At 40.3% G+C, this 144179-nt stretch overlaps 2 protein-coding genes and 1 non-coding gene across 20 annotated transcripts; 2 read left to right on the top strand and 1 right to left on the bottom strand.

Moving 5' to 3' along the window:
• The first annotated feature begins 15361 nt into the window (after positions 1–15361).
• On the top strand, positions 15362–15476 carry LOC112207112 (U5 spliceosomal RNA). Its single transcript, XR_002941583.2, has one exon. It is a non-coding gene; the product is annotated as a U5 spliceosomal RNA (small nuclear RNA).
• Positions 15477–73845: 58369 nt separating this feature from the next.
• Positions 73846–105761, top strand: AP1S2 (adaptor related protein complex 1 subunit sigma 2). 13 transcript variants are annotated; one of them, XR_001713907.3, is made up of 6 exons: positions 73846–76892; positions 79058–79236; positions 85567–85675; positions 86062–86199; positions 90994–91088; positions 104197–105497. XR_001713907.3 is itself a non-coding variant. In XM_016942679.4 (5 exons), exons 1-5 carry the CDS (start codon positions 76764–76766, stop codon positions 100036–100038), a joined length of 591 nt encoding a protein of 196 aa, XP_016798168.2. In that variant the 5' UTR covers positions 73846–76763; the 3' UTR covers positions 100039–101508.
• Positions 105762–108303: 2542 nt separating this feature from the next.
• On the bottom strand, positions 108304–143039 carry ZRSR2 (zinc finger CCCH-type, RNA binding motif and serine/arginine rich 2). Of its 6 annotated transcripts, none has more exons than XM_520951.7 (11): positions 140915–143039; positions 140438–140517; positions 131512–131593; positions 127657–127765; positions 127255–127341; positions 123273–123311; positions 122228–122346; positions 115663–115876; positions 112911–112966; positions 111238–111347; positions 108304–108821 (listed from the first exon to the last, which is right to left on the bottom strand). In XM_520951.7, exons 1-11 carry the CDS (start codon positions 140953–140955, stop codon positions 108322–108324), a joined length of 1437 nt encoding a protein of 478 aa, XP_520951.3. In that variant the 5' UTR covers positions 140956–143039; the 3' UTR covers positions 108304–108321. The 6 variants fall into 6 exon arrangements, with proteins under 6 accessions (XP_520951.3, XP_063660903.1, XP_063660902.1 ...); XM_063804833.1 differs by having other exon boundaries at positions 108304–108707; XM_063804832.1 differs by lacking the exon at positions 123273–123311.
• Positions 143040–144179: the final 1140 nt, after the last annotated feature.

Raw genomic sequence — 144179 nt, 5'->3', positions numbered from 1 at the left:
GATATGAACTCCCAAGTGGGACAGGACAAGAGACATGCCCTGGTTTACAGATGCCCGGAGTTCCATCCCAACCTAGAGGCTGGTTTTCAAGAGAGTTTGTGGTGCCAGATTTAATTTTTATACTTCCTTTTCCCATAAGTACTTTAACTATTGGTCCAACACTCCCTATTCCCAATGGAAATCCTCCTCAGTGAATACTGTTCCCTTCTATTCCCCTTCACTCCTTGCATTGTTGTCACAGTTCCCAAAGCATTTGACTTTCTCCAGGGAAACCATAAAACCATATGGAAATCAAATCCAATGTAATTCTGCATCCAGAAGGGAGTTTAGGGAATACCTCCCCAAGGCTGTAGTTTTACGCTAATTTTTAATGAACCTAAGCATTTTGAAGACTTCATTTTTATTAGAATATTGACTTATATTAAATATTATGCATATATTCTATAAAACTATGGGATTAATAAAAAGAAGAGAGAGAGCTGGATAAAAACAAGTTGCTTTAACATGTATTAGAACAATAAGAATAATTCAAATCTGCTCCTGGCATCAGAAAAACTTTCTAGAATATTTTTCAGAGATGTAGTTTGGTTATTTGAGATGTAATGATATGACAGGTTTTAGCTATAATAAAGTGGATCATTATAAATGGAGTATGGCTAACTCAGAGAATGCCAGAACCCCAGAAGAAAGAAAACATCCAAGAAAAATATATGCTTTGCTACAAACTCAGAAGCTTAAAAACAATTTTAAGTTACACTTGAAATGTCTATGGCGTACTATATTACAAATGAGGAAATGGAGTGTAAAACGAAGTGAATTGCTGAATGGTCAACCAGTTTAAGTATATCAAATGGAATATTCACTGAACTGGTTACATAGTGTTACTTACTCTGGAGAGAGCTTTTGTGGAATACAAAAACTGAAAACAATCCTGAAGCATGTAAAGCTAGGTGGACCAATGCATTCTGCAGATATTCTCCCAAGTGTTGCATCCAAGTGGATGAACTGGAAGGATTGCAGATGTCACTGTAGATGATCTAGTGCCAGGTGCTTTTCAAACTACTCTGTTGGAATATTTTGCTTTTATTACAACACTGTCATCATTGTTATCACCATTGTTATTATTTTTATCATGAATTTTCAGTCATTATCCAAGAACAATGATTGATTCAACCCACTGAAATGTATTAGCTGAATTTAAACTTGAAAGATGCAGCCTGACTCATGAGAAGAGAATAATTATGGGAGATATGTTTTCATTGGAAAAATTCTGAGTTAGTAGCAAGAGCCCTGTTTGTTAAATTTCAGATACAGATAAACAATGAGTATGATTCAAGAATAATTGCAGGGTATCCACGGTTACAGAAAATCTTGTCAACACCCATTGTTCTATTTATACCTTGGGAGACATGTCACCAAATTTCTATAAATAGAGTATAAATTCATTCATTTCAATCCTAATCATGTGCACACCTCCAGTCTTCTCAGAAATAAAAGAAAAAAAAAACTGGACTCTAAAGTGAAATGGGGAAATATGTAATGCACTGGGTTTAATGGGCCAAATGTCTCAGGAAGAATCTACACAGCAAAGAAAAGTAAGTTTATAAGGTGGAAATGGGGCTTCCTAAGATATCTAGCAGGTGAGTGCTTGGGGAAAAGTGACCCTGAGAAGCTGAATAACCTTAAGCTACTTGTAGTTTCTCCTGAGCACCCATTCAGTTTTGATACAAAACAAAATGAGGATTAGAAGATCTTGGGTTAATTGTAGCAGGAAAGAGGATTTTTTTTAAAGGAAGGCCATAAGGTCAAAAAGAATGAGAGAGTAGATGGCAGCAAATGAGAAATGGCCATAAAACTTTGAAAGCTGGGAAGCAGATGGCTAAGTGGCAGCTGATTTAGAAGAAAGCTAAAACCTAAGTTTCTGCAAGGATTCGGAGTCAGGTAGCAGTGGCAAGAAAAAGCCAGTTCAGGCTGCAAGATCTCAGGGATGCTCAGGAATTGGAGTCACCAGGTACCTCTGAAGGTTGAGTGGCAGAAAGCTTTAAAAACAAAAGCCGTAGCTGAGGGGAGGGGTGCTAAACTGAAAATGGAGGAATTTACTCGAAGTTATTACATCCCAAATAGTGATATCCTCCCAGCTCCTTCCCCAACATGGCTCTGAGAACATCAACAGCCACTCATTTACTGTCCAGATAAGAGAATGATCCCTGAGAAAACACCTAAGATACTAACATATGGGGATCCCCAAAGAACATCCAGGTGCCCTCTTAATCGCCTTACAATGAGATCCACCAATTGACAAGCCCCATTTATGTATGCACTGTTTCCACTAAACTAAGCTTATATTGAGTCTTTACTAACAAATGTATTTATTGAGCCCTTGCTAAGTGTGAGGTGTGTGTTAAACACATTATATACATTTAATCCTCAAAATAAATCCATCTAATGTGTATTATTATCTCCAGTTGCAGATAAAGAAACAAAGCCTCAAGTAAATTAAATATGTTTTCAAGGTCACCTAGCCTGTAAGTAACAGAGTGGGAATTTGAACTATTTGAACCACAACACCTCATGGCCCTGCTCTGGAGTATCCACCAGCCTCCTTAACTATATCCTTAACTATATCCTTAAACTATATTCCTACTTACTTACAAAAAGAATGTGTAATGGGGGTCAATTTTATCTCTGACTCAAGTAAGAGTTGAATAAAATGTAGCGCTTCTAAAAAAAAAAAAAAGCATTGCTGTACATCTTCCATTTCCTTCTCAGATGTACTCTTTCCCCAGCTCCTCTCTGTTCAGTGTCCTGGGAAGTCGAATCCTATGGACGGCATTAATACTCCTACTTGAATTGGCTAATGGGTGGGATTGGAGTGAGAGAGAAGATTGATTTAGATCAGGTCATTAATGTGCCAGCTCCCTCCATGTGTTGGCAGCATAGGCTGTCTACAATTCTCCAATGCAGATTACGACACCCATTGGGTGGTCCACAAAGCTCTCTCTCCTCTTGTTCTCCAGACTTAATGGTGGTAACAGCTCCACTGTTCTACCCTCAGGTACTGCATTCTCCCTTACAGTTTCCCTACACTCTGCCCGCACCTTTGGAAACAGTCCTTTTATTTAATTCTCTTCAAACCACCTAATTTGAATGTGTCATGTACCTCCTCCCAGGACCCTGATTGATTCAGAGCTTTAGATACATCTTAATCTGGGTTGACTAGGAAGTAGATGACAATAATATATTTTTAACTAATAACGTGCAACATCTCTCTTTACTATAAATCTCTGGAATCATATGGTTTTGAAGGGTTTTTTTCTAGTTATATACTCATTATAGAAAAATTGGAAAACAAAGAAATTTATCACTGTAATTCCACAAGCTTCAGTCAATTGATATTAATACTTTGGTGAAAAAAAAGAAAGAAAAAAAAATACAACAGCCAGCCACAGTGCATGCCTGTAATTCCAGCAGTTTGAGAGGATGAGGCAGATGTATCACTTGAGCCCAGAAGTTTGAGACCAGCCTGGGCAGCACGGCAAAACCCTGTCTCTACAAAAAATACAAAAATTAGCTGGGTGTGGTGGCATGTGCCTTTAGTCCCAGCTACTCGGGAAGCTGAGGTGGGGGAATCTATTGAGCCCGGGAGGTGGAAGCTGCAGTGAGCTATGACCATGCCACTGCACTCCAGCCTGGGTGACAGAAGAAAAACACACACACACACAGCAGAGTAATAATTTGGGACTTCCTCAAACAGATATTCTGTAGATGATGTTCAGTGTTTCTAGAGAGAAGAGTAGGGGTAGTGTAGGGGAACAACAGAGCCTAAGGGTGCTTGGTACTCCCAGCCTCTCTTAACGTTCCCAGTAAAGCAACACCACCCTAAAATCCCACACTTCACTCAGCTGTACTTTGAGTTCACGCCATCCTCACCTCCAACCAACTTTGCAAAGTATTCCTTCCAACCATGTGCAGTGCTGTGTGTGAAAAAAATTCTGTAAGCGCAGTTTTCTCCATCTTGGCAACATTGCCAATGATGTTTTAGTCCTCCAAAGAGTTTTTACCCACTCTGCTTTTTAACCATTGGTAACCTGGACTAATGCCCATGCCTTTTTTCCACTGTGGCACCAAACTAAGCATGGTACCTGGAGATCATTTCAACATTGTCAGCAGCGGTGAAGCCAAACAAAAACACAATATGCAATTTTCCAGTTATCCTGTAAAAATTTCAGCTTATCTTGTTTTACAGTCACCTTCACCAAAGTCTCCACGTGAAGTGTTCACAAAGAGATGTTAATCTTGATCCATAGCTGGAACAAGGGGGAAAAATCAAATACGTGTTTATGCAATAAATACTTTAACTTGAATGGATGGAATGGGCTACAGATTAACAAGCCTCATTGACAGCGTTATTCACTCTTCTCCCTGTGAGGTGGAAAAACAAACAACTTGTATAACTGGGGAGTCAAACGCTTACAGTTGTTTGACTTCATACTGTTATTGCTAAAAGCACAGGAGCAATGGTGACATCTTGTGTCAGGTTAAAACGTAACAGGATCTTAATTCCTTGTGGTATCTACTAAGAGCCCCTCGGATGTGCCCTGGCTAAAATTCATCTTCATCTGCTCCTTTTAGCTATTGATAAAATAATAACACAGAGGTTTTCTCAGATGTAGAGATTAATCAATTTGCAGGAATGACAGGGAAAACTCTACTTGGCACCTGACTCATCAAACTGCCACCTCAAGTACAGGCCACCTAGGAGTCTCAGTCTAGTTCTTCAGCTCAGCCTTTCCACTTTGCCAGAATATCCCTGGCAAAATACACAGGCTCCAGGTTCATCCACTTATCAATCTGAAGCAGCCGGAGGGTAGCTGTGGAGCTCTAGTAAGTGTACTTATTTATCCTACTGTTTTGAGCATTTTCCTGATCTTATTTCTTTGGCAGCCCTTTGAACATCACATCACATGACTGGAACCTCTTGAGCCCAAAAGATGATGAATAAAATTCACTGCTTGTAGTAGTCGGCTGGGAGGCCAAATCTGTTTCATGTGCCCTCCATGAGAGCAGTGGTTCTTAATGTTGGCCACATAAAACCACCTGGGGAGCAATATCTGCATCCATCCCAGACCAATGAAGTCAGAATTTCTGGGGTTGGAAGCCAGACATTTTTTAAAAGCCCCCAGATGGTCCTGGCATGCAGCTTTCACCCAGCTCTCTTGCCTTGGAAACCCAGCCACCGTGCTCTGAGGAAGCTCAAGCCACATGGAAAGGCATGAGTGGGAGATCCAGTCACTGTCCCAGCTCAGATCCCAGCCAACACCCAGAATCAACCGCCAGTTAACTGAGTGAGTGGGCCTTTGAATGATTCAAGCCCCAGCCTTCCAGCCACCCCAGCTGATGTGAAGCAGAGCAAAGACAAACTGTCCCCACTGACCCTGGCCCAAATGGCAGATTTATGAGCAAAATTAATGTTTTAAGCCACGAGGTGGTGGTCTGTTACACAGCAACAGATAACTGGAACAATTTATTCCCATTTTTAGATGAGGAAATGAAGGCAGCAAGGGTCGGGGAAATAACTTGCCCAAGTCCAGGCAGACGGTAACTGGCAGGGTCAGAATAGTCTTGTTCCAGGGCCCAGGCTCCACCATTCAGATTCCTCCCCTGGCTCAGCCCCCAACTGAGAGCAGGAGACTGTAAAACCTGAAACTGTGTAGGACTCTGCAAATAAAGAGCTCTGTTCAGCACCCTCAAACTCAGAGCAACGCAAGGGCAAGAGGAGACCAAAGACCTCCCTCTACCACAGACCACCCTGCTGCTCCAGGACCTTACAGGTCCAGTTGTTTAAAATGCACAGTGAATATGACAGCACCCAGCAGGAATGACAGTTCCTGAGGAACTCCTGGAATCTCTCAAGAGGCCCTTTACAGTGACCTGACGTCCCAGACATGGGTGGGAAGAATAGCCAATGGTATTTGCATTGGTTTTGTTCTTCTAACTCTATTTGTATAAGCAGAATGGAAAAGCCTGGAGAAACACAGCTGGCACACACATTATTTCTTTGTCAACATTGTCCATGTAATTAAGATAACCTTGTTACTTAGTTTTATAGCCTGTTTTATTTTTCACTTAAAATCCCTAGTAACCATTAACCTATTTCACCAATAGTTCTTGAAAAAAAATATTTTAATGGCTCATTTTATAAACTGGAAGTACCATGATTAATTTTAACCTCACTCCTATTGGACATTCAGGTTGTCTCCATTTTTTTTCATATCATAAATGATGCCATGATGTGCATCCTTGTGTCAAAAGATATAGACCTTGATGCAAATCTCTGATTTTTTTCTTAAAAACAACAACAGGCTGGATGTGGGGTCTCACACCTGTAATCCCAACACTTTGGGAGGCCAAGGTGGGAGGATCGCTTGAGCCCAGGAGGTCAAGGCTGCAGTGAGCCATGATGGCACCACTGCACCCCAGCCTGGACGAGAAAGTGAGACCCTGTCTCAAAACAACAACAACAACAACTTCTTAGAACTACTGCGTCAGGGAAAATCCTGTTTAAAGAATATTGATTAAAAATTATAGTATTTAATTTTCCCATGTTAATAATTTGCATTTAATAAATAAAAATTATTTCTTTATTTATTCTAAATGTATTGCCAAATAGCTTTCTAGGAAGGTAAGTCTTTCCTCAAAATAGTTCTCTATTCTTGCCATTTTCAATTCCTCTCCTCTCATTCTCCCTTACATCCACTTCACTTATGCCCTTGACCCCCTCATTCCACTGACCCCACTCTCTACAGTGCACTAGTGATCTTTACATTGCTGAATCTATGGCCAAATCTCCTCTTCCCGTGAGCAAACAGCAGCATTTGGCACAACCCATAAACTCTTCTCCCTGCTACATGGTCTTCACTTGGTTTCCAGAACCCTACCCTCTATTGGTTTTCCCATCTCACTGGTTGGATGTTCTCAGTGCCCTTTGGATGGTTCCTCTTCGTTCCCTGGAATCAATGCTGGCTGTCTCTTCTTCTCTGTCACTCCCTGAATGATCTCATTCTGTCTCAAAGCTTTAAATTCTACCTACATGCTCTTAACTCCCTCCCAATTATATATCCAGCTCAGACTTCTCTCCAGACTCCAGGCTCTTACTTTCAACAATTCCATGCAACAGACATCTCAAATTAACATTCCCAAATCTTTTTCCCCCTAACCTTCTCTATCAGCAGTCTACCCTATCTCAGGGAATGATAACACCTGGCTTCCAATTGCTCAGGCAAAAAATCTTGACACTTTCTCAAGTCCTCTCGTCTTCTCTCACCCCATATCCAATCATCAAGAAACCCTGATAGCTTTATCTTCAAAATATATCCAGAATCTGAACTCTCACCACTTCACTGGTACCGTCCTGGTGCAAGCACCTTACCTCCTGCCTGAATAACTATAATAGCCCCCCAGCATGTCTTCCCGCCTACACCTGTCCCTGCCACACATACACACTAGCAGCAAGAGGCATAGACCCTTCTATGACCTAAGATTATGTTGCTTTCTCTGCTCAAAATTCTCCAATGGCTCCCCTTTTCCTCCCACATCCAGTGCCCCTTATCCTGTTGCATGGTTTTGTTTTTCTACTGCTAGTATCACTGTTTTTTTTTTTTTTTTTTTTTTTTTTTTTTTTTTTTTTGGAGACAAGAAGACAAGCTTTTGCTAGATTGCCTAGGCTGCTGGCCTTGAACTCCTGGGTTCAAGTGATCCTCCCAGCTCAGCCTCCTGAATAGCTGGGACTACAGACATGCACACTACCATGTCCCAGTCTAGTTTCACTTCTTAACACATTATATTGTGTCTTCTGTTTATTGTCTGTCTTTCCCCACCAGAATATAACCTCCAGGTGGGCAGGAATCTCTGTCTGCTTCCTTCCCTCCTGTATCTCAAGAACCTAGAAGAGTGCCTGACATAATAAAGGCAGTCACTGTATGTTTGCTGAATGAATGAATGAATGCTATTACTCTTCACCTTGAAACCTCTGTGACCTTTTTGGAAGGATACCATAACTCTATTCATATACCCCCTACAGAAAGGGCATGTAGACAAGGTTTGTCTGCCGGGCCTTCCCTTCTTCATGTAGGGTGTACTATCCTCTAGTTTCCCTTCAGGTTGCTCAGGGCCCCTCCACTCAAACCTCCCTTCTTTCACAGTGGTCTGGGCTTTGAGATTAAGCCTTCCTCCTTTTCTGCTCCCATTCAGCCAGTCTCCTTCCTTCTTCCCATGAATATCAGCAAGCTATCAGCAGAAAAGCTTTAGGTTAACCTAATTCCATTTTAAAAAGGTCTTTGTGATGTCCTGTTCCCTTCTTCATGTCCCCTCCATGAGAATCAAGGTTGAGAGACAAGCCTTAGCATTAGCCACATTCACCTTATCCATTAGCCCTTTAGCATCACAACTTTACTCCCAGGTGACTTCAGCACCACTCTGCATTGCATAGATCATCCAGACAGAAAATCAATAAAGAAACGGCAGACTTGAACAACACTATAGATCAAATGGACCTGACAGACATAGACAGAACATCCTATCCAACAGCAGCAGAATACACAATCTTCTCCAGCACACATGGAATATTCTCCAGAAGAGATTATATATTAGGCCACAAAAGAAGTCTCAATAAGTTTAAAAAGGTCAAAATCATGTCAAATACCTTTTCAACCACAATGGTATGAAACTAGAAATCAATGGCTGGAAGAAAACTGAAAAATTTGCAAATAAGGAGAAATTAAACAACACATTCCCGAACAACCAATGGGTCAGAGAAGAAATCAGAAGGCAAATCAAAAAATATCTTGACACAAACAAAAATGGAAATACAACATACAAATTTATGGGATGCAGCAAAAACAGTTCTAAGTTTATAGTGATCAACATCTACATAAGAAAAAAGAAAACAAAAAACAAAAAAAACACCGGGCACGGTGGCTCATGCCTGCAATCCCAGCACTTTGGGAGGCCGAGATGGGCGGATCACGAGGTCAGGAGATCGAGACCATCCTGGCTAACAGAGTGAAACCCCGTCTCTACTAAAAATACAAAAAAAAATTAGCCAGGCGTGGTGGTGGGTGCCTGTAGTCCCAGCTACTCGGGAGGCTGAGGCAGGAAAATGGCGTGAACCCGGGAAGTGGAGTTTGCAGTGAGCCGAGATTGCGCCACTGCACTCCAGCCTGGGTGACAGAGCGAGACTCCAACTCAAAAAAAAAAAAAGAAAGAAAGAAAAAGAAAAAAGAAAGATTTCCAAAATAAGAAGAAAAAGATCACCTCAAGGAATGTTTTTTAAAAAATAAATAAATAAATAAAAAAGAACAAACTAAGCCCAAAGTCAGCAGAAGGAAAGAAATACAAGCATACCTCAGAGATATTGAGGGTTTGATTTCAGACCACTGTAATAAAGCAAATATCACAATAAAGCAAGTCACAGGAATGTTTTGGTTTTCCAGTGCATATAAAAGTTACATTCATACCATACTATAGTCTATTAAGTGTACAATAGCATTATGTCTAAAAATAAGTACATACCTTAATATAAAATACTTTATTGCTAAAAATGCAATCATCTGAGCCTTCAGCAAGTTATAATATTTTTGCTGGTGGAAGGTCTTGCCTCCACATTGATGGCTGCTGACTGATCAGGATGGTGGTTGCTGAAGGTAGAGATGGCTGTGATAATTTCTTAAAATAAGACAACAATGAACTTTGCCATATTGATTGACTCTTCCTTTCACAAAATATTTCTCTGTAGCCTCTGATGCTGTTTGATAGCATTTTACCCACAGTAGAACTTCTTTCACGACTGGAGTCAATCCTCTCAAACCCTGCCACTGCCTTATCATCTAAGAATATGGAATATTCTATATCTTTTATTGTCATTTCAACAATGCACACAGCGCCTTCACCAGGAGTAGATTCTATCTCAAGAAACCACTTGCTTTGCTGATCCATAAGAAGCATCTCCTCATTCAAGCTTCGTCATGAGATTGTAGCAATTCAGTCATATCTTCAGACTCCACTTCTAATTCTAGCTTTTTTTTTGTTTTTTGTTTTTTTGATATTTTTACCACATCTGCAAATACTTCTTCCACTGAAGTCTTGAGCCCTCAAAGTCATCTATAAGGATTGGAATCAACTTCTTCCAATTCCTGTTAATGTTGATATTTTGACCTTCTCCCATGAATCACAAATGTTCTTAATGGCATCTAGAATGATGAATCCTTTCCAGAAGATTTTCAATTGACTTTGCCCAGATCCATCGGAGGACTCACTATCTATGGCAGCTATAGCCTTATGAAATGTATTTCTTAAATAATAAGGCTTGAAAGTCAAAATGACTCCTTGATCCATGGGCTGCAGAATGGATGTTGTATTAGCAGGCATGAAAACAACATCTCTATCAGAGCTGTGCATCTCTATCAGAACTTTTGGGTGTAATCCCAACTCTTTGGGAGGCCGAGGCAGGCGGACACGAGGTCAGGAGATTGAGACCATCCTGGCTAACACAATGAAACTCAGTCTCTACTAAAAATCCAAAAAATTAGCCGGGCATGGAGGTGTGCACCTGTAGTCTCAGCTAATTGGGAGGCTGAGGCAGGAGAATTGCTTGAACCCAGGAGGCGGAGGTTGCAGTGAGCTGAGATCAGGCCACTGCACTCCAGCCTGGGCAACAGAGCTAGACTCTGTCTCAAAAAAAAAAAAAAAAAAAAACCCCACAAGATAGGTTTTGGAAGAAAAATCTGATATCCTAAAGAAAATCAAGACATTATATTACCATCCAGTGAACAAAAGACCTCACTAATCTGTGTTCTGGGCCAGACCCATCCATGGAAATGTCAGAAATTGAACAAGCCAGAACTGATCTCTTTTTATTCCACCTGAGTCGGTTTTAGGGTAGGATCATGAGTTCCATTGGTCAGGCTGTGAGCCCCTCTGTTCCTTATTTTATAATGTGATGACTGGACCTTTCACACATCTTCCCTGATATAATTAGTGTGCCATCCTTAGAGGAAGACATTGCTATCTCCATTTTGCAGATGAGAAAATGAGGTTTAGAATAAAGTAATTTGCACAACACTTCCCCTAGCACCAGTGCTGATGCCAGCATTTTAAAACCCAAATCTTCCTGCTTCCGGAGCTTACATTATTTTCTCTATAACACACTGCCTCTTGGGTCATAAATTTATGAGATCATAATAAATATCTTTCAAATTCTGGTATCAGAATGGAAGGCACTCTTCTTTGTTTGGACAAGAAGAATCAAGAGAGGACTTAACTCATTCTTGGAGTTGACAGCAGTGAAAATAACAGCAGTGATAACAGAGCATGGGCAAATCATTTATTTTTTTCCTGCATCTAAGTTTCTTTAGGTGATGAATCGCAATGATGAAATGAGAAAAAGAGCAAAGGGACACTAGAAAAATTAACCTAGTGTTTATGACAATTCGACAAAGGAATAATAAAAATTCTTATAATTCTTTTTTGTTTTTAGAGATGGGGTCTTGCCATATTGTGCAGGCTGGAGTGCAATGGCTATTCACAGGAACAATCATAGTGCACTACATCCTTGAACTCCTGGTCTCAAATGGTCCTCCTGCCTCAGCTTCCTGAGTAGCTGAGACTGCAGGCATGTGCCACCGTGCCCAGCTCTCTTATTAATATATGTCTCATCTACATTAGCAAGACTATTATGCAAACACCCAGAAACAATAAACAACCAAAATATTTATAGACAGTGGTATGGATAAATGAATTGTGTACATTCACCAAATGAAATGTAAGGGCACTAGTTGTGGTGTTTTGTTTGTTTGTTTGTTTTTTGAGACAGAGTTTCACTCTTGTTGCCCAGGATGGAGTGCAGTGGCGTGATATGGGCTCACTGCAACCTCCACCCCCCGGGTTCAAGCGATTCTCCTGCCTCAGCCTCCCAAGTAGCTGGGATTACAGGCATCTGCCACCAAGCCCAGCTAATTTTTTGTATTTTTAGTAGAGACGGGGTTTCACCATGTTGGCCAGGCTGGTCTCAAACTCCTGACCTCACCCACCTTGGCCTCCCAAATTGCTGGGATTACAGGCGTGAGCCACCGTGCCTGGCCAAAGGCACTAGTAAAAAGAAATGAATACCAACTACAAACGATGATACGGATGAACTGATACATGTTAGAAACTTGAAGGAAAAAAACACTACATACATTATTATGACATTTGCATAAAGCTCAAAAACAAGCAAAACTAAACAAATTGTTCAGAAATGCATCTGGTAAGAGTAATTTTTTTTTGTTTTTGTGTACACATTTAGTCTTTTGTAACAAAAGCAACTTGTACACGTTTAACATTTAAAACTGAGCATCATCTTTCCTTTCCAGTAAATCAAAATTTAAAAATAAACAAGGACAAAATTACAATAGAGCATGCCAATTCCAAATGAGATCCTACAGGTTCTGCTGATTCTTCTAGCAAGTGGCAGGGCTCAAGTCATCAGTAGGAGAGAATTCATTTTTAGTGTCATCTTAAACTGCAAGGATGCCTGGTAAACATCAAAATTATTTTTCACCAAACTGATGCTTAAAAAAAAACCACAATTAAACATACCAAAGGAGAAGCCATGTTGTCAAAATGCCCACTTCACCCATCTAAACATCTCAAACCTAACCTTTACTGACTTCCTAGAACCCCATTTTAAAAAATTCTTTTTTATGTTTTTAAACAAGAGAAAGTAGACGGATGCATGTTGGTAAATGCTAATTGTCCTTATTCACAAAGAGACACAGTGTTCTTTCTGAGAAGGAAAAAAGCTAGAATTCTATGCTCTACCACACAGGGGCCTAACACCCTTCTGCTTCCAGCAGAGCAAAGGAAGCAGATTTTTCTTTTTTCCCGCAGAGCTCAGTGGTGTTGATTCCATACAGTTTTCGTTGAGACAGAAAGGGATAAAAATGAATTGAAACAGAAAGGGGTAGAGACTCTTTTCCCATTGTATATTGCTCAAGGTGCCTCTTCTTCCTCTTCCCCAAGCAGTGCAGACACTTACAGATGTGAAATTACTTTTGCAAAATTATGAGAGTAAGATAAATCTGACATAGTTGACTCCATCTTGCTTCTAACCTCCAAGCTGTCCTTTGTCATTCCTGGGTATAGGCTAAGCTAATTTGAGGAATAATTTAGTTTAGAGTTTAACCAAAGCAAGGATGATAATAGCCCTTCCCAAAACTAAACCACCAACCACCTTTGTAAAATGAATCAAAGCCCACAAGTTTAGGATTATGAAAGGGGCCAAAATTCTGTTAAATTGTAAGCATAAACAACTGTTCCAGGGTTCACAAGATTTGTAACTTCCCTAATTACTTCTGTACGTAACATCCTTACTGTAGAACCTAAGGTTGGCCTTTCGAGATATTTTTTCAGACTTCTGCATTTCTGATGATGGGATGACTCTACTCAGATGACTCTACCTGGACTGTGACTGCAACTCATGACTCAACTGGTCCTACAGCCCCCACTTAGAGGCTGACTCAGTGCACAAAGACCATTTTCCACACCTCTATGATTTCATCCCCAACCAATCAACATTTCCCACTCCCTAGTCCCCTGCCCACCAAACTATCCTTGAAAACCCCTAACCTCCAAGCCTTTAGGGAGACTGATTTCAGTAATAACTCCATCTCCTGCATGGCCGGCCTCGTGTCAATTAAACTCTTCCTCTACTACAATACCATGGTCTCAGTGAATTGATTTTATCTGTGCAGCAGGCAGGAAGAATCCGTTGGGTGATTACAGATGACTGACAAATGCTGTTACCCCAAAATTTGGGATTTGGGGGATCAATTCTGACCTCTTCTGAAAAAATGGTTGGCAGAGTTTGTTATATTTCTGTTCTACTGTCAAAATCTTCTCACTGGCTAGTTCATTAAATCTATTTCATTTTTTACTTCATCAATATGTTCAATAGCTTCTTGTAGTTTTTTTTCTCCCTTCTTCAGCAAGCCCAGAAAGGCTGATGTCTCTGCCTGTCTCAGAGGAGAAAGTGGTCTTGGTTTCTCCTTTTGAGGCATGAGTGGAGAAAGGCATATGGGAGCTGTGTTGTGAGGAAAATCCAGGAACCAGACCATGAGTCTCCTGACTCCTTAGGAAGAAGCTCAGAAAACTCAGTAGTTTGTTTTTAAAGAAGGGGAATGCAAAATTCAGGAGAGCAGGTATTTTGGTGGGAGAGGCAGACATCATGGAGAACAACCCAGATATTAATGTTCCAGCCTCTGTGTGTTTATATGTCAATAGTCTTCACAACTTACATATATATTATACATTATATTTATTATTTATTTTATATATATATAATAGTGTAATAAAATTTTAAGATAAAATATATTTTCTGTCATCATATTGTGGGGCAAAGTCTTAAAAGATCTTAAGATCATTGATTTTCCTTGATAAGCTAAGGATTTGTAAGAATTGAGAAGAGAAACCAGGTAAATCTAAATTTTGGTGCAAAGGGCCCAAAGTGCATTTCTCCAGCCAACATTTAGAGCAGCCCCCATCGGCTGATACAGCAGTTTCCTGAAACCCAGGATCCCTTTCCCAACTTGACTCCAAACACCTCAGAATTACTGAACTGGCTCATGTTAGCTAGCCGGCTGGCTTCCACCAGATAAGACCATTTGATATATCATGTAACCACTTTAAGAGTTTATCTTTTGATTCACCAGGAAAAATCTTCAGTCCAAAACATTAAACGGACATTTTTCAAAGACTGGGAAAATAATGAACATTATCAGCAGTTTCCTGCCATTCTTTGTGTCCTTGATGCTCCACGGTAAGAGTTCATGAACTAAATGGGGCGTATTGGAAAAGCCTTTTGGAGCCTGGATTTATGATTGGGAGTTTTCCTTCTGAGTACAATGCCCTGCACATCTATGATTTGTTTTCAAAGAGAAATGGAACTATCTGACATATTTCTGACTTGGTTTTTAATTCCTCTTGTCCTCGTGTTAGTCTCATATAGAAAGTGTAGAGGAGAGATGAGGAGTAGGGAGGAGAAGAGGTGGGGACAGGAAATGGGAAGTAGGAAGAAAAGGGGAAATGTAGAAGAGAGGGAAGGGGGAGGGAGATGGGGAGAGGGAGGAGGGAAGAGGCGTGGCGAGAGGAAGTGGGAAAGGGAGTTGGGGAGGATAAGTCACAGACTGAGCAACCACAGTTCCTCACACTGTGCTTGATTATTTCCATAGAGGTCAATCCATTTACTTCTTATAATCTGTGAGCTGAGTCAGGAAGCTTGCAACTCAGTAAGGCAGAAGCCTTAGATTCACACAGCCAATAATATTGGATGCTCTGGTTTCTCTTCAGAACAAATAAATATTTGGCCTTTTACTAAAGATTTCCATGGAGAGGAACAATTATTAATTAATAACCAAATTTTTGAGGTCCTGCTTAGGCAGGGCCAAGTAAATAATAATAAATAAATAAATAAATAAATAATGATTAGATTAAACTCCAGATCTTTCTGACTCTGAAACCAACTTTCTCCTAGTGCCCACCTCTGGGAACTGGAATTCCCGAAGGCAGTAATTTATTAAGGAGCGGGGTCCGGGGCAATATGATGGGGACCCCAAATATGCAGGGTATGCAAGGGCAAGATTAAAGGAAACTAACAAGGAATGGTGCATTACCTTGGCGTTAGCAACTTCCTGAGAACTAAGCTCTGGGAGAGGGCTACCCAGGCACCACAACCGTCAATACAAGAATGCACTAATGACAGCCTACAGGGAGGCAGGGTAGGGGTCACAATATATCACCCACCCTTGTCTACAACCCTCCTCCAAAGGTCCTCCATGGAAAACTCTCATTTCCCACCAAAAAGAAGAGTATTTGATCATTTTTGACTAGGCTTGCTAACAATTTCATTGAACAGAAGGTAACAAAAGAAATGCGACAGACACTTCATTCTGAACAGTCAAGAACAATTGATTAAACAGAAGTGTGAAGAACCTTTGAATAAAGGGATTGATTGTGTTATCTGAAAATCCAAAGGCAAGGAAGGTAAAACTGGTTGTAGACTTTAGGAAAACACATTTCTACTGATGCACAGAAAAGATAGAATCACAGAAGAAATAGTATCAGGGGACTCTAATCCAAGCTAGAAGCTCTGAAAATATACTTCTGGCTATTTAATAAGAATACCATAGGCCAGGCACGGTGGCTCACGCCTGTAATTCCAGCACTTTGAGAGGCTGAGGTGGGCAGATGGCTTGAGCCCAGGTGTTCAAGACCAGCCTGGGCAACATAGGGAGACCATACTTCCACGAAAAATACAAAAGTTAGCTGGGCACGGTGGTGCATACCTGTGGTCCCAGCCACTTGGGAGGCTGAGGTGGAAGGATCGCTTGAGCCCAGGAGGTTGAGGCTGCATTGAGCCGTGATCATGCCACTGCACTCCAGCCTGGGCCACAGAGCGAGACCCTGTCTCAAAAAAAAAAAAAATTGTAATACTGTTTAAAACTAGAGAAATAATTTAATAAACAAATTTTGCTGTGAGCTCAGGTGTTTAAAAGGATAAGAAATGACCACAACAACCTTTCCCACCTCACTTGGACTCTAGGGAAGGTTTCGAGCATCCTGAACAAGGTGAAATTCTCACATACTTGAGGTCAAAGCTCCGAGCAGGAGGACTAAGGGCTCTCTTGATTCTTTCCTCTGGGCCCCAGCAGAGTGCCACAGGCATAGGTTGAGAAATCCCCATCAGAGCCTGGAGGGGTCCAGGAGAAAGAAATGGAAGATGGCTGCTCAATGATCACGGGTATCCAGTCCTTCAGTCAACAAAAAGGGAGCTCTTGACCTTTCTACACAATCCATCCCAAGTTCCCAATGCAGGTGAGCAATTAGGGATGCAGAATATGCTAGGAATAGGAGCATGCATTTATCATCCAGGGTCCTGCCAGGAAACAGATGGCAAACTCACATGGGGTAAGTGAGAAAGGTTTAATAAAGAACTCTCTATAAAGGCAAGGGCAAGGTTAAAGGAAACTAACAAGGAATGGTGCATTACCTTGGGGTTTGCAACATCCTGAGAACTAAGCTCTGGGAGAGGGCTACCCAGGCACCACAACCATCAATACAAGAATGCAGCTAATGACAGCCTACAGGGAGGCAGGATAGGAGTCACAATATATCACCCACCCTTCTCTACCGCCCTCCCCAAAGCCCTGCATGAGCTGCACATTGCCAGAGGGCAAATGAGCCCTGATGTGGTCCATGGAGCAAGGCAGACAAGAATGAAGAGTAGACCAGAGGGGCAAACAGAGAGTAGCCAGCACAATCATTCTAAAATTATGAGCATATGCATGGACTTAGCTACAAGGATATTCATCACAGCATTATTTGTAAAAGCAAATATATGGAAATAACCTAAATGTTAGATAGGGAGAAAAAAATGATGCCATACCCACATGAGGGCAGAGACTATCTTACCTATTTTTCTGTATAAACTGCAGCAATTGGAATAATGCTTTGCATAGAAAATATTCATTTAATATTAAAATGCTAGTGTGGGCCGAGCATGGTGGCTCACGCCTGTAATCCCAGAAGTTTGAGAGGCTGAGGTGGGTGGATCGCTTGAGCCCAGGCATGGAGGCACATGCCTGTAGTCCCAGCTACTCAGCTATCCAGGAGGCTGAGGTGGGAGGATTGCTTAAGCCCGGGGGGTCAAAGCTGAAGTGAGCTGTGATTGCACCACTGTACTCCAGCCTGGACGACAGAGTGAGACTCTGTCTTAAAAAAAAAAAAGGTAGTTTAGGGGTACATTTACTGACATGAAAAGATGTTCATGATTCAGTTAAACAAGAAACAGGTCACAAAAATATGTGGTAATGATCTTATTTTATTTGATAGCTGGCTACATAGATAGATACAGAATACAGATTTGGAAAAACATACATGGAGATGGTTAAAGTGATGAATGATGCTCAGAGGGAGACTGTTTTGTTTGGATTGGGTTGGGTTGGTTGGGTTGGGTTTGGTTAGGTTTGGTTTGGTTTGGTTTGGTTCGGTTTGGTTTTGTGCTTCAGTTTTTTATTTCTCTGTAGTGAATACAATTGTTTTCGTAGTAAGAAAAATACATCTTTTTTTTTCTATTTTACTTATAAAACAGTGTTGGTTTTCCTGGTGTTTTCCTTTCCCTTCCCTGCATTATCTCTTGCTCTATAACCTTGAGAGTGGCAGCAGATGGCAGGGCAAGCATGTGGATGGAGGGGAGGGGAGGGAATCCCACCATATGGGAATCATGACTCACAGCTTTCACAGCTTGTGGAGCACTGAGGACCAAAATACATACAGAAGAGTGGAAGGGGCTTAGAAAAAACCTCCTGCACAAGGCTCAAATCCTAGGAAGCTGAGATTTATAGTACATGCTGAGGATGACTAAAAAGTATTTTTAAGCTATATTGGAAGGAAGATGAACAAGCAGGGAAGAGCATCACTGCTAGGTAAAGATGTCGCATTACCAGATCGCAGGGAGGAGAAGCCTTCAATTCCCATTTTGCTTTAATCTCAACCATAAATAAGACTTTCTTCTTTATCTCTTTCTTGGCCATCATCATCACCAGCAACATCAGCATCATCACCACCATTAACATTGTCACCTCCTCCAAAATTACCACTATTATCATCATCTCCATTCCAGATAGTTAAACGTCCTAAGAACAGCAAATGTCTTATCCTCTTATATATGCTGGAACATTCACATAATCCTACATAGTTCAGTAAACATGAATTGACAAAGATGAAGGCTCTCTTATTAAATGAGAAGATAACATGATGCTGCTAGGAAGAGGTAATATATTGGATGAAAAGTTTGTAAACTTTGAGCCAACATTTCAAAGGGAGAAAACTTTTGAATCATGTATCCCCCCATGTTTATATGTATTTATTTACAAATTATATACATGTTCTACCACTATAGTCCAATATTATATACATTATAACATACACATAAATTAAAATTTTTTAATGTTGCCATGAAAAAGATAATTTTTGGGTGGTTTGCACACCCTGCATGGGAAACCACTATTCAACATGACCGTATCAGAATCAAAAGTTTTTGAAATAAACCTATAAAAGGAGCTGTAACCAACAACAGAAGATTAAATACAGATGAGGATCAAATGCTGCATTTTGAATTCCCAAACTGAGCCTAAGTTGAGGAATTTAATATGCAAGCACAATCTTGTAATGCCAAAACATCACCACCAGATGACTTGTAGCTCTAGTGATTTAATATGGGTGGACTGAGCAATAAGCAGCATTTAAAGAAAAGCCAACCTTGACAATTATTCAAATGTCCCAGATGGTGCCCTGTTCCCTCTACTATCACTATTTAACATTGCTGTACTAAATTGCTGTATTTTCTTTCTAGGGATTTATTGGAACAAAATAAGGTCTCAGAGGGCAGGAGCAATATGTGCTTGCTTCCATCACTTTTGGAAACTGCCTCAATACCCAGGCAACCAGAAATTTTCAATTACCCAAGAGAGCCCTGTTTCTCATCCCTATGGGGATCAGTATCGTAGGGTCTGGGTTACTAGTTATTAACCACAACAGAAGGGGAAGAAGGAGGGGACCATCCTTGTTAATTCACCAGTCTGGTCTCCTTACACAATTCTACTCAAGCCTAGATACTGATGTCATAATTTGAGGTCAGATTAGGGAACTTCTGCAGAAACCATCACCCCCACAGAAGGGAGATGAGGCAACCAGAATGTGCCCTGAGTAAGATAGCACTTCAGCCCTAGTGGCTTTATGGAAAGTGGTATAAGAATAGACAGAACAAAGACTTTGGAGTCAGACAGATCTACGATGGAATCCTCCATCTGTTGCCCGCTGCCTGTGTGACACTGGGCAAGCAATCCAACTTCTCCATTATAAAATGCAGTTAGGAAAATGTCATAATATATTTTAGGCTTATTGTGAGCCCTGGATATAATATTTTTGGAGCATCAGCCACAGGATCCAGGCTCACCTTCTACTTGGTCCTGCATAAATTTTAATACCCGAGGCACTAGTTTAAAACACAGATTCTCAGGTTTCTCCTGATGGCGTAAACCCAGGGTGGGTCCCTGCCTCTGGGGAATCTATATTTTTTAAGAAGCCTCGGCAGGGTGAGGTGGCTCACACCAGTAATCTCAGCACTTTGGGAGGCCAAGACGGGAGGATCACTTGAGACCGGGAATTTGAGGCAAGCCTGGGCAACATATTGAGACTCCATCTCTACAAAAATAAAGATAAAAATTAAAAAATTAGCCGAGCAGGTGGCATACACCTGTAGTCCCAGCAACTTGGGAGGTGGAGGCAGGAGGATGGCTTGAGCCCAGGAGTTCCAGGCTGCAGCAAACTAGGATCGTGCAACCGCACTCCAGCCTGGGTGATAGAGTGAGACCCTATTCCTTAAAAATAATTTTAAAAACAGAAGTCCCCTTCTACCACCCAGGTGATTCTGATTGTGAAACAAGTTTAGGAACCCCCGAACCAACAGTTATTTACCATTATTGTGAGCATTATGATTGGTATTTTTGTTACTTCCTGCCCACCACTGTGGCACAGCTTCCCGGTCCCAGGGAACCATGGTTATAGAGCTGGCCCACTTTCTTCCACCAAAAGCACTGCATTTTTCTTTTCTTTTTTTTTTTTTGAGACGGAGTCTCGCTCTGTCGTCCAGGCTGGAGTGCAGTAGCAGGATCTCGGCTCACTGCAAGCTCCGCCTCCCGGGTTCATACCATTCTCCTGCCTCAGCCTCCCGAGTAGCTGGGACTACAAGCGCCTGCCACCAGACCCGGCTAATTTTTTTTGTATTTTTAGTAGAGATGGGCTTTCACCGTGTTAGCCAGGATGGTCTCAATCTCCTGACCTCGTGATCTGCCCGCCTCGGCCTCCGAAAGTGCTGGGATTACAGGCGTGAGCCACCGCGCCTGGCCGGCACTGCATTTTTCTACTCTACTTCCCTCCCCCAACCCTCACCTTCCAATCAACCTGCTCTTTACCATTTGTCCCAAGTGGATGGATCACATGAAGGCTTTGAACTGAAAATGACTTGCTGAGTTATGTATGCAGACCAGGGATATTTCATAAAAAGGGGCATAAACTAGAGAAATTCATTCTAAATAATGACAATCCTGACTCAGTGGGAGATGTTTTGAGAAAAGAGATCTCTTAATTCCTTCCATGGCCTACTTGCTGATTCACTTGCATGTGCATAGGAATCACATGGAGATCTTGCTGAAATGCAGATTCTGCCACTATATACCATATTTAAGGTGAGCCTCTGAGACGGCATTTCTAATAAGCTCCTGAGTAATGCCATGCTGGTGGTCCAACGACATTTTGAATGTCAAAGGATGGTTAATGGTGAAGCAAAGAGAGCTACATCCCCAAATGCTTAGAAACTTACCAACACCTACAGCCTAAAGTGATCATGAATGCTGTAGAAAAGTTTACATTTTTCCCCTGAAGGTTCACTCATTTGAGCCTATAAAACAAATTGATGATACAAAGATTAACAGAAAAAAAATGCCATAAATATTTATTACATGCTGGGAGTCACACAAAATATGAAAATGCAAAAAAATGGCCAGATGGTTGATGCTTTTGTACCGTCTTAAGGTTACAGAAAGAATAGGGGTTTAGAGCATGCAAGTCATGGGAGGTAGAGAAGAGGAAGAAAGGCATGGAGCAAAGGCCATCTTTTTATGTAGATGAAACTTCCCAGGGAGCAGCCCTCAGAAAGAATAGATGGTAGCCTGTGGTGAATGTTTCTGTCAGACCTTTAAAGGCGTCAGGCTCTCAGTCAATCTTTCCTAGATGTAGACAAGGGAGGAGCCTCAGAGAAAGCCTGGCTGTTTATTTCACCTATGCAGATTTTCTCTGCAGATGCAAATCTCCTCCACAAAAGGCAGTTTTGCTGGGGCTATTCCTGTCTGCAGGCCCTCTGAATACCCATCTCGAAATATGTCAGAAAAGTATATTTGCAGGTGAAATATTTTTGGTTTGCTTTAATGTCTAGAATCCATTAATTTAGTAAAGCACCAACAGATAGGGCCTGTTCCCAGTAAACACACACACACACACACACAAACACACTCCACCAACAAACACCAAATCAGAACGTTAAAAATCATTACTTTCCACCAGGCAGAGGGCACTGATGTCAAAGAGCTTCAACATTTATTTTAAAAGCATTTATGCAGTAATTTTAAACAATTGTTTAGCAACAATTATAAAAGTTAAGCAAAAGCACATAATGCTGTTTTACACATGATAGACCGTACAAGATCACCAAGATAATTGTTGATAAAGCCAGCACTCCTGGAACCATGAAATTTTCATTAGCCAGTGTGGCACAGTCAGCTCTACAAATTTGAAAGGTTTGGAAAACATTCAACTACTGGCTACTGCTGTTAATGTTCTGTAGCAAGTTAAAGCACAATGTGAAACAATAAAATACTGAATGCAAGAGCTGGGAACAATGGAGCACAGTCCTAGCATTATGCAATCTGAGCAGCAACCTAATTGTAACTCTCAAAGGTCTCTACAAAGCCACTGGCTGGTCTAAACTGTTACACAGTTCAAACTCCTTAGCAGCAATTGTCTTTGGGAAGACCAACTCTACCTTGGATGTGTGTGTGTAAAGCTCCAAGGGACATGGATATTCAGGGTCACAAATGTCTTAAGTGATCCTTCAGTTCCACCCATCACCTATGAAAGCCAGCTTTGGCGCTTGCACAGATCCAAAGCCTCTGCCTAAGGCAGCTGGAACCTCTCAGAACAACATGGCAGTGTTTGTTTATAACCCATTTAAAACTGCCACCACTCTTGAGAGGACACCGGCTATGCCCCTGGCCCGGAGTCCACATTGCCCTTTGTCCAGAAAGCCTTCCTCCTCTCCCTGGAAACTTGACTTTTTAGCCTCCAGCTGCTAAGCTACCAGTCCGAGCAAAACAGCATCAAGCAATGTCAGGCAGAAACGTTAACTGTGTCTGCGGTTCTGCCCGTACCTTTGGGAAGACAATATTATACTCAACTAGAAGGCTAGTCTTCTTCATATACTCCAACTCATTAGATTTTAACCTCTTGTGACTTTTTAAAGTAGAAAGGACAAAGGAGAAGCAGCTTGTTTATCGTCTAGGCTGAGACAATGGGACAACTGTGTAGTTTATCTCTGGTATTAAATGTGTCGCTCAGGTTTATTTATGCTTCATTTTAAATTTTTATTTATTTACGTATTTGAGATAGGGTCTCACTTTGTCACCCAGGCTGGAGTGCAGTGACTTGATCTCAGCTCACTGCAAACTCTGCCTCACAGGCTCAAGCTATCCTCCCACCTCAGCCTCCTGAGTAGCTGGGACTACAGGCACGTGCCACCACACTTGGCTAACTTTTTATTTTTTTGTAGAGATGAGGTCTCACTACATTGCCCAGACTGGTCTGGAATTCATGGGCTCAAGTGATCCTCCCGTCTCGGCCTCCCAAAGTGCTGGAATCACAGGCATGAGCCACCGCACCTGGCCTATGCTTTAACTTTTGATTGATCTACAACACACATACAGGAAAGTGTGCAAATTATGTATGAACAGCTCAATGAATACTCACAAACCAATTATATTCTTTCAATCAGCACTCAAACAGGAAATGGAGCACTACAGCATCCCGGAAGCCCCTTTTGTGCGGGTTTTCAGTCACTATTCCCCAGGGGAATGACTATCCTGACTTTCAACACTCCACAGATTAGTGTATTTTCAAACTTTAAATTATTAACAACAATTTTTTTAAGTCAGGGTTTTTTTTTTAAATAATAACTTAAGGATCTTAATATTAAAGTCTTTTTTTTTAGGCCAGTCCAATTGCCATGGACCGAATCATGTCCCCCCCAAATTTATATGCTGAAGCCTCAACCCCCCAGTGTGACTGTATTTGGGGTTAGGGACTTAAAGAGGAAATTAAGGTTAAATGAGGTCATAAGTGTGGAGCCCTAATGAGATAAGATTGTGACCTTGTAAGAAGAGAATAAGAGAATGAGATTCCTATCCTCCAACCCCCACCCCCACCCAAGTGAAGACACTGGGAGAAGGTGGCCATCTGTAAGCCAGGAAGGGAGCCCTCACCAGCAACCAAATCTGCAAGGGCCTTGATCTTGGACATCCCAGCCTCCAGAACTGTGAGAAATAATATTTCTGTTGTTTAAGGCACCCACTCTGTAGCACCTATTTTTTTAAAAATGTATTTTATTTTCTAAATTAATTTTATTTTTTAACATTTTCATTCTTTTTAGAGACAGAGTCTGGAATGCAGTGGCATGGTCATTGCTCACTGCAGCCTCAAACCCCTGGGCTCCAGCAATCCTCCTGCCTCAGCCTCCTGAGTAACTGTATTTCACTTTTTTGAGTAAAAACTTTCGAGTAAAGTTTATCACCAAAGACCAGCCTCTGCATTTCAAAATAACACATTGGTTTTTGTCAGTATTAAGAGAAGTCGGGACACAAAATTAACTTAATACTGTCCAGTAAGAAAAGTGGTTTTATTAGATAAACATAATGAGACCTATGAGCAAAGTGCTGGGGTGCAAAGGCAAGATCTCCCTCTTCTATGAAATTCATGCTTTACTTGGAAAGTTTCCATTATTCCACATCAATGGCAGGTATTAATGGCATTTCTAATGTAGGTTTAGGTGCCCTGACTTTGAAGTAATGCAATAAAACCTGTCCTTGCCACTGCCTTTGAAATCAGGGTGGTAGCTGCAGTGCCTCACACTAAAAGTAGATATCCAACACATGTTGTTGATTAAAGAGGTGCCTGGAGGATTGTGAAGTGTAGCTGGAGTGAGAGAGGTGCCAAGAGGTGGCTCTCTTTAATTAACACTCTGTTGGGAAGAATTCCGCACGCCCAGTGGAATCACCCGTAGTACCCAAAGGGAGGGCAGTGATTCTATTTGCAAGCCAGTGTGATGAGAAGTGTTTCCACTGAGTCATATTTTCAAAAGCATCGTTTTTCCCTCCTGTAAACAAACACCAATTAATGTGCAAGATGTAACTTTCTTAGAGTTGAATAAAAATAACACAGCAATCGGGTGATATGCAATTTGCCACTTGTACTTTCAATTTACAGACCTATTGCATGCCACTCGTGTTGGTTAAAGAAACAAGAAATAATTAGAAAGGTAGGCTAATAGGGAGAATAAGATATTTGTGATATCTGGGTCTTCCTCATAGCTCAAAAGACACTGTTTATTATACTACATCCAAATATAAAACAAATGATCTGTCTCCAACATAAACTATTTAGACTGAAAACCAGCCAAATGAAAGCAGCTGCCACTAGATTAAAAAGTCATTTTCTCAGCCAACTCAGATTTAAAAAGAAACATTTTATGAACATATTTCTTCAACTCAAGCAGATTTTTATTATTCTCTGTTTCAGCTGCACATAAAAATAAAAACAGCATCTCCTGGCATGACCATTTGCTAGAAATTTAATTTCAGATAAACAGATGGTGCTGAACTAAAAATATTAGCAGGGTATCATCTGTAAAACTCAAATCATTTTAGTATATGTTGTCTTTAGTCTTTTTTTAAAAAAAACAGAAGTTTCTTTTTATAAATCTATTACACTAAAATGTAGCAAATATTTATCTTCAAGAGTGTTGAACAAGGGGCAGTTGGCATTTCTCTTGTGTCCCCTACCTCTAGGGGCTCCTTAAAAGAAATACATTTATAATATACTATTCCTTTTCTTACTTCAGGACCCTGAGATAAATCTGGATACAACTTTTTAAAGGCCACAAATTGAAGTTAAAATTCTCTTTACTGGTTGACTTACTTGCTATTAAAGGCTTGGGCACATTTTGTGCACCTGGGGGCCCAAGTTCTATATGACCAACTTCAGTGAAATGCATGGATGCAGATAAAGGAGAAAAAGGCTGGCGCTGCAAAGAGCTGAAAGACAGTTTCCCAAATTCCATTAATAATTAAAACAAAAAATTAAAACGGCCTCTCCAACTGCTCAGCAAAAGTTCTAACCCAGGACCAAAAGCTACAGCAGCTCTGGGGACCAACGAAGGCTCTAACTGTGATTCGAAGCATGGATTGGATTAAAGCTCATTTTCATTTTGTGCCATCTAACTGCACAGCATACATCAGGTCAAACCACGTTAAATTGCCAGTATTCAACCAGTTTTGACCACCATATGGCTCAACCTGATATCTAGGTTGCTTCCCAAGACCACTATTTCTAAGCCTGCCCTTAGTACAAGAACATTATTCAATGAACATAATTAAAGACAAGTAAAGACTCAAATCTGAAATCAATAGTCTATGGTCATAAATGCTAAGGTATTTTTAAAAAATTGAGTCAACTTTTGCTGCTACCAGCATCCATAATTGTGAATTAACTAGTCCAGATAAACAGCTTTAGCATTATATTACTGGGAAACAGAAAAAGACAAATCTTTATATGGAAATGTATTGCTAGCCTCAAAGGGATTAAATATGTATATGTATATTTAATATTATATATTTAATGTTATATATATAGTACTTCTGGATGTATACTATGTTAGTATAAATAAGTGACTTTTTTTATACTAAGTGATTTTTAAGGAAAATTTAAGTTAGAATTCTCTCTACTGGTTGACCAGCGAAAATTTTAAGGCAAGGTCGCTTAACTTTGGTACGATTGTCATTTTGGATCAGATCATTCTTTGTTGTGGAGTTGTCCTGTGCATTGTAGGATGTTTGGCAGCATCCCTGGCCTCTACCCATTAGATGCCAGTAGCACCACCCCTCTCCAGTTAGGATGCCAAAAACATCTTCACACATTGCCAAATTCCCTTGGTGGGTGGAGGGGGCAAATCCTTAACCCTAGTTAAGACTTGAGAAGACTTATTTAAGGTCTTCACTCAGTAACCAACCTATTCCATGTGTTTCTCTACCTTATGAGGGGGATAACCTCACTAGAAATAATATTTTTTCAAAGATTTTTGGTTTGGTTTGCCAGGTTTAGCAAATTAAAAATAGAGGTTGCCAAGTTAAATTTGAATTTCAGATAAACAACAAATAATTTTTTAGTATAAACATGTTCCAGGCTGGGCACTGTGACTCATGCCTGTAATCCCAGCACTTTGGGAGGCCAAGGCAGGAGGATCGTTTGAGCCCAGGAGTTCGAGACAAGCCTGGGTAACATAGCAAGACCCTGTCTCAACAAAAAAATAAAATGAAAATTAGGCAGGTGTGGTGGTGCACACCTGTAGTCCCAGCTACTCAGGAGGCTGAAGTGGGAGAACCACTTGAGCCCAGGAGTTTGAAGTTATAGTGACCTACGATTGCTCCACTGCACTCTGGCCTGGGAGATAGAGTGAGACTCTGCCAAACAAACAAACAAAAAAAAAAAATGTTCCAAATATTGCTTAGTGTTTAATCTGGCAACCTTATTTTCAGTGAACTGCTAATACCATAAAAAAATTACTATAAATAAATTGCCAATTCATGACAGAGGAAAACAGGATTAAACAAAATGACAAAGATAACAGTTCACAGTTAGTGAGTTATAGTGAAAACAGCACATATTTTGGAGCCAGGTGTCTGAGGTAGAACCTGACTCTGCCATTTTGGAAGACGTGACCTTGGGCAAGCTAACTTATCTGAGTCTCCCTTTCATCTTTTATTTTTTAACAAATGGTGGGGATTGGGGGTGGGAGAGGGAATTATAATTCTCTTACTAGTCACTGTTAAGACTAGTAAGAGAATTACTTACTAGTATTATTATTATTATCAAACAAATTGCCTCCTAAATGCGAATTGTATGATAAAGAGAAGCAGCTCTTTAAGGATGAAGTGAATAGTATGTACCATTTCTAAGCACTTGGTACTCTTTGGATATGGTGGACCATAGCCCCAGGCATAAACCACAACAGACAGTACATCAGCTGGCACCGCACTGCCCCAGACGTAATCTAATAGGCTACAGGCAACACCTGCTGGGGTCAAGAGGGGAAGAGGAGAGATCTGAGGTTCCTGTCCGCTCATCCCTGTCAGTGACTAACAGCATCTGAACCACCCACTCAGGGCCCTTTGAATAGTACTGGGAGCATACACTGAGCAGAGAGGCAAAGACCTAGAAAAAGAAACAACCTGCAATTGTAGGGCCATGGGGTTCTCCTCTTACAATTACCTTGCGGTTGGTCTGATAATGTTGAAACTTTATTAAAGCCTTTTTTGAAAACGGTACTTCCCTAGATTTCTATTTCTTCATCTGCTAAAGGAAGAGGTGGGGCAGATGAACTCTAACGTCCATTTCCACTTTCAAAGATTATGTGACTTCTCCCTTTGAAGACCCAACAAAAGTCTCACTTCCTCCTGAAGGGCTCTGCTATGGAAATCCTGCCAATGCTAATCTCTCTCTTAGCGTTTACTGTCTTTACCATCCATTAAAGAAAAGTAAAACACACTTTGAATATATACAACTTGCATTTGTCAATTACATATTTGTGAAAAAGCACAGCATGATAAAAAATTTTATGTTAGAATGACTAAATAAAAAAGCTCACTTTGTTATGCAGTAAATCAGAGTAATTTACAAGGGTACATCAACAGCCAGTAAATAGTGAACAAAACTGAATTAAAGTTAATATTTATGGCAGGGCACAGTGGCTCACGCCTGTAATCCCAGCACTTTGGGAGGCTGAGGCAGGTAGATCACCTGAGGTCAGGGGTTCAAGACCAGCCTGGCCAACATGGCAAAACCCCGTCTCTACTAAAAATACAAAACAATTAGCTGGGCATGGTGGTGTGTGCCTGTAATCCCAGTTACTGGGGAGGCTGAGCCAAGAGAATTGCTTGAACCCAGGAGGTGGAGGTTGCAGTGAGCCGAGATTGCACCACTGCACTCCAGCAGAGGTGACAGAGCAGGACTCCATCTCAAAAATAATAATAATGATGATAATAATAATTATAAAAACAAAATGAGCCATGTGCAGTGGCTCACACCTGTAATCCCAGTACTTTGGGAGGCTGAGACGGGTAGATGGCTTGAGCCTGGGAGTTCAAGACCAACCTGGGCAACATGGCAAGACCCCATCTCTACAAAAAATACAAAAATTAGCTGGGCATGATGGTGTGCACCTGTAGTCCCAGCTACTTGGGAGGCTGAGGTGGGAGGATCGCTTGAGCCTAGGAGGTCCAGGCTGCAGTATGCAGTGATCACACCACTGCACTCCAGCCTGAATGATAGAGCAAGAGCCTGTCTCAAATGAATAAATGAAACAAAAACCAGAACTACCACGAATTACTTCATACAATTAAAAGATTATATTACACATATAAGGTGATATGGTTTGGCTGTGTCCCCATCCAAATCTCAACTTGAATTCCCACGTGTTGTGGGAGGGACCTGGCGGGAGGTAATTGAACCATGGAGGCAGGTCTTTCCTGTGCTGTTCTCATCGTAGTGAATAAGTCTCATGAGATCTGATGGTTTTATCAGGGGGAAATTCCCTGCACAAGCTCTCTCTTTGCCTGCTGCCATCCATATAAGATGCGATTTGCTCCTCCTTGCCTTCTGCCATGACTGTGAGGCCTCCCCAGCCACGTGGAACTGTAAGTCCATTAAACCTCTTTCTTTTTTAAATTGCCCAGTCTCGGGTATGTCTTTATCAGCAGCATGAGAACAGACTAATATAGTAAGTTGGTAGCAGTAGAGTAAGGCACTGCTGTAGATATCCGAAAATGTGGAAATGACTTTGGAACTGGGTAACAGGCAGGGGTTGGAACAGTTTGGAGGGCTCAGAAGAAGACAGGAAAATGTGGAAAACTTTGGAACTTCCTAGAGACTTGTTGAATGGCTTTGCCCAAAATGCTAACAGTGATAACAGTGATATGGACAATAAAGTACAGGCTGAAGTGGTCTCAGATGAAAATGAGGAATGTGTTGGGAACTGGAGCAAAGGTGACTCTTGTTATGTTTTAGCAAAGAGACTGCTGGCATTTTGCTCCTGCCCTAGAGATTTGTGGAACTGTGGACTTGAGAGAGATGATTTAGGGTATCTGGTGGAAGAAATTTCCAAGCAGCAAAGCATTCAAGAGGTGACTTGGATGCTGTTAAAGGCATTCAGTTTTATAAGAGAAGCAGAGCATAAAAGTTCAGAAAATTTGCAGCCTGTCAATGCTATAGAAAAGAAAATCCCATTTTCTGAGGAGAGATTCAAGCTGGCTGCAGAAATTTGCATAAATAACGAGGAGCTGAATGTTAATCCCCAAGACAATGGAAAAAATGTTTCCAGGGCATGTCAGAGGTCTTCATGACAGCCCCTCCCATCACAGGCCTGGAGGCCTATGAGGAAAAGTGGTTTCATGGGCCCAGCCCAGCACTCCCTGCTGTGTGTAGCCTAAAGACTTGGTGCCCTGCATCCCAGCCAGTCCAGCCATGGCTGAAAGGAGCTAATGTAGAGCTTGGGCTGTGGCTTCAGAGGGTGGAAGCCCCAAGCCTTGGCAGCTTCCACATGGTGTTGAGCCTGTGAGTGCACAGAAGTCAAGAATTGGGGTTTGGGAACCTCCACCTAGATTTTAGAGGATGTATGGAAATGCCTGGATGTCCAGGCAGAAGTTTGCTGCAGGGGCAGGACCCTCATGGAGAACTTCTGCCAGGGCAGTGCAGAAGGAAAATGTGGGGCCAGAGCCCCCACACAGAGTCCCTACTGGGGCACTGCCAAGTGGAGCTGTAAGATGAGGGCTACTGTCCTCCAGACTCCAGGATGGTAGATCCACTGCCAGCTTTCACCATGTGCCTGGAAAAGCCACAGACACTCAATGCCAGCCCATGAAATCAGCCAGGAGGGAGGGCGTACCCTGCAAAGCCACAGAGGTGGAGCTGCCCAAGACCATGGGAACCTACCTCTAGCATCAGCGTGACCTAGATGTGAGACATGGAGTCAAAGAAGATCATTTTGGAGCTTTAAGATTTGACTGCCTCACTGGATTTCAGACTTGCATGGGGCCTGTAGCCCCTTTATTTTGGTCAATTTCTCCCACTTGGAATGGCTGTATTTATCCAATGCCTGTACCCCCATTGTATCTAGGAAGTAACTAACTTGCTTTTGATTTTACAGGCTCGTAGGCAGAAGGGATTTGCCTTGTCTCAGATGAGACTTTGGACTGTGGACTTTTGAGTTTATTCTGAAATGAGTTAAGAGTTTGGGGTACTGTTGGGAAGGCATGATTGGTTTTGAAATGTGAGGACATGAGATTTGGGAGGGGCCAGGGGCAGAATGATATGGTTTGGCTGTATCCTGACCCAAATCTCAATCTGAATTCCTACATGTTGTGGGATGGAACTGGTGGGAGGTAACTGAATCATGGGGGCAGGTCTTTCCCATGCTGTTCTTGTGGTAGTGAATAAGTCTCACGAGATCTGATGGTTTTATAAGGGGGAGATTTCCTGCACAAGCTCTCCCTTTGCCTGCCACCATTGATGTAAGACGTGACTTGCTCCTGCTTGCCTTCCACCATGATTACTAGGCCTCCCCAGCCACATGGAACCGTAAGTCCGTTAAACCTCTTTCTTTTATAAATTGCCCAGTCTCAGGTATGTCTTCATCAGCAGCATGAGAACAAACTAATACATAAGGTATACAAATTAATAAAACAAATATCTGTGTCCACCACTCAATCCAAGAAACAATATGTTACCAATGGTTTTAGGGTACTCATGCATCCCACTCCAGCAGTAACTACTATCTTGAAAATCTTGAATTTTGTGTTATTCTCTTTTTATTACTCATTTCCTTTTCTTTTCCTTTTTCTTTTTTTACAAGATAGGATCTCCATATGTTGCCCAAGCTGGTCTCAAACTCCTGTGCTCAAGGGGTTCTCCTGCCTTGGCCTCCCAAAGTGCTGGGATTATAGGCATGAGCCACCATGCCCAGTCTATTCATTTTCTTAATAGCTTTAGAACATATATACGTGTTCCTAAAGAATACTTATTTAGGCTGGGCATGTTGACTCATGCCTATAATCACAACATTTTGGGAGGCCAAAGCTGGCAGATCACTTGAGCTCAGGAGTTAAAGACCAGCCTGGGCAATGTGGCAAAACCCTGTCTCTACAAAAAATACTAAAATTAGCTGGACATGGTGGCACTCCCCTGTAGTCCCAGCTACTCAGGAGGCTGAGGTGGGAGGATTGCTTGAGCCCAGGAGGTTGAGGCTGCAGTGAGCTGTGATGATGCCACTGCACTCCAGCCTGGGCAACGGAGTGAGAGACTCTGTCTGAAAAATAAATAAACAAACAAATAAATATAATTTTTAAAAAATACTATAAAGAATACTTGAAAATTTGCTTGCGTTTAAATGTTGTATATATATTGTGTATGTTTTCAAATTATACATTCTGTGACTCTTTATTCAAGAGTATATTTGTGACACTCATCCATGTTGATGGGTGAAACTCTAATTCAATCATGATCACTTTTTTACAGTATTCCACTGTGTAAATATATCACCATTTATTTATTCATTTATTCTGTCAGTGGACTGTTGGGTTGTCTCTAGTTTACTGCTATTTTGAATAATGCCATGGTGGACATTTTTTATGTTTCCTAGTGCACAGAGATCAGAGTTTCTTTAGAGTGTAGAAGTAAGGCCATGGGTTACGTGCATTTTCACTTCTCTAGATGATGCCAAATTGTTTTCCAAATGGGTTTACAAATTCACATCCTTGCCAGCAGAATATCAGAGTCCTCTTTGCTGCATGTCTTCCACACTGGATATTGTGAGGATACATTAAAATGATTTTATTCAATGCAGTTTTATTCACAATAGGCAAGATAAGGAATCGACAAAATATCCATCAACTTAGGATGAATAGATAAAGAAAATGTGGTATATATACAAAATGGAATAATATTCAGCCTTAAAAAAGAATGAAATTCTGTCATTTTCAACAATGTCACATTATACTGACATTACAACTGGAGGACATTATGTTAAGTGAAATAAGCCAGGCACAGAAAGACAAATACTTCATGATTTCACTTATATATAGAATCTCAAAAAGTTGAACTCATAGAAACAGAGAGTAGAATGGTGGTTATGAGGGGCAGAGGGAGAGGGATATTGGGGCGATGTTTGTCAAGGGGTACAAAGTTTCAGCTAGACAAGAGGAATAAGTTCAAGAGATCTATTGTACAACATGGTGACTGAAGTTAATAACAATGTGTTGTAATTTTGTTGTTTTTTTTTTTTTAAAGACAGGGTCTCACTCTGTCACCTAGGCACAGAGTGGGATCATACCTCTCTGCAGCAGTGCAGTCTCTACAGTGGTGAGATTATAGCTCACTGCAGCCTCGAACTACCGGGCTCAAGAAATCCTCCCACCTCAGCCTCCCAAAGCACTGGGATTACAGGCATGAGCCACCATGCCCAGCCTCTTCTATTTTTTAAATAAACTTTAAAAAATATTTTGGAATAATTTTAGATTTGTGATAAAATTGTAAAGATAGTATAGAGAGAATGGTGTAGTCGCTATGGAAAACACTATGCAGGTTTCTCAAGAAAATTAAAAAATAGAATTACCATATGATCTAGTAATTCCATTTCTGAGTATATATCAAAAAGAATTCAAAGCAGGATCTCCAAGACATATTAGCACACCCATGTTCATTACAGCATTATTCACAATAGCCAAGAGGTGGAAGCAACACCTTGATGGAAGAATGGATAAAAAAAAAAAAAAGTAGTATATCCATGCAGTGGAATACTATGCAGCCTTAAAAAGAAAGGAAATATTGACACGTGTTACAACATGGATGAACCTCAAGGACATTATGCTAAGCAAAATAAGCCAGCAACAAAAGGACAAATACTGTATGATTCCACTGATATGAAATAGCTAAAGTCATCAAAATCATAGAACAGAAAACAGAAAGGTGGCTGCCAAGGGCTGAGGAAGCAGGGACAGGGATGGGGAAATAGTGTTTAACGGGGATATAGATTCAGTTTTTCCAAATAGAAAAGTTCTAGGCCGGGCACGGTGGCTCACGCCTGTAATCCCAGTAGTTTGGGAGGCCGAGGTGGGCAGATCACAAGGTCAGGAGATCGAGACCATCCTGGCCAACATGGTGAAACCCCATTTCCACTAAAAATACAAAACTTAGCTGGGTGTAGTGGCACGTGCCTGTAGTCCCACCTACTAGGGAGACTGAGGCAGGAGAATCACTTGAACCCAGGAGGCGGAGGTTGCAGCAAGCTGAGATTGCACTGCTGCACTCCAGCCTGGTGACAGAGCAAGACTCCATCTCAAAAATAAAAAAAATAAAAAATAAAAGTTCCAGAGATCTGTTGCACAACTATGTGAATATACTTAATACTACCGAATCATACACTTAAAAATGGTAAGAGATGGTAAATTTAGTGCTATGTGTTTTTTACCACAATTTTTTTAGACAGGGTCTTGCTCTGTTGCCCAGGCTGGAGTGCAATGGTGCAATCACAACTCACTGCAGCCTTGATCTCCCAGGCTTAAGAAATCCTCCTGCCTCAGCCTCCCAAGAAGCTGTGCCACCAAGCCCAACTAATTTTTTGTAGAGATGAGGTCTAACTATGTTGCCCAGGCTGGTTTCAAACTTCTGAGCTCAAGCAATCCTCCCACCTTGGCCTCCCAAAGTGCTAGGATTACAGGTGTGAGCTACCGCACCCGGCTTTACCACAATGTTTAACCCATTTATTCCCAGTGTTCCATTGTTGGAACGCTAAACCTGTGGGAGTTATGTATATCCTACTGCTCAAGGTCATTGCCAAGGTCTGATTTTTCACAAAAAAAATGTGCAGCCTCCAGCATAAATGGGTTAAAAAAAAAACACAGAAGCCAATCTGGAAGTGTTCTCACTGGCAAAAATATGGGACAACTTGAATATCAAAAATTATAATGACAGTAATAGCCAAACCCAAATGTCCATCAATGATAGACTGGATTAAGAAAATGTGGTACATATACACCATGAAATACTATGCAGCCATAAAAAAGGATGAGGTCATGTCCTTTGTAGGGACATGTATGAAGCTGAAAACCATCATTCTCAGCAAACTATCGCAAGAACAAAAAACCAAACACTGCATGTTCTCACTCATAGGTGGGAATTGAACAATGAGAACACTTGGACACAAGAAGGGGAACATCACACACGGGGGCCTGTTGTGGGGTGGGGAAAGCGAGGAGGGATAGCATTAGGAGATATACCTAATGTAAATGACGAGTTAATGGGTGCAGCACACCAATATGACACATGTATACCTATGTAACAAACCTGCACGTTGTGCACATGTACCCTAGAACTTAAAGTATAATTAAAAAAATAAAAAATAAAAAATAAAAATGCTAGTATATTTATTTATATATGTAAAACATAGTATGGAGAGTTCCTATACATCCCTCATTTCCGCCCATTGGAAATTTTTATTTAGTTTAATATCAGTATCTTATATTGTTTGCATGTATATTACATATACTATACACATTTGCCAATATAAACTTTTGTTTCTGAAAGTGTCTGAGGAAGGTGTTCCTCTAGGATTCAGTACTTAGTATAGGCCTTAGTTATGGGGCGGTTGCCGGGGTCGGGGAAAGGCCCTAGCTGAGGTGACAGAGGGACAAATTGCTCCTTAAGAAAAGGGAAGGAATTTGTGTTTGGCTCCTGAGAGAGACAAACCAGAGAAGCAGCAGCAAAGAGAGAGACCTGAACAAGGAAACAAGAAGCTGCTGCTGAGTTGCAGAAGGGGCCAAAGAATTGTTTTAAGAACCTGCGTATCCAATGTTAATTTTAAGTTTTGTCCATTGTAAACCAGGAGTGCAAAAAATGCACATTTTAGCTACATGCCCAATGGCCCAAGCCAAGGCCAGAACCAAATATTCATCCTAGAATGAACATCTGTACATAAAGCTTCATCGTAAAATATTACAACTTTATTATTAACAGTTATCATCATCATTTTTTAAAGTATGCCATTTTACTGTAGCTACAAGAATATCAGCTTGAGTCACTGCTGGGTGGCTCTTTCATCCACCGAACCACACATTCGCAATTCCGTACCAAACGAAACATTCTCTTTCCACTGAAATTAGAAAAACTGCATAATGGTTTTGGCCAGCACTGCCAGCATAGATTGTGCTGCTAGTGATGTTGCCACAGATTTATTAAGTTTCCTTCCTAATAGTCACTTACCAAGGTCAACATTTATTTTCCCAACTAAAATGTTAAGTTGATGGTGACAGTGCAATTTCAGTGAAGCCGACTAACCAACCAAGCTGTGTACAGGGCTCGAGGAAGATAATTTCTGAATACAGCAACTTTAAGATTGTTTTTCTTGTTCTTTCTTTTTATTTCTAAAATGTGTGCTACAGTTACAATGCTTTACATGATCACTAGAGATAAATTTGTCCCCAAACCTTGGATCTGGAAATGTGGCATTGGAGCAAATAATTGGCTTTCAAGATGACAAAACTATCTATGAATTTCCACCTGCATCTCAACTTTTCATTGCATTCACACCAATTTCAGCATCTTCGTTGGAGAAAAATGATAGCAGGATCTTTCCTGCAGGTCATGTAGGAAATACTTGCAGCTTCAAGGTACATCAGTCTGGTTAACTGATTAACTGGTTAACTGGTTAACCAGTTAACTGATTAAGTTAAGCAGTCTGGTTAAGCTGCTGAAGAGCACTTCCAACAATCCCTTGCACAATGTTAGGGAAGGAGTTATTGTTTATTAAAAACAACAATGAGTTAATTAGTGCTTCCTAAACTTTATTGATACCTGGAGATCCTGATTTAGCAGTTTGGGGTAAGACTCAAGAATTTGCTTTTCTAACAGGCTCCCAGGAGACACAGCTGCTGATGAGGGGCTCACACTTGGAATAGCTCTGAGTCAAAAAAAATGACCCTGTTCCCACTGTCTTCAGTTTTATGTCTGGTTTGCTGAACGGATATTTGTCTGCCTTTCTTATTTTTTCCAGTTTCTAAGCTTCTTTTCAAGGAAACCATTCAGCCCGCTATCCTTTTTTTAACAGCTTTTTTGAGAGATAATTCACATATCCTGCAATTCATCCATGTAAAGTGTACAGTTCAATGGTTTTTAGTATATCCACTAAGTTGTACAGTTGCTATGGTTTGATTGTATCCCCTCCAAAATTCAGGTGTTGAAACTTAATGGGCAATGTGATAGGATTACCTGGTGGGACCTCTAAGTGGTGATTAGGCCCTGAGGGGGCCTCCTTCATGAATGGGATTAAGACCCTTGTAAAACAGGCTTCATGGAGCCTTTGGCTCTCTTGCCCTTCTGCCTTCCCCCATATGAAGACACAGCGATCCTCTCCTCTGGAGGATGAAGCTCTCACCAGACAACTGAACCTGCTGGCACCTTGATCTTGGACTTCCCCACCTCCAGAACTGTGAGAAAATTAATTTATGTTATTTATAACTTAGCCAGTCTGTGGTATTCTGTTATAGCAACACAAACAGACTAAGCAAGCATCACCACAATTTTAGAATATTTTCATCTCCTCAAAAAGAAACACCATATCCTTTAGCTATCACACCCCTGCCCCCTGGTCTCCTAGATCCCCAACTTCTGGCAACCACGAATCTACCTCCTGTCTCTGTGAACTTGCCTCTTCTAGACATTTCATAGGAATATAATCATACAATCACCTTCTGTTCATTTATTTGTTTCTCTTTCTTTCTCTTGCTCTTTCCTTCTTTCTTTCTCTTGCTCTTTCTTTCTTTCTCTTGCTCTTTCTTTCTTTGTCTTGCTCTTTCTTTCTCTTGCTCGCTCTTTCTTTCTTTCTTTCTTTCTATCTTTCTTTCATTTTTTGAGACACAGTCTCACTCTGTCACCCACGCTGGAGTGCAGTGGCACAGTCACAGATCACTGCAGCCTCAGCCTCCTGGGCTCAATCCATCCTCTCACCTCAGCCTCCTGAGTTGCTGGGACTACAGGTGCACACCACCACACCCAGCTAATTTTTGTATTTTTTTGTAGAGATGGAGTTTCACCATGTTGCCCATGCTGGTCTCAAACTCCTGGGCTCAAGCGATCCACCCTCCTCGGCCTCCCAAAATGCTGACATTACAGGAATAAGCCACCATGCCCAACCTTTAATGTTTTCCTGAAGAGACAGGAGCAGAGCAATATTTGTCATGAACATGATTGGAAAAACAACCCTGTCAGCCACCATTTTTAAATAAATGAGTTGCTGAGGGATGACATCTCTTCCTGAACAGGGTGAGTGGTGTCAGTGGTGAAGGTTATTTGGATTTTGAAGGTTTACTACTCACTGTTTTGGTACTACTTATTTTACATAGCTATACCCCATTTTCTGAGAAGGACTCACTCTTTCTTTTGGAGGACGTGTCCTCACTGCTCCAACTGTGTGGTTTTAATGGCAGCTAATCATAATACCCATTCCCCAACCCTCATCACCATTCCTCCACTTCCCACCCCCACTTTAACCCAATTCATAAGAGACAATGCATGACCCAAGCCTGCTCTGTCAGAGGCCTGCCCTGGATGTTAAGCGAATCATTTCTTTTCAGGTGTTTATTCTGGGAGAATGTGAGCCCTTGGTGCTGCATAACAACCAAGGTTTCAACATTTTAGTTGAAACCTGCAAAGAGAAGCAGAGACAGGAGACAAGCAGAGTCTTGATGACAGGAGGATCCCCATCTTGTCCCTGAGGTTCCCAAGGTGGCCTTGTTTCTTGCTTCCTCAAGACTCAGTTTGTTGAGCCTATCCTTTATTCTGGGAGCCTGGAATGGACTTCAGGCAGGCCTGAAGGCTCAGACCCAGAAACTGGTGGTAAATTAACCTTTTTTTTAAGAGGCAGGGTGATATGGTTTGGATCTGTGTCCCAACCCAAATTTCATGTCAAATTGTAAACCCCAGTGTTGGAAGTGGGGCCTGGTGGGAGGTGACTGGATCATGGGGGTGAATCCTTCATGAATCGTTTAGCACCATCCCCTTGGTGCTGTCTTGTGGTAGAGTTCTTACGAAATCTGGTTGTTTAAAAGTGTGTGGCACCTCCCCCTCTCGCTCTTCTTCCTGCTGCCACCATGCAAGATGGCTCACTCCCCCTTTGCCTTTCACCATGATTGGAAGCTTCCTGAGGCCCCCTAAAAGTGGAAGCCGCTATGCTTCCTGCACAGCCTACAGAACCATGAGCCAATTAAACCTCTTTTCTTTACAAATTACCCATTCTCAGGTATTTCTTTATAGCAATTCGAGAACAGACTAATACACGGGGTCTCATTCTGTTGCCTAGGCTGGAGTGCAGTGGTGCAATGATAGCTGAAATGGTTTGGATGTGTGTTTGTCCCTATCCAAATCTCATGTTGAATTGTAATCCCCAATGTTGGAGGTGGGGCCTGGTGGGAGGTGATTGGATCATGGGGGTGGTTTCTCATGGTTTAACACCATCCCCCTTGGTGCTGTCTTGGCAATAGTGAGTTCTTGTCAGATCTGGTTGTTTACAAGTGTGTGGCACCTCCCCCATCTCTCTTTTCCTCCTGCTCCCAGCCATGTGAAGTGTCAGCTCCCCCTTCTCCTTCTGCCATGATTATAAGTTTCCTGAGACCTCCCCAGAAGCCAAACAGATGCCAGAATCATGCTTCCTGTACAGCCTGCGGAACCATGAGCCAATTAAACCTCCTTTCTTTACAAATGGCCCAGTCTCAGGTATTTCTTTATAGCAATGCAAGAACAAACTAATACAATAGTTCACCGCAATCTCAACGTCCTAGGCTCAAATAGTCCTTCCACCTCTGCCTCCCGAGTAGCTGATACTACAGGCAAAAGCAAGTGTACTGATCTTAAATTAACCTTTGATGTCATCAGTCTTGTGGTAAACAGGAAAAATGTGCTAGGCATTGTTTTGCTTCTATTTTTTAAACCTGGCGAGTAGGCAAGCGGGTAGCCAGGCTCTTTGGTATCATTGAAGGAGCTAAGAGAGTAGAAAGATCCCAAGAGAAGAGGAAGGTGAGAGCTTATCCCAGGCAGCAAAATTCTCAATCTGTGCTCACCTTCCTTAAAGAGATCTCTGAATAATCCAGGATGCAAGCTGCATCATCTCCTGCTTTGTGAGGCTGTTGGGTACAGTTAAATTTCTGTATCTTTTGCTATCACAGAAAACATATTCCTTTAATTGTGTCTATGGGCATCTTTCCACATCACTGTCCTGCTGAGACAGACACATAAGTTACCCCAAGATCCTTCCAATAAATCCCTTTTTACTTAATGTCCTTTTTCTTTGCTTTGTCATCTGCTTCAGAAAATTCCAACTAATGCAACTATTGATGCTCAGAAATTTAATCATCATCCTGCTTATCTAAAGTGAATGCATTCACTATACTTTTGTGTAACATATGACTATATATAACCATATCCACGTGGGAACTTTGGATTGTGAGGTACAGAAAACTTAAACAAAATTGGCTCACATAACTGATAGTCCAGTAGTAGGGGCCCTGCCTCCATTTATCTGTGACTCTTTTCTCTGCCTTCCCATGTAATACTGTCTACTAAAGACTAGCATGCTTTAAATTTTTTTATTTTATACGTTTAAGTTGTACAACATGATTTTTTATTTTTAATTTTTTCAGATACGTAATAGTTGTACATATTTATGGGGTACACGTGATATTTTGATACAAGCATACAATGGGTAACGATCGAATCTGGGTAATTGGGGTATCCATCACCTTAAGCCTTTATCATTTCTTTGTGTTGGTAACATTCCAAATCTATTCTTCTAGTTATTTTGAAATATACAATACATTATTGTTAACTATAGGCACCCTACTGTGCTGCCTAACACTAGATCTTATTTCTTCATCTAACTGTTACAACATGATGTTTTGATATATATAGTGAAGTGATTACTACAGTCAAGTAAATTGTCATATAGTTACTTTTCTTCCTTTCATTTTCTCTTTTCTTTTTTGATGGCAAGAGCACCTAAAATCTACCCTTTTGGCAAATTTCCAGTACACAATACAAGGTTATTAACTATAGTCCTCATGTTGTACATTAAATCTCTAGACCTATTTATCCTACATAACTGTAATTGTGTACTTTTTAACCTACATCTTCTCATTTCCCCCACATGTGGTAACCACTCTTCTACTCTGTTTCTATGAATTCCTCTTTTTTAAAAAAAAAAAAAAGATTCTACATATAAGTAAGATCGTGTGATATTTTTCTTTCTGTGCCTAGCTTACTGCACTTAGCATAATGTCCTCTGGGTTCATCCATGTTGTGGAAAATGGCAGAATCTCCTTTTATAAGGCTGAATAATACTCCATTGTATATATATACCACATTTTCTTTATCCAGTCATCTGTTGATGGACACTGAGGTTGTTTCCATATCTTGGCTATTGGGAATAATGCTGGAATAAATATGGGAGTGCAGATATCTTTACAAGGTGCTGATTTCATTTCCTTTGAGTATATGCCCAGAAGAGAGTTCACTGGGTCATATGGTAGTTATATTTTTAATTTCTTTAGGAATCTCCATACTGTTTTCCACAGTGGCTGTACCAATCTACGTTCCCACCAACAGTGTACAAGGGTCTCTTTTTCTCCACACCCTCACCAACACTTGCTATCTCTTATCTTTTTGACAAAAGCCACCCTAACAGTAGGACTCACATTCTTTATGGAAGCAAAATGGGTGTAGAATTTTGTTTCCCCTGAAATCTCCTCTAATTGGACAAATTTAGCATTCATAAAATGAAGAGGAAGGGATTAAGGCCACCACTTGCTGGCAGAGGCAACCTCAAGGTCTACCACAATGACCCAGCCTCTGTTTTGGCTTAGGTTGATAATTGATGAACTTCTACTTGTGTACCAGACATATTGTTGATGAATAAACACAGTTCTTCCCAAAAGAAACTCACGATCTACTAGTCAATACATAGTTACTTTAAATATAATATTAAATGCTAATTGAAAGGTAGTCTAATAAACCCAGAGGAGGGTACTTAGCCTAACACAGAGTGTTATAAAAGCTCCCTGTAAATATTTTACCTGCACTTGAAGGTATTTCCATTGGGACCTAAACTCCATATAGATACTCCATGAGGGTAAAGCCTGACTTCACAGTATCCACTAATCCCTGACGGTGACTGACTGTCATGCCAACCTAAATTCATTCCAGATGAAGCCTTTGCCCAATTGTATTTCATCCAGTTAGTGGTTTTCTTGTTTTCATTTTCAACTAGTTGTTTTTTCTCTTGTTCTCTTTCATTAACTCCTACCAGAGTAACAATCCTATCCTGCCCTCCTCCATTTGTTCTTATAGCTCCATCCTTTCCATCTACATGTGAAAACTTAATTTTCATTTTCCAAAATACAGAGACACAGTAGCACTTTTCTGAGCAAGTTGGCCGATGCTGGGAAGGTGAGAACTGACATTTATTAGGCACCAACTGTGTGCCTGGCACGAGAGTAACTTTTTTTGGCATTCATTTAATTCTCAAATAAGTCTGTGACTTAGATATAGTATCCCTGCTTTACAAATAAGGAAACTGAGCCCCAGAGAATGTATGCTACTCATGGAAAGTTGGAAATCTACACTCAAGGCCATCTGATTTCAAGGTTGTTCCAAAGCTATGCTTTCTTTGTTATCTTCATTCTTATGTGCAGCCATTTCAGTAATGGCTGCACATAAGAACCATCTGAAGGGTTAAAACACACACAACCAAGACTTTGGCCCCACTCCTAGAGATCCTACTTTAAATGAATGTGACCCAGGCATTAGAATTTTCCTTCAAAGACTTTTGGATGATTCTAATGAAAACCCAAGGTTAGAACAAATCATACTAGGATGTGCTGCCTCTCAAGCCGTATCAATAAATTTCATAAAACATAGCAGAGGCTGAACAGCACTTCAATCCTGACATCTAAAAATAGCGAATCGTGGCACCAACACACAGTATTAGAGGAACTCAAGGTAATTTCACCCAGGATGCTGCACTCGTGCAAACTGTTTATGTTAGACCTGGGCCCGAGATAGACTGCACAAATCAGATCCCAGAAGTCTGCTCTTGGCTTTGCTTCTGAGCTGTACATGGTGGCTGACTTCTTAGCACCCACCACAAATGCCCTGCCCTATATGCCCTTGACCCTGGATTCCACTTGCAGCTACCGTGGGAGCCCTGCAGATGCTCCTCACCTCAAGCAGCCGACCTTGTCTCTCTGCATCTCTGCCCAACAGCTTTCTCTAGCACCTTCAGAGCTGGCTTAGCCTGTGCTCTGGGTGTCCAGGAAGTGCCAGGGATTTATCAACGCGAGGGGCAGCCCTTAACCAAATGAAGGACCGAAATCAGTGGCTAAATACCTCAGCTTCGTTGTCCTCAGTGAGACAATTAGCAGGCTGGTTCTCCTGAGCTGCCTTTCTCCACAGTTACAGTTACTCAGTAATTCACCCTTTTTTGGTGACTTCTTCCCTCACCTGTGTAATGCTCCCCAGTCCCTCACTAGGCTGCCTGAGATCACCTCCCCTGGTTACTCCCTGTATCCAAATCCTAGTCTCAGTATCTAAGGATACTGAGGGGAACCAAACTAGGACAACCTCCAGGTGTCTCATTTTGACTTCAGATATAAATAAGCATTAAGCTAACAAAGACACCAATTTAAATATGAATAGTACTTTATCGCTTACTTTCACAAACACTATCATTTTGATAACTAATGAAGGATAACATCTTCTAACACCATTACAAGGGGGTTTCAGGATGGATGCAATGGGCTTTAATTTCTTGAGAGAAAAGGATACCATTATCATAATAAAGACAGGCATAGATTAATTTTTCCCTGTATGCATGTACTCTGCTGACTCCATTAGTGGGTTCTTCACAAGAGAAATGGTGTATTCAAGCAAATATTAGAAATAATTCTATTGTTTATACAGAGGATGCTTAAGCAATTAATGCAACATCAATGCTTTTTTTTTCAAGTTTTACCGTGAATAGTCATTCATACTTCATTATGTAAAATTATATATTAAAAATATGTGTTGTGGAAACATTTTTCACTGAGATAAAAATAATTTGACATGGGTCATAGGCTAGGGGTAACAGAGATATTCAACATTTTTTTTCTGTCCTGCTACAATTTAAATAAAAATGAGATAGAAAGGGGGAGATTATGGGAGTTGCACCATAAAAAGTAATATACTTTGACATTTCTTTGCAACATACAAAAGACTCTGCTAGATATTATAGCTTATAGCAGTCTTAGCTATAGGGAACTTTAAATAAAATTGACTGGCTCAAGGAAAGGATATTATTATTTTGAGAATAAGAATGAGCAAAAATGCACGGTTCTCTCGGAATCCAAATCCCTAACGAAATGGATAATCCTGCAGTAGAAGAATTTGATTGAAGCTATTATTGTCCCATCTGTGCTGAGTCAGGGCTGGCCACCTTGCACGTTCCTTCACAGAAAGTAGGGCTCCTTCTTAGTACAATTGCAATCTTTTTTCTCTACAGTTTGAAACCTTTTACTGCTGGTTAGATTTCTATTACTCATATTTTAAGGAATTTAAAAGCACCTCTTTAAAAATAAGATTAGAAGTTTTACGTTTACATAGGAGGGTACTATATTAACCATGTAGTTAGGGTTCTTTTAGTTTTATATTTAATTTAATTGTACTTATACTTTTGTATTTACCTTTCAGGAAAATAAAAGCTGGAGGGGCGCAGTGGCTCACACCTATAATCCCAGCACTTTGGGAGGCTGAGGCGGGTGGATCACCTGAGGTCAGGAGTTCCAGACCAGCCTGGCCAACATGGTGAAACCTTGTCTCTACTAAAAATACAAAAATTAGACAGGCAGTAGTGGCACGTGCCTATAGCCCCAGCTACTCAGGAGGCTGAGGCAGGAGAATCGCTTGAACCTGGGAGGCGGAGGTTGCAGTGAGCTGAGATCGTGCCAATGCACTCCAGCCTGGGCGACAGAGCGAGACTCCGTCTCAAAAAAAAAAAAAAATAAATAAATAAAAATTTTTAAAAAAAGGAAAAGAAGAGAAAAGCTATAAATATATATAATAAACATATATAATAATATATAGTTTTTTTACTTTTATATTTACTTTTCAAGAAAATAAAATGTCTGCACTATAACTATATATAATGAGCTACATAATTATATATATGTGTGTGTATATATAACTATATATAATGAGCTACATAATTATATATATGTGTGTGTATATATATGTGTGTGTGTATATCAAGGCTACATAATGAGCCTTGATCTTCCAGAATTTTTTTCTCTTAATCCATTGGCCCTGGCCTTAATTAAACCACACAATTTCATTTCTCTGACGAAGTGGGGTGCAAAGCTGGATGTTTCCTGGTAGGGTGTGACAGTGAAAAGGGACAAATTGCTTCTGAGGGAAAAACAGGAAATAGTGCTGATCCTAATTCATGACTGAGGGAGGAGACAGGCCAGATACAGAAGCAACATCTGAAACATTCCTTGTGGCCACCCCTTCTAGACTCACTTAACAGAAGGGCCTGCAAACTGAAGAGGTGGTAATTTGGGGCCACTTGAAGAAATTTGAGGAGAAGGAAGCAGAGTCAAGGACAGTGGCCCATGCCTGTACTCTCAGCTTGAGCCCAGGAGTTCGAAGCTGTAGTGCACTATGGTTGTGCCTGTGAATAGCCACTGCACTTCAGCCTGCGCAACATAGCAAGACCCCATCTCTTTAAAAAAACAGAGAGAGAGAAGAAAGCAAGTATGTAGAATAAAAGACACTGGAAATCAGTGGACTCCCCCCTCAGAAAGAGGATGGATTTGCCAGTGAATGCATATTTGATGTTCTCAATATATTCCTCATTTCTAGAAAACTCTAACAATTCCTGTTTTAGCCATCAGTCCGCTTACACCAGGACATTCTGTGTAGGGATGGGGAGACTAGTGAGTTGGGCTTGGTCTATAATCTGCCATTTTTTCATTCCTGATAATAATAATGCTATGGGGATGTTCATGTTAGTTAAAACTGTAGTAGTGTTCCAGGTCATGATACGAATTACTACTGCAGGCTTAAAAATAGATTGCAAAAGGGTAGAACGTAAATGTATCTATAAATAAATTTACATGTAATTATATATATATATTTGGGACAAAACTTCAAATACATTCATATCTTTTTCAAGGCAGGTTTATAACTAAAAGAGGTGATTATTTGTTATTCAGCACTCCAAAAATCTATTTTTATTATTGCCCTCATCTATGCTTACTTTTGGTAACTTATCAAACACCAACATTCTGGCCTGGCAAGGTGTAATCTCAGCTACTCCAGAGGCTAAGGTGGGAGGATCACTTGAAGCCAGGAGTTCAAGACCAGCCTGAGCAACATAGGGAGACTCTGTCCCTACAAAAATTAAAACAAAACAAAATACCAACATTCTAGTCTGCAAGAAACTTGAAGAGAAAAAACAGGTTTGAAATGAATAGGACTGAGATTAATTGAGAAGGCAACTTTGGTGTTTCCTACCTGAGTACTGTCTGAGACTCAGCTTACTTATTTTAGAATCATCCGATAGCCTCATGCTGACTTAAATGTTATGTGTGTCGCTCATGAAAATGTCATATTCTCCAGATATAGCACTTAAATAATTTTACCCTGGATTTTAGAAAGATCCCTGTTTTCCTCTTTGCTAGGATAGAAATAGGTTTTTGAAATATGAATTTGTTTTTGAAAAGTTTTAAATATTCAGAACTTACATTCAAACACTACCACATTACACAGAATACTTGTTTGTGTTTTCAAACACAAAATATTACTTTTAAATTATACCTGCTGTAACGTTTAGATGAATTTCCTTTCAACACTTGGAAATTATAATATGTTTGGATGTATTATTTATCAGCTCCCTTTCTCCTCCTGCTGTTTGCATGTTGAAGGAACAGAACAAGCCAAAAGATTTAAGTTGAAGTCATGCAAATGATATAAATGGTGGATATTGGAACTGGACAGGTTGTACAAATATTCCTGGGTCATTTTAAGCAGATTTTTTTCTGTGTCTGGCTAAGAGTTAGATTCTTGGATATCAGCTAAAACTGTCAAAATTAAACTCACTTGTGAAAATTCAATCCTTAGGAGGCATTCTTTAACTGAAAATCTATCGGTATGATGCTAACAATTTAGGCACCCAGGGGAAATGTGGTGAATAAGACTTTGCAAGAGCAGATTCGAATTTTCGAATGCATGTTTCCCTGTTGGAAACAAATCACCTTTATTACCTTTTTCATATTTTTCATTTGCAATTTGTGGACTCATAAATATTATACATAGTTAAAAATTGAATAGAATTCTATAATTTACTTTTTCATAAATATTTTAAAAAGAAATTGGCTTGTTCTTTGGTGCTCTCATGATATTGAAGATGAAAAATATTATATTAGCATTTTGATAGATTTTGAAGTTTTAAAAAATTTGTGACTCTAGAATAATGTAGTTTCTGACTTGGTTGGAACAGTTGTAGGGGCAAAGGGAAAACTTCCCCTTTGCCCTCTGAAGGTTCACTGAAAAATCTACTCACAAAAGGCAGAGAAGGCATACAAATTTATTTAATAGGAGAGAAGGCATACAAATGCATTAACAGGTACAGGAGAGAATCACAGAGTGATTACACCAAATATCCCCATTGGGCCCTGATACTTATTTAGTTTTTTTTTTTTTTTTCAGAGGGGAGGAGGGAGATGGGGAGTATAGGTAATTCTGTTGAGGGGCAATAAATGATTACTAGGAAGAATGAATGGATGAGGATCGGAGATTAACTTGTAAATGATTCTCTTCGGATATCGAAAGGGTTAGTTCAGGTTTAGTTACAATCTTCAGTCTTATTTTTTGCAATAGATAATGAGATAACAGGTAGGGGAAGAAAAAACAATTGTTCTCCTTGGAGAGTCTGTCTGGTTTTAGGGGAAAGTCTTCCAGTGTCTGTTGACCTTTAAGGACCTTTAATTCAAAATACTCATGATACTGTCAGAGGCAATCAAACCAGAGCATCTCCATCTTGAATAGGGGCTGGGTAAAATAAGGCTGTGACCTACTGGGCTGCATTCTCTGGAGGTCAGACCTTCTTAGTCACAGGATGAAGTAGGAAGTCGGCAGGACTGGTATCACAAGACACAGGTCATAAAGACCCCGCTGATAAAACAGGATGTGGTAAAGAAGCTGGCCAAAACCCACAAAAACTAAAACGGTGATGAAAGTGACCTCTAGTCATCCTCACTGTTCATTGTATGCTAATAGTAATACGTTAGCATGCTAAAAGACACTCCCACGGATACCATGACAGTTTACAAATGCCATGGCAACATTCAAAAGTTACCCTCTATGGTCTAAAAAGGGGAGGTATCTGTTGCAGGTGAGCAGCAACTACCTGGAGCTGGTGGCGCTGGGGTAAGAAGAATTTACCAAGACAGTTGTACGTAAAGAAAGGCAGATTTGTTAAAGAAAGTAGGAAAATACGTTGCAAGGTGGCAACAGGAAGACAGCAAGAGAGGAGCTGACTACAAAGAGACTAAGGCTTGCTGGGGATTTTACAGAATGGTACTGTGCTGTGTACTGAAGAGGGCTTTGTGCACTGCTGATAACACCAAGGTTGCAGTGAGCTAACTTGCAGGTGTCTGGTGAAAAGTTGGGCACAGGAGGGCTACATGTCTGGGACCATGAAGAAATGCAGACTTATAGCTTATCTGCTTTCTCTTTTTGCTTTCCCTTGGTCCTGCCAGCCCAACTCCCTCTCCTTAATTAGGACTCCACAGGACCCTCAGTTCTGGGAAATCTCCACCCCTTTCCTGGAAAACTCATGAATAATTCACCCCTTGTTTAGCATATAATCAAGAAATAATTGTAAGTATACTCAGTCGAGCAGCCCATACTGCTGCTCTGACTGTGGAGTAGCCATTCTTTTATTCCTTTACTTTCTTAATAAAGTTTCTTTCACTTGACTCTATGGATTCACCCTGAACTCTTTCTTACAATCATTAATTGAATTACATATGGCATGGGGATCGGGGGACAGGTTGGCAGGTAGAGTTCTTAGCAAAATCTGCTCCTACGAGTGGAGGAGAGATATCAGTACATCAAGCAAAATGTTTGGTAACCAGTGGCTTTTGAGTTTGCTGATTTAGAAGAAGACATATTGCTCAAATTTTAGCATTCATCTGTTATGGATGTTGGAAATAAATCCAAGCACTTTTATTGCATTCCGTGCTTTATTACTAGTGGGGTAGCCTCTGAGCTCTTGTTAAGAGCACTAGTAGCAATTTTCATGTTGATTTTTCTTAAGCAGATGCTTATTTTTTCTAGTTCGTTGTTACTCTTTGAAGGAAAAACCAAATCCTTAAAATTAATCTCCAATTCATACGTATATTAGTATTTCAACTGGCCTAGAAAACCTCAGAGTTTTTTCCACAGGTGACCCATCTTACATACTCTGAACTTAATGCTGTTGAGGTATTCAGACACACTTGCAAAAGAAAAGAGAAAAGAAAAAAGAAAGAAATCACAAATAAATGTCATCTGGTTAGGTTTTATTCATCTTTCTGGCTTGCTGCAATCTTTCCAATCCTGATTCTGAAATTGGTATTCCTTTCATTCTAGTGTCATCTGAAAATTTGATCAGTTTGCCATCTCAAAAAAAATGGGCGGTCTGCTGGACCACCCTGTGCCTCTCCTCAGGGAGCCTAGCAACAGGCTGTCTCCTAGAAATGACTGCAAGATTTTCAGCCAAGAGTCGTGGTTGCTATATGCAAATTTCAGATGGCTCACATACAGCATTAGGATGATCCTCACCTAGGCAAGGCCATTCCATTACCCATTAACCCATGTCCTTCTAATTCCTAATGACACATTCCCAGTCAGGTGTCCTTTACCCTCTCCTAACTTCTGTATCAGTACTGGGGTGCAGAGCCCTTCTCCTGGAGCCAAGCCTTGGTGCTTCCAACCATACCCAGCCTCAAAACACTTATGTATAGAAAGAGAAGAGTTTAGGTAGGGGAAGTGGTGGCACAAGTATGTATGACATTGTCTGCCATGTATTTCATTGACACTCTACCTCTAAGCTTCCTCAGCCAATCTGCTTTACCCCTGCATTATGTGCTGTGTATAGTATTTGTCCTTGCCCCAGGATGTAATAGCTGGCACTCAGTGTGGGGCAAATACCACTTGACCTAATGCTATAGGTGTTTCTGTGTTTTCCAAAGACAGAAGGGTTCACTTGGGGGTGGGATATGTCTTCCCTGGGGTTGTTGTTGACAAGTCACCTGGCTGAGTTGGAATGACCAGTGACTAGGTGGTCACAAGGCTTATGCCCAAAGACTGCAGAAGCCCTGGAGCAAGCTATTTGCAATGAAAGAAAAATGTCAGACAATAAAGATGTCCATAATTTCATTCCATTCCAGGTAAGAATGCTGAGCAACTCCTCAGAAGTTTGGAGAGCCTTTCAAGTCCTAAAGATGACAAAGATGTGGTAAGCAGACTAATGCCCCCCACCAAAGATGCCTATGTCTGTCCTAATCCCTAGAACCTGTGAATATGTTACTGATATGATGTGGCTGTGTCCCCACCTAAATTTCATCTTGAATTGTAGTTCCCATAATCCCCATATGTCATGGAGGTACCCAGAGGGAGGTAATTGAATCTTGGGGGTCTTACCCCCATGCTGCTGTTCTCATGATAGTGAGTGAGTTCTCAAAAGAGCTGATGGTTTTATAAGGGGCTTCCCCCTCCCCCAACTTTGTTCTGCTTCTTGCTGCTGCCATGTGAAGAAGGACATGTTTGCTTCCCCTTCCGCCACATTCGTAAGTTTCCTGAGGCCTCCCTAGCCCTGCAAACTGTGAGTCAATTAAACCTCTTTCCTTTATAAATTACCCAGCCTTGGGTATGTCTTTATTAGCAGCATGGGAACAGAACCCAGTCTTGGGTATGTCTTTATTAGCAGCATGAGAACAGACTAATACAGTAAATTGGTACTGGGTATTGGGGTGCTGCTATAAAGATACCTGAAAATGTGGAAGTGACTTTGGAACTGGGTAACCGGCAGACGTTGGAACAGTTTGGAAGGCTCAGAAGAAGATAGGAAAATATGGGAAAGTTTGGAAGTTCCTAGAGACTTGTTGAATGGTTTTGACCAAAATGCTGACAGTGATATGAACAATAAGGTCCAGGGCGAGGTGGTCTCACATGGAGATGATGAACTTATTGGGAAGTGGACCAAAGGTGATTCTTGCTATGCTTTAACAAAGAGACTGGCAGCATTTTGCCCCTGCCCTAGAGATCTGTGGAACCTTGAGAGAGATGATTTAGGGTATCTGGTGGAAAAAATTTTGAAGCAGCAAAGTGTTTAAGATATGACTTGGGTGCTCTTAAAAGCATTCAGTTTTATTCATTTACCAAGATATGGTTTGGAATTGAAACTTATGTTTAAAAGGGAAGCAGAGCATAAAAGTTCAGAAAATCTGCAGCTTGAAGATGTGATGGAAAAGAAAAATCTGTTTTCTGATGAGAAATTCAAGCTGACTGCAGAAATTTGCATAAGGAATGAGGAGCCAAATGTTAATCACCAAGACAATTAGGAAAAATGTTTTCAGGGCAGGTCAGAGACCTTCACAGCAGCCCCTCCCATCACAGCCCTGGAGACCTAGGAGGGAAAATTGGTTTCCTGGGCCAGGTCCAGGACCTTCTTGCTGTGTGTAGCCTATGGACTTGGTGCTCTGTGTCCCAGCCTCTGCAGCTGTGGCTAAAAAGGGCCACGGTACAGCTTGGGCCATGGCTTCAGAGGGTGCAAGCCCTGAGCCTTGGCAGCTTCCATGTGGTATTGGGCCTGTGGGTGCATGGAATTCAAGAATTGAGGTTTGGGAACTTCCACCTAGATTTCAGAGGATGTATGAAAATGCCTGGATGTCCAGGCAGAAGTTTTCTGCAAGGGCAGGGCCCTCATGGAGAACCTCTGTTAGGCCAGTGCAAAAGGGAAATGTAGGGTGAGAGACCCCACACAGAGTCCCCACTGGAACATTGCCTAGTGGAGCCGTGAGAAGAGGGCCACCATCCTCCAGACCTCAGAATGGTAGATCCACCAACAGCTTGCATTGTGCACCTGGAAAAGCCACAGACACTCAAGGCCAGCCTGTGAAAGAAGCCAGGAGGGAGACTGTACCCTGCAAAGCCAGAAGGGTGGAGGTGCCCAAGACCATGGGAACCCATCTCTTGCATCAGCATGACCTGGATGTGAGACATGGAGTCAAAGGAGATCATTTCAAAGCTTCAAGATTTTATTCCCCTGCTGGATTTCAGACTTGCATGGGGCCTGTACCCCTTTATGTTGGCCAATTTCTCTCATTTGGAACGAGTTATTTACCCAATGCCTGTACCCCCATTGTACTGAGGAAATAACTAACTTGTTTTGATTTTACAGGATCATAGGCAGAATGGACTTGCCTTGTCTCAGATGAGACTTTGAACTTGGACTTTTGGGTTAATACTGGAATGAGTTAAGACTTTGGAGGATTGTGGAAAGGCATGATTGTGTTTTGAAATGTGAGGACATGAGATTTGGGAGGGGCCAAGGGCAGAATGATATGGTTTGGCTGTGTCCCCACCCAAATCTCATCTTGAATTGTAGTTCCCATAATGCCCACGTGTCATGGGAGGGACCCGGTGAGAGGTAATTGAATCATGCGGGCAGTTACCCCCATGCTGCTATTCTCATGGCAGTGAGTGAGTTCTTACAAGATCTGATGGTTTTATAAGGGGCTACCCCACCTTTGCTCTGCACTTCTCCTTGCTGCCACCATGTCTATTAGTCCATTTTCATGCTGCTGATAAAGACATACCTGAGATTGGGTAATTTATAAAGAAAAGAGGTTTAAAGGACGCACAGTTCCATGTGGCTGGGGAGGCCTCACAATCATGGTAGAAGGCGAAAGGCACATCTTACATGACAGCAGACAAGAGAGAGAAAGAGAACCAAGTGAAAGGGGTTTCCCCTTATAAAATCATCAGATGTCGTGAGACTCATTCACTACCACGAGAACAGTATGGGGGAAACTGCCCCATGATTCATTTATCTCCCACTGGGTCCCTCCCATGACACATGGGAATTATGGGAGCTACAATTCAAGATGAGATTTGGTTGGGGACACAGCCAAACCATATCACCATGTAAAGAAGGATGTGTTTGCTTCCTCTTCTGCCATGATTGTAAGTTTCCTGAGGCCTCACCAGCCATGCTGAACTGTGAGTCAATTAAACCTCTTTCCTTTGTAAATTACCCAGTCGTGGTTATGTCTTTATTAACAGCATGAAAATTGACTAATACAGTTACCTTACACAGCAAAGAGGAGTTAAAGCTGCTAATCAGCTGACTTGAAGACAGGGAGATTGTCCCCAATTACTGGGTGAGCCTGATGTCATCACAAGGGTTCTTAAAAATAGAAGAAAGAGGGCCAGGCATGGTGTTGCATGCCTGCAGTTCCAGCTACTTGGGAGGCTGAGGCTGGAGAATCACTTGAGCCCAGGAGTTCAAGACTAGCATGAGCAACATAGGGAGAACTCATTTCTTTAAAAAATTTTTCTTTTTAAAGTTAACCAGGCATGGTGGCATGCCTGTAGTCCCAGCTACTTGGGAGGCTGAGGCAGGATGATTGCTTGAGTCCAGGACTTTGAGGCTGCAGTGAGCTGTGGTCATACCACTGCACTTCAGCCTGGGTGACAGAGCAAGAGTGAGATCCTGTCTCTAAAAAAAAAATTTTTTTAAGTGAAAGGAGGACAAAGAGTTAGAATGTGTAGGAAAACCACATAGACATAGCCAAGGGAAGAGTGTGTGCAGAGGCTAACACCTCGTGTTCTGTCTGGTCATCACCCCAGACCAAGTCAAGCAGTTCCTACAAGGCTCCTGGGAAAGCAGCCAAGCGGCTCCTGATCGCCTCTTGGGATTTTGTTTCAGGACTCCTTACTCATACATGCATCAAGGGAGCTCTGCAGAGCTGCACAGTTGGTTCTGCGTTACTTTTTGTAGCCTACCTATTCATAGAGTGTCTTTTCTAATCTCTGATTTCACTGTAGAAACCCCGCTTAAGGTCCAGTTAACTTCTGCCCCTGAAAGGAAGCTTGTGTTTAATGCCCCTGGAAGAAGGTCTGCCAGCTCTTCAGGCTGAATGGATGCTGGGAAGCCAACTCCCCTGGCAGGCTTCCGACAGCAAGATGTTCCTCTAACCAAGAGGCCCTTCTTCCTCTGACTGACTGCCCAAGGCCTTCACAATTCCCACTGTTACATGATAGATAGAGTGCTCCCTGCCCCTTCCAACTTCTCCATGAATATGTACAGTAGCAGCTTAGTAAGAATGCTAAAACTATAAAACTCTTAGAAAAAATACCTAGGGGTAAATCTTCATAACTCTGGATTTGGCAGTGGATTCTTAGACATGACACCAAAAGCATAAGCAATATAAGAAAAAAAATAGATATACTGGACTTCATCAAAATTAAAAACTTTTGTGAATTAAAGGACACTATGAAGAAAGTGAAAAAACAACCTACAGAATGGGAAAAATATTTTCAAATTGTATATCTGATAAAGTCCTAATATCAAAAATATAAAAATAACTCTTACAATCTAACGACAAAAAGACCAACAACCCAATTAAAAATTTACAAAAAACTTGAACAGATATTTCTCCAAAGAAGATAAAGAAATGACCAACAAGCACATAAAAAGATGTTCAACATCATCAGTTATTAGGGAAAGGCAAATCAAATCCATTATGAGATACCATTTCACATCAACTAGGATAGCTATAAAAAAAAAACCTGAAAAAACAAAAAACAGAAAATAACAAGTGTTGTTGAAGATGCAAAGAAATTGAAGCCCTCATACACTGCTAGTGGGAATGTAAAATGGTGTCACTGCTTTGGAAAACAGTTTGTCATTTCTTCAAAAGGCTAAACATAGAATTACCATATGACCCAGCAATTCCACTCCTAGGTATATACCCAAAAGAAATACAAACAGATGTTCAAATAAAAATGTGTATACAGATGTTCATAGCAGTACTATTCATTCACAACAGCCAAAAGGTGGAAACAACCTAAATGTCCATCAACAAGTGAATGGATAACAAAATATGGTCTATCCATGAAATGGAAAATTATTCATCCATAAAAAAGAAGAAAGTACTGCTATAGGCTACATCATGGATGAATTTTGAAAATAATTTGCTCAGTGGAAGAAGCCAGACAAAAAAGGTCAGATAATGTATGATTCTATTTATATAAAAAGAATATAAAGAGAATTTATATTTGTCCAGAATAAGCAAATTCATAGAGAAAGAAAGCAGATTGGTGGTTTCCAGGGGCTGGAGAAAGCGGGGAATGGGGAGGTACTATTAATAGGTATAGAGTTTCCTTTTGGGGTGATGAAAAATTCTGGAACTAGGTAGTGGTGATGGTTGTACAATGATGTGAATGTACTTAATGCCACTGCATTGTATATCTTAAAAAAATTTAAATGGTTAATTTAATGTTATGCATATTTTACCACAATAAAAAATAAGAATGGGAAAAAAGAACAAAGCCATCTAACAGCGATCATGCAGAGCATGCCTGTCCATCCTGTCCACAAGGATACCAAGTCCTTGCCAAATGCGTTGGAGAAAACTGCACACTGTTTGTACCACATTACTTTGATCAACAAGCCTAACATCATCAGTGAAGGTAGAAGTAAAAGCAAATCTGATGATCAGACATGATGTTCTTTGAGACCCCTCTGTCCTCCTTCCACAGCTCACTACTTTCCTGTGTGGGTGCTTGCAAATCATTCTTTGAATATTGTAATCCATTACCTGGGAATAACATCAAGTATGCTAGACTGTTATGTCTGATATTGTCTCCTTTTTCAGAATCACGACTCAACTCCTCCATTTCTCTGGTGTTTCTCCTACTTTCCAACTATAGGCATTAAGGGTCTCATTTGTAAGTTTTCTCTGATTGTTTATCATATTCACTGGGGCCCAAACCCATACTAACAGCCAACAGGTGCTGCATCTTTCATCCGTGTTTTTTTCTCCTTTGTTTCTTTTTTACTTTTATTTTTTGTAGAGATGATGTCTTACTATGTTGCCCTAGCTGGTCTTGAACTCCTGGGCTCAAATAACCCTCCTGCCTCAGCCTGCCACACCCAGCCTTTCTTCTTTGTTTCTGATCTCACTTCCCACCACCCTCCTCTTTGCTTGCTCTACTCTAGCCATACTAGTTTCCTTCCGATTCCTTACATCAAATATGCCATGCTTCCTCCTGCTAAGCACTCTGTTCACTCTGCCCGGAAAGCTTATCTCCCACATTTTACCTGGTTCATTTCCTCACTTTCTTCGGATCTGTGCTAAAATATCACTTTGCCAGAGAGGCCTTCCCTGACCACTCTATTCAAAATAGCAACCCCCACAGCCCCTCTCTGGCATCTCTGTCACTTGAGATTTATTTATCACCTCCTGACCTATTTATTTATCTACTTATTGTGTGACTTCTGCGGTTACTCCCTTCATCTTACCTCTTGGCACTTTTCACTACCTGACACATTTATGGGTTTATTGTTGGTTTGTCTGGCACCCCTGCCATGTCACAGGTGCTCAGTAATTATTTATGTGATAAATCAAGGTTGGGCTTCAACTTTCCCCTTACCCATGCAGTCAATCAGCTAAGAATTATTGAGCAATCTTTATTTTCCAGGAACTGCATTAGGTTTCTGAGATGCAGAGAATAAAAATACATGGTCCCTGTTTGTAAACAGCCTCCAGATTAGTAGGAGTGGATGGACAACCATTTGTCATAGGAGGGGCTATGATGTGGGGAATATCAAGGAGGCCTCACTGAAGGGTTGAAAAGGACTGAGATGTTTCTGAAGGCCAAGGAAGGGCTCCACAGGCATTCACAGTCACTGAGGTGTAAGAAAACATAGCTTGTTCAGGGAACTTCAATATTCTGAGGCCGGAGACCCAGATGCACAGGACAGAAGGGTGGCACTTATCATCACTTGATTATTTGTTTATCTGTTTATCTATCCCCCACTCTCTTTCCCCTTACCTCTCTGACTTATCATGTTCTGAGCAAGCCCCAAGAGCCTGACCCTCAGCTGAGCACAGTGGCTCACACCTGTAATCCCAGCACTTCAGGAGGCTGAGGCTAGAGGATCCCTTGAGTCCAGGAGTTCAAGGCCAGCCTGGACAACATAGGTAGACCCTGTCTCCACAAAAAATAAAAAAATTAGCTGGACATGGTGGCGCACACTTGTAGCCGCAGCTACTCAGGAGGCTGAGGTGAAGGGATCACTTGAGCCCAGGAGGTCAAGGCTGCAGTGAGCCGTGATATCACTACTGCACTCTAGCCTGGGTGACAGAACAAGACCCTGTGTCAAAAAATAAAAATTTTAAGAAGCCTGACCCTGAAGGGCCACTAACTGGAATTTGATACCCACAGGTGATGGAGTATGTGGTCAAGAAGACAAAAAGGGGGAAAACAAGGCAGGGAGCTCAGCAGCTATGCCGTTTGTACAAAGCCTTCATTATTTCTGCTTGCAGATGGCCACAGTACTTAAGAAAGCTGCCAAGTCAGATTAAAATCAATCAAGAATGTAGAATATGGGTCTTAAGTTCAACAGACAGAACTACTGGTGAGAGAGTTGTTGCCATACAAAGGCCTCCCTGTTTCAGCGTAGGTTGGAGTAGAGCAATGTTCAGGGAAAGGCTGGCTAACCACCCCAGCATGTAATTGAGTCTGTTCTTTTCTCTGTTCTACTAATGATTCATTAAACAGAGTGTACCGCTCACTGCGATCCAGATTCATGACTTCAAATCAAACAGAGGAAGCCAATTTCTGCAAAGTATGAGAAAGAAATAGTCAGTGCCTTCGGCTCAGTTAGGGCAGGCTACAGAAGCAGGAAACCTGCAATTGCTTTTTTCTGGTTAAGATGTTTTAAAAAATCTATAGCTTCAGACCTACACTGAGGATAGGTAGTAGAAAAAAGTCTAGGCTACTGATAAACACATCCCTTGGACTTGGTTACCATTGTGACAAACTTTTTAAACAAACCTATAAATAAATATGAAGTTAAGACATTTTAGCTGTAGTTAAATGGTTAGGTTAGAGAAAGAAATGAAAAATTGACGCTAAATATTTTATTTTATTTTTGAGACACGGTCTCTCACTCTGTCGCCCAGGCTGGAGTGCAGTGACGTGATCTCAGCTCACTGCAACCTCTCCCTTTCAGGTTCAAGCGATTCTCCTGCCTCAGCCTCCCTAGTAGCTGGGATTACAGGAGTACACCACTAGGCCTGGCTAATTTCTTGTATTTTTTGGTAGAGACAGGTTTCACTGTGTTGGCCAGGCTGGTCTCAAACTCCTGGCCTCACGTAATCTGCCCACCTTGGTCTCTCAAAGTGCTGGGATTACAGGCGTGAGTCACTGCACCCAGCCGAGCACTAAATATTTTAAATATAAATATTACAGTCTTAAGAAATTAAATTTCTGATACAAAATTAGCTGGGCGTGGTGGCACGTGCCTGTAATCCCAGCTACTTGGGAGGCTGAGGCAGGAGAATCACTTGAACCTGGGAGGTGGTGGTTGCAGTGAGCCGAGATTGTGCCACTGCACTCCAGCCTGAGTGACAGAGCAAAACTCCGTCTCGAAAAAAAAGAAATTAAATTTCTGTTACTTTAAGGAGAGCCGAGAATTGTTGGGAAGTTACTGTGGGTTAATACTAATATTCACATTCCACTGTGTCACTGCGTACCTACCATGTACTAAGCATCATGATGGGTCCTTGGCATACTTTATTTCATCTTCAAAATAACTTTCTCAAACATATAGATAATATTGACCTAATTTAATAGATGAGGAAACTGAGGTTCTGAGAGATTAAGCAAGCTAAGGTATGAGAAAAAGCCAAGATTTTAAGCCTGGGTCTGCCTGACTTGGAGGGCATACTGTTTTGTGTGGTGCCCTGAAAAGCTCTTTCTGGCTTTTCTGACAAATACCAAGTACTTTCCTAAACAAAGCCCTGTTGCAGAAAGAACAAATGAAAAATTAAATTAGAAAAGTATATTTACTTACTGTGAATTTGCAGTGATGGAAATCACAGTGAGGAGTTACAGTTTCTAAAGGAGTTGTGAAAAGACATGATTCTCCACTCTTACATTGGGAGATACCCACAAGCACAAAAGAAGCAGTGGAAGGAAAGACTTTTATTTAAGAGGAAGAAAACTGCCTCAATTCAAGGTTAAATCATGAATAGAAAATAGGTATAAAATAGCAAAGCAGCCAGGCACGGTGGCTCACATCTGTAATCCTAGCACTTTGGGAGGCTGAGGCAGGCAGATCACTCAAGCCCAGTAGTTCAAGACCAGCTTGGGCAACATGGCAAGACCTCATCTCTACAAAAAATACACAAATTAGCAGGGCATGGTGGCATGCGCCTGTAGTCCCAGCTATTCGGGAGGCTGAAGCAGGAGGATCGTGGAGGCTGCAGTGAGCCATGATCATGCCACTGCACCCAAGCCTGGGTGACAGAGCGAGACCCTGTCTCATAAATAAGTAAATAAATAAAATAAGAAGGCGTCTTCATGAGAAACACAGAAAAGCCTCAAGAAAAGAGCCCCTTCATTGAGTGCTTGTGTGTTAGGTGCTTTGGGGCAATTCAAGGGAAATTCTAGACATTGGTCTCGCCCATCGTACCTGACTGTTCCTAGACTTCTGACATAACTCATGAAACACTTCATTTCTGTTAAGAGTGGAAGCACACGCATGCACACACACACACACACACACACACACACACCCCAAAGCAATAGCAGGTCCGAATTGGGCTTTTGGGGATCACCAAACTGAAAGGATCCTTAAGGTTCTGACTGTCCAGCCCTTCCTTGGACATCTCCAACAACTAGGAGATCACCTACTTAAATTCCAGACTCCTATTTTTACATAGTACTTATTTATATTTTATCTGAAATCTATCACCCTGTAACTTTCATCCATTGATCTTTGTTTTCCTCTTGGAACGAAGCAGAATTCTCTCTTATATCTCATCCCTTTAAATGCTGTAAGAGAGTCATCTTTTTGCCCCTAAATATTTTTATTTCCTGAGCTAACTATTCTCATTCATGTTGGCTGTTGTTCATATGTCATGATTTATAGCACTATATGATATGACTCCTATGAGGGAGTTGAAATTGGTCTATGTCTTTCATGAAATACGTTCCCCAGAATTGAACATAATAAATAAAAGTATAGTAAAGATTGATTATCAAAGCATAGAACAGTCAGAATACTATATTTCTTCTTTTTTTTTTCTTTGATACCAGGTCTCGCTGTGTCATCCACGCTGGAGTGCAGTAGCATGATCACAGCTCACTGCAGCCTCAACCGCCGGCTCAATTCCCCAAGCAGCTGAGACTACGGGCATGTGCCACCATGCCCAGCTAATTTTTGTATTTTTTGTAGAAACAGTGTTTCACCATGTTGCCCAGGCTGGTCTCAAACTCCTGAGCTCAAGCGATCCACCCGCCTTGGCCTCCCAAAGTGCTAGGATTTCAGGTGTGCACCACTGTGCCCAGCCTATATTTCTATTTAAACAGCCCAGAAATCCTTTGGTCCCCCTGCCCCTACACACACACTTGGTTTTGCAGTCTCATCATGCCCTTGGCTCTTACTGGATTCAGGGCACTAAAATCTTTGTCTTTTTATCCACATGCTGCTATTTAGCAAGTTCTCCCTACAGCCTTAACTTTAGTTCCAAGGGTAGAACACTAAAACGTGTCCTATTTAAATTTCATTTTAATAGACATGGCCATTTATGCATGTATTTATGCATTTATCTCCTGCCTTATTTCAAAAGATACTAGGTGACTGATACATCATTCCTGGGCCAATGCCAGGTTGGATCTTGCTTTGTCATCTGATTTATTCACACTCCCTCCCAGCTTCTTGTTCTCCATACACTGATAACCAGGGCTGTTCAGCCCATATCTAGATTGCTTAAAGAAGTGTTGAAAAAGACCACGCTAGGAAAACAGCCCTGTTCAATACAGACCTTTGACAAAATTTGCTAGATTTGACAAAGATAGATCCATTAATCGGCATTCTCGTCATGGAGTGGTTATGCTGCCAAGCTATCTTATCATCCATCCAGTTTCCCCACCTTTTTCACAAGGATGCCATGAAAAAATGAAAAATGTCTTGCAGAAATACAGAAACTCTATGTCCATAGGATTCCTTTGATATACTAGTCTAATAAACATATCACAAAATAAACCAAGACCTGTCTGTCATGCTGTTTTTTCTTAGTAAATTCATGTTGTTGTTTTTTAAGCATCACCTCTTTTCTCTCTGGAAGTTCAGACACCACCCATTTGATATTCTTAAGAGAGACTTAACATTGAAATTCACAGTTAACATCTGTATCATTGACCTTCTCCTCACCTCACTTCTTTCTTTCTTTTTTTTTTTTTTAAGAGAAAGGGTCTCACTCTGTTGCCCAGGCTGGAGTACAGTGGCATGATCACGGCTCACTGCAGCCTCGACCTCCCAGGTGCAAGTGGCCCTCCTGCCTGAGCCTCCCAAGTAGCTGGGGCCACAGGTGTGTGTCAACATGCCTAGCTAATTTTTTATTTTTGTAGAGATGGGGATCTCCCTATGTTGCCCAAGCTGCTGTTGAACTCCTGGCCTCAAGGAATTCAACCTCCCACCTTGGCCTCCCAAAGTGCTGGGATTCCAGACGTGAGCTACTATGGCTAGCCTTCTTTCCCTTTTTGAAAACCAAGACATTTATCCATCTCCTGTCTTCAGGAAGTGCTTCTATTTCCCATAGATTGTAAATATTTTACAGACATCTTTTGCAAATTGCTTTTGTATTCTCAGATATTATTTGTCCAAACCGGAAGACTCACATTTTTTTAGTTTGCTTTGTTGGAATCGGAGTGATGGTAGTAGGGGGAGAGAACAGTTTCTCCAAAGAATGTGGGTACGGTTTTCAAAAGGAGTGAGGGATAATAGGTAAACAAAACAGATTCCATTGCAGCAGTGAACCTTCAAATTCAGATGCCCTTCAGCAAGGCTCGGTTCTCTCTATCTAGTCTTTCTTGCATTACCGTTACAGGTCTATGCTGTTCTCGTGGTTTGAAGTCTTTGATTGCTATCTTCCTCCTCCCAGGTTCTTATGTGTCTTTTATAATCTGAGCTCCTCAGAGAGCCTCAGGCCCTCTTAGCAGCAAATTTAGTCTCTTGGATTACTTCCTCGATGCTATGGACTTAATATTCATGTCCCCACCCGCCAAATTCAGATGTTGAAACCTTAATCCCCAATGTGATGATATTTGGAGATGGGGGCTTTTAGATGTCATTAGGTGCTGAGGGTGGAGCCCTCATGATGAAATAAGTTCTCTTGTAAGAGGAGGCTCAAGAGAGCCAGCTTGTCCTCCTTTTATCTCTCCACCTTGTGAAGACACAGTGAGAAGATGGCCGTCTACAAACCACTAACAGAGTCGTCATCAGACACTGACTCTACCGGCACCTTGATGTTGAAATCCACAGACTCCAAAACTGTGAGAAATAAATATTTGTTATTTAAGCCACCCAGTCGGTGGTATTCTATTACAGCCATTCAAACTGACTAAGAAACTCCACCATTATTATTTAAAGGCTCCAATTCCCCCATATAGACAACACGCCCTTATGCTAGTTTGTAATTGACATTTCCTGGAGGTAAATGTATTCATTTAGTTTTGTTGCTTTTAGTAGGCCCTGATCCCATTTCCACGGTTTCTGTTACCAGCGTGGTTGAAAATTAGTCAGAGACCAGAGAAGATGAAGCCATTGTGGGCTTCCAAGGCCAATAGGCTAGGAAATAAATTATTCCATTATCAGGATGAAAATGGAATCCTCACATTAGCCTTCCTGATTGCTTGCTTATCTTGTTTTTATACTTTCTAAGTGAACAGGAACAAAGCCACTTGCTGCTGTTCTCATTAACACTAATGATCAATAAGTAGAATTTTTTTTTTTTTTGCTGATTCTTATATTTTGTTCAACATTATGTATGCTTAATTTAGAGCTTATTAGGGCACTGCCAGTCTTGCTCATTATCTCTTCCACAAGATGAATGTGTTTCTTGGGCAAGTAGTTAACATGAAGCAACAATGACTGACTCCGTTTTTGTAATTAAGCAAGGCTTTCAGTTATATTTGTTGGGGGCAGGGAGGAAATAAGCAAGAATTAGCATTTAATATTGACATATTTTAGATACTCGCAAGAGAAAGGAGTACTTAAAACAATTTCAGCACTGAATATTAATGACCAGAGCTGACTTGGTGTCCAAGGGAAATGTTTGGCCTTGTATCTTCCCCTAAGTTCCTTTGAGGTTCTTTCCATCCTTTAAAATCATGCTTTGAAATGAAATACTGATACATGCTACAACATGGATAAACCTTAAAAACCTTATATGAAGTGGAAGAAGCCAGGCACAACGGACCACATATTGCATGATTCCATTTGTGTGGAATGGCTGGAACAGGCAAATCCATAGATAGGAAACAGATTAGTGGTTGCCAGGGATTAGGGGGAATAGGGAGATTGTGGGGTGATGGCTAAGGGGTATGGAATTTATTTTTGCGGTGATGAAAATGTTCTGAAATTAATTGTGGTGATGAATACACAACTGCATATACTAAAAGCCATTGAATTGTATGCTATAAATGGGTGAATTGTGTGGTGTGTGAATTACACCTCAATATAAAGCTGTTTTTAAAAATCAAACTCTACTCTTCCTGTTACCATCATATATTCTCCTTCTGTGGAATCTTTAGAAACTGGATCACTGTTGCCTTTTCTATCAGGTCCTATTACTATCCTAAATGACTTTGACATCCATATGGATGAGCCACCACTCAATGCCCCAGTGAGTCCTTTCCTTGGTCTTTGCTTCTCCAGTGACTTTCACCTCCTTTCCACTTGGCCACCCACTCCACCCTTGTTTGTTGCAAGCCTCACCTGACTCCCTCACTCTCTCTACAACAGAAACAATGCATTCTCATCTCTCTCTCAGAACACAGCCTCCAATACTTCCAGATGTCTCACTGAATTGCTGTAACTATAACCTGGACTTTGAAGGCACAGTCTTCCTCTTCCTCAACTCCATTACATTCTCTCTTTCTGCTCCATCAGCATCCACAACCTCCTTCCCTGCGCTGAAACTCCTCAATTTCATTTTTACTGCTTTCCTTGCCTGGCTTGAATTCCATGGTTCGTCACTTCAGTCTCTCATGCTTCCATCTCAGTCATCTGGCAAATCTCAACTCTATCAATGAGACTAATTATACAGTGACTCTGTCACAGATCTCATCTCAACTGTACTCTCAGTTATCCTTCCATATTGCTCCAGAAGCCTCTCTCCAGTTCTCCAAGGTTTCTAGTAGAAACCTGCTCCATACTTCTCAACCCATCTGTACTTCCACCTCCCTCTTCATGCCCAGCGGATATTTTTTATTTTTTATTTTTTTAAGATGGGGTTTCACTCTGCTGGAGTACAGTGGTGTGACTGCAGCCTCGAACTCAGGTGATTCTTAGGTGATCCTCCCACTTCAGCTTCCCAAGTAGCTGGGACTACGGGTGCATACCACAACAACGGCTAATTATTGTATTTTTTAAATAGAGATGGGGTCTTGTTATGTTGCCCAGGCTAGGCTCAAGCCATCCTCTTTCCTCGGCCTCCCAAAATGCTGAGATTACAGGAGTGAGCCAATATGCCCGACCTGTATATACATTTACAGCAAGTTTAGTTGACATTTCCCCTTACTCAGGCAAGGCTGTCATCTAGACCCTAGAGACAGGACTGCTAGCATAAGAATAAAGGGTCAGCATTTGAATACATTTGGGGGACATGCTATGCTATAAGTAAACTACATGCCTACATACATCCTTTCTTCCTCCCCTACCATTCATTGTTCTGAGCAAAATGGCAGAAATCCCCTTTGCTTATTTAAAGTTTCTCTTCCTGTGCTGTGGCTTCCATCACCTCTTCACTACTCAGTGTCTTTGTAGTATTATTCACTCCCCCACCCATCTTCAGCTTTTCCCTCTCTACTGACTCCTTCCCATTAGCATGTGTCTCCCTTCTTAGGCAACAACAGTGCCTCTAGCTTGAGGCCACATCCCCTTATCCAGCTACCTCTCTATTTTTTTCCTCCTCTTTAAATGTAAACCTCCAGCCGAGCACGGTGGCTCATGCCTATAATCCCAGCACTTTGGGAGGCTGAGGCAGGCAGGTCACTGAAGCCCAGGAGTCCAGCCTGGGCAACATGGTGGACTCTACTAAACATACAAAATTAGCCAGGCGTGGTGGCGCACGCCTGTAGTCCCAGCTACTCGGAGGCTGAGGCAGGAGAATCGCTTGAACCTGGCAGGCGGAGGCTACAGTGAGCCAAGATCGCCACTGCACTCCAACCTGGGTGACAGAGCGAGACTCCATCTCAAAATAAATAAATAAATCTAAACCTCCTAAAAGAGCTGTCTTCACTTCTTCCTTTCCACTTTTTCCTCCATATGTTACAATCAGTATTTCTACACATAACTTCACTCAAATGGCTAAAAAAATTCCAATGACCCCCTTTGGTTCCTACTTGAATTCTCACCAATATTTGGCATATTTGACAACTTTCTCCTTCTTATCAGGATCTCTTCCTTTAGCTTCATGACTCTACATATTTCTGGATCTCCTCCTGTATCTTCTTTTGTGACTCTTCTGCTGTCTGCCCCCCTAAAAGTGAGTATTCCTGAGTTGTGTCCTGAATATTTGTATAAGTGATCTATTAACAGATAACAAATTACCACAAACTTAGCAATTTAAAACACCATCCACTTCTTATCTCTCAGTTTCTGTGGGTCAGGAGTCCAGGCACAGGTTAGCTAGGTCCTCTGCTCTGCTTTCACAAGGCTGAAATCAAGGTGTCAGCTGGCTCTGCATTCTCATCTGGAGCTCAGGGTCCCCTTACAAATGCATTCAGATTGTTGGCAGAATTCAGTTCTGCGGTCTCTGTTTTTGTTGTAGTTGTTGTTGACTGGGTTCATTTTCACCTCCTAGAGACTACTCTGAGGTCCTCCCATGTGGCCCCTCCATCTAAGCAATGGAGAAGCTCCTTGTTGAACCTCTCTTATGCTCCAATCTCTCTGACTTCTTTTTCTACCAGCTGGATACAATTCTCTTCTTTTAAAGGGCCCATATGATGAGGTTAGGCACGCTTGGATAATCTCTTTATCTTAAGGTCAATTGATTAGCAAGTTTAATTACATCTGCAAATTCCCTTTTGTCAGGTAACTTAATTGTGGGAATAACACCAGGTGGGGAACGTCATGGTAACCATCTTATAATTCTGCTTTCCACAGTTTTTTAAAAAAATTATTATTATTCTATATATTCTCCTGGAGTGATCTCATCCTCCTACTCAACTTTATTTACCAGCTCTACGCTGATGACTCACAAATCTCTAACTTCAGCTCCAACCTCACTCCTGAGCCTTTAGACCTGTATCAACAACTCCCACTGTTTACTTGGATGCCCCACAGATATTTGATTTTAGAGGCTGAAAAATGAGTTCATCATTTCACCACCAGCCTGCCTTCTTCGTGGGTTCTCTCCCAGGGAATCATCCCCCAGTGTCATCTCTGACTGTATGCTCACTCACCCTGCCACCACATCAAAACAACCTATGCCAATCAATCCAACCTCCTAAACTCTCTCTAGTGTACCTCCTTTTCTTGATTAATAAAGAAAAGGAGAAAATAAGAATAACTCTGCTTATTCCCTGTTCAGGCTACCTTCACCTCTCATGTGAATTATTCAACAGCCTCCCAATTTCTCTCCTGGCTGCCAGTCTTGACTTCTGTAATGGACATTTGGATCTGCTTGTTCAATATCCATTCCAACCTCCTTGTGTTCCTTTTGGAAAATTAAAAACTACATTTCTTAGCTAGGCTTCTGGTTGCCATGTAGATTCCAACAATCAGGTGCACCCATGAAAGATTTGGAAGGTGGAAGTGATATATCATGAACAGGGGGCCTGCTTCTGCTATTTCTGGGGCAAGCAGGGTTATGAAAGCATTTGGCTTTCAGTGACAGTTGTAGAGGGAGTCCAGTGTCCAGTCCCTAGCTACACAAGTGAAAAGCAGCAGTGAAAAAAGGCATCCTCTTTGCTGGCAGCAGATTTCTGATTTCCAGATCGTGGCAGGGAAGTGATAGTCCTGGAGCCAGCAGTTACATGGAAACAGTGGCTTAATATTCCAGCTCACTGATCACAGCAGAGGCATCAGCTCTCTGGCAGTCAAGTTCTGCAGTGCTATTCTGGAAGGTTTTCCTGGAAGCTCAGCCCAGATTTTGCTCCTCCAGCAATTCCAAACATTTTTAGACTGCTTCTGTTTGTATGGTTTATTTTACCTACAACTGAACTCTGACTACAGTATATCCTATGATTTACCACATTTCATCCAGAATGAGCTCTCTGAAACTCTAGAACTCAAATCCAATAACGGCATTGCCCTTGCTTAAAATCTTTCAATGCCCTCCAATATCCTTATATAAAGTCCAGATATTTTAATCTTGTTTGAAAGATCCTGCATGACCTAGTCCTCCTATTCTCTGCAGACTCATCTTTACCCAGGAACCCTCTGACCACACTAACCTTCCATTCAGGTACCTAAGACATGAACCCATCTCTTTGTCTTGGCAAATGTCATTCTCCCTACATGGAACATTCTTGCCCTATCTTCTCTTGACTGTCTCCCCCATTCTTTTCCGATCTTGGCCTAAGGGCTTTGTCCTCCAAGAAACATTGTCTGACCCTACCACCCATCACTACCACAAAAACTCTGGGCTAGGCACTGTCCTGTGTGTTCCCACAGGTCCCTGGCCTTCCTACTTTGAAACATTGTACCGTTTGAAACTTCCTAGTTTGAAGCATTGTACTGCATTGTACTGGGATTGCTGATTATATACTGTGCCATCCATCTTGTTCCCACTATACCTTAAGAACCTGGTGAAAGGTTCCATGTCTAAGTTGTGTTCTATTTTAACCCCAGTTCTCAGTGAGTACCTGGCACAGGTGTGCAAATTGAATGAAGTAATAAAGAAGGTGAAGCATTTTAAGCAGAAGGTTTAATCTCTATTGGATTTATGTTTTAGAAAAGCATGTGGCCATGTGCAGAAAGAACCATAATGGAATCAGGTGGAGAGAATGAGCTGAGATACAAAGTCCAGTTTGTTAGTCTGACCTAGTGCAATATTAATGGGGATGGAAAGAAGGAGAATACTCCAGAAAAACTGATAACACTCAAGAAGTAATGAGACAGGGCCCAATTAAACCTTTTTTTGGGGGGGGTGGGGAAGGAGTTTCATTCTTGTTGCACAGGCTGGAGTGCAGTGGTGCGGTCTCGGCTCACTGCAACCTCCACCTCCTGGGTTCAAGTGATTCTCCTGCCTCAGCCTCCTGTGTAGCTGAGATTACAAGCATGCAGCATCACGCCTAGCTAATTTTTTTGTGTGTGTTTTTATAGTAGAGACAGGGTTTCACCATGTTGGCCAGGCTGGTCTCGAACTTCTGACCTCAGGTGATCCACCTGCCTCGGCATCCCAAAGTGCTGGGATTATAGGCGTGAGCCATCGCCCTCAGCCTAAACCTTCTTTTGGCACCACAATTCAACTTAATTAACATTTTAGAGTACTTACTCTATGCAAAGCATTGCATTAGGTTATGCCATAAAGCAGTTATTAAGATATTATCTCAGTTTTGGAGATTGCAAGGATTTCAGTCAGCTAGTAAAGACATAAATACTTTAATACTGGGCAGAAAGGCAAAAGGAAGTAGAATTGAAGAGTTTACGTTTCAAGGGTAAGGTTTTTCAGTTTATTTATTTATTTGTTTGTTTTTGCCTAAAGATAATGGGCTAGTAGTTTCTGGGCAATAGACAGTGTCCTGTGGTGGCAAGAACATTGCCTGGAGACAGAACATAGGAGTCTTACTTCTCCACCTGCCACTAACTGGTATGATCTTGAACAATTTGCTTAACTTCTCTGGACTTCATTCTTCACTTGTAAAATAAAATTTTTGAATAAAATTACCTTTAAAATTCTATTAACTTATATATGTGTTATATTTAAAATGTGTACAGTATTTCTAAAATTTTTCATCAAATTATCTAATTAAAATGTTCCTGTATTCTAAATAGTGCTTTAGGATAAATATTTTAACTTAGCTTTTTGTATAGTATTTAGAAGACAAGGATATAATAGAGTCAAAAATAAATCTCAAGCTTTGGTTTTTTGATTCTAAGAGGTTGATGATAATACTGTATTCACTTTTGCCAATTAGGGACAGTTTACCCAAATGTGCTTGCTCACCACCCCACTTCACTTCCTCAGCCCTTTCAGCCTTACGATTTTAAAAATTTTGCCTTTTCTATTGCCTAGTATTAATGCTAGGCTTTGTCAGAGGAATGTAAAAAAGAGCCTTAAATCATTCTTTTTGCCCTCTTTGATAGACAAGTAGTTTAAAATTCTGTGCTCAGACTGTTTAACAATTCTTCTCAAATTTCAATGGAAGGGAGACATATAAAAGAGCACAAAAAGCAGGATTAGAATCAAGTATCCACTTGAAAATTCACTTGCTCTTCCCATCACTATGCATGGCTCCTTCTCTTTGTAACTAAGTATGCAACAAGCTTTCAAGAATGAACAGGAATGCTTGCAGCTGTAACAAATGAACCTGGGAAAAAAATCAGTGGCTTAATACAAAGTTATTTCTCATTCATTTCAAGTACAATAGGAGTGATGATGGTGGTAGTGGTTTGTGTACGTCTCTTCCTTGCAGTCATTCAGGAACTCAGGCTGGCAGGATACCTGGGTGTCATCATCCAAGTGGCAAAAGCAGGTCTGGGGAGGGAAGGAGGGAAGAAGGAAACAGACTTTCCTGTGGGAGCTTTTTATAGGCTAGACCTGTCACTTTTATTCCTATTTCATTGGCCAGATCTCAGCTCCATGGGCACACCTAACTACAGAGGAAGCAGCGGAATGAGGTCTAGCTGTGTGCTAAGGAAGAGAACGGGCAGGTTTTGATTACTACTTAGCGGTCTCTGGTCTCTGCCTTACCCCTGGGACACATTGATTCTGTCTAACTGTTCCCTCTGGACTTCTTCCTTTCTACCTCATGTCTTTAATTGCTGACAAAGTATTTCAGAGGTGACTCCTACTTGCCATGAGTAGTTGGGAAATATTTTTAAGGTAGTGATTTTCATCAAGTAAGCATCTGACTTTTATGATGCAACCTTCGAGTTTCCCTAAGCACTCCAGTTTCTGCCTTAGAATATTATAGCTGGGAAAACTGGCTAGCCATATGTAGAAAGCTGAAACTGGATCCCTTTCTCACACCTTATACAAAACTTAATTCAAGATGGACTAAAGACTTAAATGTTAGACCTAAACCCATAAAAACCTTAGAAGAAAACCTAGGCAATACCATTCAGGACATAGGCATGGGCAAGGACTTCATGTCTAAAACACCAAAAGCAATGGCAACAAAAGCCAAAATTGACAAATGGGATCTAATTAAACTAAAGAGCTTCTGCATAGCAAAAGAAACTACCATCAGAGTGAACAGGCAACCTACAGAATGGGAGAAAATTTTTGCAATTTACTCATCTGACAAAGGGCTAATATCCAGAATCTACAATGAACTCAAACAAATTTACAAGAAAAAAAACAACCCCATCAAAAAGTGGGCAAAGGATATGAACAGACACTTCTCAAAAGAAGACATCTATGCAGCCAACAGACACATGAAAAAATGCTCATCATCACTGGCCATCAGAGAAATGCAAATCAAAACCACAATGAGATACCATCTCACACCAGTTAGAATGGCGATCATTAAAAAGTCAGGAAACAACAGGTGCTGGAGAGGATGTGGAGAAATAGGAACACTTTTACACTGTTGGTGGGACTGTAAACTAGTTCAACCATTGTAGAAGATAGTGTGGCAATTCCTCAAGGATCTAGAACTAGAAATACCATTTGACCCAGCCATCCCATTACTGGGTATATACCCAAAGGATTATAAATCATGCTGCTATAAAGACACATGCACACGTATGTTTATTGCGGCACTATTCACAATAGCAAAGACTTGGAACCAACCCAAATGTCCATCAATGATAGACTGGATTAAGAAAATGTGGCACGTATACACCATGGAATACTATGCAGCCATAAAAAAAGGACGAGTTCATGTCCTTTGTAGGGACATGGATGAAGCTGGAAACCATCATTCTCAGCAGACTATCGCAAGGACAAAAAACCAAACACTGCATGTTCTCACTCACAGGTGGGAATTGAACAATGAGAACACGTGGACACAGGAAGGGGAACATCACACACCGGGGCCTGTCATGGGGTGGGGGGAGGGGGGGAGGGATAGCATTAGGAGATATACCTAATGTAAATGATGAGTTAATGGGTGCAGCACACCAACATGGCACATGTATACATATGTAACAAACCTGCACATTGTGCACATGTACACTATAACTTAAAGTATAATTTTAAAAAAAGGTAAAAAAAAGAGAATATTATAGTGCATTAGATTGTGCAGGGCATACAATGACCATATGTCATTCTCAGTTGTACATACAGATTTAGCTTCAGGTGAATATAACTGGGAATATTACTCTTCTAATGTTCTCGGGCTTAATGAGGTCAGCGATTAAAAAAATATTCAGATCTCAAGTTTCCTTTAGACCATGAAAATTATATCACAACTTTCTAGTTGGATATCATAGCTTTTTGTGGTATACAGCAATGGTTCTCAAAGTGTGGTTCCCAGACCAGCAGCATCAGCATCACCTGGAAACTTGTTAGTAATGCAATTCTCAGGTCTCATCTCAGACCCCCTGAATCAGAAACTATGGGAATGAGGCCCAGCAACCTGTATTTTCACAAGTCCTCTAAAAGAATATTCTAGAACCACTGGTTTAGCGATTTGGAGTTGAGTTAGATCATTGTTGAAGCATTTCACTTCAAGGATCAAATCAAGACATTATTTGAAATCGTTTGTTTAAAACATACAGAATCTCTCTCTTATATTGCTGTGAATTAAGAGTGACATAGAAATTCATCGAACGAAAATATTGCGAAGAGCCCTGGGAGGTCATGAGATCACATAGTTTTCAAACGTGTTGGTTACAGAAATCTAAGGTTCTATGAAGCATCTCTAGGGGTCTCCTAAAAGAAAATGTTCATACGTTTGGTTGATGACTATCCTTTGACCATCCAGGGTTTGTCTCTAAAAGACTAGAAATTCTGTGTCAGAAGAAATGGAGCTTTAGGACCAAGTCAATATCTTATTTGTCTTTATATCTTCATTACCTTCCAGAGTGCCCCAGCATAAAGTAGATACCTAACAAACATTTACAATGTATGTATGGATGGAATAGGCATCTCATGGATTCAAGTGCTTAAGTAACTTTTACTAATATTCTGGGGTCATTTTTTGAAAATCAGTTTGGATAGTTTATTCTAGTTGCTATTAAAGAATACTGACTGCTTTATGTATGCCTCCAGTCTTTTAAGCAGTTAAGGATTTTATCTAGCAGATATTAAGAATAATGGCTCCAACTCTGAGAAAGAAAGAGAGGGAGAGAGAGGGAGAGGGAGGAGAGAGAGAGAAAGAGAGGGAGAGAGAGAGAGAGAAACTTATATGAAGATAATGTTTGTTCCATTTCTTGAAATGTCTATAAAAATATGCTACTGCATGTTAATATTTTCAGTGACTAACCCAGGATTTCTTCCTGAACCTTGGCACTAGTGACATTTGGGGCTGGATCATTCTTTGCTATGGGATCTCTCTTGCACGTTGCAGGATGCTGGGCAGCATCCCTGGTCTCTGCCCACTAGATGCTGGCAGCATCACCTACTACTCCTAGTCGTGACAACCAAAATGTCTCCAGACACTGACAACTGTCCCCTGGGAGGCAAAAGTGCCCAGGCTGAGAATCACTGCTCTATCCTAATGTTCATAGGGCAGTAGTAATTTTCCTGCATTTTATTCAAAGCTATGGAAACAGGCTTCGAGAAAGAGCATATGTTCCACATTTCTCTTTAGCTCATTGTTGAGGACTTTGGCAGTGACAGCTCCATCTATTTTGAAATGATTTGGTTCACAAATCCTCATTATTTTAGGCCATTTTTCTCCCTGGAACAACTTTATCTTTGGAGATGCAAATTCACAAACTCTAAACATCTTTTTTACACTTTCTGTGATCTACAAGGCTTCAGCACTGAATTCCATTATTGGGCATTTTTATTTAATAATTTCTAAATAATCTATAGACTGGCTAAAGGAACTCTGTATAAGTCCATAATACAGAGCTAGCAACTAATGGAATGGTTTTTATCTACCTCCTTACAATATTTTAAAAAATTATTTAAGAAAAAACCTAAGTAAAATGTAATAATACCCTTTATTACATCCTACTGCAAGATTCTGTCCATGGAAAGAAATTCACCACTGCTTCTGGGATTTACTTCCTGGTATCAAAAGAATATGCTGATAATTCTAGTTCGTGATTTATTTTAGATGTTATCTATTTTCTTCCCTTTAGCACATGAGGATTTAGCATTATTTCAACCTCCCCTCACTTCTGCTCCTCCATAATATCAATATATGACAATTTTTCTTTAAATCATCAGTGTTTAAATGATGAGCTGACAGTGTATCCTGACATCCTTATCGACATCCTCATGTAAATGTTCCCTCTCTTATTTTCCACGTGGGTATGTGTTTTAAATAGTCCCTTTAAAAAAAAAATAATGGTATTTTGAGACAGTGAGAGGATAAAAGTATATGGCCATCACACATTTAATAGGAAACTAAAATTATTTTTGAAAACTTTGGAAAGATTACATAAAAAGTCTCAAAATTTTATTGTTAGAAGGTAAAGATTTCTATTTTCCCCTCACCTCTTACATTTAGCATAAATGACAGTGAAGCATTTTTTTCAAATTTAAGAAACAAGTATAAAATCTGATTTTTAGTTTTTCATGAAACGAATTTTGTATATAATTCTTGTATCAATATTAACACCAATAAATCAGGACCATCTAGAAAACAAAAACAGGATTAAAAAAGATAACCAATTGACATGACGGATGAAGAAGATACTAGGTGAGAAGAAACATGTATATAACAAAGCCTACAATTGGGAAATCGTGGGAATCAAAGTCAAGCAGTTAATTACTAACAAAGATGGCAACCATGTTTCTTTTGTCTTTCACAGTGAATGCATAATTAGCACTTAATACTAAGACTAGGGAATAAACCATCTATAATCTATTGAAAAAGACCATCTGCTTCTATAAATTGTTCTCATACACTTGCCAAAAGAAGAGAACATATTAACAAAATAATGGGCCCTGCACTGTTAATTGCTAGGTTGTTTGCAGTTGTGCTGTTGCTATTAGAATTTAATAAGCCATTCCTTCTGCTAAATTAATAAGCAGCCAAGATTATGTAATAGCTGCTTTCAGCTGCTAATTATTTTTCCCACAATTCCTTCCCCTCCCTACCCCTACCCCCACCTTTTTTTGGCTAGGAGCAGGAAAGGAGACTGCCAGTATGTCATCAGCAAGTCTCCCGTCCTCATTTTCAGAGCAACATTAGGAGCATAATCAGAGTTTAAACTTGGAGGTGGCTATCTCAGGAACCTTCAGGATATAAGTGTTTTGTACAGAAAAAGAGAAAAGCAGCATTTGGATTCAGAGGGCGAGTTTTCATTGTGTAGCATTAGAGCTATCTTTTAACTGGTTAATGGCATCTGTTTCTTGTAGTAAGAGAGAAATGGGACATTCGAAAGCACCTTTGGGGCATGACTAGGTAGGGAGAAATCTGGTGGGGGCGAGGGGGACCTAAAGAACTACAGAAAGCCAGCTCTGTGCCGTGTGTCGTCCCCTTTCTTTAATATTCCAGTATACATTAATCACACATGTTAGTAGGAAACTTTCCAAGCAGCACAGTAGTGCTTGAAAAGGGGAAGTATTACACATTTCTTTTTGTTTTGTCATACAAAAGCATTTTTTAAAAGCCCCCAAAACTACTGTCTTAGTTTCATAGATACTATAATGTACACAAAAAGAATATAATCCCTAATAAAGGATTCCTTTACATTGATTACATTTAGCTTCGTGAAAATTTTAGCATTTCTTTTTTTACTTTAGGCCATTAAAAAAATTCTGGCGACTATACTTAGGAACCTCTGCAAAAGGGGCATGGCCCAACAAAAGCAATTTTCTCGCTTGCTTTGTAAGAACCTAGGTGACTCGGGTAATGAATAGCATTTCGATATGGGAAACCCGTGGCTCTTCAAGGAAGGTCACCTAATCCCGTGGGACTCCCCTTTCCTTATCTGTAAATGACTAGATGATTCATCCATTCTATCATTCAGAAAATTATGAACATCCATTATGCTCAGGCATTACGCTCAGCATTACAGCTCTTAACAAATTTATCATTTTATAGTCTTTATCAGTCAACTCACATTTATTAGTTGTTATATACCAGGCTGTGAACTAGATTGAGATGCAAAATGAATACAATTTAAGGTGTGCTAAATAAAGGCTAACGGGCATGTGGGTGAAAGAGGGAATCGCTCTTACAGGGTTTTAGGGTGAGGCTTCATAGGAGATGTGACATTTGGGAGCAAGGACATGCCAGGCACAGCAAGTCGTCGGCAGTGCTAAACTGGAACCCAGGCGGCTGGTGGGGCGACCCAGTGTGAAGGAAGCGGGATCTCGAAGGTGAGGTGCTGTCCGGGCTTTTCAGCCGAACGGACAGTAACTCATCCAGTCCGCAGCACCGAGGATGGGCGAGGCGAGCCCAGGGAACAGACTCCCGCGAAGCTCGGGGCGGAAGGTGTCTGGGCTAGGGCTGGAGCAGTGCAATGGGAAGGAGAGGGAGGATTCCGGACAATTTTGAGGCAGAATCATAGCAAAAGGCCCGTGAATGCGTGACGAGCTCCACAGAAGAGCTGACTTGTTTTTCCAGAGTTGCAGCACTCCCTCGTCTCCTCCCACCCTCCTCGTCAGCCGTCACACTTCCCCGACCCATCCTCTGGGGACACAGAGAATCATTAGAGCTCGAACGTGGCTCTTCGCTGTCCGGAACTTCCCTGCTCCGCACCACCCGCTAGGCTAAGGACGCTGCAGAACCCCGTCCTCCTATCATTAAACAAGCAGGACAGCCGCCCGCGCGCGTCCCGGAGGCACCAGCAAGAGCGCGCGGGCGCGCGGGCGCGCGAGCCCGGCAAACGCCGCTTCCGGGTCACGTGGCCCGGCTTCCGGTTCGCACCTCCCCTCAGCGAAGAAACCTCCAATCGGCTGCCTTGGACTCAGCGGTTACCCGCGCTGCCTCCGGTGCCGCTGGCGACCGCTGAGCCGCTTCCCGCGCGTCGCCTAGCCCGCCCCTCAGCTCGCCGCAGCCCCGGCTCCTCCCTCGTCCGGCCCCCGGGGCGGGGTCTGTCAGCTTGCCCTCCCCTCTCCGCCTAAGCCTGCCCTATGCCAGCCGGGTTCCCTCCCCACAGCACCACGGCTTCTCTTCCTCAGCACGGCGACAGGGGCTTCCCCTTCGCCGCCGCCGCCGCCGCCGCCGGCCAAGCTCCGCCGCGCCCGCGGCCCGCGGCCGCCGTAAGTCCCTGGGGGCGAAAGGGGGCGCCGGGGATGGGGGAGAGGGGGAGGGAGGACTGGGCGCGCCCCCCGCCACCCCGCGCGCGCCCCGACGACCCCACCCCGAGCCTGCCCGGCCCGCCACTGGGTCGCCGCGCCCGCAACTCACTTCTCTCCGTGTCCGCGCCCTCCGCACCACTCCGCGCCGCGCCCGGGGATGTGGGGGCCAGTCCCGGGCTCCGCGACAGCCTCGCGGCACCTGTGGTTCGGGAATCGCCTCAAGTTTTGCTGGGCGCTTTCGGGAGGGGCCGGGGGCGGTGGCGGCCGAGGACTCTTGGCGCCCCCTGCGCGGCGGCGGATGCCATTGTCTGCTCCGCTCCTTGCTGGTCACCTCGCCCGGGCTTGGTCAGTGATGGAGTGTGGCCACGGGAGTGGGGGGGAGGTACCGGCGACGGCCGGACCCGAGGAACGCTGGCCCCGAGCCCGCGCCGCGGCTGAGCCCATTGTTTTTAATGCCAGTCTCGAGGAATTGTGGTGCCCTGTGATTTGCGGCAAAATCAAAGCGTTGGTTTTTAACACGAGGGAAGGAATACTCGTGCTTTGCAACCGGGTTTCGTCCCATGTTAGGACGTAATTTATTTTAAGGAGAATACATTGTTTTTTCGTCCTGCAAAGTGGTAGGGCGGATACAGGACCCTGCTCCAGACAGCCCTGAGCCCATACTCTTCGCAGGCAAACCCTCACCCTTTCTGGTCACCAAGATCTAGGAATACGAGGTCCATTCTTTTCCAAGTTCTGGTAACGGGTTTGCAGTAAATGCCCAGTTGATGCTTCACTTGCTGCCCCCTTCGAATGCCGCTATCTTCAGGACTTGCACGGGAGGCACTTTGGTATCACCTAATAATGTCCTTATATTTTGTTCCCCTGACGCATTTTAAGTGAGGTAATAAGACCATTTTAACTTTACTAAAGTTGAATTGCCACGTCATACATTTCTAGATATCTTGTTGATACCTTTTTGGGTGGTTACAAAAAGCGACGATAATTTCTTACCGAAATTTAGGGCCCATTTTTATTCTACATTGGTTCTGTAAATTTCCCCTCCCCGTGTTCAAATTCAAGATGGTGTGGTGAATCTTGAGAATCATGCTTGAATCTTATTTGCAGTAACGCTGTTAAAGGAACTTAACAGTGATTAAAAGAAAAAAGGATACCTATGTGAATTCTGCCTTTAAATTACCTTTGTAGAAACAATACTTCTGTTTGCAGTTGAGATATGACCAATTGGATTACAAAAAGCTTGGCGTTAAAAATGAAACATGCAGACTAATCAACACATTTGCAGATCACAAATAAATACATACAAATTAGTTTAAGTATAAAACACACTAGAATTCAGCATCCATTCCATCTGTAGATACTATTTTTTATTTTAAATGAAGTATTTCATGTAATGTTTCAATGCTGAATCTTATTTAATAAGTGTAAATCTTATTGTGGCCTTTTAAACGTTTGTTTTCTTTTTCATAATACATTAACTCAGTTCTAGATTTTGTACATATTTAAGTTGGAATGCTTTAAAAGTCAGATGAAAACATACTTTTTTATTAATGAAAATTTGTATTTATGGGATTTTTCGGTTAATATTTTGGATCATTCTGTTTTGCTTAAAATATGCCATCATAAACTGAGGAGAACATTCCAAGACATAAGCTACTGTCTACAGGTAATTCACCCTGGAACTAGAACGGCCTCTGGATGAAAAATAGCAGGTCTTCTGTTTCTTTCAAAAGTACCCAAACCAGTTGATGTCTACCATTCTCTTTTGATGCATATAGAGAGTGCGCAATGTATAGCACAGGTAGAAAATAGTTTCTTAAATTGAAAGAGTGATCTTTATTTTTCTTCAAAAATTTCACTTCAGCTTATTACCCATTTTTCTTTTTTCTCCTGCACACTCCCCTTCAAACTTAATGTGGAACAAGGTGGGATTGGAAGGTTTGCATCTAGAGGAAGATCTGTCCAAAAGAATTTCTTGCTATTTTAATTGGCATAGAAATATTGATGGCTACTAATCATTTGTCATGTAAATGCCCCATCCCCCAAAACTTCTCTGTGAAACACATAATCTTAACTTTATTGATTCAAAGTATTACATGTAATCTTGATTTTATTTATCTTAACAGATGCAGTTTATGTTGCTTTTTAGTCGTCAGGGAAAGCTTCGACTGCAAAAATGGTATGTCCCACTATCAGACAAAGAGAAGAAAAAGATCACAAGAGAACTTGTTCAGACCGTTTTAGCACGGAAACCTAAAATGTGCAGCTTCCTTGAGTGGCGAGATCTGAAGATTGTTTACAAAAGGTATAATTTTTATTTGTCAGAAAGGTGAAATAGAATCAAATGTTAGGTCATTTAGGAAATTGCAGACTTTAGTGATGACATTTATAAATAATGATTAATAAAGATTTAGATGAAATAGGTTTAAGGTAAAGCTTTGTGTTTTTAAAATAACTAGTGTTTTGATTGATAATTACTGAGGCTGAAATGATAAAGGCAGGGAAATCATTTGAAAACTAGTTATATAATTAAAGGCATAAATGATTATTCATGCTTAATCATCTTTATAGAAGAGTTTAATGAATTCATTTCATTGCAGGGGAAAGTAGGGTCAGTATTTTAAATTGTGTGAGTAATTCTCTGAATTTAGACAAGTACAGATAGAGTCTAATTCTTTTTCCCCGAAAATCTATAAAGTAATGACTAATATTTGACATGCCTTTTATCTGATTTTCAGAATCTTACTCACGTGTAAATACCTTGACTATGTAGACTATTTCAATCACATAGATGTTTTAAAAACTTTGTGTATACATGAGATGTGTTTGTAAGTAGTGTTTATTAACTTTTAAGTACCCTTGTTGCTATGGTGGGGGTGCAATTAAATATGACAGATAATTTTTCCAAGGACAGATTTTTTAAAAATTTGATGTTACAAAATGACTCATAGATTGGCTTTTAACACTAAAATTTTTTTAATGCTATACGTCTTTATTTTATAAATATCTGAAACCCCGAATACCCTAAAATAAATTTCTCAAGATTGTTCTAAGTAGGTTAAAAGAAATAAACTTTCTTCTTTTACAGAACATTTTTTGAGGGGACATTTACTTCATTCCCCATTTGTTTCTTTTTGAATAATTTGCTGAATTTAAGATAAGAGCATTTCTGCATATAAAAAGTTCTCTTGTGTGGGGAGTATACATGGAAGTAACAGTATGGGATACAATGAGGGTGGGAGAGAAGTCTGGTTTTCTTCTCAGCTTCCCTTTATTGCACTCCAAATATGGGTTGGATATTTTGTCAGGGAGATGGCTGGGAAGAAATGGAGATTACAAGACATAAGTTTCTTAAATACTGAGGACTCCTCTTTATTATTGAATGATCTTTGGTGATTTTGTATCTTTGGGTGATTTTGTATCCAGTGTTTCGTTTGGTCTTATTAAAGATCATAGAAAAATCATATCATTTGAGAGGTGAGAGATGTTTTACAGTGATCTAGTCAGGTGATTTTGTTTTGTTTTGTTTTAAGCTTTTTGCCCCATGGGTAGAACCTTAAATAAAATGAGTGGAAGTGAGGCTGCTCCTTGTGAAATCAGGAATGAGGATCCTGTATCCTGGCTCACTTGGCCTTTACCCCTCTGCACAGGAGACAGTTCTTGAGTTTGAAAACTGCCGTTGTTGATCAAACTTCAATTTTATAAAGAATGCAAATTTGGGAGTAGTGACTTGTCTAGGGCCATATGCCAGTTAGTGATTGACATGGGGCTGCAACTCAGATCTTAAGCTTAGAGGCAAAGATTTTAAACAGGGCTGGAAAAAGATCAGGTTTACATATCTTAAAAGATTGAACTGAGACAATGGATGAGGGCAGGAGGGGCTGAGACTGGCACCTGCAGGATCAGTAGGAGACTGTGAGATCCTGAACCCAGGCGCTAGAAAGGAGGGCTGTCACTAAATAGCCATTATCAAATAGGTAGTTTTGATAAGACTTGGTCACCTCTAGAAGTGGGAAGAATATGGGAGGTCGAGGCAGGAGAATCGCTTGAGTCCAGGAGTTCAAGTCCAGCCCTGGCAACTTAGTGAGACCCCGCCGTCTCTACAATTAAAAAAAAAAAAAAAAAAATTAGCTGGGCGTGGTGGCATGCACCTGTATTCCTAGCTGCTCTGGAGGCTGAGGTGGGAGGATTGATTGTGCCTGGGAGTTCAAGCCTGCACTGAGCCCTGATTGGGCCACTGCACTCCAGCCTAGGTGACAGAGTGAGACCCTCAACGACAACAACAAAGCGGAGAGAGCAGCGAAGGAAAGGGAGGAGTGGGGTGATCTCCACATTTCTGGTTTGCTGATGGGGTACAAGGTGAGCTAGAGAACTCGGCTTATTTTGGGGTGAGTTGATTTGGGGATGTCTATGTGACTTTCATTAAGAGAAGCCTGATTTTCTGGTGGGATGTGGTTGGTGTAGGTATGGAAGTCTGGGGAAAATAAGACAAAGCATTAGATCACCAGCATTCAAGTGGCAGGCAAAGGAGATGAAGAAGGGACCTTCAGAGTGGAATGAGAAATTTCACCAATGCCAGATGTTGCATAAAGTTCAATGAAAGTGAGGAAGGAATCTGGTAGATTTTACAGTGAGCATTTCATATAATGCCCTTTGCCAGAACATTTTCAGTGGAATAGTGGAGATAGAACTCTCGATGTAATGGGGCGAAGTGTGAAGAGGTGGAGAAATTTAAATAGAATGTGTAGACTATTTTGGGGAACTTTGCTGTGAAGGACAGGAGACGAGGTGGTAACCACTCATAGACATAGGAGTGGGGGACAAGGTTTTTAAAAAAGAAGGTGTGAGAGGCTTAAGCTTATTTCTAGATAGGGGAAGGAGTCCCCCGTGTGGAGGAGGAAAATACCAGCAAGGGATTCAATCCCAGGAATGGGCTGTTATGGGAAGAAAGGAAAGCACTGCTTGGTGTTCATGCACATGTCACTCAGCCTGTCCGTGTTGAGCCACTACTTTTTCTTTTGAAAGCTACAAAGGGTATCTAATCCAACTCTGATACTTATATCAAGCACCTTTAAATAAAAGGTGGACTTTAAAAAAAACAGCTTTATTGAGATATCAGTCATATACAAAAGGTGGAATTTATCAGCTCTTTCTCTATACGTTCCCCCTTCCATTTCATACTGAAAACCTCATCTACTCTACCACTTACGGACATATTTTTTGTTGGTATAAACAGGTGATTTGTTTTCCCTACTGCTGGAAGCGAAGAGCTTTTTAAGCAGGAGAATTACTGCTTAGCGCCTGAGAAATTCTGGACTAGGACTTCTGCTGTTCATATCAGCAAGTGATTTTTGTTGTTTTTGTTAAATTATCTCATCTACATTCTTCATCCTGAGTATTTGGCATACAAATTCCCCCTTTTGAGAGGGGAATGATGGATAAGAATAATATTAGCTGAAAAGACAGACTGAAAATCTGGGGACTTAAGTTCTGTTCCCTTTGTAACGTTAGCTAGTTTTATGACTTTAAACAAGTCACTTTGTTTCCTTATCTCTAAATGCTCTTGAAGATCCCTTCAAGACAGAATACTGTGCTTTTTTGATTCCTGTTTTGTGTAGCATTTTGTGGAAGAGTCACTGGATTAAGGTCTTTTAAAATTAATTTAAAAACATATATATTTCCAAATTACTAGCTTGATAATTTGTTAAAGAATACTTACTGATTTTCTTTACTAACAAAAGAATTTTTAATGACATACCAGTGGGTATTGAGAACACTTCAGCTACATTCACCCACAGTCAGCTGATATTTAGCTGATATTTAGCTGACTGCGGAGAAGTCATGTGTTTTGAATATAAGAATAGGCACTTTCAGATGTTCTCTGAGTGCCAGTAATTAGAGTAAGCCTTAATCCACTGTGCTAAAAATAACCAAACATACCTTTCTTCTTACTAGTCTATTATTAATTTTACTTCAGATTTAGACTTACAAATAGGCACTAAGAGAACAAAATGAGCTCATTATTGATTTTTAAAAAACCATTTGGTCCTAAATATAGGAAGTACACTTCAGGTTCTCTTGGTAATCTTTTACTAAGTCAGTATGGCATATTTTACTTCTCTTCAAGGCTCTTAAAATATTGTTTTGAGCACATTTTAAGTTTTGCCAGGTATGGGATTACGTTAATGCAATTGCTGGCTATAGTTTTTAATGTAAAACTTGGGCTCTAGAGTCAAATTGCTGTTCCTAGGCAGGTTACTCAAACCTGGGTCTCTTATCAATGCAAATAATAATGGTATCTCATGGATACGGTTGTTGTGAGGATTAGAGTGGTAAAATATGCAAAAGCCTTAGCTAACATTTAATGTCTCATGTAGGGCGAGGATTCAGTGAATGGTACTTAATTATTATGTTTCTGTTTTTTTTCCTGCCCTAAGCTTTCTGGAAAGAGGTACATTATTATCCTGATAGCTATCTGTTCACCTACACCAAAGAATTCATTAATTTGATTATTCTTTTTCCATTCCGAGTGAAAGTAAACATTACTGGCTGGGGCTTAGACACATTGTTTCTGATGATTTTTAAATTAATGCTTCCAAGTGATTCATGCAGTTTAGGACCTTTGACTAGTGTTTAAGTGCTTTTTATTTGTAAGTAAAGAGGCAGTACTGTGGATAAGGAGCGAGGATGGTACGAGCATTAGCTTGTTTAATAGTAGCATGAGGAAATCTTAAATAAAAGGAATTTTACTTGAAACTGTTAGTAAACTTTGTATAATAAATTATTTAGCATTCTGTTCCTATCAGCTAGTCATATCTGGTTTTTAATCTACCATTTTTATGTCAGTCCCTTTAATGTTTAGTTTTCTTAAATCAGGGAATCTTATGTGTCATTTATCAGTTTCCTCAAATTCAAAGTTCTATTTAATGAGCATGGGTTAGGGAGGATGGAGAGTTGGAATACTCCATTCTCTTTTAAATAGATAAACAAAAACAGTAATGATGGGAAAGAGAGGGAGCACTTTGTTAAAGTTGGCATTGATGCCCTGTTTTGTCTTCCATGACTTATTCCCTTCACAATGATGATAAATGAACACATGTGAATACCTCCTCTCAATAAGACTGCAGTAGCTCCACCATTTTAAATAACTTACTGAGTGTGGAAGTCAGGTAGAGTAGACATGCACAAACTCATGATATATATGCCAAGTGAGTTTGTATGATACAGTGGAAAAAGGCCTGGAGTTAAGGTCAAAAGATCAGGTTTCTTATCCCAGTACTAGCACTTGTAGGCGCTGTACTCTTAAGCCTCATTTTTTTTTTTTTGTCTTTTTTTAATCTGTGATCAAGGATGAAAGATAGTACTTGTTGTTGAAAACATCAAATAAGATGAAATGGTTTTAATAATGAAATTAATGCTGTTGTGTGAATACTAGTTATTTTCATACTAAGGAGCAAGAATTCATTGAGTCTCAAAACAGGTTGTGTTATTCTGTATACAGTATTATTTTACATTAATGCTACGAGCAGTAACTGCCCATTGTGTTTTCTAAAAATCATTTAAGTGATCTTCAGTGAAAATTATAATCTCCACTGAAATGTTCTGTGTTTAGCCTATCTTAGGTTTTTATTTTCTTTCTTTTCAAAAGCCTTAAGTACATATAAACCATTTTAAAATGCCCTTTTAATCCTCCTCAAAGGACTTGCTATGCCTCAGGGTTGAAGTTTTGCTTCCTTGGGTCAAGCATAACCTGATTCCATATGCTAGAATCCTAATTTGAAGGAGAATATAAGTTTCCCAACCTTATTCCCTCTTCTAGGGTAAATAAACTACACTTCAGTTCAACAGTGTAGAACTTGGTAAACTTGAGAACAGGCCTCTGTTTCCCTTAAGTGATAGGAACTTTCTGTTCTCTTTCTCTAACTTCTGTAATAACGTGGAGCTGTTGTTCTTTTCGTATGGTTTATTCCGCAATCCTAGAAACCTTTTTAAAAACAATTCTATTCTGTTAGAAGTCAAGAGCATAGTTACCCTTGGGGGTGGGAGGTTGTGACTGGGAGAGGGTAGCAGAGGAGTTTCAGGGTTCAGTAGTGTTCAGCTTCTTGATGTGGGTGCTGATATATAGTTGAGTTCACTTTGAAAATTTATTGAGCTTGTAGGACTTAAGGTCTTCTCTGTGTGTATATTATACATATTCCAATAAAATATCCCAAAATATTGACCTCATCTTGACATTATCCTCAACAAGTCCTCCTTCAGTTGGAAGGTTTTTTTCTTCTCTGTACTTACAGTTTGAATTAATCTGCTATATATTTTGTTTTAATTAAGTAAACTTAGGAAAAACCTGGGTCTGCTATGTTTTAAAATGTTTATAGAAAAGAACCTGAAAGGAAGAAGGGCAAAATCAGTTATTCTAAGTGGTATGATTATTTTTTTTTTCTTTATACTTGCCTATGCTTTTCAAAATTTCTCTTATGCGTTTATTACTTTTGTAGTCTATGAGAAAAATCTGTACTGTCGTGAAAGAAGAAATAAACTGTATAAACTTGGGGCCTTTCATAATAGGATATGAAAATATATTTAGAAAACATCATTATAGGATAACAGTTTTTTTCACATTTGTACTTTGTTACAGATATGCTAGTCTGTATTTTTGCTGTGCTATTGAGGATCAGGACAATGAACTAATTACCCTGGAAATAATTCATCGTTATGTGGAATTACTTGACAAGTATTTCGGCAGTGTGAGTAGTATTTTATTTTAGGAAATTGAATGCCATAGTATATTTTGGAACCTTTTCTCTAACAAGTTTATTATTTGGTTGTCTTGGGGATTCCAACCGCGGGAGAGGGTGGGAATGACTATTTATTAGTAGAAATTATTAAGTTGTCCATATTGGGAACATGCAGAGCCCAGTCTTATTTAGCTTGTAGGAATATGTTTTCAAGTACTTGAGATTTGGAAATTAAGCTTACTTAAACCAGTGATACTTAGTCATTTTTAGAAAGAGTTAAGATTGATTCACTCTAGTTCGATTTTATTCACTACCTGATAGTGAATAAGCATCTTCTGCTTCTGCAAGTTTTAACAATTTTTTCTTTTCTTTTTTCTTTTTTTTTTCCTTTTCAGGTCTGTGAACTAGATATCATCTTTAATTTTGAGAAGGCTTATTTTATTTTGGATGAGTTTCTTTTGGGAGGGGAAGTTCAGGAAACATCCAAGAAAAATGTCCTTAAAGCAATTGAGCAGGCCGATCTACTGCAGGAGGTAAGCTACTTATTCTCTTCACTAGGCACTAGCATGTTTTGCTCTTGCTGGGGAAGTCTCATTCATCATTCTTACAGTTTCAGAAAGTACTCTGAAGCATGCTTGGCATGTAGTGTCCATCCATGTGCAGTTTATTGACTGGAATATGTGTCAGTCACGTCAACTCAGTTATCTATGGATGGATGGTTCAGTTTGGAGATGGTCTATCGGTCAGGCCTCTTCCCAATGGCCCTTTTTGGACCCTAAAACACTGGAGTCTAAACCTTTAGAGGACAGACTACTTGAAGAAGGGAAAAGATTGGCTGAAAGTAGCAGTAAGTTGAGAACTCTCCATCTATTGCTTCAAATTGTTTAAGATAACCCCCTTTTTCATTAGTGTAGATAATCAGGAGTTGACTATGAGATTATGACATTTTAATTCCAAATTGGCTCATATTTTTACCTCATGTCCATTAAATGCAAAAGTAGCCAAGCAAATGATAGTGTTTTCTAATTATACTTTTTGTAGAAACTTCCAGTTTTTTTTTGTTAGCAAAACTAAACAGTATTTGCATTTCTCTTTGCTCTTCTTAAATAACAAACCATGTTCTGTCAAACTGCATTCTTGTCTTACCTCCATATCCCCAGATGTGTAACTCCCTTTTCTTTCTAATTACCATAGTCATCTTGGGTTAATTGTGCAGTTGATGCTGATGTACCTTCTATTTCTGAAGCTTAACATTTCATAGATAAGGCTACCTTTTTCCAAAAACTTAATGATACCTTAATTCAGATACCAAATTGAATTCTGCTTTAGAGCTAATTGTGATTTTTATCATATGGAAAGCTTACAGCATGAGAAGTGATTAGTAAATATTGAAAAATGAAATGTGTTTTCACTAAAGTAGTTGTTAAGTGTGTGTTTGCATGTATGTAAAAGTCTTGAATATTTTTGGCTCACTGGTTCATTTTCCAGAAGCATTGAAAATATGATTTTGTATTTCCAGTTTATTTTAGTCCCTTCTTTGTTACATACATGTTTATCAGTTTGTTCTTGTCTTTTTTTAGTCACCAAAGGTGACTTTCAGTCCCATTTTTTAGCCTTGGAGGCATTCAGTTTTAAGGGAGTGAAATAAGGGGAGAAGAGTAACTTACTTTCTCCATTTTAACTTCTTAACTCTTGGACTCTGTGAGGAAGGGAAAGCTGTTTGAGAATCTCACTGCATCAGTCACTGACTGGGACAGTTGTGGGGATTGCTTGAAGTTGAGATGACATCATCTGGATAGACATCTACTAAATGTGAGACAATGCATTGTACACTTAATGATCTTGTAGTTATCAGAAGAGTGGTTAAGGTGCCTGCAAAAGTGAAGTATTAGATTCGCAGACCTGGTACCATCTACTCTTCAGTAGTGAAATGAACACAGACCTTTTGCCTTGTGTGTACAGTTTGCCACAGTGGTTTACCAATTGATTGGAAATGTTATTCTGGAGGTTTGTTTTTAATATCAGGTGCGCTGACTATAAGCATATACTCTACTGTTGTAAAATTGGTTTTTAAAGTTAGTATCTCCTTATTTTGCTGTTCACTAATCAGACTTTTTTAAAAATTAGGTCAAAACCAGGATTAGAAATTGGAAATTTTTCATATAGGTCTTCCCTTGATCACTTTCATATTTTGTCACAGATCTGTATTCTGCTCTGTCAGAACCTGGCATTTCTTCCAAGTTTTTCTATCATTTTCTGATTAATTACATTGGCTTTAAAATGTATTTAAAGTTATTGAAGTTCAACTTTTAATTTTAATATTTTTCCTGGAGAGTAATTTTTTGTTTGTTTGTTTGAGATGGAGTTTCGCTCTTGTTGCCCAGGCTGGAGTGCAATGACACGATCTTGGCTCACTGCAACCTCTGCCTCCCGGGCTCAAGCGATTCTCCTGCCTCAGCCTCCCGAGTAGCTGGGATTACAGGCTTGCACTACCATGCCTGGCTAGTTTTGTACTTTTAGTAGAGACAGGGTTTCACCATGTTGGTCAGGCTGGTCTCGAACTCCTGACCTCAAATGATCCGTCCCCCTTGGCCTCCCAAAGTGCTGGGATTAAAGGCGTGAGCCACTGCACCCAGCTGTGCCTGGATTTTTAAATGCTACTGGGAAATTGCTATGGGCCTTAGAATATGACAGCAATGTTAAGTTTACCTTAGAGCGTATATTCAGTATTTAATGTACTAGGGGATAAGAACATTATTGCAGATCCACATTTATTTGTGTGTGTATATGTACATATGTATATATATTCCCCTATGGGAGTATTTTAATAGTTAATATTGTCCTTCTGTTTGAAGTACTATTTTTATGTCTTTTTTTTTTTTTTTTTTTTTTTTGAGATGGAGTTTCGCTTATCACCCAGGCTGGAGTGCAGTGGTGCAATTTCGGCTCTCTGCAACCTCTGCTTCCTGCGTTCAAGCAATCCTCCTGCCTCAGCCTCCCAAGTAGCTGGGACTACAGGTGCACACCACCATGCCCAGCTAATTTTTGTATTTTTAGTAAAGACAGGCTTTCACCATGTTGGCCAGGATGGTCTCAAACTCCTGACAGGTGATCCACCCACCTCGGCCTCCCAAAGTGCTGGGATTACAGGCGTAAGCCACCGCATCCAGCCTATTTTTATGTCTTTAATTGGGGAAAGTAAGTGCAGAGAGAAAAGCATAGGATGAGTATGGTTGGTCCCATGTAAAATTTTCCTTACCCCCTTGTAACCTTTGTTTAAAATAAAGAAATGAGTACTGTTAATTACAGTTCCTTGTCTTTAGAAGAAAGCTGTGGTCCTGTTTCTCTTCTATGACTACTTTTACATTGCTTTGTACACAAACCAAACTGAGTACCACATTGAGACATTGTCTATTTAGCAGTCTGAGTGAACCATTTTTCTTAGCCATGTAGGTCTTGGGGAAGCAGTGGGTGGTGGTCCATTCTGAATTTAGAGTGAGAATACATTGTAGGTTAAGGCCATTATGAAGCCAAGCTCAAGTCTGTGTGGAGCAGTAAGGCTTCAGGTTATTCTGTTCTCTTCATCAACATACTCTGAGAAGAAATGCAGGAATGGCAAGATGCATGTTTCCTAAAAATAGATTCATTTATATTTTTGATGCATGATACAAGTTTACATCTGTGGGAGAGTATTTGAATATTATGTTCATAAAATAGCGAGTGGAATAAGAGAAAGAGCACTCCACAAACTGCTGGAAAACTTTTTGTTTTGGATACCATGACAACAAAAATAATTATGATGGTAACTAACGCTTGAGTGCTTGTATGTGAGGCCCTGGGCTCAGCAGTTTGCTTTAAGCATCCTGTGCTAATCCTCAAGACACCCTGTGAAAGGTTAGAGGTAGCCTAATGAGAAAGTGGAATCTCAGTGAGGTTCCATGACTGGTCTGAGGCCACCTGGTTAGCAACTGGCAAAACCAGGATTCTAAACCCAGATCTACTAGGCTTCACAGCTGTGTAAAATCTTAACCACTGTGCACTTCCCCTAACCCCAGTTATGTATTGTCTTGGTATATATATTTTAAACGTTCTGTTTTAGATATGAACTTCTTTGTTTCTCAGTCATATAGTGAGAAATTCATAATTCTCCCAGAGGTTTTTCTGTGTGGAAAAGAGTAGATTTCCTAAGACAGTGCCATCTTTGACTTCTTAGACTGCAAATTTTTATTGTCCAGATTATCAGCAGTTAGAATTTTTTATTGGATATGTAGATATAAATAATATTTTTCAACCTATTTCTTGTTGGATTGATCAAAATGCCTGGATTTATAATAACTTTTTTGGTCTTATAGTTTGGGGTATAGCATTCACTTAATCAATTTCATGAAATGATTTTGCTTCCAGAATTGTAAATATAGCTGTGAAGATCTAAATTCAGACTTACATTTGTAGTAGAAGTCCTAATTGGTCAATTTTAATCTACTTTTTCATGTGTCATTATTTTTCTGTTTAGTGTCAGGTCTTTTACTTCAATTGATTATTTCTAAGCACCAAAGATGACTTTGAACTTATCATGTACTTATCTGTTGGCTTAAAGGTGTATACACATCTCAATGATTTTGATTTTTTTTTAATTTGTGAAATATACATTTCTATCCTTAAGAATGCTTATTTTCTTCAGAAAAATTAAAAAAAAATTTCTCTTACCCAATTTGTATAAACACATAGTTTAAGGTAGTCCTTCATTTTATAGCCAAATAGGGAAGAGGGTCCGTGGATACAGATTTTCTGTTAGCATATTACAGTTAGTAATAAAAATGTAACATTAAATGTACATTCAAATAATAGTTGCTAAAATATTAGCAGACATTGTGATTAGATAATAAAGATATCTTTTTTATTTTACTTCATTACTTGGTAAATAAAGGATTAGTTTTGACATTTCTAGACCAAACTTCATGTTTATTCCTTTTGGTGTTTGGTTGTATGAATACATAATTAGATTTGGGGGTAAAGCCCAGAAATTGGCCCGTTATCCATTTTTTAATGTTTGGCTGTCTTAACATGCCACTGGTACTAAAGATGATTCTTAAATTATTAAAGTACAACATGCTGAAATTGCTAAATTGATATTCTTTGCAATACTTGGAATACTTTTCCCCACCACCTATTTTAAGCTAGATTTTTGGAGGGATATGGTGGGGGGTGGTGATGTAGTTGGATTTATTTAAACACACACATATATAATGACAAAGGAAATAATAGTATGGCTTTTTTTCTGTAAAGTCAAGCACTTACCAGTTTTTCTCTGCTCCTTAATTTTATAGAGCCAGAATGAAGAATGGGGAGGTTTGTCTGAGGATATCTTATGATAAAGAGCAGTCTAAGGCTTTAGTCCCTTTGATCCCCAACTTATTTATTGGTAACTACTAAATTTACCATTTTTGTGGCATGGATAAAATGGAGTGCTATGCAAATACTGTTGCACGTGAGATGATTTCTAAGTCCTTGCTTGATCCGTGAAGATCAAATAGTTAAATACTGGGCATTTGGGCTTTAACCCTTAGCGGTTGATGCATGATGGTATTGATTAGTGCTTTGAGATGTGTCAACCTTTCTTTTTTATACTAACAGCATCATTTTGAAATTTGTGGTGTTTTTTTTCTTTTGAGCTTTGTTTGCTGTTGGTATTTTTTCTCACTAAAGTAATCTGTGAAATGCAAAATAAGTGAGGTACCAAAAGCAAGCATAATACTCATGAATTTGCTTTTACTTTGAGATGATCCACTTTATGAATAGATTTACTGGATTTGCAGTTGTTTATCTGCCTCATCTAGAAAGTGGTACTCTACGGAGGATTAGCGCTGCTAAAATTGATTTGTTTTAGTGCTGGGGGCTGCATGATATATCTTAGTACTATGCTATATTTTTGTGAAAGTAATAATCTGTGGGACTGCATACAAATGGAAAGGTAAGAATCTTAGGAGAAAAGTGATTTCTTTTAAAAAATGAAGCTTTTGTAACTTAAAATTATTTTAATAAGTACTTTTTGAAGTATTGAATAACATATCTTTTAATATGAAGTTTTGGACTTTTTAAAGGTCAGCTCTTGATATAATTAAGAATATTTGGGCTGAGCACGGTGGCCCAAGCTTGTAATCCCAGCACTTTGGGAGGCCGGGGCAGTTGGATTGCTTGAGCCCAGAAGTTCGAGACCAGCCTGGGCAATGTGCTGAAACCCCGTCCTTACAAAAAGTGAAAAAAAAAAAAAAGACTAGCTGGGCATGGTGGTGTGTGTCTGTAGTCCAAGCTAATTGGGAGGCTGAGGTGAGAGGATTGATTGAGCCCTGGAGGTCCAGGCTGTAGTGAGCCATGATCATGCTACTATATACCAGCCTGGGTGGCCACAGAACGAAACTTTGCCAAAAGGAAGGAAGGAAGGAGGGAGGGAGGGAGGGAAAACAGAAAAAAGAAAGAATATTTGGGCATGCTAGTCAAACTTGAGAATATCTTAAATTGTTTTAAAAAAGATGCTTCCAAATATATACAATAATGTCATTTAACAGCAAAAAGCATTTTGATATAAATCCTCTTAGATTTGCTTAAATAAGAAAAACTCGTGTAACTCCTTTGTAATTACTACTGTTCATGTTAAAACCTTCAAGCCTCTTTTAAAGTTAACAAGACTATAGTCTTTTATTGACAGTGTACTTTAGTTTTTTTATAGGTAAACTTAATCAGGGTTTATTATAACAAATTCTGGACAAATGAAGTTTGATTACATTAATGCTTGAAATGGAAGTGCTTGAAAGGAAGGGCAGAAAGCAGGACAAATGTTGCCTTTCATTTTACATTTAATAAGAAACAATTTGGCCAGGCATGGTGGCTCACGCCTGTAATCCCAGCACTTTGGAAGGCTGAGGCAAGTGGATCACTTGAGGCCAGGAGTTCAAGACCAACCTGGCCAACATGGTAAAACCCCATCTCTACAAAAAATACAAAAATTAGCTGGGCGTGGTGGTGCACACCTGTAGTCCCAGATACCTGGGGGGCTGAGGCACAAGAATGGCTTGAACCCAGGAAGTGGAGGCTGCAGTGATCCGAAATCGGGCCACTGCACTCCAGCCTGGGCGACAGAGTGAGACTCTGTCTCAAAAATAAATAAATAAATAAAATAATAATTTGGCCAGTGTCCTTACTCACTGGTTCTCAGGTTGTAGTCATTTTGCTTTATGTGTTTTTGAGCCTTTTTTCTTTTCATACTTTTCAAAATTTTGAGGATTTTCCGCTTGCTATTTCTATTCTACTTTTCTTTTCTTAAATGCTGATCCTGACCTAGTAATTTGATTTCATGAGCCCTAGGGTTGGAACCTGCACAGGGACCTGCAAAGGGAATAGTCTGTGGTGTCGGTGGTGATTTTTTTTTTTAATTAAAAAATACTTTCTGAAAAATGTCACGTTTGAGTCCTTTTTTCACCTACTGACATTTTCTTTTGTTTCCTCTGAGGGCCTTTTTTTAAAAATAAAAATTCCCATTCTGGAAAAATTAGCAAATACAGGCAAACACACTAGAATATAATCTTACCCACCAACTAGAGCCAATTAGATTAACTCAGTGGTTCCCATGGAGTGGGAGTGGTGCAGTTGTGCCCCTCTAGGGGACATTGGGTAATGTTTGGACACATTTTTGGTTGTCACAATTGGGGGTGCAGTGCTACCGGCATCCAGTAGGTGAAGACCGAGGATGCTGCTGAGAATTCTGCAGTGCACGGGACAGCCCCCTTAGAACGCGGAATTATCTGGCCTCAAATGTCAGTTGTGCCCAGGTTAAGAAGCCTTGGTTTAATTTAACACTATGGAGTAAAGATTCCATTTACATTTATAGACTGCTATATCTTTTCAATATTATATGTAGACCACAGTATAAATAAGTGGCTAAAAATTAATCAAAAATGCAAAAAATCAAGAAAGGATAAATGTGCTTAAGAACATACAAATAGCTATAAAAATCATTCCTAGGCCAGGCGCGGTGGCTCACGCCTGTAATCCCAGCACTTTGGGAGGCCGAGGTGGGTGGATCACAAGGTCAGGAGATCGAGACCAACCTGGACAACATGGTGAAACCCTGTCTCTACTAAAAATACAAAAATTAGCTGGGCGTGGTGGTGCGTGCCTGTAATCCCAGCTACTTGGGAGGCTGAGGCAGGAGAATCGCTTGAACCAGGGAGTCGGAGGTTGCAGTGAAGCGAGATAACGCCACTGCACTCCAGCCTGGCGACAGAGTAAGACTCCGTCTCAAAAAAAAAAAAAAAAAAAAAAAAAAAAGTCATCCCTATGATTCACCAAAATTACCTCTACATAATGACCAGTTACTGGGGAGATAATCTATGGTTGACTTTAGAATCCAACCTACAGCAAGGCTTGTAGGATGTCACTCTATAATTTAATTTCCTCAACAACAGCCAAATCTGTTAACTTCTATTAAGGTAATTGAGTTTTTATGTGGAAACTGAATTGAGTATACCCTGCAGACAGAACACCTTTGAATTTTCTGCCAATCTCCCCAGCCACTTTAGGGATTTGTTAATTTCTTAAAGGAGGAATAGTTCAAATGACCAGAATTTACATATATAGACTTTTGTTGCATATATAGACTTTTTGTTGTTGTTGTTCTCTGGCATCCTGTTAGCCTTAAAGGTTTTACTTAGTGAAGCTATTTAGTAGCATTTGAGTATTTGAAATTCTGTGATTCCAAGAAATCTTTTACCTTTGAAAAACCCTAATTTAGGGTATTCCAAGGCAAATACAATACAGCATGTCCTAAAACATGCTTAAAATATTTCTTTGCAGTCTAAAATTATATTTGCTAGCTGGGCACAGTGGCACACTTCTATAATCCCGGCTACTTGGAAGGCTGAAGTGGAAGGATCCCTTGAGCTCAGAAGTTTGAGACCAGCCTGGGCAACATAGTGAGACCCCTCACTCTTAAACAAATTATATTTGCTAAGTTAATTATTCTGCTTTTTTTTGTTTGTATATTTGTTTTGAGACAGGGTCTCACTCTGTCACCCAGGCTGGAATGCAGTGGCACCACCATGGCTCACTTGCAGCCTTGAACTCCTGGGCTCAAGTGATCCTCCCACCTCAGCCTCCCGAGTAGCTGGGATTACAGGTGCACACCACCATGCCCAGCTAATTTTTTAAAAATTTTCAGTAGAAATGGGGTCTCGCCATGTTGTCAGGGCTGGTCTTGAACTCCGAGGCTCATGCAATCCTCCCACCTTGGCTTCCCAAAGTGCTGGGATTACAGGCGTGAGCCACTGCACCTGGCCTCTGCTTTTTTATTTTAAAAGCACAACTAACTGGTAGATAAAGTGATTTGTCTTTAGTATTTGATAACTAATGGGTTTTAGAGTGTTATTTATAAGATGTAGTAAATTATCCTCATCATTATTTTTAAGACAAATTTATAAGACAAGTGTAATAGAAATAGATCAACAGCACAATAGAAAAAGATGGCAGAAAACATGAATACGTAATTCACAGATGAAAGCAAAACAAATGGTCCTTTTATTAAGGGAATGCAAAGTTAAAAATCAACTAGACCCTTTTTTGTTTGTTTCTTGGATTGGCAAAGAGGAGCACTTAAAAGCTGTATTTTGTTTTGGAGGATTAGTTTGGTTATGTCTACTAATGACTAAATGTGTACATACATTTTGACCCATTAGTTACACTTCAAAGAATTTTATCCAACAAAAATGTACTGAGACACATTGCTTAGTATAATAAGCCATTGAAGCTTACCCAAATATTCATCAATGAGAAATAGGTTAAGAAAATTATAGTACAACCATACATGAAACTGATGTAGCTGTAAAAGAAATGAGATCGATTTTTTTTTGTAATGATATGGAAGGATACTCAAAGTATATCAAGTGAGAAAAGATCTAGGAACAGGATATTATTATTATTATTATTTTATTTTTTGTAGGGACAGGGTCTCACCATGTTGCCCAGGCTTAGGAGCAGGATATTAGCTAACTCGTGTTACTTCTGAAAATCTTTGAAGCTCCCCCTGCTCTTTTTTCCAGAAGTGTAAAAACAAGCATGTATTTAGTATTACACATTTTTAAAAAATGAAAAAATGCTGCTGTGTGAATGAAAGAGTATACATCGTGTTGCTCCAGATGGTAAAACTAGAGTAGAATTTACTAAAATAAAGTTTCAGCACGTAAAGTAAAGCACTTCTCTGCTCTTGGCCATTTTAGACACTAACCATCTGGAGCAACCATGTAACTCTTGCCACTCATAGCTAACTTAATGTAAAAAAAAAAAAAAAAATCGCTTGACTTTCTTAGCACTTCACAAATGCTTGTAAGACTGACACCAGGAGCCCTGTCATCTAAAAGGCACCTTATAGAGTGCTTTCAATTCTTCTGTTTTTTCATTCATTGCTCAAAATAGATCGTAGTGAGATAAGATAGTCTCTGGCCTTCTTGGTCTTTGGCACAAGGAAGAGGGTTCCAGAGTTGAGAGTAAGGACTTTGCATCCTTTGCCATAGAATTTGATTAGGGGCCATAAAAAGGACCATTGTGTTCTAGAATGTGAAGGACTAAGCATACCACTTTATAGTGCAAGGAATAAGTGAAGAAGTCCTTTTATAAGAAAAACTGCAGTAGAGCAATAACTTGAAATTACACTTATTTATATTTACTTTTCATTAAATGTAAATTATTTTCTTTTACCACATTGTACTACTAGAAAGAGAATCAGGAGTTTAGGCATTCAGTCATAGATATTCGATACCATTGATTTACTTAAGCACTTCTCATGTCAACAAGACTTAAGCCTGCAGATAATTCCTATTTTATCAGTGTTCGTTATAGCTTCCCTGTTGGTTTTACTTGTGAGTCATAAGCCTAGTATGGTGAATATCTAGGAAATTTCACGGTAACAGGGCTTGTCTTAGGTTTTGAGAACAGGTGTAACTTGACTTCTCTCTGCTGTTTGTCATCCTACACTTCCCACTACATCTGGTCCTTTTTGTAGGGTGTTGAGAACAACATTTTTCTTCATGCAGGGGAAAGTGGAAGTGCATGTTTTCTAAGAAGGACAAATAGGAATAGAATAAAAGAAAAAGTATATGGGGCTGGGCATAGTGGTTCACTATGTAATCCCAGCACTTTGGGAGGCTGAGGCGGGTGGATCATGAGGTCAGGAGTTCGAGACCAGCCTGGCCAAGATGGTGAAACCCCATCTCTACTAAAAAAAAAAAAATACAAAAATTAGCCGGGCACAGTGGTGGGTGCCTGTAATCCCAGCTACTCAGGAAGCTGAGGCAGGAGAATCGCTTGAACCCGTGAGGTGGAGGCTGCAGTGAGCTGAGATCATGCCACTGCCTTCTAGCCTGGGCAACAGAGCAAGACTCTGTCTCAAAAAAAAAAAAATTATATATATATATATATATATGAAGGGAGAATGGGAATGGAATCAAAAACATTGGTCTCGGATGAGAAGAGTCTTTCTCATTGGTTATGTGGTGATAATGGGGTAAAGCTGTAGACTTTTTTTTTCTTTAATTCATGAGTAAGATGAGCAAAATTGAGGAAGTGTCATTTTCTTGGCCTTGAGAAATGACATCATCTAAAGGAGAATCGTTGGGACTGGGGAGAAGGGGAGGGGTGTATAGCTTGAGGACAGTGTGAGGAGTTGGCAGTAGACTTGGTGGGGAGCAAATTAGTGAGGAGCAAAAAAGATTTCCTGGGATTGAAAGCCCGTTTCAGGTTGAAATAATACATTGTCATCCTTATTCAAAGAATAGGTCTCCAGAGAACCTGTACTAAGGACAATACGTGGTTTATAGTTGTACAATACAACTGGATTAAAAAATTTTTTCTCACTGTTTTCATTCTGACCTTTATTCCCACTTAATTGAAATCACTGGGGTTTTAGTGTTTTAAGAAACGGATAGTTTGCTGAGTATTATATGTGACTATTTCCTACGGGTGCCCAGGGGAAGAACAAGATAGTAGGCCTAGGCCTACACAGGGTCCCTTGTGTGCTATGACAGACTTTACTCTCACCCTCCTTAATTCCTAATTGATATAATTTTTATGTGACTCACAAGAGGTACTGGTGGTAAGAGGTATAAACTGGAATTTATAATTGAATCTACTTTCTTTGTATCTGAAAGAAAAATATTTTGGTTAATTATGGGCATATAATTTAGCTAAAAAATTACCTTAAATGTTAAGTGGTCCTTAAGGCATTTATAACAGAACTTTTTCAGACCCTAGAAGTCTAAACTGGGAAATTATTTAAAACGTTATTAAAGCAATTTAAAATGGTAAAAATAATACATTTATTTTTGTGCATTTTAGAGTTTCTTTTCTTCTTGAAGGATGTTTTTCCAGTGAAGAGGGGTTTCTCCCTATGAAGAGTATTCTCACATTTAATAGATGGTAATTTCTTACTTAAGTACAGTAATATGGACCAATGGCTATAAAGAATAGTTCGGCTTATCATCAACCCTTTTCTTTCCTAAAAGCAGTAAAAGGTGTGTCAGGGTATAAGTGGTGGAAATGCCTGGGTGGTCACATTCAGAATTGTTCCTGTAGAATTGCTGGTGTAGTTCATAGTAAGTCTCCTGGGGAGGAATGGTTGCATACTCCGCCCTATTTGGGAAACCACCTCTTCTCTTTTAATGAGCGTAAGCTCTCGATGGTTGGTTTTTACATGGTATGATAGAAAATTAAGAGAGAAAAGAAAAAGATGATAAACTATAATATAAAGGCTCAAAGAACTGGTATTATTTAGGCAAAAGGTTATTTGACAGATTGGTATTATTTAGGCAAAAGGTTATTTGACAGACTTAAACTTTTCTTGTTCTCTCTCCAGAAAACAGAGACTATGTATCACAGCAAGAGTTTCATTGGGTTTAAGAAAGCGTACTAGAATACGTGCTGGAGTACTGACATGCATCAAAATGTAGTAGGATATATAAATTCAGTTTGTAATGACAATTTTGTCAAGTTTGTTATTTATATTTTAGCATTACCTGAAAAGTCTAATTACATTAAATCCCAAGGGATAGTCCCAATTACTTCATTAAACTGGTATTTTCATAGGGAATTTTGCTTGGATAATGATCCATTATTGGGGCTTATAATTTATTTTTTACACAGAATATGGAAATAGCTTCAGAGGTTCATTGACAATAAAGCATTCATTAAATACTGTGAATCACTAATGCCATTGATACAGAAGAATTTCCCTATGAAAATGAGAGCTTCTGTGAGAAAATGAAGTAGTTGGGAGTTTAATTTCTTATTAATATGATTTTAACTTGCTGCTTCATTCCACTATATTCTGAGTTGGGGGAAAAGGGCAGCTATCTCTTTAAAATATTTAGGAATTCTTTGAGGATTAAAATGTAACTGGCTTTTGTCCTCAGATACGTTTGTAATTAATGGTTGTATAAGTTTAGGGATTTGTTAGATATTTTTCTTGGAACAGTTTACATGATTTTGTAGTTCAACATTTCAAAGTTTCAACTTGAATAAATATTAAAATGAGGATACTTTAAAGACACTCAAATAAGCAATTTTAAACTTGCTTTCTGGTGGGGATATAATCCCTTTGAGAGTCTGAAGGATGATGGGCCGTCACCCCAGAAAAATTTGTACATCATTTCGTTTCTAATTTCAGGGAACTCTCAGAGCCCCTAGAAGTCCTTCTGTAGACACTCAAATCTGGAGAGTTCGTTAAAATCTGTCTTGAGGATTTTTTAAAAAGTAATATCCTCAGTCTCAGTCAAATTCTTTGGATTTTTTGCTTTTGTAGGTATAAGTAAACAGTTAAAAACCTTCATTGCTACTTAAAATACCAGATGAGTGACTACTTTTCCAGTTTTTATTGGGAAAGATTTTTCTCTAGGTTCTTTAGTTTATGTAATACAAATGAACTAATGAATTTAAATACTGGTGGAAGGGGAATATTCTAATTGAATTTTTGGTCAACTCAGTATTGACCAGATGACTTACACTGAAAATCTTTTCATAATATTAGTAGTAAATATAGTGTTTTAGGATTTTGTAAAATTTCTGGAGGATGTCTGTCATCATTTTGAACACTGTATGTAGTAAAGTTAGAAAAAAATGATCTAAAGTCTTGGGCATTGTTCAGAAGTTAAATATTCAGCCTTAAACCAAAGAATGAAAGCAAACAGAAACTTAAGTTTTAGTTATCTTTACTGTGAACTAAATGTTCTAGAAATCTGATTGTGTCTGTGTCAGTTTGTATACTGTGTGTAAGAATATATGCATTTCTTTTGTAGCCACGTCATGAATATTTTAATGTCCCTGTGTACTAAATGACTACTCATCGAGTATGCAGAATTTCACAGAGGAAATAGAATGCTGATATACATATGAAAGAAAATATCCTCAGCATGGTGATTTATTGTCTTGTATAATAATAGTAGAACATTTTAGAACTAGTACTTTTATGATTGTATTTTTTTCCTGTTCACATTCCAAACTTTTCTGTTTTATTTTCATTCTATATGTGATCTTGATACAGCTCATTCCTTTCTGCAACTGATTTAATCTCATCTTGACAAAATATGACCTAGAAGTGTTTTGAGTAATATTAAATCTTAAACACATACATATTATTAATGAACCATCTGTGATTTATCTTATAAGAGGAAAACATGACAATCATTAAAATGTTTACCAAAGAAAATATAGCTGAAGTGCTAGGTCAAAATAAGCAGTGCCATAATATATAGTGTAGTTTGGTCTTCAAATATTGAGGTTAAAAAAAGAAACTATTTTGTGTGATTATCTTACAATCTGTATGAGCTAATGTGTTCTAATGTATCACATAAAAGTATATGTGAAAATATTACAAGAAACTAAAATTAATTTGTACCATTATATAATATTTAAGGTTAAAACATTCAGTATTAAGAAATTTTGTAGTGCCACATTTATTGAATCTCATTTGTGCTATATAATAATATCAAACAATCCCTTTAAGAACTTATTAGAGAGCTATGTCTGAAGTCTGTTCTGCAATATCTGTTGCTGAATAATAACTCTTTCAAAGCATTAATGCTGAGTTTATATAGTTCAAAAATTCTAATATTCATTCAGTTTTAATACCTAAATACTTATATTTTACTAGTGATGGCATTCTAATATATTAAGTCCTCATTTAAATACTTAATACTTTGTTAACTGTGGCATTATATTTCTGAATTTTAAAACCTTTAATATTGGTAACTATTGCATATTCTTTTAATAAAACATGCAGCATATTTTTTTATAAAAGGAAAAGAATTCATTGTTTATATCTAGAGAGCATAAAGCCTAAGTTAAGTAAGTTATTAAACAATAACTTCACAAGATGTTCCAATCGATTTATCACTGAAAGAAGATCTATGAAAATGTGTTTTGACCAAACTTAGTATTAGGCAGGTACACAGATAAGATTTTCCATTCTTAACATTCTCACTGTAATGCACTACATTTGAAGCACCTGGATGTGCTATCAATCAGGTGGGAAATTTAGCATTATATATTGGAAGCATTGAGAAACATTGGTCTTTCATTTCTATTTTTCCCCTCCTTTCCTCCTCCTGCCCCACAATATATTATTCATCTGGTTTTAATGCTACATAAATATGCATTGTCTCATGCCTGTTTGTGTTGGATGCCTTGTGCTAAGCTGTAACAAAATGTTGCTTCTTTTGCTGTCTGTATGCAGCTGCTTGCTTTAAATTAGTAGATTCTGAAATAGCTTTCCTTGCATGTCTAAAATAAAAGTATTGCATGTACTTCGTCTCATGTGAATGACTTTTTCTTTTCCATCCCTCATAAAATAACGTTTTATATTTTCATTTTTCTAGGCAAATTTTTAAAATTGTGGTTAAAAACACATAACACAGAATTCACCATCTTACGCAGTTTTAAGTGTACAGTTCAGTTGTGTTAGTTAAGTTTATTCACATTGTTGTGCAGCAGATCTGCAGGACTTTTTCATCTGGCAGAACTGAAACTCTATACCCATTAACCAACAATTCCCCATTTCTCCCTGTCCCCCAGCCCCTGGCAACCACCATTCGACTTTCTGTTTCTATAAATTTTACTACTTTAGATAGATAGTTTTTCTGGGTAGTTTTGAGCTACAATTTCAGTGTCAACATGTATAAGAAGTTCCATTTTATATTATCACCACAGTTTATTTTAAAACTCTACCTGTGCAAGTAAGTCTCACAAGAATAAAATGTGTAAATCTTTGAAACTAGGCCTTTTAGAAAGGACAAATATTTTCAATAATGCATATTTGATAAGCAGTATGATTCTCTACAGGAAATGCTATATAAGATTGCAGGCAGTGAGCACATGGGGAAAAGTCTGACCAGCTCCACGGAGTAGCTGTGGGGCATTTTTACATGGAGAAGCTGAGAATGTAAACTGTGTAGAATTCAATGGAGGCATTATTTAATTGATACATTCAAGGCTACATGAACCTTTAAACTACTTAACATTACATGGAAATAATTATTTTTAATTTTTCTTGAATATGAGATTTAGATGTCATTCTCAGTGTATTTAATGCTTAAGGCGAAATATAAATGAAAGGGATTGGCTTACATCACTCTTGGGTGTTAACATCATTTCCACTGGACTTTCTTAAAAAACTTTATCATGAAAACTTAAAGACTCACGAGTATAGGAAATAGTATAAAGAACCCTCGTGTACACATCACTGAGCTTCAAGAACCATCAACTTAATACTGTTTCCCCAACCACTCCCCGCATTTTTGCCTCAGTATCTTAGAGCAAACCCTAGACATCTTGTCAGTTTGTCTTTAATACTTCGGTATGTGTCCCTAACAGATAAAGTACCATGCCCTACAAAATTAACAGGAATTAATAATTACTATCTTATGCCTGGCTCAGTTTTTCCTAATTGTCTGAAAAATGCCTTTTTATATTTGGTTTGTTAGAATCAGATTCCAACCAAGACTCTCACATTGTATCTGATTGATGTGCATTTTAAGTCTCTTTTAATCTTTAACAAGTCTTCTGCTTTTTCCCGCCTTGCCATTTTTTTTTTTTTTAAACCAGGTCATTTATGCTGCAGGATGTCCTACCTTATGGATTTGGCAATCATAGTCATATGGCAATGTTTAGCTGTTCTTATATCCCTCATTTCTATTTAGATCTGTAACCTGACTAGATTGAGGTTCAATTTGAGGGGGCAAGAATACTTCATAGGTTAGACTCTTTTTAAAAAAATACCTTTTTTCGCTAAAGCTGATTTTTACCCATTTTTATTACTATGCAGACATACTAAAAGGTCATCATATGAGCTTTATAAGTAGAATTGGTGTATAGTACTTGCGTTTAATAATAAATGCTAAATCATTTTGATTTCAATTGTGTAACAATATCACCTAACATTTTTGAAGCACTTTCTATAAATTAGGCAGAGCCTTAATTCACTTAATCTCAACATATGAAGGTAAGTACTATTATCCATGTTTTCCAAATAAGGAAACAGACCATAGAGTTTAAGTAATTTACTTAAGATTACACCATGAAGTGCTTTACATGCAATTAATACTCTAAAGATTTATGGTTTAATATAATTTCTCTTCTCCTTGTTTTGTGCTGTACCATGATTAGGATGCAAAAGTAAGTTTATTACTGGATGCCAAAAATTTATATTATTTTCCATCATTAAAATATAGTGTTGCCTTTTAATTACAAAATTCGTTGCTAGTAATACCTGAAAGTTGGCCTCCTTGGTCCTTTATTTTGTGATTTGCAAAATCAGCCACTTTGGAAAATTATTAAATAATTTTTTCCTGGATATGCTTACTTTGTTTTGACCTCCTTTGACACTTAAAAACCAGTGCTGGTTGCTACATAGAATAAAAATGCCTTTGGCCCATGGCATTCTTTGCATATGTGGCCTCTAGTGATGCCATTGGTTGCACTGGGGAGGTCTGGGAAGATAGCTGTTTCTGAAGACTTGCCGCTGTGGACACAGTTAACTAAAAACTCCAAGAGGAAGACATTTCTATAAATGCATGTGACAAAAAGCATGGAACACAACAGTAGGCGAAGAACTGTGGGAACTCGGAGGGAAGAGGTTTTGAATTTTACCACTAAGATAACTTATCTTTCATATATATAATTGAGTAGCAGTGATTTCATAAATTGCCAGCAGGTTTGCACTGGGCTTGACTGCTTTTTGCATGACAGCAACGGCATCTAGCACATTGGTAGGTAATTAGCAGGTACTTAATGAATGCTGAAAACGTCCTTTTGTGGTCTCCAATTTTGAGGGCACAAAACCCTAAATAACCAATGGCTATCACTACTAGAATGCTACTGTGACACGAAATTGCTTTCTTGATTCTCTAAAACAAGCATGTTCTTCCATGTCAATGTTTCACATTCTCAAGACTCCCTGGATCTGCTTACCAGAGTCTCACATTTTCCCTCCACAGGAAGCTGAAACCCCACGTAGTGTTCTTGAAGAAATTGGACTGACATAACTCTCCTCCCTTGTTGATGACTTCTTGTGGCATTTCACACACTGTAGATGGTCACTCCCTTCATGTCCATGTTAGCTCATGGTGTAAGATGATGTCTTGTCAGTATTACTGTTTTGCTAAGCCGCTTCATTCATGCCTACACAATTTTTTTTAAAAGGGAACTTTAGTTAATTAAGTGATAAGGGACTTAAATATGAATTAGAATGGTGCAGAAAAAGATACTTTTCTGGATATTTTAAAGTTTAAAGGTCAGTTTCTCTTAATCTGATTATGTGCACATATGAAAATGGCACATCATATACATGTAAAATCAATCAGGCAGTATACATTTATTAATTACTGTATTTGACAAAGGAAACTCTTAAATTATAATGTGAAACCTGGTTTTATGAAACCAAAGACTAGTGCAGCATTTCAGCATATGTAAAAAAAAAAAAGGGAATTGACATGTCACATATCAAATGAATGGAAACTTTGTTGAAACTTTAAAAAGCAAATTTACTCCAAAGACTTGTATTGGAAATTACATACCTTTTTTTTTTTTTTTAAAGGACTACAGATTATTTTTAATGACTAAATTGGAGTGATACTTCTTACACTAAAAATTATTTCTTAGGCATTCTGAATCTGGGATGAGAAACAGGATTGTTTCACAATAGTAAGCACATAATTTTTAAGGCCAAGGCACATTTGACTCCTGAGATGAATTTTTTGTGGTCATAATCAAATACTTAGTTGTTTTTGATGCCCCAAAATAAAGTGAGAATGTTAATTTGCCAGGAATTCTTCATAACAGTATCTTACAAAAAACGTGTTGCTCTCTTCACAGTATTATGTGTAAAGTCATTGTTTAAAGCACGAATGTTCCCTCTGGGGTACTTGTTAAAGCTAAATTTATTTTGCTTCCCTCCACTTAGAAGTGCTGCACACTTTACAGCAGCTTCCTTTCTTTCCAGGGCACTGCCTAGTTAACAGAAGTCTTATAAAAATTTAAAAAGACACATTTCTTATAAAAAAGAGTTGAATGAGGTAAAATGGCATTAGTTGGCTCTATATTTTTTAAAGCTATGTAATTGTTCAGCGTCACTTTTCTAAGTACTTATACATATCTAAACATGTCTTCATGGTTTATATTTTCACTTATATATGCTGGGCTGGATTAAGCTTTGTTGTGATTGTGACCAACATTCAGGGCACGTGAGCACTGTCTTATCACATCGCCAATTAGTTGTAATAAACGTTCAACGTACAAACACTGGAGTGTGTTTTTATCTCTTTCCAAAAGTTTGTCAAACTATGCAGAGCTGCTGAAGGAAGAATTTCTCATTTTTTTTTCAGTAAAATGTTGAAAATTCCCCTCCATTTGAATATGGTGGTTGTTATAAGCACACACAAGATACATGGTGGAAGATCTAAGGAGTCTTCATGTACTTCATTAAAAAATAACATGGATTCCATACTGAGAGCCTATCTACACATTTATTTTCAATCAATAAATGCTGCTTTTAAAACCTTGATGCAGTTGACTTTTCTACTCTTTCTGAATGAACAACTTAGACTGTTACTCAAAAGGTATTTCAAATCAACTGGATTCCTCTTACCCCCTTGTGAACTGAAGGTGCTAGCACATGCAACAGAAAGGGACTAATACTTGCAGACTGTACTACCTAACCTATGCAACAAATAAAATCTACGGTAATCATGATAGTTAAGGGACCTCCTATTACTACAGATAGGAAATGTTACATTCTAAAACTGGGATATTTAAGAAGGAGGCAGGAACTACCATCAAATTAAGTTGCTAGTCTACTGGAAAAAAAGACGTTTATAGGTTTAAAAAGCCTCCAACATGCAGCTAGCTATTCACTGAAAACAGGCCTGTGGGTTTCTGCCAGCAATGTATAGTTGGAATTTTTGAAACAAATAGTAATCAGGCAATATATATAAAAAAAAACTAATAAATTTAAGTTCAAGATGGACATTTACCAGGATAATGAACCAGTCAGTGGTTTAAAAACTTCCTGCCCTTCTACCCTGCCTATTAACATTTGAGGGAAAAGTCATCAATATCTCAGTTGTCTTGAGCTCAAGATGGTGGTTTTCTTTCTTAGCCTCCATGATTTATTAAGATTTCAGCTTTGCAGACCACATTTAATTGCATATATCTTGACTGTATTTAGAAAAGTATTAAAAAATACTGAATTTAATGATAATTACTCGGCGTTACTGAAATCAGTAGATAGTTCTAGGTCAATCATTTTCAGGGTGAAGCAGGCATTTAGAGTCTGGAACAAATCCAACTTTTTAAAGTGAAATTATCCTGGGCCACATGCATGATTTCTTTTATTGACTACACATGAAAGAACTCTCATCCTTAACAGATATCATGCAGAAATCCCAATTTTGAGGAAACTTTCTTCCTACTTAAATTTCGTTAACGTTTCAGTATTTTACGTATGTTTTAAGTCCTTATTCCCAAATCTCAAATTGAAAAATGTCACATACTCCAAAATTCTAGATCCCAAATATGTCAATGGAAAGCGACAAAAAATTGATAAAGCTGGAGAGCATCTTATTTATGATCAGAAATCTAGGTATAATATTTTGCCTGAAGCTTTTTCTGCATTAGGTTCTATTCTCTGACCATTCTGTTGAGATTTTTATACCAGGGTTGCTTTAACACTAGGCATATTTAGTACCAATGACCCTAATATTCCTGGAAATGACAAAAATAAACTTTACTCCTATATAAAGAACTTTCCAACACACTATTTAAAAAAGTACACCATGACAGCCCCCAGCTGAAGAGTAGGAGGAAAAAAAATGGACTTTGCCCATCAGTACTTTAAAACTGAGAAAATGAACTTTAAAGCAAAAAAGCTGTTCAGCTATTACATATAGAAAAATCCAATAGATTATTAATAAAAGGCAAACAAGCAGGGCTCACCTGTAGTTTCAGCTATTCAGGAGGCTGAGCCAAGAAGATCGCTTGAGCCCAGGAGTTTGAGGCTACAGTGCACAATGATCATGTGAACAGCCACTGCCCTCCAGCCTGGGCAACATAGCAAGACCCTGTCTCTAAAAAAAGGGGTAGGGGGCCAACAAGAATAAAAAAACATTAAATATATGAACACATAAAATTTATCAAATTGGTAAGGATTAAAATTACTTGGCGTTGTGGGAGCAGCAAAGTTTATTGACATAATAAATTTTTTATAGTCTTCTGGCAGGCAACTTGGAAATATTTTAGTATTCATGTCCTTGATACAATTTATCCTAAGGAAATGATCAAAAATATGTGGAAGTATTTAAGAAAATCCATCACAGGATTGTTTTCAGCACAGGATTCTTGAATAGTACAAAATTAAAAATCTAACAATGAGGATATGGTTGAAAAAACTGATCCATATTGTGCAGTGAGTAAAACGAAGAATAGGGCTTGATGAAATATGACTGCTTCTTGTGAATAAAAGCATATTCAACTGCATTCATATGTGTTCTTTGTATTAAAAAATGTGTACATAGGGCTGGGTGTGGTGGATCACACCTATAATCCCAGCGCTTTGGGAAGACAAGGTGGGAGGATCACTTGAGCCCAGGAGTTCAAGACCAGCTTGGGCAACATGGCAAAACGCTGTCTCCACAAAACAATGTTTAAAAATTAGCCAGGTGTGGTGGTGTGTACCTTGTAGTCTCAGCTACTTGGGTAGCTGAGATGGGAAGACCACCTGAGCTCAAGAGTTTGAGGCTGCAGTGAGCTATGATCACGCCACTGCTCGTGAGAACCTATCTCTAAAAAAAAAGAAAAAAGTGTACACACTAAAACAATGCTCCAATGTTTAGTTCTCTCTCAGGGTTAGGATTACAAGTAATTTTCATGTTGTTATTTATGTATTTTATGTTTTCTATACTAACCATACTTCATGATTGTAAGAGAATAAAAATATTTTTAAATAGAATTCCAGGCTACACAGGGTTCAGCCAGACTTGCGAACCCATCTGCGTTCATAGCCTTCTATCCGAGTATGTAGCAACCATAATAAATAAGATATACAATCATTTAAGAACAAAACTAGTTTATTTGGATTTGGGACTCTGAACAGTTCTGTCTCTATTACCCGACCTCCTCCTGCCACGACTTCGGGACCTAGAGGAACTTTGGCTCCGGCTGCGGCGGCTCCTGCGGCTCCGGCTCCGGCTGCCCCGGCCCCGGCTGCGGTCCCTGCTGCGGTCCCTATTTCTTCCTCTGCTTCGTGAATTGTGCCTCTCCCGACTCTTTGATGTGCGTTTGTGAGATTTCTTCCCCCTGTGACTACTCCTTTTCCTCTCGGATTCCCCATTTCTTTTGTAGGAGTGGTCTGGACTAGGGTTTCTCCTTCCCCGCAGCCTGCTGTAGTAGTCGTCGTGGTGGCCCATCCTCTCCCTCCTTTCGGAGTTCTTCCCAAAGGAGGAGCCAGTCCGATCTGGAGACAAGTAGATGTCTCTATTAGCTTCCCAGAATTCATTGTTGGGATTTCTGAACACATGAAGAAAGTTGCAGTGCTTTCCTCTTGGACATTGTTGTATTTCAAATAAACCTGCAATGGCACAGTGATGAAACAGCACTTATCACTGCATATTCTGAAGATGCTACTTTATCCTTTTCCGAAGGTACATTTCTGATATTTGGATATGCTAGAACTATTTTCTACTGTGTATTATGTAAAAGGGGCTTACATAAATTGATGTCATAATTTGGTTCCCACGATTTCAAACGTGCTCTAACAAATGACACTCTGAAAGGTAACAAATCAGAAGTTTTCATTAAGCAGAATAGCCTGTGCCCCTGTTGGATTATGGTGCAGACTGCGACTGAGCAAATGGTGACCACGTTATCTTTTCCAGGTTTCACCTTCCCACTGATTGACGATTTTGATAACTGATTAACATCAAATAGCCAGCTCTTTGGGTCCCTGTGGTAGCATGGTTTGATGGCATGGAGGAAACAGGCCAGAACCACTGGTCAAAAGAGAAGGCGTGGCCAGGTGCGGTGGCTCACACCTGTAATCCTAACACTTTGGGAGGCTGAGGCGGGCACACACCTGAGGTCAGGAGTTTGAGACCAGCCTGGCCAACATGGCGAAACCCCATCTCTACTAAAAATACAAAAATTAGCTGGGCATGGTGGCAGGCGCTTGTAATCCCAGCTACTCAGGAGGCGGAGGCATGAGAATCACTTAAACCCAGGAAGTGGAGGTTGCAGTGAGCCAAAATCATGCCACTGCACTCCAGCCTGGGCGACAGAGTGAGACTCACTCTCAAAAAAAAAAAGGAGAAGGCCTATTAAACATAGAGGAGTCTATATTTTCTTTAAACTTTAAGATTATAAACATTACACTAATGCTTCAAATTCACTAAGTGCTTTTAATACAGAAGATTTTTATCACAGATAAAATCTATTCGAACAATTTTGAGATCTTTGGGGTTCTCAAACGTTTTTTAAAAGCAGTAAATTCCCCAGATACGCACAACAGTTAGAAGTGAAATACCTCCGTACCACACACTATATACAAAAATTAACTCAAACTGTATCCAAGACCTAAATGTTAAGAAATGAAACTATGACCTTGAAGAAAACATACAAGTAAATCTTTGTGACCCTGGGCTAAGCAATGTCATCCTAGATGTGACACCAAAACAAACAAAAAAATAGTTAAGTTGGATTTCATCAAAATTTACAACTTGTATTTCAAAAGAACATGAAGTGAAAAGAACCTACAAAATGGGAGAAAATATTTGCAAATCATATTTGTGACCAGGTACTTGTATGGAGAATATACCAAGAACTCTTACAACTCAGTAATAAAAAGACAAAGAGCCTAGTTAGAAAATAGGCAAAGGATCCAAACAGACATCTCTCCAAAGAAGACATACAAATGGCCAATAATGAAAAGATGCTCAGTGTCTTTAGTCAATAAGGAAAATAAAGTGTTTTTTTTTTTTTAATGAAATAGTCCCCTGCTTTGGAGGAGTCAAGGTCACACTCAGAAGCTCCTCACTGAAATCACATTGGATTCCCAGGAACTGACAAAAGTAACTGCCTTTATGGAGCAAACAATTCCACCTCTTCCATCCCCCGAGCCTTTAAAGTGTAATGATTCTTCTGGTTTCCCTTAGCCAGGAATCCTAAAATCTTTCTTTTCCCTTCATAAATGGCTTCAGAATGACAGCATCCAGGAAGACAAGCTTGCCAAAGATTCTGACTTTGCGTTAGGCAGGCATGTATACAGCAAAGAAACACAAGTAAATGGTAAGATAAGTGCTCCCCAGAGGCATTTAGAGCTCATCTCTTTTCACCTAGGGAACAGTCCACTGAGAGAAATCAGAACATAACTAGGCCTTCAAAACTGCTGGCTACTCTGCACAAGACTGGATCATTTCCTGATTGGGTTGCCACTGTCCGATGTCAGTCTGACTGCATTCATGTTTAACTGATCCCAAGCCTACAATTAGTCTCTAGTGCACAGAAGGATGTATTCCAAGTAAGGCAGGAAATGCTATGGGTAAGGTAACGTAGGTGGTCATGACAGAAGATTCATTAGGGATAAAGATGGAAAGAAAGAAAGAAACAAACAGCTCAAGTGAAGTGAGCCAATGAATATAAAATACCTCTGAAACTGCAACAAGGGAAATGGGGCTTCCACAGATGTAAACTCCTCAGGCTTCCTGATTGGTCAGACACAGAGCCCAGGACTGAAGATTGGAAGACTGGAATTCTAGCCCCACCTCTGTCACCAATACGTTGTGACCTCAGTCACTTCATCTATCAAGTGACTCATGAGGTCGGTTACAGATCTAAACTGTGGTGTTCTTTATATAAAGTTCTCTGCTCATCTACTGTGTGAGGCAAAAAGCTATGCCTCACCACTTGAAAATACTGGGTTTCCCCCAAAGAATATCCCTTTATATAGCAGTGGAACAATTGAGGAAAAAAATCATCCCTTTGTCTTTTACCACAAATCGCCATTTTCCACCGGGTCACGGGGCAGAATTCACACTGCAGCTGTCGTCCTGCATACCATCGTCCGTTAAACAGAGAAAGGGCTGCTTGGCATTCTTCTTCCCTTTAAACCAAAAATCAAATGATATGCTTTACAGTAACTTCCTAATATGTAGATTAGTTCTACTATTAATTAACCCCGTTATTAATTTATTGTAGGACCACCAAGTTCACTGATTTTGTACCTAGGGAAGAGTCATTAAAATGGTCAAGCTCCCAAAGCTCCCAATTTATTCAGGAACCCTTTTTACTAACCCTCGGAGAGGTTTCAATGCATGGAAATTGGCTTGAATGAAACCGTCTTAATCCAAAAGATTGGACCATTAAAAATGCAGAAGTGTTTTCCATTATTAGGGCCTATTCTTTCTCAGATAGGATTGCTGTTCTTCTTATTACACTGGTTAATTTAACCCATTAGCCATGGTATGGCCTAGGCAAACAGCAAGATAAGAAGAAATGATACATTAATTGCTCTCTTAGCTGGTCAAATGCACACTAAGATGATTTTGGGCTTCAATCTCCGGCTCTTTCACTATAAATGCTTTTATGTTCTCCATTCTAGTTATCCCTTATTAGTTTGTATTTTAATTATTAAAATTATGAGTAATAATATAACCATATTGTAAAACATTCAAAACTATGTAAATATATAAAGAATGAAATATAAATTTATTATTTTTTTCTTTTTGAGATGGAGTCTTACTCTCACTCTGTCCCCCAGGCTAGAGTGTCGTGGTACAGTCATACCTCACTGCAGCCTCGACCTCCTGGGCTCAAGTGATCCTCCTGCCTCAGCCTCACAAATAGCTGGGACTACAGCACATGCCACCACATTCGGCTAATTTTTTAATTTTTTTGTAGAGATGAGGTCTCTCTTCAAGCGATTCTCCTGTCTCAGCCTCCCAAGTAGCTGGGATTACAGGTGCCTGCCACCACGCCTGGCTAATTTTTTGTATTTTTAGTAGAGATGGGGTTTTGCCATGTTGACCAGGCTGGTCTTGAACTCCTGGCCTCAAGCAATCCTCCCACTTCAGCCTCCAAAAGTGTTGGGATGACAGGTGTGAGCCACCATGCCCGGCTTATATTATTTTCACATCCATTCTATATTTCTGTTTCAACTCTTAATATTTAAGTTTTAAATATTTAGATTTATTTAAACTTTAATTTTATTTAAATATTTTAAAATATATGAAAGCTGGGCCAAACACAGTGGCTCATGCCTGTAATCCCAGTACTTTGGGAGGCCGAGGTGGGTGGATCACCTGAGGTCAGGAGTTCGAGACCAGCCTGGTCATCATAGTAAAACCCCATCTCTACTAAAAATACAAAAAATTAGCTGGGCATGGTGGCAGGCACCTGTAATCCCAGCTACTCAGGAGGCTGAGGCAGGACAATCACTTGAACCTGGGAGGTGGAGGTGGCAGTGAGCTGAGACCACGCCATTGCACTCTAGCCTGGGCAACAAGAGCGAAACTCCGTCTCAAAAGAAAAAAACAAAATAAAAATAAAAACATAAGAAATAAAATACATGAAAGCTATATATCCAGTGGAAAAATCCCAGACATCAACAGAAACAGAACAACAAACTGTGACAAATCAGGAAGACATCCACAAGCAGAATACTTACGACTGGTACTGAACATATACATTGCCCCTCAAGTGAGGTTCCAAATTGCAGCTGACCTAGGGAGCAATGAAGAATGCTATCATAAAAAATTCAGGAAAAGAAACCAGCCATTCATCAAATGTTGTTTGTCCAGGCTAACATTCCCCAAAGTAGTTACCAATCAAAGATTGCAAAATAGAGATACTAGCTGACTCTTGCATCTATTTAAGGCGTACTTGGCACATGGCAGCGTGCCTGATCCCTGTTGGTCCAGGTCTGTTTTCTCCCACAAATATGAAATGTTTCACACATCCATAAAAATACAGAAGATATCAATCAGCCTATATATGCACTACCCAGATTTAACACTAACGTTTTCCACTTTTGAATGAGAATATTTACATATGTAAAACATTAAAGACTCAGTTGAAGCCCTTCTATCCCATTTTTCTCCCTCCTCCATCACATAGGTGAACACTCTCCACAGGCTAGGAGTGTAGCCTTCACATTCCAAACACAAACACACATATACATACATAGACTTACACAGACACAAATACAAATACACAGATACAGGCATATATACATACATCATATGCATGCCAAAACCCACACATATGTATCATACATATAAATGTCCATTATTTATAATGGGTATACACATATATATACATATGCAAAGAAACAGGTAATACGTATTGATAAACAACATATAGTGTTGCTTTGTATGTTTTAAAATTTTATATCAATAGTATTTATTCCATATTCTTTTTTCAAGATGTAGTCACATAAACTTAACTACTGTATACTGGATATACCAAATAATAAAACTTATCTACTCTAGAATGATGGTTTTTCAAGATGCTTCCAATTTTTCATCCACAAACAGTACCGCAGTCAGCATTCTTAAACAGGTCTCTGTGGGTATAAAGAGCTCTCTACTGTGCATAGCCAGGAGTGTGCCAATTTATAGGTTACACGTACCTTCACTAGGTATTGACAAACTGCTCTCTGAAGTGGTTTTACTAATGTACACATCCTCATCTACTCTTGGTATTAATAGAATTTATAGTTTTTTTGCCTGATAGGTGTGAATATCATCCCATTTTCATATGTACTGTTCCTATTACTAGTTAGGTTAAATATTTGATCATTTGCCTTCAACAATGACAAATCTGATTTGTTTTTATATAATAGTATGTAAAAAGGTCCTCAAATATTCATACTAGTGTTTAGCGTTTATGTTCAAAATGAATCTATAATTTTACAAATTTGTTCCAGAGTATTTTTCTTAGGGTATCCCAAAACGAGCAGGATCCATACTCAGTGACAGTTTGTAACACCACCCTTGGAAGAATAAAAGGCCTCGGGAATCCATGTCAGCTGTGCAAGCTAGGGTGAGAGAACTCTAAACAAAAGAAAAAATACGTTGTGGTGGTTGTGGTTTGTGGGTGTAGCCTGTTGCAAGTAAGGGTGCAATTTCCATTAACTACTCTGCAGTTCTGAAAGCAGCCCTCCCATTACCACTTCACAGAAGCAGTATAATCAAGAAACCCTACGAGGAAAACCACTGACGTAATCCAGTCCTCTCACTTTCAGGATAAGGAAAAGGCAGGAAGAAGTGACAAGGCTAGTCAAACCACATGGCCTCCTCGGCCAGTGCTTCTAACATGGTATTGTGTGGCTGTGACCAGGCAGTTCCACTTTAGCAGTTATTGCTTGTGCTGACAAGTAGTGTGAAGACAGGAAGGCATATGCCCCAGAAACAAAAGGTTAAGGAGGAAAAAAATAAATAAAAAGAATTTTTAAAAATCTTGAAGTCGGTTGATAGAAGTAGAGCCTTAAATGTCAGGAATATCTTCATTTTTGGGGGGGTGTTCCAACTTTTCATCATCATTTGCAACTTGCAGGAAAAAAAATCATGGTTCTATTCCTGTGTTTTCCCAAATTATGGGACAATTTCCCTGCCTTAACATAACAAAGGCATTCCAGCTCAGATCTGACGAAATCACAGACAAGGCAGGAAGCTTCACCCTATTAGAATTCAACTAATGGGTCCTGGGGGCAGCAGAGATTACATCTGGCCTTACCCTTGCATTAAGGAATATTTTAAAATAATTATGTGTCATCTGAATGCCTTTTTCACCAAGTATGCTGCATCACAGACCATGGTTTGTATAATACTATATTCAGTATTGAAAGTATCCAATGAATAAAAACAGTGTAAAAAAAAGAAGGGGGTTAGGTGGTGAAATCTAGATTTATGTTCCTGTGTGGCTCCAGAAGAAAGAACATACACCTTGGTTCGTGGAAGCTAAGTCGGCACTGTCAACACAATGCACCAACAAACTTAGTGAGTGAAGTTGTGTCACACTGCACACGGAAGCCACCTACAGAGGAAGGAAGGGAATGCACCGTTTGTCACATGCAGCTTCTAAGTGAAGGACTGGATGGCTATCTGCAGGGGACCTGATACAGAGAATTCATGTGCTGGAAAAGAACTGGAGCACAAAGCTACTAAATAAATGAAAGATCCTTTCCAATCTAGACCCCTAGCATTCAGGAAATACCATGCTAATATATGTTTATGATTTCATGTGGTATTGACGTGACATTGGCAACAAGGTAGGGGGTGGAAAGAGAGAAAGAGGGAAGTCACATTTATAGAGTGCCAGCGTGCCTGACCCCAGCTGAGCCTGTGTCCCAGCTCTCTTGTGCCATTAAGTACTGCAGGGTGAAGCAAACCAGTCCCCTCCTCCACACGCATGCCCACCTTGAACTGAATCACTTTCCCCACGTTCTTGAACTCGGGCAACACATCCTCATAGAAGTCTAGGAACTGTTGGTAGGTTTCTTCCTCGCTGTACTCCAGGCTTGCGTCAGGGTCATAGTCATCCCTCCTGCACTGCTCCATTCCAAACGTCGTAAACATGCTCTTAATAAGAAGGGTAGGACTGGATGTTGGGAAATTATGTTTACGTGAACATCTGCGTATGAAAGAAAAGCTTAAATTCACTAGGCCAATAGTTGAAAATTACTCACAAAACAACTGCTTTAGACCAGGCATGGTGGCTCATGCCTGTAATCCCAACACTTTGGGAGGCCGAGGCGGGTGAATCACCTGAGGTCCAGAGTTCGAGACCAGCCTGGCTAACATGGTGAAACCCCAATTCTACTAAAAATACAAAAAATTAGCCGGGCGTGTTGGCGTGCGCCTGTAGTGCCTATAATCCCAGCTACTCAGGAGGCTGAGGTAGGAGAATCACTTGAACCCAGGTGGCGGAGGTTACAGTGAGCTGAGATTGTGCCATTGCACTCCAGCTTGGGCAACAAGAGCGAAACTCCGTCTCAAACAAAAAACAAACAAAAAAACACTTGCTTTAAATTTTGAGATAGAAACTCATGTAATTTAGTTGTTTTGACTTAACTGAAAGATAATAAACCCCACTCAGATGCCAAGTTTCAGCGCTTAAGAGGATTTTTTTAAGTGTTGAAACTTGGCACTTGCTGTTTTAATGTCAAGTTGGAAACATTTCAAAGTTCATATACCATTCAGCTGCCTTTGAATGAAGTTCAGGAAGCCTATACATGTTGAACCATAGGGGAAAAGAAGGCCTGCTGATTGGTGTGACAGGATGTGGTGACAGGCATGAAGATGTCACATGCGGGACTGCTGAGAGGAAGGTGGGAACTAACAATGCAATCCTGGTTCTGTACAATCGTCAGTGGACTCAATGTTTAGACAATATAGTAATCCAAGAATTTCCAGTTAATGAAGCAATTCAATCTGATCTGTGTACAGCATCTTGTAGCTTTCATGGCATTTTTACATTTTTCCCCTCTGGTCCTTTTATCCCTTTAGGACAGTGGGGGCTAGTATTTTCACCACTTTGCAAAGACGGAAGCTGAGACCTAGAAAAGCACACTTGCCCAAGTCAGTCATATGGCTTGGAAGAGAGGGATCCAAGCCATCTGCATTAATCTACAATCTGGTGCCTGTTCACGATGGGGTGTAATAAATACAATTTGTTTTTGAGACAGGGTCTTGTTCTGTTACATAGGCTGGAGTGCAATGGTATGATCATACTTCACTGCAACCTTGAATTCCCCGGGCTCAAGTGATCCTTCTGCCTCAGCATCTTGAGTAGCTGGCGCATGCCACCACACCCGGATAATTTTATTTTTGTAGGGACGGGGTCTCGCTATGTTGCCCAGGCTGGTCTCGCACTCCTGGCTTCAAGTGATCCTCCTGCCTCAGCCTCCCAAAGCTCTGGGATTACAGGTGTGAGCTACCATACCTGCATCATTTAATTCTTATTTAATGAAGGTGGCCAACCATTATGAAGAACAATTTTATTTTCATAGTTTAAACTGGACCAAGGCTAAGCTGACCAGGCTGTACCTGAGTAATATTTCAAAAATCCTTCATATGAGTTTACTTTCTTACTTCCTTCCTTCTCCTAACATACAATGAGGAGGAAAAATGTAGTTCAAGGTTCCAAATAAACAAAATTTTCCTGGTTAGGTTGCTAGTTAAAAATTGGTAAGACAAAAACTTTTTTTTTTTTTTTTTTTGGCGAGGGGAGTCCACAGAATTTAGGAAGAAAGAGAGTTGAAGAATAGGACGTGTTGGGAAAAAACAACAATGGCCCTGAAATGACTAAATGTTTAATAACACTCACTTTCCATGTCTGTAATGTCTATCTAAGCACCTACTGAGATAATGCTTACAGAATGCCCAGCATACACCATGCTCAGCTCAGAAATGCTTCATCAACGTTCATTAACGTGAAATTTTCTATTTTCCAAATGACCTCCTGGATTATTCAATTAGAGACCTTGTAATTAGATCCCTCTTCCCAACTACTGATAGAACAAAGAGCAAAGACTCAACCTGACTGGCAACACTAACAGTGAATCAAAATGTTATAAGTATGAAGCACGCAGAGAATTAAACAAGGAACTAATTTAATGAGGTTAAAATTCTGCTCAAGGGATTCCTAGATCTGAATGAACTTGGCCCTAGTTCCCAGGATGTCAAATAAGCATTTGTCAGTTTTGGAATAGAACCAAAGTCCCTGTCTGGGGAAAAATCCCATCTGGCCTAAAGACAGTCCTTATAATCTAAGTGTATACAAAAGGCCAGCCCTATAGCTTTTATTAAAAACTCACCTAAGAGAAGTGACATTTACGAAGGCAGTCTAAAGCTGTGGTTCCAAGCCTGTGTGGTTCTCAGAATTACCTGGAAAGAACTGAGATTTCTTACTTCCTACCCTAGACCATCTGATCAGACCTCAAGGGGTGGGGGACCCATATTTTCAAAGTAGCTCCCTACCTGGTCCTGAAGATCAGCCATATTTGGGAACCACTGGTTTAGGGCATAATATTTACCCATTATTCTGATACTTAAGTCAGTTTGCTGCAAAAACCCACAGTTGTTGGATATTACCTTAGGCCAAGGATGAACAATAAATGGTGTGGGTATCCAAATGCCCCCTCGGGTATAGCTAACTGACTACTCCTCTTTTTCTTCTTCTCAGGGAAGTGCTCCTGGTACGCATTACCTTTGTCCTACATAGAATCCCCGCATTGCATGTTAAAGTGAAGCTGCAATCATTTATCGAAGGTCACTGTAAGAAACATCCTCATGAAAATTACATATGCAGCTGTTATAAAGCATCTATTAAAGTTATTGTCCACCTTCCTATTTAATGTCTTTGTAAAATATTCCAAGGGAGAAACCTTTAGAATCTGGTGCCAGGAAAATTTCTGTCTTTCTAGAGATACCACTCATTCTTCCTTTTTGGTAAGAATGACAGCTTACTATCTGCTTGAGATGAATTCAAATATGGAGAAATAAAAACCCGGAGAAAATAACTCACTTTCTCTTCCTTTCCTTGCTTTCAATTTCCTTTACTTTCTCTAACTTAATGCGCTAGATCACGAACCTTCTTTAAATCACTTTTGGAAGTAAGTGAGGTATAAATAGACCACTAAGTTTTACCTTCCATTAGTAATTATTACCTTTTAGGAGAAAAACAAATAGATTCCCCTCAAAGCTGTGACTCCAAAAAATACCAATTCCAGCATGGCTCTAGAATTGAACTCTGTACTAATTACAAAAACAACCAACCAAAGAAATGCTGAGGTTATGGAAGTGTTCCTCTGATGCTCTGACAAAACTTAACGACAGAACAGAACAGCTGTACGATCTGGAGCAAGTCACCAAGGCTCTCCATAAAAAGGGAACAGAGCAGTCTACTTGTCTAAAGGGATGGTGCTGGATTTTGTAACTGCAAATTTCGCAGAATTTCATGTCACAACTTATCACTTGAATGATGAAAATCTCCACACTGCTGTTATACTTTGATAGTTGTGATGGTAAAATTTCATATGCCTATGAAAATTTTAAGAAATGTTCGCAGCCAGGCGCGGTGGCTCACGCCTGTAATCCTAGCACTTTGGGAGGCCGAGGCGGGCGGATCACAAGGTCAGGAGATCGAGACCATCCTGGCTAACATGGTGAAACCCCGTCTATATTAAAAACACAAAAAATTAGCCGGGCATGGTGGCGGGCCCCTGTGGTCCCAGCTACTCGGGAGGCTGAGCCAGGAGAATGGCGCAAACCCAGGAGGCGGAGTTTGCAGTGAACGGAGATCGTGCCACTGCACTCCAGCCTGGGCAACAGAGCGAGACTCCGTCTCAAAAAAGAATAATAATAAAATAAAATAAAATAAAAAAAAGAAATGCTCGCAAACTAATTTGACCACTGTCCATATTTCCTTGAAATGACTTGAGGAGAGATGGGATCTGAGAGCATGACGGGCCATTCCCTCTTCCCACAAGGTAGGGCCTGTCAACCAAGTTCTCGAAATCGTTTAAGACATCTCCCCTCCTCTCACTTATGCCCAACAAAAGGAGAATTAGGCCGGGAGCAGTGGCTCATGCCTGTAATCCCAGCACTTTGGGAGGCCGAGGCACGTGGATCACAATGTCAAGAGATCGAGACCATCCTGGCCAAATGGCGAAACCTCGTCTATACTAAAAATACAAAAAAAATTAGCCAGGTGTGGTGGCATGCGCCTGTAGTCCCAACTACTCGAGAGGCTAAGGCAGGAGAATCGCTTGAACCTGGGAGGCAGAGCTTGCGGTGAGCCGTGACTATGCCACTGCACTCCAGCCTGGTGACAGGGCGAGACTCCGTCTCAAAAAAAAAAAAAGGGGGGTGAGAATCAAGAATCAGGCTACCACGGGTCTTAAATTTGGAGGAAATGTTAGAGATAGATCCTACATGAGGGATCCTGCAGCTGGAAAACCTTAAATGCAATTTGGTTCAACTACCCATGCAAATGTGAACTTACATGGAGTCTCAGTTGTCTCTGAAAGGTAATTCACAGTGCATTTTTCTTTGGTGGGAAGTTTTTTACACCAATCATTACCATTTCTTGTTTAGATAAAGTGTATATCTGAGAAACGGTTCTAAAGGTATCAAAGGGAATAAAGTCTCTTTCCTTTTCTTAGTTCCCAGTTTTTCAAGAGGAGGCTTTCTACTAGTTAGCAGATCCCATGACTCTTTTCACAGACATTCCAGACATCTGCAATCCCACCTCTAAAATACAAAAGGACATACACCCTCGACATTAGTGGCTCTCAATCCTAGGGCACACTAGAGACACCTGAGGACATTTTGAAACTAAGGCCACCCAAGTCCCTGGTATTCTTCTTCTTATTTATTTATATAATATTTTTATATAAATATATAAAAATATATTATTTATTTATTTTACTTTTTTTTTTTTTATAGATCCCAGGTTTTACCATGTTGCCCAGGCTGGTCTCAAACTCCTGAGCTCAAGTGATCTGCCTGCCTTGGCCTCCCAAAGTGCTGGGATTATAGGTGTGAGCCACCGCGCCTGGCCCTGATATTCTGATTTACTCAACTTGAGGTAGGACATAATTTTTTAAAGCTTTCTAGATGACTCTAATGTGCATCCAGGGTTGGGAACCACTGTTCTTAAAAAATGAAAAATGGTGTGAACGCTTAAATTCAAAAAGAAAAAGGAGAGAACCATAGAGAAGGATATATTTTCAAAGAAGAAGAAGAAGAAAAAAAACCTCACAGCATGGATACTTTTATGAATAAAGTAAAGCTGACAGATGACATATGGTTTCTGATTAAATACATCTGAATTTTACTATTCAAATCCCTTTTCAGGATTAATAGGATGTTAAGGTTATGATTAGATCTTCTCTTCTGCAGAATATATGGTGATAATTATCAGATTTTGCCTCAGATGGACTCATTCACCATTAGGAATTATTTACCTACTTTAAGTTGTTCATGAATAAACAGGCCAAATTATAAAAATCACCATTACCTGGCATATAATAGGTGTTCGAAGACTTGCTAAATGACTGAAGAGATCAACACTAGGTTTCCACATGAACATCTTCTTTCAAAAACATTGACCCAAAAGGGGCAGGGAACAAGAAGAGTGTCTCACAGAATAACATCAAGAGTCACAATAATGAAAATGCCAGCAAGCACTCCTGGGGCCCTGTTCTACGGGTATGTGTGCTCATTTCGGCCTCACAGCCCCCTCAGAAAGATGAGACTATGTTTAATCCCATTTCATAGATGAGAGAATGAAGGCACACAGAGCTTAAGCAACTTTCCCAAACTGGCAGCCACTGAAGCCCGTTTTGAACCCAGCGGTCTGTACCTGAGTCTGGGCACACTCACTGACAACAGAAATTAAAACACTTTTCCTCTCCTCATTTGGATCCTGTCTTTCACAGATATCCCTTTACACATGCCAAGTTTTTTTTTTTTTTTTTTTCTTTTTGGAGACAGGGTCTTGTTTTGTCACCCAGGCTGGAGTGCAGTGGTGTGGTCATAGCTTACTGCAGCCTGGAACTCCTGGCACATGCCAAGTTTTAAAAGCCTGTTTTGGGGACAGTGTGTGCCCTTCAAAAAATAAAGCCAAGCTGCTCTAAGCTCTTCAAATATATTATTTCCCCAACCCAGTTGTCCACCATGGACTAATGCAGGCTCAGGAAGAAACCAACAAGCAAAGTGGCTTCCTAAAGATGTGGAATGCGAAGGAAGCACCCTCAGAGAACTAGGCTAAGCCCACTCAGGGAACAAGGATAGAGGGAACAGGGATGGTCAAAGCAGAGGATGATCAGCTGGGAAAACGAGAGCAGCAGCAAGAAAGCAGCAGATGTCTGATGACGGACATTTGAAATGGAAACCTGCGCCTCTCCCAAAAGGGGAACTCAAAAACGTCAGCATTTTGAATCACTTCATTCTGACATGATAAAACAAAATTAGTTACCTATCTCCAAATCTGCAAGCTCCTGTTTTACTGTAGAAGGGACAATTAGCTCGATCCTTCTCCATTACTCTGAAATCCACGGGTGGTTCTGGGTTTTGCCATGTGGTACCATTTTCCAACTGTTGAAAATAACCATGACTTTACTGGTGGAGTAAAAACCCATGAAAGACGAAATGTTTCAAAGTATATTAAAATATTTTCCTCAAAGATAAACATTGTTTCATTTAATAATGCAAACATTTAAGCTGGAACAGGCAATCAAGACTTTACAAACAACGGTACTGAGACATGAGCTCCATGTCTCTCTTGGCTCCTGGTCACTTTCCTTTATCTGGTATCACTACTGCCACCAGGGGCAGTCGCCAAGGTTTCCATCCATTCTAAAAAGGGTCCAAGAAGGCCGGGTGCAGTGGCTCACGCCTGTAATCCCAGCACTTTGGGAGGCCGAGGTGGGTGGATCACCTGAGATCAGGAGTTCAAGACCAGCCTGACCAACATGGAGAAACCCCATCTCTACTAAAAATATAAAATTAGCTGGGCGTGGTGGTGCACACCTATAATCCCAGCTACTTGGGAGGCTGGGGCAGGAGAGTTGCTTGAACCCGGGAGGCGGAGGTTGCAGTGAGCCGAGATCATACCATTGTACTCCAGCCTGGGCAACAAGAGCAAAACTCCGTCTCAAAAAAAAAAAAAGAAAAAAAGAGAAAAAAAGGGTCCACGAACTTATTAGGGAACCACCACAGACAGAAATAGAAGTTACTCTGATTCAAGGTAAACCGTCCACTGGAGGCTAACGGTATGTGATGTTGCTTAAACATACTGTAAGGACTCTAAACAGGTCCAGTCCACAGGGGTCATGAATACCATTTGTATTTGTTCATCAATAAAGTTTGTTGTTGTTGTATAAATCAAAGCATCATAAACATGAGTCCAGATATCCAAACATGATCTAACTAACCTACCACGAAACTAACATTACTTGAACTATTATTTCTAAGGAAACATTAATTGGTCTCAAATTATCAATGTAAGGTTTTAAAAATACCTCATTCTCAGCCTGATCCAGCATCTTCTGCAAAGCTTCCTAAAAATGGTGCAAACACAGGACTAATAAAAACCCAGAAGTCAGGTAAGTCACATCTGGTTTCTCTGGTTAAGAATCTCAAGTGGAACAATTAAAACACACACACGCACACAAGTTCTAGTTTTCTTTTGAATCACAGATCTTTTGTGATTCAAAGGATATATTCAAAGGATATATAGCTGAGACTTTTCTCTTTTTTTTTTGAGACAGGGTCTCACTCTGTCACCCAGGCTGGAGTGCAGTGGCGTGACCTCAGCTCACTGCAACCTCCGCCTCCCAGGCTCAAGTGATCCTCCCACCTCAGCCTTCCGAGTAGCTAGGACTACAGGCGCGCACCACCACGCCTGGATAACTTTTGTATTTTCTGTAGAGATGGAGTTTCACCATGTTGCCCAGGCTAGTCTCGAACTCCTGAGCTCAAGCAATCCACCTGCCTCAGCCTCCCAAAGTGCTGGGATTACAGGCATGAGCTACCGTGCCCGGCCCATAGCTGAGACGTTCTATTCAAATAGAAAATTTACCAGATCACATTGCAAAATATTTAAAATAGTCTTATAATAGTTTCAATAATAGTAATACTTAGTATATTTGAGTATATATACCATGTCCTAGTTCGTAAAAGGGGGTATTAGTGAATATAAAACACAATGCTAGGCCGGGCATGGTGGCTCACACCTATAATCCTAGCACTTTGGGAGGCTGAGGCGGGTGGATCACTTGAGGTCAGGAGTTCTAGACCAGCCTGGCCAAGACGGTGAAACCCCGTCACTACTAAAAATACAAAAATTAGCCAGGTGTGGTGGCACGTGCCTGTAATCCCAGCTACTTGGGAGGCTGAGACAGGAGAATTGCTTGAACCCAGGAGGCAGAGGTTGCAGTGAGCCGAGATGACGCCACTGCACTCCAGCCTAGGCGACAGAGCAAGACTCCGTCTAAAAAAAAAAATGAACAAACAAACAAACGAAAAAACCCAAAAAACAATGCTAGATGAAATCATAAACATTTAGCAGAAGCTAAAATATGACATGACCAGTGGTAATTAGCATTTAGGAGAAAATTCTAACTTTTTAATAAGGCAAAGGAGGTTCTGCAATACGCCAGTAAATTTCTACCTAATTGGCATTTGAACAAGTTGTACCTATGTTTAACAGACAGTCTTATCTTCCCTAGCCCCTTAAAGCATTACATAAGACTCGTATGTCTAGTTGCTTATTTGTGGTGCTCAAAACAGAACTCTTGTCCTCTACACTCCCTGGCCCACATCCACCTGAATGCTCCCTCAGTGAATAGTGTTGCCAGTCTATCTGTCTATTCAAACTAAAAACCTAAAAATATGACTTGAATTCCTCTCTCTCTCCTTGTCCTCTGGTCAACATGGTGAAACCCTGTCTGTACTAAAAACACAAAAAATTAGCCGGGTGTGGTGATGGGCGCCTGTAGTCCCAGCTACTCAGGAGGCTGAGGCAGGAGAATCGCTTGAACCCGGGAGGCAGAGGTTTCAGTAAAGTAAAAATGATCTGTTAAAAAAGTCTGGTGCAGTGGTTCACACCAGCACTTTGGGAGGCCGAGGCGGGTGGATCCCTGGAGGTCAGGAGCTCGAGACCAGCCTGGCCAACATGGTGAAACCCTGTCTCTACTAAAAATACAAAAATTAGCTGGGCGTGGTAGCAGGCACCTGTAATCCCAGCTACTCGGGGGACTGAGGCATATGAATTGCTTGAACCCAGGAGGCAGAGGTTGCAGTAAGCAGAGATCACGCCATTGCACTCCAGCCTGGGCGACAGCATGAGACTCCATCTCAAAAAAAATTTTTTTTAAAAAGAATGATCTGTTAAAAGGTACAGATATAAATGAGACAGAGTCATTCCCTGCTTAAACCCCTTCAATGGCTTCCCATTATAGGAAACATAAAATCCAAACTCCTCCTTCAAATCCAGGAAGCCCTACATGATCTGACTCTGCTTACCCTCCACTGCCCCCTCTCCCTCAGCAACCTCCTCCACTGCCCTTCTCTCCTTTGGACTCTAGATTTCAGGTTCCCTGGCCTTTTTTCAGCCTTCAAGCTTCAGGCTTCTTCTTGCTGAGATCTCTCCACTCAGGTGTCAGCTCAAACATCACCTCCTCAGAAATTTCCTTGAGCAGGCAATCTATAGAAGCACAACTCTATTCTCATTACTCTATCACATCACTCTGCTTTATTTCTTTTTTTTTTTGAGATGAAGTCTAGTTCTGTTGCCCAGGTTGGAGTGCAGTGGCTCAAGCTTGGCTCACTGAAACCTCTGCCTCCCGGGTTCAAGTGATTCTTCTGCCTCAGCCTCCTGAGTAGCTGGGACTACAGGCGCCCATCACCACGCCTGGCTAATTTTTTGTATTTTTAGTACAGACGGGGTTTCACCATGTTGATCAGGCTGGCCTCGAACTCCTGACCTCGTGATCCTCTCGCCTCAGCCTCCCAAAGTGCTGGGATTACAGGCGTGAGCCACCACGCCTGGCCTGCTTTATTTCTTTATAGCACTTAATATGATCACATTTTGAATGATCTGTTTTGCTTATCATCTCACACTCCCATATAAAAAACTAGCTCAATGAGAGCAAAGACTGTGTCTTTCACTGCTCTGTCTCTGTCCGCTAGCGAAGTGTCTAGCATACAGCAGGAACACATACTGCTGATTCTTTTTTATAAGCTTAGAATCTATTTCATTTCCCTCATTTCTCCTTGAAGTCTCACAGATTTCCTCTGAAACAAAAGCATTCCAAAGAGGCCTTAGCTGTTACTGAATTCCTGAAAGACCTCAGTTGAGGAACACTCTACTGTTAAAATGGGAATTAATTCCTCTCTATAAAAAAATGACAAGTTCCAAACAATTTTTCTGCCCCCTAAAAACCTAGCATGATCTTGCCTCATCTGGAAAGAAGTGCTCAAATAAAGGTGTTTAAAATCTGCACTGAAATTAACTGATGGCCTAAGATACAAAAAACAAAGATCGTGGAGGCTGCTTCTGCCCCATATTGACTACAATGAAGACACATGCATTTTTCCCAATTATAAGGTGATTATCCAATTTTATGCTATTTAAATTTAGCTGTATTACAGAAAAGACAAATCCTGATGAATCAGTCAAGGGAAGATGAGCTGTGATACCTCTGAAATAAATATACTGTCAAGGAATAGCAGTAAAACATACCAAATCAATCCTTAAAAAAGAATCCTGGAAGATAGAGAAGATACATACACACATATGCCTCACAGATTTTTTTTTTTAAATAAGCAACTGTGTGTTAGCTACAATTGTCTTCATAGCCTAAGTGGAAGAGGAAGTCAAGATTTAATACAAATAACAAAAACTGTTTCCTAGTTCCTCAATATTTGAGTTCCTGATTTCTTTAAATCCTCTAATTCTTGCTGACATGTCATAAGCAGTTCTCTTATGACCTAAATAAATGTGGAAACAAAACAAAGTATTATTCTCTAAAGAAGTCAACTCATATACAGCAGAACCTCAGAAAAACATAACTTGCTATAAAGCAAGGGCTAGCTGCCTGTTTTGTAAATAAAGCTTTCCTGGAACACAGCCATACCCATTCATCTACATATTATCGATGGCTGCTTTCAGGGTACACTGGCAGAGTTGGATGTTTGCCACAGAGACCAAACCATAAAGCCTAAAATATTTACCATCTGGCCCTTTACAACATTTGCCAATGCCCAGTATAAAGGGTAAACAGGGTAAAGCTGAAGAAAACTTTAAGGAATCTGCCACTGCATGGACCCGAAGAAGAGCATCAGAAGGGAACTCTGGTGTTATGTCTAAACTGAAATATGATTCTTTCCAAACAAACAATGAAATGACAAGAAAAAGAGAAAAAAAAAAACCCAAACTCTGACATGCCTACTGCTTATTCTTCAAACTCATCACACAGCACATCCCATGACAGGAATCACCTCTTTTTCTTTCTTCTCCTGTTGTTTCTGCTCCTCCTCTTCTCTCTCTTTCCTCTGCTGTTCTTCCCATTGTTCCTTTAACTTTCTCTTTAAAGGGGAAGAAAAAGTAACTTTGTTTCAGTCACTTTTTAAAAACATTTCACATACAGCGCACATAGATGAAAAACTTAAAACACTGGCAAACTGAATAAGATCAGTTTTTTGTTTTTTTTTTTTTAAGTTCAAGATAGGCAACTCTTTTTTTTTTTTCTTTTTGAGATGGAGTTTCGCTCTTGCTGCCCAGGCTGGAGTGCAATGGCGTGATCTCAGCTCACTCCAACCTCCCAAGATAGGCAACTCTTCATGAGAGTTATTATGGTGAAGTAATCAGTTTGTTCACTAGTTACGTGATTCCTACCATACCTCTTGTTCTTCTTGCCGTTTTTTAGCCGCCTCTTCCTTCTCCTTCTTTATTCTGAATTCTTCTTGTGCCTTCTGCTCTCTTAGCAACCACTCCTCATGTAATCTTTGCCTATCAGTATAATGATGTAATCAGATAAAAGAAATGGGCATTAATCCACAAATACACACACACACGAGAGCAAAATGACACATTTTGGGACTGATTCAAATATCACGAAAGCTATTTTCTATTAAAGCAGTCAAGTGGGTGTAAGAGAACGAGAAGAGCAGAGCTTTTGGAAAAGCACCACGTGTCAGCAACTATCTTCCTAATGGGTAATAACTTAAAATCCCTCTTACATTTCATAGGTATATATGGCTGTGACATACTTTACAGAAAAAAGGACACTATGACTTTCCCTCTAGACTGATCACAGTGACGTTTAGGTGACAATAAAATGGGTAGCAAGTTTCAAAGCAGCATCTACCTTTTCATATTCAGAAAGCATTTCCCTTCCTATTCTATGCATTTATTTTTATTTATTTATTTATTTTGAGACAGAGTATTGCTCTGTTGCCCAGGCTGGAGTGCAGTGGCGTGATCTTGGCTCACTGCAACCTCTGCCTCCCGGGTTCAAGTGATTCTCCTGCCTCAGCCTCCCGAGTAGCTGGGATTACAGGTGCCCGCCACCACGCAAGGCTAATTTTTGTATTTTTAGTACAGACAGCGTTTCATCATGTTGGCCAGGCTGGTCTCGAACTCCTGACCTCAAGTGATCCACCTGCCTCGGCCTCCCAAAGTGCTGGGATTACATGTGTGAGCCACTGCACCCAGCCCCTATTCTTAAAAGTAGCAATTCCATCATGGCAGCACGCTGAAAACCCAGTATCCTCTGCCATAAACCTTTGGACTACTACTACACACAGTTAAGAGACTCCTGTGGTTTGCCTCCAAACACCTAAACAGCCAAAAGAAGGAAAATAAAAGTACATTGTGATCATGTTTTTAAAATAAAGCTACAGGTTTTAAGAAATGGAGTTATAAAAATAAATTAGTGAGGGCCGGGTGCAATGGCTCGCACCTGTAATCCAGCACTTTGGGAGGCTGAGGCGGGCGGATCACCTGAGGTCAGGAATTTGAGACCAGGCTGGCCAACATGGTGAACCCCATCTCTACTAAAAATACAAAAATTAGCCAGGCGTGGTGGCAGCCGCCTGTAATCCCAGCTACTTGGGAGGCTGAGGCAAGGAGAATCGCTTGAATCTGGGAGGCGGAGTTTGCAATGAGCCGAGATCATGCCACTGCACTCCAGCCTGGGTGACAGAGCGAGACTTCGTCTCAAAAAATGAAAAAATAAAAATAAATTAGTGAGTGTCTAGTCTATTTTTTATATGACCAATTATAATGAGTGGTATTACCTTAAAGTGGCAAGTGTCTCAGACATCCAATATCACAAATTTCTAATATTAAGAGGGGGTTAGATTTCCAAAGTCTACCTGCCAATTAGGTGTGTAGAACCTCAAATTCATTCTTCCACTGAATTTATAAAAGGGAAATGAAATATGAGAAACTGTTCTATATTACTTCAGCATTATTAGGAGTTCAGTAAAGTTTTATGTCTAGTCTGGGGACCTAACCACAATTTTAAATAAAATATATTACATTTCCAAATACAGATTCCAGGAACACATCTTTTAGCCATGGCAGAAGCTGGCACATTGCATCTATCAGTGTTCCTATGCCATGTGTGAGGGTACCATATAGATGTTTCAGTGTGCACAACTCTGATTTACAAATCTTTTGAAAAACATATAATTGTATATAAATGAACCAAATGATATATAAATTAAGACCACAAGAAAGTAAAATGTTAAAAATTTTTAAATTTAATAACTTGAATATACATCTGCTTTGAAATAGGACATAAAGTCATACAGTATTTTTACATAATTTTCTTGCTTTTCAACAATAGTATGCAACTCATAAAGAAATAAAGATCTAAGGAGCACAAAGATACATGTATGTGATTTAAAAGAAGCATTTCAAATAAACAGGAAAAAAATTACTCTCTTATTTCATACCGTATCTATTGTCTTCATCATAACAGAAATCTATAATAATAAGAACTAGAGCTATCACAGCGCCTCTCATCTGCTGACACTGTGTTAAAAAACACTATACATCCATCACCTCCTTTAATCTTCACAATTCTGTGAGGTGGATACTGTGATTGACTTTATCTCCATATTAAAGACAAGGAAATAGAAGCTTAGAGACATTAAGAAATTTCGGCTGAGCGCGGTGGCTCACACCTGTAATCTCAGCACTTTGTGAGGCCGAGGCGGGCAGATCATGAGGTCAAGAGATCGAGACCATCCTGGCCAACATGGTGAAACCCCATCTCTACTAAAAGTACAAAAAAAATTAACTGGGTGTGGCGGTGCGCGCCTGTAATCCCGGCTACTCGGGAGGCTGAGGCAGGAGAATCGTGTGAACCTGGGAGGTGGAGGTTGCAGTGAGTGGAGATCACACCACTGCACTCCAGCCTGGTGACAGAACGAGAGTCCGTCTCAAACAAAACAAAACAAAAACAAATTTTAAAAAAACATGTATCCCAAAAGAGAAAGGTGTGAGACTTGAGCAATCTACAAATAGGTAATAAAACATATAAAAAGATACTCTACCTAATTCAGAAATGTGCATTTGAAACAGTGAAATACAACTTTTCATTATAGTTTTATAAACTGATAATGCCTAGTATGAGTGAAGGTATGGGGAGATGGGCCCCTACATTCACTGCCAGAAGGGCTGCAAACTGCAAACCAGGAAGCCCTTTCTACCTGGCCATCTACATTTTACATGGACTTATGATTTGATTCCAACAATCTCATTTTTAGTCATTTTCTTAAGGAAATAACTGGACAATTACCAAGGATATATAAGCATGGATGCTTACTGCAACTTTTTACATATGAGTAAAAAACCAATATAACCTGAAAGTCCATCAGTAGAGAACTATAAATTATAAATGAATAAACTATGAATAGCAAATAAATTATGCTACATCTGTACAGTGGGTACTGTACTGCCACTGAAATGGCTGAATTAGATCCCTGCATCAGTACTGAAATAAATGCACTATATATTTAGCAAGAAAGCAATTTATAGAAAAATATGTATAAATATCATGCCATTATAGAAAGACACACGTAAAGTACATTTACACTTTCTTTTTCTCTTTCTTAACAGTGGCTATCTTCGGGTGTGTTGCAATTATTAAAGTCTTTTCCCTTTTTACATTTGTTAATTTTTTTTGTTTTTTTTCTGTTTTCAAAAACAATTACAGGTCAGGCGCAGTGGCTCATGCCTATAATCCCAGCACTTTGGGAGGCTGAGGCAGGCGGATCACTTGATCACAAGAGATCAAGACCACCCTGGCCAACATGGTGAAACCCTGTCTCTACTAAAAATACAAAAATTAGCTGGGTGTGGTGCACACCTGTTGTCCCAGCTACTCGGAAGGCTGAGGCAGGAGAATCGCTTGAACCCGGGAGGCGGAGATTGCAGTGAGCTGAGATCATGCCACTGCACTCCAGCCTGGCAACAGAGCGAGACTCCGTCTAAAAAAAAAAAAAAAAAAAAAGAAAGAAAAAAATTATAAATTAGCAAAAACAGAAGAAAAGTACTTCCATTTTTAAAAAAAATAACATCTAGTTTTAGCCCATCAACTACAGATTTAAATACTTTATACGGGATATTTTATAAGACCTATTTGGTACAAGATTTTATACAGAAGACTGGTACTGGTTAGTAAAGGTTGATAATATTCCAATAAAATAACTTCATTCACTTTAAGTGTTTCAATTAGCACTGACCTCTCTCTTTCCAATAGCTTCTCTTCTTCTAGTTGTTGTTCTTCAATAAAAGTGTCCTCCTCTTCCTCCTTCTGTGAGAGTCCTAGGGAATTTAAATGTTTTATTAAACTGAGCGCTGCAAATCCTTGGTCAAAAATTCAGGAAAAAAATACATGTAATCTTTAATGTATAAAATTATGGTAAAAATCTTTTTCTTAAACTTTCTAACAAAAAGGTCTCTGATCAACCTTCTTTGGTACAACACAAGCATCAAAAAGGACAATAGGGGTGGCAGATAGCACATTACATTTAAAAAGTAATCAATGGTTCCACAATTATACTTAAAAAGGAAATTAGCTTGGCATGGTGGCAGGCACCTGTAATCCCAGCTACTCGGGAAGCTGAGGCAGGAGAATCACTTGAACCCAGGAGGTGGAGGTTTCAGTGAGCCAAGATCGTGCCGTTGCACTGCAGCCTGAGCGACAAGAGTGAAACTCCATCTCAAAAAAAAAAAAAAAAAGGTGGTGGGGGTGTGGAAGGGAACATCCATCTTCACAGAAGAATGGTAACTAAAAAATGGAGAAAAACTTAAGTAGAAAAATCATCACTTTTGCAAGCCCCACTGTAAAATTTAGACAAAGACATTAAAAACATCGAATGAAAGCTTGCTAGAAGAGTATATTCACACTATCTCAACATATCACCCCAGACATGAGGACTAATTAGAAAAGAAAAAAAAATGCAATGCTTTCCAATGGAGCGATCTGGACACTTTTTTTTTTTTTTTTTTTTTTGAGATGGAGTCTTGCTCTGTCGCCAGGCTGGAGTGCAATGGCGCGATCTTGGCTCACTGCAACCTCCGCCTCCTGGGTTCAAGCGATTCTCCTGCCTCAGCTTCCCAAGTAGCTGGGACTACAGGCGCGCGCCACCATGCCCAGCTAATTTTTGTATTTTTAGTGGAGACGGGGTTTCACCACATTGGCCAGGATGGTCTCAATCTCCTGACCTCGTGATCTGCCTGCCTCGGCCTCCCAAAGTGCTGGGATTACAGGCATGAGCCAGCATGTCCGGCCCTGGGTGGGTAACACCTTAACCAGAGTTAGCATCACCGGGAGTGCAACAACCTGACGTGAAAGGTCTCATGATGTATGCAATAAGAAGTTTACAACATCTGCTCTGTAATCCTTTGTTCTAAAGAGTGTTGTTACCTGAAGTTAATCATGAGAAGACAGAACAATCCAGAATACAGGGCATTCCACAAGATAACTGGCTTGAGTTTTTCAAAACAATCAATCCTGGTTTGGGGAAGTTTAAATATGGCCTGTATATGATACCATTGAATTACTGCTCATGTACTCAGGTGCAAGTTTGGTATTGTGGTTCTGTGGGAGAATGTCCTTATTCTCAGGAGTTGCAAGCTGAAGAATTTAGGGGTGAGGTGCTGCTATCTGCAACTGCCATCCAAAAGGTTCAGAAAAAATGTTCTATGTATGTATCTCTTTAAATAGAGAGAAAGAAAGAAAGGCCAAACTTTAACAACTGGCAAATCTTGCTGAAGGGTTCATGGATATTTATTGTGCTCTTTTTTTCAACTTTCTGTAGATTAGAACATTTCCCAAATAAAAACATGAAAAAACAACTTTTAATAGAATAGACATTTACATCCTCTCCCATTCAAAATCTGGGAAAAAAAATCAGTGAAAGTGGAAGAGAAATGGAAGACTGAAATAATCTTAAAGAAATGTTACAGATGTCAGGCTTAAAGAAAAAAGAGTCTGTTTGTCACATGTGTTGAGTACAGTTCTAACTGAAGGCTCGTCCAGTCTTAGATAATTACAATAATTTACTTTTCTTAAGTAAGTAAACTTTATTATTTCAGCAGCTGGAATTAAAATGGGCAACAAATGTAGAATAAGTTCTCAATCATATAAAATAGTATCTAATTGTTCAGATAATTAAATGATCTAATGTACTTAAAGGGCCAGAGAACCTGGCACAGAGGATATGGCCTGACTACTTGCAGAGGTATGCCATAGATTAGACAGGGCATAGACACAGCTGACACTCACAAACACCTGTTGACTGACTCACTCAACTCCCCATCACCTCGAAACCAAGCTCATATACTCCACAGAAGTGATTGCTAACATTTCTGGGTACAGCATTTTCCCCACGTGTACAATCGGACATATGCAATACATACAAATACAATACAGCTGACCCTTGAACAACACAGGTTTGAACCACCTTGGTCTATTTAAATACAGATTTTTTTTCAGTAAACACACTGGAACATTTAGGGGAGATTTGCAACAATTTGAAAAAAAAATAGGTAAGTGGCATGGCCTAGAAACACTGAAAAAAATTAAGAAAAAGGTATATCATGAATGCATAAAATATATGTACATACTAGTCTATTTTATCATTTGCTACCATAAATATAAATCTATTATAAAACGTTAATGCAGAGCTGGGCGTGGTGGCTCATGCCTGGAATCCCAGCACTTTGGGAGGCCAAGGCGGGCGGATCACCTGAGGTCAGGAGTTCGAGACCAGCCTGGCCAACATGGTGAACCCCATCTCTACTAAAAATACAAAAATTAGCCGGGCGTGGTGGCAGCCCCCCGTAATCCCAGCTACTCGGGAGGCTGAGGGAGGAGAATTGCTTGAACCCGGGAGGTGGAGGTTGCAGTGAGTCAAGATCGCGCCACTGCACTCCAGCCTGGGAAACAAGAGCGAAACACCGTCTCAAAAAAAAAAAAAAAGTTAATGCAGATACTGTTAAGCAATACTGTGCTGGCTTGAGCAGCACATATACAGATACTGTTACAATATAAGTTAAGTGTTTTATTGTTTCCTTGCTTAAAGCATTTGAAACAGGCCAGGGAGCGGTGGCTCATGCCTGTAATCCTAGCACTTTCGGAGGCCGAGGTGGACGGATTACTTGAGGTCAGGAGTTCGAGACCAGCCTGGCCAACATGGCGAAGCCCCATCTCTACTAAAAATAAAAAAATTAGCCAGGTGTGGTGGTGCACGCCTGTAATCCCAGCTACTCAGGAAGCTGAAGCAGGAGAATTGCTTGAAACTGGGAAGCAGAGGTTGCAGTGAGCCGAAATTGCACCACTGCACCCTAGCCTGGGTGACAGAGCGAGACTCTGTCTCAAAAAAAAAAAAAAAAAAGGATTTGAAACAAAATGATCTCTGACTTCATTCCATTCTAAGACAGAGAAGTTCGGTCTCAAACATTTTTCCTTGAATATTACTATAAAAGTTGTGCTACAACATAATCATTGACAACTTTTTTTAAAGTTAAAATTTATCAAAACTTATATTTATAGACCATATATGGCACATTCACAGTTGGGAAAAATGTAAACAAACATAAATATGCAGTATTAAATCATAACTGCATGAAATTAACTGTAGTACAAAACAAGGAAAAAAACGCATCCAATGAGGTACAGAAGGAAGAAAAAAATTAACTGTAGTACACACTGCACTACTGTAATAATTTCATAGCCACCTCCTGCTGCTATTGCAGTGAGCTCAAATACTATGAGTATTCACTTAAAACACCTTGTGACACTACTCATCTCTGCATGAGCAGTTCATCTCTTCAGTAAATTGTGTATGGCAGTAAGAAGTGATCTCTGGCGTATTTTTCACTGTGTTTACTACAAAATGGTAAACCTTGAATAACATCATGAGACTCACATAAAGTGCGACTAGCGATGCTGGAAGTGCTCTCAAGAAGCAGAGAAAAGTCATGATGTCCGGGCGCGGTGGTGCGTGTCTGTAATCCCAACTACTCTGGAGGCTGAGGCAGGAGAATTGCTTGAACCCGGGAGGCGGAGGTTGCAGTAAGCCGAGTTCATGCCACTGCACTCCAGCCTGGGCGACAGAGCAAGACTCCATCTCAAAAAAAAAAAAACAAAAAACAAAAAAGAAAATCATTGAGGAGAAAGGATATCTGCGTGAATAGGACGCCCAGCTACTTTTTGTATTTTTAGCAGAGACAGGGTTTCACCATGTTGGCCAGGCTGCCCTCAAAGTCCCGACCTCGTGATCCACCCGCCTTGGCCTCCCAAAGTGCTAGGACTCCAGGCGTGAGCCACTGCGCCTGGCCTGAACAGGTTTTTAATGCAGATGAAAGTATCCTATTCTAGAAAAACACCACAAAGGACATTTAGTAGGAAGAGAAGCAAGCAGCAGGATTGAAAACAAAAAGAGACAGGCTAACTCTACTGTTTCATGAAAACGTAGTGGGGTTTATGATCAGAACTGCCCTTATCTATAAAGCTGCTAACCCTCACCCCCAATCCTTGAAGGGAAAAGATCAGCACCAGCTGCCTGTCTTTTGGTTGTACAACTAGAAGGCCTGGACAATGGAAATCCTTTTTTCTGAATTGGTTCCACTGATGCTTTGTCCCTGAAGTCAGGAAGTACCTTGCCAATAAGGAACTGGCTTTTAAAATTCTTTTAATATTGGACAATGCCCCTGGCAACCCAGAACCCCATGAGTTCAACACTGAAGGTGTCAAAGTGGTCTACTTGCCCCCAAACACAATGTTTCTAATTCAGCCTCTAGACCAGGGGGTCGTAAGAACCTCTAAAGCTCATTACACGTGGTACTCTACGGAAAGGATTGTCAATGCTATGGGAGAGAACCCTAATACAGAGAGTATCAAGAAAGTGTGTAAAGATTATACCACTGAAGATGCTATTGTTGTTATAGAAAAAGCCATGAAAATCATCAAGCCCAAAACAAAGTCCTGCTGGAGAAAAAACTGTGTCCAGATATTGTGCATGGCATCATAGGACTTAAGACAGAGCCAATCAAGGAAATCGTGAAAGAGATTGTAAATATGGGGGGAGAAAAGTGCAGGGGGGTCGGGGTGAAGGGTCTCAAGATATCTTGAAGAAATTCAAGAGCTAACAGACACACCAGAGTAGTTAACAAAAGCCAATTTGATGGGGATGAGTCCTTCCAAACCAGTGCAAGGTGATGAGGAAGAAAACTTAGGTGAAGCAGTGCCATAAAACAAATTGACACTAGACAATCTGGCAGAAGGGCCAATTATTCAAGACTGCTTTTGACTTCTTTTATGGACCCTTCTATACTGAAAACTAATGCATTTAAACTAAAGCAAGTGGTGGAAGAATTGGTACTGTATAGAAACATTTTTAGAGAAATGAAAAAGCAAAAATGTCAGACAGAAATTATAATGTATTTCTGCAAAGTTACACCAAGTGCCGTCTACCCTCTTGCCTTCCCTTCCACCTCCTCCACCTCTTCCACCTCTGCCACCCAAGACAGCAAGACCAAATCATCCTCTTCCTCCTCGGCCTACTCAACATTAAGACAAGGAGAATGAAGACCTTTATGATGAACCACTTCCATTTAATGAAGGGCAAATATATTTTCTCCTCCTCGGGATTTTCTTAGTAACATTCTTTTCTCTAGCTTACTTTATTATAAGAATATGGTATATAATACATATAACATACAAAGTATGTGTTAATCAACTGTTTATGTTATTGGTAAGGCTTAGAGTCAACAGCAGGCACTTAATAGTAAGTTTTGGGGGAGTGAAAAGTTATATGCAAATTTTCCACTGTGGGGAGGGGCGGGGGGCGGTCAGAGTCCCTAACTCCCACATTGTTCAAGGATCAAATGTATATCCAATGGTATTATACAGGTTGAGCACCCCAAATCCAAAAATGAGAAATATTTTGAGTGACAACAATGCTCAAAGGAAATGCTCATTGGAGCATTTCGAATTTTGGATTTTTGGATTTGGGATGCTGAACTGGTAAATACAACGCAAGCATTTCAGATAAGGGATACTCAACCTGTACATGTAACTGTACACACAGAATCATGCTATAGTTTTGCAACTTGCTTTTAATATCTTAATTTCTGACGAGGTAGCTTGTTTCCAGTTATCTCAAGTAGAATGGATGCCAAAGAAGCTATCTGTAATTAAGAGCTCACTATTCCAGAAATCATTTGCCAAGGCACTCCAATCATTTGCCAAGGCACTCTCATAGTAACACTCAACATTCTAGCCTTCTGGGTAATGTTTACCCATCTAATGTGTGCTACAATAAACAGCAGTGTTCCCGGCCGGGCGCAGTGGCTCACGCCTGTAATCCCAGCACTTTGGGAGGCCAAGGTGGGCAGATCACCTGAGATCAGGAGTTTGAGACCAGCCTGGCCAACATGGTGAAACCCCATCTCTACAAAAGTACAAGAATTAGCCGGGCATGATAGTGGGTACCTGTAATCCCAGCTACTCAGGAGGCTGAGGCAGAAGAATCACTTGAACCTGGGAGGCAGAGGTTACAGTGAGCCAAGATCGTGCCATTGCACTCCAGCCTGGGCGAGAAAGTGAGACTCTGTCTCAAAAAGAAACCAGGAGTGTTCCATAGTCTACAGTATTCATGAAGTACCACTAGGCAAAGAATTGTGAGTTGGAGTGGGCAAAAGTAGGAGCAGAAGTGCAGAGACAGGTGCTTAGTCTTGGATATGCCATTAGTTACATAATCTTGACAGACCAGTGACCTGGATTTAGTCCATTAAAATGGGCTAAACTACCATGGGACATGACTCGCCTGACTCTCCACAGAGGCTCATTCTGAACACATTTTGCTAAGTAAAAAGGAAAAAAAAAATCAAAACAATACAAATACCAGCTGTTATAGGATTTAGTGCAGGAAAAGAAAAAGAGAAAGAAGTTAAAACAAATTTAGAATATATAATATTTAGAATAAAACAGATTAAATGAACAAAGTAAAGTAGCTGAAAATTTCAAGGGGGGAGAGACGAAGTACAATAAGGGCCTCAATAACTCCAACCTATTCTACTTTTCCTTTTATCCCTGATGCTTTGTTCTGCCTCTAGTGGATGAGTTTTCAACTAATAAGACAGAAATGCTAACACAGGTTGCAGTTAAACACACTGCTCCTTCCATTCTAAATATCCCAGTACTGACACTAAAATAATTACTCAGGAACACCAATGGTAAATAAAACCTCTATGGCTATGTTTCTCAAGGTCCAAGAATCCTAGTTACTTGAGGCCATGGTCTCTGGATTTTAAGAATTGTCTAGGATAATTTCATGAGCATATTCTGGATAATGCGGATGACAATCATTATAAGCCAGTACTACTGTGTGATTTCAGTGCTCCCATCTGGATTTATAACTACTACATAATTTTATAACTAAGTCCTAATTTTATTGCATTAAGCAGGTAGATTTAATACATAAATGTTAGGTTTTGCCATGTGAAGGTCAAATGACCATCTGTACAAATAAAGGTTCTACAGTAATTTCATAGAAAAAGTGGTAAATAACTATAAGGCAACATTAGTAGAGGCATTCCAAACTCCCATCAGCGCCATATACATATTGTGAGGAGCATTAGTTTCACATCATCCCTAGCATTACCTGATGTAGATTTAAATTTTACCGAATGTGTAATTTCATTTAGTTTTATAATTTATAAATGTATTTTTATTTGTTTGTTTGTTTTTTGAAACAGAATCTCACTCTGTTGCCCAAACTGAAGTGCAGTGGCAGGATCTCGGCTCACTGCAACCTCTGCCTCCCAGGTTCAACTGATCCTCTTGCCTCAGCCTCCTGAGTAGCTGGGATTACAGGCACCTGCCACCAAGCCCAGCTAATCTTGTATTTTTAGTAGAGGCAGGGTTTCATCATGTTGGCCAGGCTGGTCTCGCACCCCTGACCTCAGGTGATCCATCTGCCTCGGCTTTCCAAAGTGCTGGGATTTCAGGCATGAGCCACCACGCGCCCAGCCCATATATTGTTTTATAGTCAAACAATGGCTTCAGGCCAGGTGTGGTGGCTCATGCCTATAATCCCAGCACTTTGGGAGGCCGAGGTGGAAGGATTGCTTGAGGCCAGGAGTTCGAGACCAGCCCAGGCAACACAGTGAAATCCCGTCTCTACGAAAATTTTAAAAATTAGTCAGGTGGTCCAGGGGCGGTAGCTCACGCCTTTAATCCCAGCACTTTGGGAGGCTGAGGTGGGTGGATCACCTGAGGTCAGAAGTTCGAAACCAGCCTGGCCAACATGATGGGGTTTCACCCCATCTCTACTAAAAATACAAAAATTAGCCGGGTGTGGTTGCGCACGCCTGTAATCCCAGCTACTCAGGAGGCTGCAGCAGGAGAACTGCTTGAACCCAGGGGGCAGAGGCTGCAGTGAGCCAAGATCGTGCCATTGCACTCCAGCCTGGGCAACAGAGTGAGACTCCGTCTCAAAAAAAAAAAAAAAAAAAAGAAAAAAGAAAATTAGCCAGGTGTGGTGGTGAATGCCTGTAGTCCCAGCTACTTGGGAGGCTGAGGTGGGAGGACTGCTTGAGCCTGGGAGGTGGAGGCTGCTGTGAGCCGTGGTTGTGCCGATGCACATCCCTCCTGGGCAACAGAACAAGACCCTGTCTCAAAAATGAATAAATGAGCTTCATAACTAGTATTATGTTGATATATATTTGAATAACATAATAATTTGGGTAAACCAAGGGTCTCATATTAGTCAAGTTTGAGAAAAACTTGCAAAACGTCTAATTAATACCTTCAACTCCTGCTGGTTTTACGAAGAAAAACATTCACCGAATACTTACTACGTGTGCAAGGACTGTGCTAGCTGCTGTAATTCATGAAGCTTGCAACTGTAATATTAGATACTTTATAAGTTACACAGAATCAGTGGGCGATCATTCACCAAGACTTCCTCTTCCTGCCTTTAGTATGTTAACATTGTTTCTGACATGTGTTTCTAAATAACTACTTGGGGGCAGAAGTCACAGCTATTTTTCCTCCGACACAATATTTGACTTCCTTCTGACACTGGGGCTTCAAGTTAGGGCTGGAATGGACAGAGCAATTTCACAACACAGAAAACAGAATAAAGAGTCCATCACCTGAGTCTCTCAGTCGAGCAAGTTCCTGCCGACGTTTCTTTCGTTTCTCCTTCTTCAGGGCGGCCCTGTACTTTTTGTGGCTGGAAGATTAAGACATATACACGACGATCAGCGGCTACAATGCAGCGCTGCCCGAGCTCCCTGCTCCTCTGTGCCCAATGAAAGGAAATAGTTCGGGTGCTGAGGAGAGAAACCTTGCTTCCTGTATTTTAATTACAGAACAGCCATCTATCATCGCCTCATCCTCCCACTCCCAGACAGTTCTTCTCCATCCGCCAACCTGATCCTCTCCTCGCTTGCCTGAGCCACAGCCGCCCGTGCAAGTCCGGGGAGGGCACCAGGGCGCGCACCAGGAAGGAATGGAGCTGCCGCGGTGGCTCACTTAGCTTGGCCCAGCTTCTCTTTTCTTCCTGCCACCACATCCTCCATGCCCACGATCGGCCCGCTCGCCTGCTCATCTCCCCGTACGGAGCTTACCTTGGTTTCTCGGGAAACGTCATCTTCTCGGGCGCAGCCATCTTGCCGGCACCGCCCCGCCCCTCCAGGTCTGGCAGGAAAGGGCGGGCCTAAGAGCCGAGACGGGCACGCGCAGGCGCGGGTACCGAGCAACCTTCACCAGCGTGGGACTTGAAACGGAAAGCCGGAGGTACCCTTCGGCGGCTCGTCTTCCAGAACCCTGCTCAAATAAATATCTCCTTCCAGCAAAAATACCCTGGGGCTTTTACCCCGCCCTAGAAGTAATTGTCGCTTCAGCACTTGCCCAGTGCTGTATCACTGTCTCCCTCCTCGCCCTAGCAGGACGTGTTGTGGCTAGGAGGTTAAAGTCGTACCCTGCCGCTTTTCTCAGCATCCACTCATGAAGTCACATCCCGCACAGAGCTGCTCGCTCGGCTTTATTTCCGACCTGTCCAGGTTCCGCGTCCTTCCGCCGATCCACCTATCAGCGCCTCAGACAAAGCTCCAGACTTCGCTCCCTGCCAGTCACACCTGTTCTGGTCCCGTAAGCAAACCTAACTCCCAGGGCTGCAAAGCTGTTACCTCTGCCCCTGAGGAGTTTACAATCGAGGGGGCAGAGAAGAACCAATACATAATATGATGCAGGCAAAGATGAAGTTTACCTAACATAGTCCACCAAGGGATTCAGGGAGAGCTCTTTTTTTTTTCCTTTTTTCTTTTTTTTTTCAGTATCACATGCGACTCAAATGCAGTATCAGGGACAGCTTTCTGATGCTAAGAGTTGAGTTTGGAAAGAAGATGCCCTTTACCCAGACGGAGAAGGGTGGGAATGCAGTTACAGTCAGATCAGCATAAGCAAAGGCGCTGAAAGGTGAAAGTGGAATATGCTGGGAACAGCAAGAATTTTGGCAATCGAATTTATTTATTCATTTCTTATATATTAGAGACAGGGTCTTGTCTTTCACCCAGGTTGGAGTGCAGTGGCGCAATCACGACTCGCTGCAGCTTCGACCTCCTGGGGTCAAGCAATCCTTCCACCTCAGCCTCCCGAGTAGCTGGGAATACAGGCGCGAGCCACCACGCCCGCCCAGCTATCCAATTTAAAGTGCAGTTCGAGGCTGGGTGCAGCGGCTCACGCCTGTAATCCCAGCAATTTGGGAGGCCTAGGCGGGTGGATCACCTGAGGTCAGGAGTTCGTCAGCCTGGCCAACATGGTGAAACCCCGTCTCTACTAAAAATACAAAATTAGCCGGGTGTGGTGGCACATGCCTGTAGTCCCAGCTACTCTGGAGGCTGAAACAGGAGAACTGCTTGAACCCAGGAGGTGGCGGCCGCAGTGAGCCGAGATGGCACCACTGCCCTCCAGCCTGGGCAACAGAGCAAGGCTCCGTCTCAAAAAAACAAAATAAAGTGCAATTCGAGAATATCAAGGAATACAGTTGTAGTGATGAGCTGGGAGGGCTAGGTTAAGGAGGGCCTGGTGTGCCATGTTAAGAGGCTCTGTTTACATTCTGTAGAGACAACAGTGAACCGTTGAAAGCTTTTTAAATAGAGGCTTATTGTGGTTGTGTTTGTGTTTTGGGTAAATCACTCTGCTTTGCAATATAAAGGATTTAAAAGATAAAACTAGAGTATCACAATAATCTAGGTGAGAGGTGTTGAGGAATTAAACTGGGGCAATGAGAGTTGGGATTGAGAAACTAAAAATCATCCCAACTAATAATCAGACTGTAATGTACACATACAAGGCCAGGGACAAGGCCAAGCAAAAAATGTTCCTCCCAAGGATGCATTACAGCTGTAAAATGACTAATAACCTCTATCTTTTGAGTGATTGAATAGCTTCCTTGGCCTACCTTTGTTCCGTTCTCCTCCAAATTAAACTTTGAGATACTCAATTACTAAACTGCCTTCCTTCCCCTAATCCCTCCTTAGAATTACTCAGCTGAAGCCCAAACTCTGCATAAAACCTCACCCTAATCTCTCTTATACTGACACACTTGGAGCAACACATATGCCCTTCACCCCCAAGTTGACCTTGTCCAGCTCAGTGCATTGGTTGGCTGTGATCTTGAGTAAATTCCTTAATGTCTACTCCTGTTTTCTCATTTGTAAAAATCAAGATAGTAGTAATAGTTCCCATCTCATAACCCTTTTATTGTGAAAACTGAGTAAGATAAGCCATGTTATATGCTGATACAGTGCCTAGCAATAGTGAATGCCTCCAAAACTTTAGCTGTTACATCATCATCTCATCACCATCATTAGTGTGAAAACTTCCTGACCCCTCGAGAGGGGATGAGGCGCTGTATGCATTTCCAGTACAAGTATTCCACCTTTTATAACATCTATCATGGTTTACTACACATTGTCACCTTTACCTTTCTGCTTCTTGACTAAATCTTAAACTAAACTCTCTAGTTGGAGGTTTGGCAGTTGTATCCCCAAACTAGAGTGCCCTGGATGGCACAGAATGTTGTAGCTATGCAACTCACCAATTTTGCTGGTCCCTGTGATCAGAATTTACGCTGAGAATTGCTGCCCATTCTGAAAGCATCAGTGTTTAAGTTGTTGTAACATTTCTTCTGAATCAGACCAGACTTTCACTTCAGAACAATAAGTAACAATTCCTTCTAAGAAATCTCGGCTCACTGCAACCTCCGCCTCCTGGGCTCAAGCGATTCTTCTGCCTCAGCCTCCTGCGTAGCTGGGATTACAGGTGCATGCCACAATCACCTGGCTAATTTTTGTATTTTTTAGTAGAGACGGGGTTTCACCATATTGGCCAGGCTGTTCTCGAACTCTTCACCTCAGGTAATCTGCCCGCCTCGGCCTCCCAAAATGCTGGGATTACAGGCATAAGCCACCGCACCCGGCCATAGATTTTTTAGTGAGTTAGAAATGAATGTAAATTTCCTTTTATAGGAGTTAGACATTTATTTTTAACAATTAACCACTGAATTCATTTTCAGAAATAGGCCTGAATTGCTTGTTAATTTCATTACAGGAAGTAACTCTAAAAGCCAATTCCACTTCCAAACTATAATTACCATCATTTGAATTTAACAGGGAAAGACATCTTCCAAGACTTCTTTTGGGTGGATGCTTAGTTTTAGAATAGCCAACTTTACCCTAACCCATGTACAAGACAGTTCTCCAGGTGGCCTTGGACTGACCCGGTTCTCCCTTCTTCCTTGCTTGTAGTTCTTAAGAATAACTGTAGAATGCACTGGGAATGCAATATCCTGATATGGAGGAACTGCCTGAAACAGGTTGGCCTTGTTGT

The sequence above is a fragment of the Pan troglodytes genome, chromosome X, assembly GCF_028858775.2.
Source record: "Pan troglodytes isolate AG18354 chromosome X, NHGRI_mPanTro3-v2.0_pri, whole genome shotgun sequence".
NCBI lineage: Eukaryota > Metazoa > Chordata > Mammalia > Primates > Hominidae > Pan > Pan troglodytes.
This window is presented reverse-complemented; position numbering and strand designations above follow the sequence as displayed.

Coding starts and splice junctions, on each gene's coding strand:
- AP1S2 (XM_054676206.2), top strand. CDS start 76,764: ATGCCAGCCGGGTTCCCTCCCCACAGCACCACGGCTTCTCTTCCTCAG. Junction 76,893..79,057: donor GCCCGCGGCCCGCGGCCGCC/GTAAGTCCCTGG, acceptor TTATCTTAACAG/ATGCAGTTTATGTTGCTTTT. Junction 85,676..86,061: donor TTGACAAGTATTTCGGCAGT/GTGAGTAGTATT, acceptor TTTCCTTTTCAG/GTCTGTGAACTAGATATCAT.
- ZRSR2 (XM_063804830.1), bottom strand. CDS start 135,444: ATGATTTTCTTTTTTGTTTTTTGTTTTTTTTTTTTTGAGATGGAGTCT. Junction 127,766..131,511: donor AAGCTATTGGAAAGAGAGAG/GTCAGTGCTAAT, acceptor TTATACTGATAG/GCAAAGATTACATGAGGAGT. Junction 115,877..122,227: donor GCTTGCAGATTTGGAGATAG/GTAACTAATTTT, acceptor TTTCATACGCAG/ATGTTCACGTAAACATAATT.